General features: G+C 36.3%; 1 protein-coding gene across 1 annotated transcript; it reads left to right on the forward strand.

Moving 5' to 3' along the window:
* The first annotated feature begins 43557 nt into the window (after window positions 1–43557).
* On the forward strand, window positions 43558–118779 carry LOC131156162 (protein root UVB sensitive 2, chloroplastic). Its single transcript, XM_058109625.1, has 12 exons — window positions 43558–43591; window positions 43725–43844; window positions 43957–44088; window positions 47817–47905; window positions 48018–48102; window positions 48429–48488; window positions 48579–48672; window positions 48821–48918; window positions 96166–96345; window positions 96923–97045; window positions 97127–97577; window positions 118360–118779. Exons 2-11 carry the CDS (start codon window positions 43833–43835, stop codon window positions 97550–97552), a joined length of 1299 nt encoding a protein of 432 aa, XP_057965608.1. The 5' UTR covers window positions 43558–43591; window positions 43725–43832; the 3' UTR covers window positions 97553–97577; window positions 118360–118779.
* The last annotated feature ends 25400 nt before the right edge of the window (window positions 118780–144179 follow it).

Consider the following 144179-nt stretch of genomic DNA (forward strand, 5'->3'; position numbering starts at 1 on the left):
GTCAGTCGCCTGAGGCGTTTTTGAGCTTAGAGGACAGTCGGTTGTGGAAGGTGGAGAAGTCAATGTTCATTGTTCGGTCGACCGTGGAAGCTACATTCACTTTAGGGTCGGTCAGCTGAGGAATGGTCAACTATTTGACTTCTGGTCATAAGTTTGGTCGGTCGATTCAGCTATTTATAATTTGAGTGGGTCAATCGATCGAGGCTAGTTAAAACTTACTTTTGACCTTGTTTTGGACCTAAAATAATTTTGAAAACCTTATTTATGATTTTGGCTTTTATGAAAAAGGTTTGTCTTTGAGAGGTTTGGTCCCTTATGGTCAATTTATGGTTATCTTGTGCATTCAATCCATATTATGCAAATGCATGCATTATTACAGACCAAATAATAATAATAATAATAAAAAGCAATACAAATTAAATCAAAATGTCTTCTTTTTTTCGTTTCTTTACTTTACTGATTCTTCATGGAATGCGCCAGGAGTATAGTTTTAAAGTCCTTCAGACTTCCATTTCCAGTCCCCTTATGTGCGTGTTGAATAATAACTTTTTCAATCGACATGTGCTTTGTCAGCATAAAAACAAGGATCAGATTTAAAAAGTCAACATTTGGACTGGTGGACTCAATTTGGAAATTTAATCTCAATTTAATCTTATCCTTATAAATTTTCACTTAGAATGCATCAACTGGCCAAATTTAATGTCTTCGATCCTTAAGGTTACATTTACTTCATGCAATGTTTATTCTTAAGAATAAAATGATTATATTATTATAAATATTTGAAAGCTTAGAAAGGAAATGTATTATCATCATAAAATAAGTTACAGTATGCAATTGTTTATTAATCTATAAAATGAAATAAATAAGAAATATTCACAAATTTTAGCATAGGAAATGCTTATTCCTTTCATATTTCATGTTTTATGGAATAACACAAACTTTTGTAGGATTTACTTTTTTTTAAAAAATTATTATGTATTGGAAAGAGTGAGAAGGTAATGTAAAGGGAAAGTGTCAATGCCTTACGAAATTAGGATGTATTCCCAAGAGGGGGTGAATTGGGTTCTTTAAAAATTATTTGAGGATTTGTTTACTTTAACCCTTAATTATTTCACAATTAAAACAATTTCAAAAGGACTATTATCTATTTAGTTATTAAGCTATACAATCAAGGAGTCCTAGAACTAAATGTAAAACTCAATGCACAATCTGAATTTACAATATGAAATAAAGAGTTACTACATTCAATTTAGCCCTTATTCATAATATGATTTTCGGTTGGAATGAATACAATTTACCACAATATATTCAAGAATAAATTCAGTGATTCCTTTTATGCCTCAATGATATAATCGAAATTAAGAATTGCTTTTCAGCAAAAAATAAATTTTCTTTCAAAACAGATTTAGTGAATCACTTGTTTAATTTTTAGCTCTTATGCTTTAATCTGAAAATCAATTTACAACTAATCCCTCAGATAAATTACTTACAGATTCAGAGTTATATGCTCATTTGAAATTTTAATCCAACAATTCAATCATAAGCCTGATATATGTTTAATAACAATCACTTGGCATTCAACATAATTTGATATACAACAAGTTTCAATATTCACCAGTATTCAATATTCAACAAGATTCAATATTTACCAAGATTTGATATTCAGCACTATTCAATATTCAGTAATATGATAATAAAAACATATTCAAGCACACAAGTTATATCTTCCAAAAAGTAAAAGAGTAAGGAAAAGAAAGTTGAACACCGTTGTTTTTACAAAGTTCGGCCACAACCTACTCACGCAACACGCTGTGAGGATTTCCTTTTCCAACTTCGTTACCAAGTGAAGTTACAACCTCTCTCCCTCAAAGGTGGAGTTCGCCTTTCTAACGAGAATCCCTTCTCGCTAGGCAATGGTTCAATACCTAAACCGTCAAACAATACAACAAATAGCAATAATTGCTTATACAAGAGAAAAGCTCCTCAAATAAGCAGATTAGTACACATTAGTATCAAAATAAACTTCAAATAAACAATATGAAAGTTGAAGCTCAAAAGTATATCACCAAAATTGATTCAAATGTGTGAGATTCGAAAGATCAGATCAATTTTCTAAGAGTATTTGCAGAGAACACAACAATTGTATAACCAAAGAGTTTTGCAAAATATGAATGTGTCGTTCTCTTTCTTTTTGAAATTTTCGTTATCCTAATGTGCTAGAATATGATATTTAAATAGTGCACTAGAGTTTTAAAAAGTTTCTTTAAAGTCTTCTCTTGATTTGGAAACCAATCACGTAAGATATGGAAACAAAATTAGCGTTGTAACTCGTTTAAACATATGCATCAGTTGCCCATCCTTGAAGGGTTAGTCGCCTGTGCTCTTTTAAAATCAGCATATTCTGAAAGTCAAAATGGTGTCAGCCAATTGTGACTGATAGGTCAGTCGCCTGATGATTTAACTTCAGTCGACTGTCCTTTCAGCAATACTTGTTTTTCAATATTTTCGGTTCCAAACTCAATTCATGTAATGGAAAACTTAATTTGGACATTGAGAAAATATTTTCCATGTATACAATCAGGTATCTAAGTCCAATGACATAACCTAGGAGCTTCAATCAATCAATATTGAGTTTTGAAGTACTTACATGAGACTTTCATCAGACTATTCTATTTAAGTGCCCAAGTCTTCATGTTATGAAGCTTCCAATATATCTTATGAGCTTTATGCACCGCTTCAACAAGCTTCACATGTCACATAGCTTTATATTCTTTATGAGCCATGACTTTAAGTGTTCAAATCAATTAATCTCTTCAAGTATGCTCATAACAACACTTAAGTCCTGAAACTCAAACTTACATAGACATGTTAAGTAACCTTGATTTGTTATCATCAAAATGAGATTAAGCCTTGTTAGGCCAACAATATCCTCCTTTTTGATGATGACAAATAAGGAGCAAAAATGAGAAAGTCTTAAAAGGTACCCCCTTACAATAAGCATTCCCTTAACAAGTCATACACATATATCAGAGTATTTCATGCGTTTAGAGTATCATATTTTCAACATTCTAATCAAAGTAGTATCTAGCATTTAGAATCTTCAATACATATCATGCTTTCAATACTCATGCTTTCAAAATGCTTTCAATATTCATAGTATTTAAGCATTCAGAATTTTCAATATATATCATGCTTTCAATACATATGCTTTCAATACTTATGTCACTCAAGCATTCAGAATTTCAATCTAATATCATGCCTTCCAATATATATCATGCTTTGAATACATATGCTTTCAATACTTATGTCACTCAAGCATTCAGAATTTCAATCTAATATCATGCTTTCCAATGACTCCCCCCTAAATATATGTTATATGGTTATATGTAAATTCTATGTATTGTTCCATATATTTCTCCCCCTTTTGAAATCAACAAAAAGGGTATCTGTAGAAAATGATCATGCATGACAACATAGGACTTAAAATCAGAATTCAGTTCACAAGCATGCATAGCCCATTATTGAGCATGCAATGCATCAGATCAAACAAACATACATTAAATACTCAAGCATTATGCATAATATATTCAATAGCATCAAAATTTAGAAATAAATATGTCATATCCAGGATAAGCAAAGAAAAGATAAGAAAGCATTGTAAAGAGTTGAAAGCAACTCAAATTTTACAACCCAAAGTTGTTTTAAAAGATCAATAATAAAACAAAACTAATCTTCATTTCCATCATCTGATTCAGTGCCTTCCTCCTCATCGTCATCTTCATCATCTTCATTTCCAGAAGTTGTTTCCATGGGAGCTTTGCCATGTGATGAATAAGAACCTGCCATGTATTATTTAATACGTCTAAATCGCTGGTCAATAGAAGTATAGCTCGACTGAAGTGAACCTAAACCAGCAGACACTTCACCATAGAAGTCATTCTGCTATTGTTGAAAGGCTACAAACCATGATGGAACATCATCTGCTGGTGGTTCATTTTTCTGAGGTGCAAGAGCCTATTGAGATCCTAGAGGTTGTCTGCGTCCCCTACCACCCTTGGGCAACTATTCATGTCCTTCATATTTAACATAATCCGTTTGCTTTACCGTAGTAGAAGAAAACATATCGTAATGGGTTCTTTTGATAAATAGGGTAGATGGGTTTGTAAGGCCTAGATAATCAAAAATTTGATTCAGTATTCTTCCATATGGAACAGTGACCCTTCTAGCCTCTTCTCGTGAAATCATCCATTTCAACATCAAACTGGGCAAATCAAGCTTCTTACCCTTTAACAGACACCACATCACAAAACAATCCAGGTAGGAAATATGGTCATGTGACCCTACCCTATGCAATATATTATATGTTGCCATTCTTCACTTGTTTGATCTGAAGACCAAGGAAATATGTCAACTCGCCCATCATATTCATCTCAAATTCTTCTTACATGCATTTAGCGAAGTCTTTACATAAATCCTCATCATTAGCACCAAAGATAATGTCATCAAGATAAATTTGTATGATAAGCATATCATTATCTTTTGACTTTATGAACAGGGTGTTATCCATTTTCCCTATAGAAAATCCATTATCTAACAGGAAGCCACTTAAACATTCGTACCAAGCTCTAGGAGTTTGTTTCAGTCCATATAAGGTTTTGTTAGTCTAAAAACATGATCAGGGAAATGAAAGTCTTCAAACCCTGGGGATTGTGCAACATACAATTCTTCATTAATGAATCCATTTAGAAATGCACTTTTTACATCCATTTGATAAATTTTGAAGTTCTTGTGAGATGCATAGGCTAGTAACATTCTTATCGCTTCCATTCTAGTTACTAGAGCAAAGTTCTCATCATAATCTATTCCTTCTTCTTGATTGTAACCTTGAACTACCAATCTAGCCTTGTTATGGACTACAATGTCATTCTTATCCTTCTTATTCCTGAATACTCATTTAGTGCCAATTACAGAGTGATTAGCAAGTCTAGGGACTAGCTCCCAAACCTTATTCCTTTCAAATTGATTCAACTCTTCCTCCATGACAGATATCCATGATTCAACATTAATTGCTTCATTTATGTTCTTTGGTTCCTCTCTAGATAGGAATGCACAATGATTGCATAGATTCTTTAATGATGATATGGTGGATACTCCTCATGAAGTTTCACCAATAATTTGATCTTTGGGGTGATTCCTTACGAACTTCTACTCCTTAGGCAGTTCAGATTGACTTTGAGTGTTGTCGTTTAAACGTGTACATATTTCATGACTCTCATCTTTTACATCCTGAATTTCTAGATCTTCTAAACTCTTTCTTACTTCTACTTCATCAATATCAATAGGTTTAGAAGAGAATGGATTAGCCTCATCAAATGCTACATGAATTGATTCAAAAATTGAAAGAGATCTTTTATTGTAGACTCTAAAGGCTTTGCTGTTCTCAGCATATCATAGGAAGATTCCTTCATCTGATTTTGCATCAAACTTTCCTAGATCCTCTTTGTCATTTAGGACAAAGCACTTGCATCCAAAAACATGGAAGTAAGATATATTCAGTTTTCTTCCTTTCTAGAGTTCATATGGAATCTTTTCTAGGTTGGTCCTAAGTGAGACTCTATTCATTACATAACACGCAGTGTCCACCGCCGCCCAAAATTATTTTAGCAAGTTATGCTCATTCAGCATGGTCCTAGCCATCTCCTAAAGTGACCTATTTTTCCTCTTAACAACTCTATTTTGTTGAGGTGTATGAGGTGTGAGAAGTTGTGTGATATTCCATGTTCAGTATAGTAATTTTCAACTTTTTTTTTTTAACTCTCTACCTCTATCACTTCGAATTTTTTAAAAACCATACCCTTTTCAGTTTGAAGCTTCTTGTATAAGTTAATCAACATCTTACATGTTTCATATTTGGAGGATAAGAAAAACACCCAGGTAAATCTAGAGTAATCATTAACTATAACGAATGCATATTGCTTTCCTCCTAGGCTTTGAGTTATGGTGGGACCAAACAGATCTAAATGAATAAGTTCTAGTGGCCTACCAGTAGAGATATGCTTTTTCTTCTTAAATCTTGCCTTGATTTGCTTCCCAAGTTGACAAGAACCACATACTTTGTCTTTTATGAAATTAGCGCTAGGTAAGCCCTTGATTAAGTTTTTATTTGCTAATTTAGACAACAGATCCATACTGACATGTCCTAATCTCCTATGCCACAGCCAACTGGCTTCATTTACGGCTGTGAAGCATTGAACTTCTTGAGATATCAGGTTTTCAAAGTTGATACAATATACATTATCAACCCGATTTGCAATAAACAAGATTTTATGTTTTTTACTATTTTCAACTATGCAATTGTCTTGTTTGAAAGTTACTTCAAAACCTTTATCACTTAGTTGACTAATGCTAAATAGATTATGTTTTAACCCTTCTACGAATAAAACATCATCTCCAAGGAGGGTTTCTTACTGACTTTATCGATGCCGATAATTTTGCCTTTAGCATTGTCTCCAAAGGTGACATATCCATTACTATCCTTTTATGTCAACAAGGTGAACTTGGACTTATCTCCTGTCATGTGCCTCGAGCACCCACTTTCCAAGTACCATTTATCTTTTGTTGGTATGGACCTAAAGCATACCTACAAGAAGGGATTCAAGGTGTTACTTTTGGTACCTAAACCTTCTTAGGTCTTTTTGATTCATTTTCACTTTTTACTCTCCATACTTTCTTGCTTTTAACATTTTTTCTTTTGTATGGACATTCGAATTTTATATACCCCTTATCCTTACATAAGAAACGCATAGTGTGTTTGTATGTATTAACTGAAGATGTATTAGCATAATTGTTAGAGACTTTTATGAAGTACCTCATGTAGAGGTTCTTTTTCTTCGTGTTTTTGATTCCATTGAAACCTATTCCTTCTTTGTCCAAGGACATTTGTTGAGCTCCAACAAGTTTTTCAAAGTTATCTTTTCCTCTAGTAAAGTTGTATATGATTTTAGTTTGATTCTCAACTTTACTTTTAAGACTACAAATTTCTAAGTCTTTTGCACTTTTACCATTTACTTGCAACTAAACTAGTTCTTGAGACATCTGATTAAGTTTGCCCATGAGTTCATCAATAGTTGAGTCCTTTTCTTTTTCAAATAATCTTGATGACTCTAGGTGGTTCACAAGTATTTCATTTTGTTCTATTAGAGCTATATTTATCTTGGACACTTTTATGGATCTGTTATGTAATGAGAATAATTCAGATTGAATTTCCCTATATGAAGGCATACTTTCATTACAAGATTCATCACCAGTTTCATAAGATGAGGTTGAATAGGAACTTACTTCGTTGTCTCTCGCCGTAAGGCACAAGTTAGCAATCTCATGATCACTTGATTCACTCTCCGAGTCACTTGAGCTTGAGTCATCCCAAGTTGCTTTCATTGTTATCTTTTTCTTTTTCTTGGCGTCTTTCTTGAGCTATGGACAATTAGGTTTTATGTGCCATACTTTCTTGTAGTTATAGCATGTAAAGGGTTCATTATTCTTTGTTTCTCTCTTACTAGTCTCACCCTTATCTGTTTTTTACCCTCTGAATTTTCTAGCAAATCTTTTATTCTTGTAAAAGAATTTGCTTAACCTTCTAGTGAATAAGGCTAGATCATCATCATCTACTTCATTGTCCTCTTCCTTACTAGAACTCTCTTTTGAAGCTTTTAGGGCTATTGTCTTCTTTTTTTTATTACCCTTAGCAGTTCTTTCATTAATCGCCATCTTATATGTGAGAAACGAGCCTATTATTTCATCTAAGGAAGTATTTTTCAGATTTCTGCCTTCAGTTATGGCAGTGGTCTTAGGTTCCCAAACAGGAGGAAGTGCTCTAAGAACTTTCCTAATCATCTCATAGCTAGAATAATTCTGACCTAGTGCATTAAGGGAATTTATTATATGGGTGAACCTAGTGTACATGCTAGTGATAGATTCCTCTAGGTTCATTTTAAAAGACCTCATACTCATTGGTGAGCATGTCAATTCTACTATCCCTAACATCTATGGTTCCCTCATAGGTGACCTCTAACTTGTTTAATATTTCCTTGGCTGGCTTACAACCCATGACTCTATTAAATTCATTTGCATCTAAGGCACAATAAAGTACATTCATTGCACTAAAGTTAATTTGGAGTTGTTTCATGTCCATGTAAGTCATTTCCTTTTCTTCTTTAGGGACTTCTTTGTTATCTATATTTTTGGTGGGAATCAAGTCAGCATGTGTGACCACTTTCCATACCTTATAATCCATAGTCTGTAAAAATATCCTCATTTTTTGTTTCCAAAAGATGTAATTTACACCGTAGAAAATGGGAGACCTAGATGATAATTGGCCTTTGCCAAAAGGGGATACTCCTAACTGTGCCATAGCGATCTTTATGTAGCTACTTATTAGGATATACTACAGCCTACTCTCTGATACCAATTGAAATTAGGATGTATTCCCAAGAGCGGCGTGAATTGGGTTATTTAAAAATTATTTCCAGAATTGTTTACTTTATCCCTTAATTATTTCATACTTAAAACAATCTCAAAAGGACTATTTTCTATTTAGTTATTAAGCTATACAATCAAGGAGTCCTAAAAATAAATGTAAAACTCAATGCACAATCTGAATTTACAGTATGAAATAAAGAGTTAATACATTCAATTTAGCCCTTATTCAGAATATGATTTTTGGTTGGAATGAATACGATTTACCACAATATATTCAAGACTAAATTTAGTGATTCATTTTATGCCTCAATGATATAATCGAAATTAAGAATTGATTTTCAACAACAAATAAATTTTCTTTCAAAACAGATGTAGTAAATCACTTGTTTAACTTCAACTCTTATGCTTTAATTTGAAAATCAATTTACAACTAGTTCCACCTCAGATAAATTACTTACAGATTCAGAGTTATGTGTGTCATCTGAAATTTTAATCCAACAACCCATTCATACAATTGATATATGTTTAATAACAATCACTTGGCATTCAAAACTATTTGATATACAACAAGTTTCAATATTCACCAGTATTCAAGATTCAACATGATTCTATATATACCAAGAATTGATATTCAACACTATTCAATATTTAGCAAGATGATAATAAAAATATATTCAAGCACACATGTTATATCTTGCAGAAAGTACAAGAGTAGGGAAGATAAAGTTGAACATCGTTGTTTTTACAAGGTTCAGTTGCAGCTTACGTTCTTGCCTCACACAATGTGCTATGAGGATTTCCTTTCCCAACTTCATTACCAAGTGAAGCTACAACCTCTCTCCCTCAAAGGTGGAGTTCGCCTCTCTAATGAGAATCCCCTCTCGCTAGGCACAGTTCAATACCTGAATCGTCAAATAATACAACAAATAGCAACAATTGCTTGCACAAGAGAAAATCACCTCAAATCAGCAGATTAGTACACGTTAGTATCAAAATAATACTTCAAATAAACAATATGAAAGTTGAAGCTCGAAAGTATATCACCAGAAATGATTCAAATGTGTGAGATTCAAAAGATTAGATTAGTTTTCTGAGAGTATTCGCAGAGAACACAATAATAGTATAACCAGAGAGTTTTGCGAAATATGAACGTGCACGTTCCTTTTTTTTTTTTTAAATTTTCGTTACCCTAATGTGCGAGAATATGATGTTGAAATAGTGCACTAGGGTTTTAAAGAGTTTCCTTAAAGTTATCTTGATTTGGAAACTGATCACGCAAGATATGGAAACAAGATCCGCATTGTAACTTGTTTGAACATACGCATCAGTCGCCTGTCCTTGAAGGGTCAGTCACCTGTGCTCTTTTAAAATCAGCGTATTATGAAAGTAAGAATGGTTTTAGTCAACTGTGATTGATAGGTCAGTCGCCTGTGCCCATTCTGTTTGTATATTTTCAAATTAAGTAGCACCATAGTTGCCTGATGATTTAACATCAGTTGCCTGTCCTTTCAGCGACACTTGCTTTTCAATATTTTTGGTTCCAAACTCAATCCATGTAATGGAAAACTTAATTTGGACATTGAGAAAATATTTTCTATGTATAAAATCAAGTATATAAGTCCAATGACATATACTAGGAGCTTCAATCAATCAATATTGAGTTTTGAAGTACTTACATAAGACTTTCATTAGACTATTCTAAGTGCCTAAGTCTTCATGTTATGAAGCTTCCAATATTTCTTCTGAGCTTTATGCACTGCTTCAATGAGTTTCATATCTCACATAGTTTCATATTCTTCATGAGCCTTAACTTTAAGTGTTCAAATCAATTAATCTCTTCAAGTATGCTCAGAACAACACTTAAGTCATGAAACTCAAACTTACATAGACATGTTAAGTAACCTTGATTTGTTATCATCAAACGAGATTAAGCCTTGTTAGGCCAACACCTTATAATCATGTGATTATGACACAAGGCTTTAGCTTGTTGTTTTACCTTAGAAAAAATTTGGTTAACATTCAATAAAGGAGATGTCGTGGGGATGGATTTACATCTTTGTGACCTGGTTGATCCCAACAATATTGATAGTAGCATTCTTAATCCAAGATGTATGGTCATTAGATCTTGAGTTGGTTACTCGTATTTGAATGAGAATATTTTAGAGATAATACTTTTTGGGGAGCACCAAGTGAGCAGCCTACCTACCTTAATAACTTATTAGGTATTAAGTGAGCACCCTAAGGAAGGCTTAAGGGCAAGCTTTTGGCATCCTTGAAAAGTGTCCAAGGCTTCCTTGTGATATTGAAAGTCACTTGGACTATCCTTTTGAGAATGTGGTCATATGATACTTTTAGCCTAGAGGTTGTGATGCTTGCCTTTCTACAGTGTCATTATACTGTTGGGTAGTGTCATCTTTGACTCAATTGAACTACTGAGGGATGGTAGCCCTTTGTATGTCTTGCTTGTGTAATATATGGTGTCACTTGTCTTAGCTCTAGTTAATGGATTGTAAGTGATAAATACAAGGATTGTGCTATGTGGATGAGAGTTATCCTCAGTAATAGTGGAATTGGAGTTTTAACTCTCTTACCATTCAAATCGTGGTTTTCTCAATATCAACCTTAGTTGGGACAATGACTTTCAAGCCTAAGACTTGACCATTAGGTTGAACACTAGAGTGTTCCACAAATGAGGATAAGTATGACTGGGTAGGACTCGATGTAGTCTTGTTACTACGCGGGCATAACTCCATCACTCTTTAGGCAAATTAAGGCAATGGCGATTCTTTGTGCCTTAAAATTTTTCACATCCGTGACACTGAAGCGGTTGATATGTCTTCGTCCAATTTTATGATTTCCTATAGATAAAGATTGTATCAATCAAAAAAATAGTTTTATATGGATAACAGAACCACAAGCCTTCTTATAGCCCTCAAAACACTACAATTAAGCACAAATAAAATGAAATAAAACATGAAGTTAACATTGAAGTAACATAAAATTAATCCTAACATCTAAATTAACCTACCAAGACTTAAAATGGCTATTAACACAATTAGAATGCATAAAAATCATCAAATAAAAATCCTATAATTAGTGGCTACAAAAAAATCAAGAAAAATGTCTATTTTCCCCTATATTTTGTCCTACATCAAACCACTCCATCTTAAGAAAACTCATCATCAAGTTTTCTTGTTGGATCTACTTCTCCTCTACAAAAAGGAACAGATATTTAGAATACTTGAACAAATTTTAATTTCTTTCCATTTTGTTTTCCAAATGTATGCATATCCCAAATATTATTTTTATTTAATCTTCAACTCCCTCATTGGGTCCTTAAAGCACCATACTCCACAATTTTCAAATGAATAAATGCATCAACTCCATTGAAATCAACACTTCAATTGTTGAGTATTCTAAAAGACCTTGAAATATGTTGCTTATCGACATATCTCCATGGATGATCTTAATTGAGTCCCCTTAATTTTTTAATAACCATCTCATCTTAAATTTCAAAATATTTTATATTATGTTTGAGAGCATAGATTTCAAACCTTGAATTAGGATTAGTGCAATTTAGACAAAACTCAATACGGTCTTATATTATATTTTGTCCAAATCCATATAAATACAAATCCAAAACCTCTTCTAAACATAAATTTAAATCATTTGCAAATCAACTTATTAAGGAGAATTATCAAGATGATTTTCCACATTTGACCATGTAAAAATAGGATAATGTTGAAGATCTTCAACTTTTATGCATTTGATTCATCCTCAAGTATTTTCTCCAAATCCTTGCTTAAAACATCATAAATTAAACTCCTTCACAATTGATGCCACGGGTTTGGCTTTGCCCTCCTCCTGCCACCACATTGGACTTCCCTTAGCTCTTATATGAGCATGTTGTGGTGATTGTATGTAAAATACTAAGAACTCCACAAGGCTACAAATAGCCCTCAAAACCTCTTAAACTAAGCACAAAGAAAATGAAATAAAAATTAAATTACCAATTAAGTAGCCTAAAATTAATCCTACCAAGATTGAAATTTGGCTATTAAAACACCTAAAATACCTAAAATATATAAAATCAATTCCTATAATCAATGAATATGAAAATTAATGAAATTAATAAGAATCAAGATACGAGATTTATTTATCCTTATACTGTATCCTACATCAAAAGGGATATGAAATAAGACATGACTACTATTGTTTGTAACCCTAACCTAGTGTGTGAGTTAAAAAAATCTCTTTATAGTTTTTATTATATTTCTATCCTATTCCATTTTATTTTTAGGAATGTAAACTAAACCCTAACTTAAAAGAAAGGATGAAGTCCCAAATAGGAGCAACCTATGCCAATTAGTTTGCTCTCAATTTGATTTTTCAAAGATGCCTTTTTTGTTTTACATGTGTCAATTTAGAAATGACTAGCATGTGTGCAATGTGCATATAATGGGGTGTGTATAATAGAAAATTTCTCATACTAAAATAAAATAGAAGAAGTATTAACCCTTGCTTAATTTGTAGAATGGAATTGAAGTAGGAAAGAAACCAAAAATAAGAATGCAATCAAGGGAAGAAATGGAATCATTATTGGAATGTGATTTTGTGTTTAATTGCAGAATGACTTTAGTAAGCACATTTTTATTCTTTTCCAATTTCAAAGGCGATTATAATGGAACAAAAAATAAGTCATTTTTTAAAAAATACCTTCAATATAAAATTATTTTTTATTTAGAATTTACACAATTTTTGGAGTATGATGAGATTTTTACATTTTTCTTGAGACTGACTGTTTTTTTGCCAATTTTTTGTCATTATTGCTTTCATTTTTATTTTTAATATTATTTTTGTAGCAATAATTGTTACTTATAATTATTATTATTGTTGCTGTATTTGTAATTTTTTATTATTATTGTTTAGTGAGGGTTATAATTGTCTTTTACAAAAAAGGAGTCAAGAATGTCACTACTTTGTCATTTATATGTAGATTCCCTATTTCAAAATGAAATGTACAATGATCAAGTAGAAAAGATTTTCCTTTTAAACGAAAAAAAAAAATGTTAGCCCTAAGATTTCAAGGCCTAATTTTGATTTTAACAAATTGTTGTTAAACTAATTACTTTATTTTAAAAGAGTCTTTGTTAATTGTATTGTTTTTATTTTTTAGTATTTGTTGGATTGTATTTTATATAAATCTCTTAGAATAATTTGAAAAGAGAAAAATTAAACTAGGGAAAAAAAACACAAAAAAATGGAGATTGTTTTGGGCTACTAGCTAGGGTGGTTGACTAGGCCCCCTAAGTCGATCGACGATGGACCTTAGTAGAATGGCTAGGCAGTTGACCGCCCCCTCAGGTAGGTCAACCAGCCATGACTATCACGCCCCGAACCCGCCAAGTGAGGCCTGGGGTGTGATGTGATCCAATCACCTGTGTCTGATACCTTAAACTTAATCACACAATGGAAAAATAAATAAACATCCTTAATAATATACCAGAGTTCTATATAAACATCCCAAAAATTTCCCAATATCATTATCCATATATATACATCTCATAAAACTAAAAACATAAACCCAAATATACATCCAAGATATGTACCCTCTAACAAAAATGTTATGCCAAAAAAAACTCAGTCCCGAGCTCGCTAAGCTCGATCACGTGGAGGTCCTGAAAAAGATGAATTGGGCAACGGGTGAGACACATTTCAATAAGATGGAATAAATTAATACTAGTGTGCGGCTATAATGAGTTTAGTGTATACAAAATATCATTAGATGTTAATTAACCACAGTTATAAAATCATTCTCAGACCATACCCACACACACACACAATTATTTATAAGAGAAAGTTCTCGAGATTGGGGAGATTACACGCCCATACATGTAGCTCCCCTCTGTTCTAATACGTTATGCAACCTGGTATGGTTACAACTGATACCCATCAGGGCACTCGCCTTTCTCAGCAAGCCCTCAAGGGGAGAGTTTACTTCGCCCTAAATACATATAATGCTACTATATTTCATACATTTAATACTTTATTACCTTACTTTGTATGTTGTTATTTCTGTAAAACCAACCTCTTCATAACTCTGTTTTCACATACTCTGTTCTCCTATAACAGACTCTGTTATCACATTTCACATCCTCTATCTTCGTATATTATGTATTCACTTGCACTGTTCTGTATTTACATGCACTATTTTATTATACTCTAGTTAAATCTACAAATATGAATTTTAAACTCACTGCTAGATGGATAAGAATCGACATGCTTCCTACTATGACGGGTTGTGCAGCCCATAAGTTGGACTTAACCCTGGTCGGTCCACCAGAGTTAAATCAATTCCCAACTCTTCAGTCTGCTAGTCTGATTGGCTTTCCTATGCTGATCTAGACTGTAGGGGGAACCCTACCCTTCACAGCTCAATCGACTATTCAATACCAACACTCTCTCTAATTAAGACGTGTGGTTGCACTAAACTCTCCATAACTCTCGCAACGGCACCGTGTGTACTATGGTCCACCGGAGTTCTCAAACCATATATTGCAATTTAACATTAACATTCTGCTTTGATTAAACAATTCTAAATACAATATAATCCCAACACATTTCAGTAATTCAACATATTATACATATTTCAGAACTCAACATAATATTTTCATTTTTCCTCATGCCACACGATTTGAATAATACACATATTTATATAACTACTGAAATAATAAGTCAATCTATGTTCACTATCTGCTTTACTGAAAATATAGGTTAAATTATCTTCACAATTTATCTAATACTCAAAATAAGCGTTAGTAAGAAAAACGGAGATAACTAACCCTACTCACCTTGACCGATTTTAGAAAATGTAAAATAGATTCCAACCAATCATTTCAACCAGTAAAATTATCTAGAGAATCCATTATTTAAATCCTGTAGCCTTTTTTTTTTTTACTTTGATCAGTTCATTTTCAAAAATAATTGTTGGCCTAGTTAGGCTTACGACTCTTAATTTTGATGATAACAAAGTAAGGCTATCTAGTTTGCTTACAAGTGATGCTATTTCAGTTATTGAAGGGCAAAGATGATTTCAGACGATAAAAGTGAAAATTCCGAAAGCTCATTCAGCTGAGACTTCAAATGACATATCTTGAAAGCTCCTAAGGATCAAGGAACATGGAAGGCCTTACATAAAAGAAAGTGATCCATAGCGAAAGCATCAAAGAAGTTTGAAAGATCAAACATTCGCGATAAAGAGAACTCAAAGCAAAGAGGAGTCAAATCAGTTTTTAGGACTAGCTTTGTAAGTACTTCAAATATGATTCAAGTATGATTTTTCATTTTGAAGCTCATTAGGCAAAGAGACTTAGAGACCTAAGTTTTAAAGTCTTGGAATATATTTTTTTCAAAATTAAACAAGTTAATATTCCAAGATTAATTAAGCAAAGAAGAGAGAGATCAAAAATGTTTTAAAGAAGAAACAATTGGTTGATAGATGACTGACTACCATTGGACAGTCATCTACCATATTAAAAAGCTTTAAGAAAGAAGGCAGAAGCATGACCGTCCACTGTCTAGGGTTGACAGGCGACTGTCAGGGTAAACTCAGACGACTATGTGTGTTCTACTAGTCATCTGCCACCTTTCTGATTGTTTTAAAAAAACCAAGTTGTTCAATGACAGGTGCTTGACTGGCTGGTGACAGGTGACTGCCACCTTTTTGGTTGCGCATTTTAAACGTAAAAACACTGTCAGCCAACTCCCAGAGTTCTCCCACTCGTCTGTCACGCGGTAAATTTGAAAAACCAACGGTGATATTTTGAAATTTTAAAATTGCTTGGGTCTCAAATTTATTTAAAACTTGGACCCTACTCCAAGTAAACTTGAGGAACAAGTTAGATACACTTCTACATCTATAAATACACCCAAGCAACATTGATTCAAGAACCAAGAATTCAATTCAGCAATCAAACTCTCTCTCAAGCATTCTGAAAATCTCAAAGCTCTTTGTTGCTTACAACTTCCACGAAGTTTTCTGAAGTATGCTGGTTTTCTCACTGGTATTGCGCCACAATTGCTAATTTTTTCATAAATTGAAAGAATCATAAGGTGAAAAATTTCTAGAGCTTCAATCTGAATTTCGTATTGTGAATTTTATTGAAGTATATAGTTTTTGATCTGTACTAATTAGCTCTTTGAGAAGCAATTCTTGTATGTCTTATTTCAAATCTTTGTAGTAGATTGATAGACGGTCGAGTGTTGAATCGTTGGACCAAACAAGATAATATTGTTTGGAGAAGGCGGACTCTAGCCTTAACAAAGGAGTGCTGTAATCGGTGTTGTTCTGCCTGGTAAAGGAACTATGATAGTGAATCCTTTGGTGGTTTGCCAAGGGCGAGGACGTAGGTTGTGTTGAAGCTGAACCTCGTAAAACCTTGTGTTTTTCTCTCTTTCCTACTCTTTACTTTTCAGTAAAGTTTATAAATTGCATGGATGCTTTATAAAACTCTGAATTCTAAGTGTTTGGTTGTTAAATAAACTGGAGGATAATTTTTTGGTTTGATCAACATTGATTGCGGAAACTGAACGGGACTACGTTGGTTGATCATCCTTAACTTATTAAAATGAAAGTTTATTTAAAAGCTGAACATTGGGAAGAAGTATGTTTGTGAATTTTGACACAGGGCTTATACACATTCAACAAGCTTTACATATTGATACAGGGCTATTGTCACAAGACTCAAGTGATTGGTTATTTTTTTTTTTGGTTGTGATTAATCTGAATAAATTTTGTGATTATTGTTATAACACAAAAGTATTAAAAAAGAGGTAATACAATTTTTAAAACCCAATTCATCCCCCCCCCCCTTCTCTTGGGAAAGCTATTCCAATTTCAATTGGTATCATAGCCTAGTTATAGTAATTCTTAACAAGAAACTATAAAAAGATCTAATGGCACATATACGAGTAGCTCCCTTCGGTGAGGGCCAATCCTCAAACCATCCACCAATCTTTTGTGGACATAATTATACCTTTTGGAAAAAGAGAATGCAAATATATCTCCAATACATGGATTGGAAAGCTTGGGAAGTAGTTATGGATGGAGACCTATTTCCACTAAGATAGTAGATGGAAAATAAATTCCTAAAGAGAAAGAAGGATATGATCGATGTAGACTATAAGATGCTCCAAATAAATTCAAGTGCTATAAATGCCTTATATTGTGCTTTAGATGCCAATGAATTTAATAAGGTCATGGCCTGTAAAACGGCTAAAGAGATATGAGACAAATTAAAAGTAATATATGAAGGAACAATAGATGTTAGAGACAATAGGATAGATATGTTAACAAGCAAGTATGAAGCATTCAAAATGAATTTAGATGAAACAATCTCGAGTATGTATACCATATTTACTCACATAATCAATTCCTTAAGTGCCTTAGGAAGAACCTACACTACCTATGAAATGATTAGGAAAATACTAAGAGGCCTTCCCTCCATGTGGGAACCAAAGGCTACTGCTATCACATAAGGTAGAAATCTTAAGACCACCTCACTAGATGAACGTATAGGTTCACTACTTACCTATGAAATGGCTTTAAAGGAAAGAAATCTTGAACCCAAGCATAACAGGTCCATTGCATTAAAAACTTCTAGTAACAGCTCAAGTGAAGAGGAAAGTGAATCAAGCGACTTAGATTAAGATGAATTAACATTCATCACAAAAAGACTAGGCAAGTTATATAGGAGAACTAAAAGGTTTCCCAAAAAGTTTAATAAAAAGAAATCTGAAAAAGGAGAGACAAGTAGAAAAGAAAAGAAAAGTAAAAATGACCCTCCTATATGCTATCATTGCAAGAAACCAGGGCACATCAAGTCGGACTGCCCGTTACTCAAGAAAGACAAAAAGAAAAAGAAGGAAGCTATGAAGACCACTTGGGATGATTCAAGTTCTAGTAAGACGGAAAACGAGTCAAGTGGACAAGAGATGACAAATATATGCTTCATGGCGAGTGACGAAAAGGTAAATTCCTATTACTCCTCAACGGAATCTAACAATAAGTCTTGTGACGAATCTTGCGATAGCATGCCCTCGTATAAGGAACTACAAGCTGAGCTATTTTCTTTACACAAAAGATTCATAAAAGTCTCCAAGAGAAACATAACTTTGAAAGAACAAAATAAAGAATTAATGAAGCAACTTGAAACATCTAAAACCATTGAAAAGGAGAAAGATTCGTGTATTGAAAAATTAAAAGAGGAAATAAAAGAAATTACTCAAGAAATAGGCAAACATCAAAAAGATGATTTAAATAAAAAGGAGTTAGACATAATCGAACTTAAGAAATCAATAGAGGATAAAGAGAAAACAATTTATAACTTTACCAAAGGAAAAGAAAATTTTGAAAAAATGATTGGACAACAAAGACTACATGGAAATAGAGAAGGGATAGGTTATAATGGAAAAACAAATAAAAGGAGTAAAAAATTATACATGGGATATTTTGTCAAAGAAGTAAAGCACTATGCTAGTACTTCTTCAAACAACAAACATGAACACACCACTTGCTACATGTGCAAGAATAAAGGTCATGTGATATTCAATTGCCCACTAAAAAAAAATATGTTTAAGTTCAAGGAGAATGGAAAGTAAATAATGGAACTAAAAACAATTCAAAGAAAGTTAAGAGAATTTGGGTTCCAAAGACTAACACTATGAATCCCTCATTGTAGGTGTGCTTTAGAACAACACCATCAACGGATAAGTGGTACTTGGACAGCGGGTGTAAAAGGCACATGACCGGTGATAGGACCAAGTTCATTACATTAAAACAAAAGGATGGGGGATACGTGACCTTTGGCGACAATGCCAAAGGTAAAATTGTTGGCATTGGAAAAATAGGTAAATAACCTTCTCTTACTATTGACAATGTGCTATTAGTAGTAGAATGATTAAAACATAATCTTTTAAGCATTAGCCAATTAAGTGACAAAGGTTTCGAAATAACTTTTAAGAAAGATAAATGTGTTATTCAAAACCCTAAGAACAATGAAACCTTATTTATAGCTCATAGGATAAATAATGTATATTGTATAAACCTTGAGAACTTAGTAAATCAAAATGTAACTTGTTTGGCTGCAATGAATGAAATGAGTTGGCTTTGGCATAGGAAACTAGGACATGATAGTATGGACCTATTATCCAAACTATCCAAGAAAAATATTGTAAAAGGATTACCAAATACAAAATTTATAAAAGACAAAATTTGTGATGTATGCCAAAAAGGAAAACAAGTCAAAACAAGTTTCAAAAAGAAAAAGTACATCTCAACTAGTAGACCCCTAGAACTCTTGCACCTAGACTTATTTGGTCTAACTAGAATCCTAAGCCTAGGAGGCAAACAATATGCCTTTGTAATTGTAGATGATTATTCAAGATTTACTTGGGTATTATTCTTAGCAAAGAAAGATGAAGCTTGTAACATGCTAATCACCTTATGTAAGAAATTACAAAATAAAAAAGGCTATAATGTAACTAATTTTAGAAGTGATCAAGGTAGAGAGTTTAAAAACAAAGATGTTGATAAATTTTGTAATAAACAAGGAATAAGTCATAACTTTCAGCACCTAGGACTCCACAACAAAATGGAGTTGTAGAAAGAAAAAATAGAACCCTCCAAGAAATGGCAAGAACCATGATAAATGAAAATAATCTAACTAAATACTTTTGGGCGGAAGCTATGAATACAACTTATTATATTATAAATATGGTATCTCTTCGATCAAGTTTAGATAAAACACTGTATGAACTATGGAAAGTCTTCAAGTATCTCCATAAGATCTTCAAGTATTTCCATAATCTTCAAGTATCTCCATAAGATCTTCAAATGGTTATTAAGCATTGTGGACATTCGGGGGTCGTCCACGTGTCACTATGTCGACAAACGAAAGGAAAAGGGGGAGTGGTTTTTGATCCCCATCATATCTCATGGGCCTAAAAAATTCTTCTTCGAAGAATGAGATGCAAAATACTTGGAGTAGAGTTCCGGATTGAGACATAGTAAATCTTCCTTTCAAATCCAGCTGCGTTCTGAAATTGGTTTACCTTTCCACTTGACTAAGAGTTTTTGATAGGATCCAGCCCATGTGACCATGGTTTTGTCATCCAGGATTTCCTCAATGTCATCACGGTTCTTGGATATTGGTAGTGATGGTGGCAAAGGCAATTTCGGTGGTTCGGGCTCATGACGAGTGGAGAACGGAATGGGATCACCTGCAGGGTTAGAAATAGGATGTTCCACGAAAGTAGAAGCTTCAAGAAATGGAGTTAAGTCCTCAACATTAAACACATTACTAATGCCAAATTCAGTAAGAATATCAATCATATAAGCATTAGAACTAATTTTATTTAAAATCTTGAAAAGACCCATTTTCTTAGCATATAACTTTCTTACCTTTCCTACTAGAATTTGTTCGGGATGAATATGGATCATGACCATATCACCCTTTGAAAATTCTTGCAACCTGCGATGACTATCAGCAATAGATTTATAATGTTCATTGTTCAAGTTGATCTTTATTCTAATTTCAGAGTGTAGCTCATGTATGTGTTTAGCAAATGCATCAACCTTTTTGCTCAATCTAACCTACAGAGGAAATGGGACAAGATTTATATGCTTTCTAGGACTATATCCTATGATAACCTGAAATGGGCTAAGGCATATGGTCATATTTTTTTAACAACTAAATGCAACATTGGCCACGGGAAGGCATAAACCCCAAGCTATGAAGTGTTTATGTAACGACTCGAAGAATAATGGTATTTAAATGATAAAAGGAAGGGAAATGTAAACTGGCAACAGAAGGAGGTAGTCGAATTCATCGACGACATTGCATTTTGGAAGGAATAAACTGAGAGAAATTTTCAGGACCTCGTTGACGAACACAGGGGATTCGTCAATGAGGGTATAAGAGGACCTTGTCGACGAAGGCAAGATTCATCGATGAGGAAATACCGAGAGGATGATTTTGGGGTTTCTGAATTTCGTTGATGAAGGGGAGAGTTCGTCGACGAATTTTGTATTGACCTCGTCAACAAGATGACATGGCTCGTTGACGTAGGCCACAGTTTAAATAGGCCTAAAATTCATTTTTGGCCGAAATTTTTCGCGTAGAATGTTTCTCTCTCCTACCCTTCGGTCCTCCTCCTTCTCTCTTCGATTTCGCGCCGAATTTCTGCCAATTTGACGATCTAAAGCCACTACGATGCTCCTGAAAAAGTTCTCTGCAAGTCTGCCGAAGCGGATCGTCGGTGGGGCTGAAGTGGAAACCATCCCAAATCTAGGGTAAGACTTTCTACTCAATATTTGGATTTTAGGCAGTTGTAAAAAGTGTTATACACTTAGAAATACTGAACTTTAGTTCTGGGGAATGTTGTTTCCAGGATGTTGAGTTGGGGACCCTGCGGGTGCGAGACAAATTTTCTTAGGGGCTTTTCAGGAATCAGGTAAGGGGATAAACTAAGCTAGTTATTTTAAGAAAATGTATGTATATATAGCATTTTATTTCAGGAAAAATAAATATATCTATTTATATGATTTATATTTGGGAAAATACTGTTGAAAATGATCGTATGTTGAATATGCGAAAAATATGTTAGTTTGGCATGAGTAGAAAATGTTATGAAATACTGTTTTCTGGAAATGTGATTATGATACGGATTTTTTTATAATGGAAAATCGGTGTACGGGCCGAGATTTTTATATGTTTTGCCAGCATACGGGTCGTGCTATGTGTATGATTTGCTAGTGTACGGGCTGAGTTATGGATATATTTTGCCAACGTACGGGCCAAGTTATGGATGTGATTTGCCAGCATACGGGCTGTACTATGCTATGATTTTCTGGCGTACGGGCCGAGTTATGATCAAATGTGAAATACCAGCATACGGGCCGATGATTTTTCATGATATACGTATATATGCAAAATGATATGATTGATCTGATAATTAATGATATGAGATATCCATGTATCGTAGTTTCAGTATATGTTATATGATATCAGAACCTGGTTGGCTTGGTCTAGGCTAGCACTTGCATTGTACCGTTGCTATGTGTCCATGGTCTTCATGATCATGTTATCTATGTTAACGCCGTTGTACGAAGTGGTGTGAGATTGGATGGTCGATGTGGTTTTTAAGAAGTATGTGAGCGCCCCTAGTGTATGGACCAGGTCTGGCAAACCTATCAGACTTACAGACTGTACTTTTGACTTGGCAGTGGTCGACCAACTATTGTCAGGTCCCGCCTTCGGGCCACACAACCCAGTCATGTGGGGGTAATACATGACAACATCCAGCTAACCTACCAGGAATGTTTTTGTATTATTATTATATGAGATGAAATATGTTTATGAAAATGCAGTATATTCTGCCATGTTTTGATGATATATATGTTTTCCTATATTTGACAAAACAGTTACTGAATATGTTCTATATGGTATATGTATAACACGGAATACTCATGTTGCCACACACTGGTATTAGTTTATTTCCCTTACTGAGAGGTGTCTCACCCCAAAATTTTATAAACTTTTTAGGAGCTCGTGATAGAAGAACGGGTAAAGCCCCGCTGATCTAGTACGTAGATCTACCCTTCTAGAAGGGTAAGTATTTTGATAGGGTCAGATATATTTTGTGGAAATGACCCTAAGATATCTTTTTGGGTTGAGTGTTGTATATATATATACAGTGATTGTAGTAACTCTGGTATTATGATGTATGGAATAATGAAGTGTATATGATTTATGTTTCCTGCTGCATAGGCTTCCGTGATGTGTTTCCGATGTATCCCTGGTACCCACGGGTCCAGGTTGATTATGATCTGCTGAGATTTGTGGTATTGATTTTATTATATTTTGAAAAAAAAATGTGAAAATTAAGCAGGTCGTCACAGTTCAACTATGAAACATCTGAATAAGCTACTAAGGCTCCTATCAACTACCTCAACTTGCCAATTGAAACTATATTGCTCTATGTAAGACATGATTACATGATTGTATGCATGTTTAGGAAAGGATGCAATTGTACATTTAGCATGTTTTAACAAAAGTGTTGTATAATTGTGTGATGGAACCATGTTGATCCAAACATTAAACCTTAATTAATGAATCCAATGATGGATCCCCGAAGTACAAGTTATTGCTCTTCGTGTAGTTCTTGAGGTAAGGGAAATCTCATAACTCTGGCGGATTACTCTATGGTTATGAAATGGAATAATATTTAGATGAAATATAACCTAACTAAACAAAGATTCAAAAACCAATTTTGATTAATGTTTGAACAATAAGAACTTATTATGGTACCGATCGAAAAAAAAAAATGGGCATGGAAGGGATGCTAGTACCTTCCCCTCACATAACTGAACCCTTGAACACAAATTTGGAATGTAAACTATAGACTATTTGGTTCCTTAGACCCTAGGATTAGTTAAAGAATAATTAATCGATAGTAATTAGGTAAACTTAACTATAGCTAAGCAAAAAAGGGTAATGACGACTCTATGAACTTACAAAATGCAAGATAAAGGACATTTTACCACATTTTTAGATAATCATCCCCTGTCAAGGCATCAGATGTTGGTCCACACATGTTGACAATATGCTTTTCCTCTATTCCTATGACATTTTCTTGATTTTTATGATAGTGTTAAATAGATTAGTTAACCATATAATTCCTTTATTCTCTAGACATTTCCAAACTTCAATTAGGATGTCCTATGGCCCTAAGCATTTTTTAATTTTTATATTTTTTAAAAAGCCATTATAACTTTAGTAACTTTTATTTTTGTTGAATTTATGAGTCCTATCCCATTTTGATAATGAAAAATCCTAAGTTTCTCACTTGTGCATTTAGTGTTTGAACAGAAAATTCTTTTAGAAGGCATGAATAGTCAAGGTACAAATGGAAGCCATGAGGATCTGAAAGCTCACATCACCTGACTTGCTGCATGGCAAAGTGAAAAGCAAGGAATGAAGAATTTGATTTCTATTGTAATTTCATTAAGTTTGTCTTGTAAAATGTATATCTTGCATGATGTGTTTTGATGCTCAATAAGGACCATAGACGAACCTTAGGGAACCAAACATTTTCTGAAAAACCTTTTCATAAAATGTTATACTCATACACATAGGGTTGATGTGTTTTTAAGGTCAACTGAGGGCTTAAACACAAATTTTTAAGTTGCCCAGTCGACTAGCCTTAGAGGCCTAGTCGTCCGGCTAAACCTCTTGGCCAGAACCTTATTTTAGCAAAGCCCAATCGACCGAACCTCTCAACCCAGTCGACAGGTGTGACCATTTGGCCAATTACAAAAGGCCCCAATTGACCGGTCACATTTATACCTATTGAAGCCCAGTCGACCACCGTGATCATCCGGCAGATTGGATCTTGAGCCATAGTCGACCGAACCTCGGGGATTTGAAAATTTGCCGGATCTTGAGCCCTAGTCGACTGAACCTCGAGGATTTGAAAATTGCCTTGGCCCAATTGACCAGAGCAAGTCCTAGTCGATCGGACCTCTCGGGTAGAGCCATTTTTAAGCTCCCAAACAACTGAAAATTCAAATTTTAATATTAAAATAATGCCCAACGGTCACTTAACAAGTAGATTTTTGAAAAACTCTATAAATACCCTACTCTAAGATCTTTAAACAACTTTTGAAGATATCATATTTTACTCTTGATTATTTGAGCTTTACTACTTGCATTTTATCAAAAAGAAAGCAAACACCTCTACTCTCTTGCTCTCATTCTTTTGAATATTTTTTAAGGGAGCATTTATTCTCATTCACTTCCTTCATTTTCAAATCATTTATTGCTCTTGAGGGTTGTTGAAGAAGCATTCATTTGGGTATTTATTTTCTCATCAAAAGATCATCTACTCTCCTACTTATTTTATTTTAAAAATTTATGAGAACAAGAACCCTAACTTCTCCTACATTTAATTTTGAAAATCATTTTGGAGATATCTCTTGGAGGTTTTGGATCTTTGAAAGCATTTCTTGCAAACTTCATTTTTGAATCAAAGATCATATACTCTTACATCCTCTCATTTATCTCAAAATATTTTTGAGAGAAGAAAACATACAAACTCTATTGAGCAAAAATCCTATCATATAAGAGTGCATGTAGAATTTCATTGTACACACTAGCTTATTTGAGAAGCACTTTGTTGTATCAAGATTCCAATCCTATTTTAATGTTTTTTTTTTCCTAGGGTACCAAAGTTTAAATCTTGACTTACTGATTCCTTTAACTTTCTCCCCTAGTCACTAACTCTTTTGGAGGCAAAATATGTTAATTTTTCTCCTTATCATATTATCAATTAATTTCAAACTCTTTCCCGAGTGTCCTTATATCCCAAGTTGCTAACCTTACCCTAGTTTCTTGTACTTCCTTCCTAACCCTCTTCCATTTTAAAAGGTTTACTTAGCTTGCCCTTGTCCATATTTTGCAACACTCTGGTAGTAAAAGTGCAACCTGTCTTTTCTTCGGGACACTTCAAAGAACCATTGATAAAGAATTCATATCATACAGATCTAACAAGCAAAAGTATGCTGGTTGTTAGCTACCAAACTTAACCTTACTTTGTTTGGGCTTGAGGGTATAAGGGTATTCAGTGCAACATAGACGGAATACAAGTATCTATTTATTGTATTTGTGTGTGTCTCTTCTACTTTTGGGGTTCATAAACAAAGGAAGAAAATCATATTGATGAAAACTTTGTGCTGTGTAGCAGGGACTCGTCGACGAGTGTGCCTCACTTGTTGACGAGTAGATACCAAGACTCAAAAAAATGCAAAAGTTCTGAGATACCGGAGTAGGGAAAAGACTCATCAATGAGTAGTCATACTCGTCGACGAGTGACCTTCTCTCTATCATCGACGAGTGCCCTATGTCCGTTGACGAGTGTTGTCGGCACTCCGAGGAAAATTTCAAATTTTGAATGTGAACGTTGTGACGGTTGGAGATTCGGAGGGAAGCCTCCGAGGGGTTGTTATATATGTCCTTCTAGACATATTTTGATATGTAAATGAAGAAGAGAGAGGGTGAGAGTGTAATTTTTTATCTTCATAGTGAAATCTCTTGCTAATTGCTCCCGTGGATGTAGGCTTTGTCGAACCACGCAATTCCTAGTGTCGTTGCTCTTATCTTTGTTTTCTTTATATTGCTATGGTTGTGGAAGTATTCTGTTATTCTTTATTTAGATTATTGCAAGTGTATGTATGATCATTTACAACAATATTGTTATTTCGTTGTGCATTATTTAGGGGCGTATTTTCTCAACAATTGGTATCAGAGCATTGTTGTTATGGCCTTTACATTGAAGGATCTCTTAGTACAACAAAGTATGGTGATGGTTTATACAGAATTCAACCGAATAGCATGGATGCAACTACTTGGAATGAATTGGGAGCAATCATTCAACTTTGTTTGGCTAATGACGTGTTGAATCACATCATGGATAAGAATACTCAAGCATTAGTTTGGCGAAAATAGGAATGCTGATATATGTATAAGGGTTCATAAAAAATATGCAAGTGTAGTGGAGGAAGCTTAAGAATGTAGTGATAAAGATATGCTAGTTTTGTTCAAGGAGTTTTGTGAGCATGGCAGATCATATACAGGACTTGCAAGGTACTTCTTGGTGAAGTCAATGAGTATGGCGTGTTTCTCGTGTGACCAATCACCAAAGGTATCGCTAGATGAGAAAGTTGCAGGTGAATTGTGGGTAGGTTTTTTTGTAGACTATTCGATTGTGAGTGGATGTCCACTGGTACACTATTCTAGTAATGGAGGATCTAGGCTTTGGTGTGATGTACGGACAATACACTTTTCTGGGATATAAGAAAGGTGGGTACAAGCTAGGTGATCATGTGGCAAACAAATGGGTGATCAAGGACATGACTTTTGGTGATAGAGCCATAGGGCAACTTACTCAGGTAAATGAAGAGAAAAAAATGCCAAAAAACTATGGCAACAACAATTATATTATTCAGGTGGAGTTAGGGACTCAGGGTAGAAATGCAGGGAGTTCTATCTCAGGTCAATAGTACCAAAATGTGAGTGGGCATGTGATGTAGGTGGAGCAACAGACCCAGGGCAAAGATAACATTGCTCATATTGTAGGGAGTTTCATCTCAAGAAACCAGCAAGATCACGGTGGGCCCATATGCACTATCAGACCACCACTTTGGCATTACAGTGTTTCATGTATCCATTACTACTAGTAGTAAGATTTCTACTATTTTTCAAGTTGCAATGCATGGCAAAGTGAAAAATAGGTGGATGATTGCTATGGTGGAGGAAATGGAGGTATTGCATATGTCCCAGATGTGTGAGTTGGTGAGACTTTTAGTATGGGGGAGGGTGATAGGATGCAACGGAGTGATGTATTTTTTGTGTGCGAATGACATGTTATTGGTTGGAAAGGCTTTGACTGAGGTTGATTAGTTGGGAACTCTATTAAAAGGTTTTGACATGAATATGTTGGGTACGGCCAAGATATGTCTTGGTTTGCTGATTCGCATGGATAAAACTGTAGAGGGATTAGTATTATCTCGGGGAGGTTTTGTTGACAGGGCTACAGGGAGATTGGTGTTATCTCATGGTGGCTTTATGGATGGAACCGTCGGGAGACTTTATTTGCTATCTTAAGGGGGTTTTGTGAAGAAATCAATATGGAATGTCTACCACTCGGTACCCAAGGACAGGCTGTGATGTCTAGGACAAGTCAAAGGTTCCCTATGATTGTGTAATGGGGTATTTCAACAAGCAACAGAGTGAACCATCATTTGTTAGTTTTGTTAAAGACTATGCAAGGGGCTTTGGTGATATAAGGCTTGCAACATCTTTTTTGTTTACTGTTATGGGATGGTCTTATTGGAAGCCTAAGGTGAAGTCTTTGGGTATTGCATCTACAACTGTATCAGGGTTGATGGTAGAAGCTGAAACTGCCATCGGCAAGTTCAAGCGGCGTTGCTTGGACTTGGTGCATGTCTCCAAGTGCTAGAAAGGAGACGATCTCAACTAAACATTTTAGTACAAGGTGGAGCAATCAGATATGTTTTTCAGGTTCTCCTAAGTGGCGTATAATCGCAAAGGTGGAGATTGTTGTATTTGTGTGTGGTTCTTATACTTGTTGGGGTTCATAAACAAAGGAATAAAAGCATATTGATGAAGACTTTGTGCTATGTAGCAGGAACTCGTCATCGAGTGTGCCTCACTCGTCGATGAGTAGATATCGAGACTTAGAAAAATGTAGAAGTTCTGAAATACCGAGAGTAGAAAAGAGACTCGTTGACCAGTGGTCGTACTCATTGACGAGTGGCGTTCTCTCTATCATTGACGAGTGCCCTGTGCTCGTTGATGAGTGTCGTCGGGGCTGCGAGGAAATTTTCAAATTTTGAATGTGAACATTGTGACGGTTGGGGATTCGAAGGGAGCCTCCGAGGGATTGTTATATATGTTCTTATGGGCATATTTTGACATGTAAGAGAAGAAGAGAGAGGGTGAGAGTGTAATCTTTGATCTTCATAGTGAAATCTCTTGCTGATTGCTCTCATGGATGTAGGCTTTGTCGAACCACGTAATTCCTAGTGTCATTGCTTTTATCTTTGTTTTATTTATATTGCTATGGTTGTGGAAGTATTCTGTTATTCTTTATTTAGATTGTTGCAAATGTATGTATGATCCTTTACAACAATATTGTTATTCCGCTGTGCATTGTTTAAGAGCATATTTTCTCAACACTATTGATTGAAGAAAGATAAATTTTGGTGTAAAAAAGTTATAGGCCTAAAACTGAGTTGTAAAAGGGGTAGTGCATAAGCTAAAAAACAAAGGTTGTGCAAGCATTGAAACTAGCATGAAAGCTAGTTGTTCTAGAAAAAAGGAAGCTGTTAAAATGCTAAAGTTTGATATGAAAAGATATAGTATTCTCGAGTTTAAAAATGTTTAGTTCTTTTATAAAGGAATTCAATCAAAAACACAACAAGCTATCTTATGGAAGTCATGTAAGTGGTTGATGCGAACTATTTTACAAAATTAAAAAAAAAAAATGTGAAAACTAGAAACTTAAAGCCAAACCTTAAGTAACCAAAACCTCCTTTAACCTGTATCCATTAGAAAAACAAGTAGAATATGTCCTCGATGTAGAGACCTAGGAAAATGAAATAATAAAAATAATTGGAAAAAATGGATTTTTGGTTGGGGAAAGAAAAAATCGGCATTGATTTTATGGAAAAGAAGAGAACTGGCGACGGTTTGGAATTACTGCTGATCCGTAATTGGGTAAATGGTAAAATAGGGTTGGTTAAAGAGAAAATCAGCGACAGTTTTCTAGAGGCCAGAGAAAACCAGAGACGATTTTCTGTGTAGGGAGGATATTAAAGAAAGTCCTGTGAGTAGTTTTCAAAGAAAAATTGTAGAGACCCAAAGGATTACCGAAATTAAATAATAAAGGAGAGAGAAAAAGGAAATTTTCAAAAGGAGGTCATAGCAAGTCCTCGTCGATGAACGCTTTATTGGGATCATCAACAGGGACACGTGTCTCGTCGACGAGGAATTACCGAGAGGGCTATTTTAGGGCTTGAAATTCTTCGACGAATGTTATGTGTTCGTTGGCGAACTCCCTTCTTGACCTCGTCGATGAAGTGACGTGTCTCGTCAATGAAGCTAGGGGTATAAATAGCTCAAACTCGGTTTTTGGAGAGAAATTTTGCATGTGGAGTCTCTCTCTCTAGATTTTCGCCCTCCTCACCTTCTCTCCTCGATTTCGCCCTCATTCTTCGTTGGATTAACGACTCAAAGCCACCACGTCACTCCTAGGAAGATTCTCTTCACATCCGCTGGAGTGATTTGTAAGTCAGGTTAACTTGGGAACCATCCCAAAATTTGGGTAAGTTAGTTAATTTCAATTTTATTGGGTATTTGGAGTTTTTGTTCTGAGGGGAATATGTTAGGAAAGCAAATACTAAAGTTTTGTTAGGGAAAATGTTAATTTTAGGGTATTGTGCTCGGAACACTGCAAGTGTAGGACTTGGGGGTTTTGTGGGCTTCTCAGTAAACCAAGCAAGGGGATAAACTAAGTCAGAATCTTCCATAAAATTATTTATTATTTTACAGCATTAAATTTCATGAAAGTATGTATATTATATAATTATGTTTGGAAAATACTGTTATGAACAGGAATATGATTTAAACGTGTTTAATCAGAAAATATGATTTTGGAACAGGTTTTACATTCAGGAGGTTATCCTATTTCTGTGTGGCATGAGTTTAATTTCCGCATAATGTGTATATCATAATAGAATGTTTTTCCCACATCAAGCATGATATGATAGTTTTCATGGAAATTATAAAACAGTACAAGAATCATGATTTTATATATTTAAACAGTACAGAAACATTATGTTCAGTATATTATGTTATGCCGGCACAGATGCCGTGATTCATGTTATGTTATGGCGGTGCATATGTCGTATTTGATGTTATGTTATGTTGGCGTAGATGCCGAGGTTCATGTTGGCGCAGATGCCATAATCAAGTATGATCAGACAGAATTTATGAAATATATACATGACAGTTACTATTATGAAGTACGAAACAGCTATGTTCAGTATATGGAACTTATTATATGATATCAGAACCTAGATGGCATGGTTTAGTATAGTTTCAGGAGCACGGTACCATAGCTATATGTTCAAAATTATAATAGTGCTACCATACGACCAATAATGTGGGAGATGGTAGTCGATGTGGCATCATTGTAGAGTAGAGTAGTCCCCCTGGCAGTGTTGGGACCAGGTAGGGGCAGGCCCATCATACTAACAGATTTATGTTATATCTAGCATGGTCAGCCAGCCATTGCTAGGTCCTGCCTTCGGGCTGCACAACCTAGTCATGTGGGGGTAAGACATGACATCAGCTAGCTATCCATTCTGAGTCTATTTCAGTATTGTACAATTATATAAGATGATTTTCATGTTAGTAATTTAGTACGTTGTATTAGATTATGAAGAATCATGTTTTTTTCAAATATGAAATCAGCAGTTTTTACTAGTTATGATGTATGTACTGATATTATGTATAACATGAAAACACTCATGTACACACATTGATATTAGTTTATTTGCCTTACTGAGAGGTGTCTCACCCCAGCTATACATAAACATTTCAAGGAATCCAGGTAGAGGAACAGATAGAGTTCCGCGACAGTAGTGTCCGACCGAGCTACCTTGTTAGAAGGGTGAGTGGTAGAGCCAGGGTTGGATTTATTTTTGGGAAGTGACCCTAGGCTACTTTTGGTCTTTTTGGTGGATGATTGTATGCATATATTAGTTTTAGTAAAACTCTGGTATTGTGGTTGGTTGGATGATATGTATGTGTTTACATTTCCTGCTCCTTAGGTATCCGAGTTGCATTTCTAGTATATCCCTGGTACCCATGGGTCCAGGTTGATTATGTTATTCAGTTGAACATGATATCAGGCTTCTTATATTAAATGTTATTATGGAAAAAAAATATTATAAATTAGGTGAGTCGTTACAGTTTGGTATTAGAGCTTAGGTTGCTAGGTTTTGTAGACTCTAGAGTGCATCGGAAACAATACCAGACTATAGGAAAAGGATTTGAGGTTTTGTTTTGTAGTTTAAAGACATGACTTCCATGGTGGTTTCAGTGTCTTTCTTTGGGTGACAATTTTAGAAAAGTCATAGTAAACTATTGCCGAGTTGTGTTTCTAGAGTGTAGGACTAGATCTTGAAATAAGATAAGGATGTCAAGATAGGGGATTTTGGTTAGATGCGTAAGTTATAAGGATTGGGTCCCTAATTCATGTTTATTGTCTTTTTAGAATGGACTCTGGAGAAGGTAGCACCCATGCGAGCGGTAGTGATGGTGCAGGGCCCTCAAGTGCAGGCAAGGCTGATTTTGATGCGGTATTACGCAGTGTGACTCAGCAGGTTATGGCTGAGATCGTTAGGAGCTCCAAAGAGTAGGGTGGCCCATCTGCAGGCCATGGGTGCACGATAGAGAAATTTACCAAGATGAATCCTCCAAAATTTTTAGGAGGAGTTGAACTTGTAATTGCTGAGAATTGGATGCAGGAGATTGAAAAGGTTTTCGCAATATTACAGTGCACGGAGGAGCAGAGGGTCCTCTTCACCACCTATAAACTAACAGGGGAGGCTGAGAGGTGGTAGACTACGGTGAAACTTCTAGAGCAGTAGAGGACGACGCCAAAAGTTATGACATGGGACCGATTTAAAGATTTATTTTTTGATAAATATTTCCCAGCTACTGTCAGGGAAGTTATAGTGGAAGAGTTCCTAAATTTGAAGTAGGGACAGAAGTCAGTCCAGCAATACGTGACAAGGTTTATCGAATTGTCTCATTTCACCCAGTATATTGTTCCTAATGAAGCAAAGAAAGCAAGACAATTTGAAAGGGGATTGAGACGTGAGATTTACAGGCAAGTTATGGTATTGAAAATATAGGATTTTGCTGAGTTAGTTGATAAAGCAGCTTTGGCTGAGGCCGGTGAGTGGTTAAGTGCGGAGGAACAGGGATAAAAGAAGAGATCCACACATTTAGGCTTTCAACAGGGCTTTGGTTGTGGTCAGTGGAGGAGAGGAAACTATGGCAAGGGTCAGAGGCAGGAGACCGGGGGTCGTGACTTGTAGGGTGCTCAGACCTACCCAGTATGTCAGATATGTGGAAAGAGACATCAGGGGGTGTGCTGAGCCGGGAGAGGTGTATGTTACCGTTGTGAAGGATCGGGGCATCTGGCACGAGATTTTCCTACACCTATTTGTACTACTTTTGCTCCTAGGAAGTTCAGGGGAGGTTATCGGGCGCCTCGTGGAGGTCAACAGAGGAATGCAGCCCTAGCGGGGATTTATGCTCTGATGCCAAGAGACGCTGAGATGGCCGCATACGTCGTGATAGGTACCTTTACTATTTTTTCATGCCCTGCTATTGTTTTATTTGATTCGGGTGCTACTCATTCTTTTGTGTCTATGAATTTCATTAAATTGTCTAGAGGCGAGACCCAATTAGTAGATGTAGAAATGTTAGTAGCTTCACCGGCTGGTTTAGTGGCAAAGTGTCGTAGGGTGCTCAAAGGTTATCCTATAGAAATTTAGGGGAGAGTGCTACCTGCCGATCTAATTATACTTGACATGCATGGGTTTGATGTTATACTAGGTATGGACTGGTTGGCAGCTAACTATGCTAATATTGACTATCATTTGAAAGAGGTGATCTTCAAACCACTAGGCGAGCAAGAATTCAAGTTCGTGGGGTCGCAGGTGTGTTCCTCGCCTCAGTTAGTGTCAGCTATGCAAGCGAGAAGGCTACTTCCGGATGGTTGTCAGGGATTTGTGGCTTTTCTAAAAGAGATGTCAGGAAATGAATTGAAGTTTGTTAATACGCCAATGGTAAAGGAATTCTCAGATGTTTTTCTAAATGAACTACCTGGTTTGCCTCCTGATCGTGAGGTTGATTTCCTTATTGATCTACTTTCTGGGACGACACCAATCTCTAAAGTTCATTACAGAATGGCTCTAACAGAGTTGGAAGAGTTAAAGGATCAGTTGCAAGACTTGTTGGATAAGGGTTTTATTCGGCCTAGTGTATTACTGTGGGGAGCCCCAATATTATTTGCAAAGAAGAAGGACGTGTCTATAAGGATGTGTATAGATTATAGGGAAATTAATAATGTGATAATTTAGAACAAGTATCCTCTACCTTGTATAAACGATTTATTTGACTAGCTTCAGGGTACGCAGGTCTATTCCAAGATTAACCTCATATCAAGCTACCATCAGGTGAAAGTAAAAGCAGAAGATGTCTCGAAAACAACCTTCTAGACCAGATATGGGCATTATGAATTCCTTGTTATGCCTTTTGGTTTGATGAATGCTTCTGTAGTATTCATGGACTTGATGAATAGAATCTTTCATTAGTATTTAAACCGGTTTGTTGTGGTTTTCAATGATGATATACTAGCCTATTTGAGGAGTTTTGAGGAGCTTGAGGCACACTTACGACTAGTACTTTAGATGCTCAGAGAAAAGAGATTATATACCAAGTTCAGTAAATGTGAGTTTTAGTTAGGGAAAATGACATTTCTGGGGCATGTTATTTCAGGGGATGGTATTTCAGTGGATCTCAGCAAGATTGAGACAGTGTTGAATTGGGAAAGGCCGAAGAACGTTCAAGAAATCAGGAGTTTCTTGGGGTTGACATGTTATTACCGTCGATTTGTTGAGGGATTCTCAATATTGTCAGGGCCTCTGACACGTCTGACTAGGAAGAATGTCAAGTTTGAATGGGATGATGGGTATGAAAAGAGTTTTTCTGGAATTGAAACAGATACTTGTCACTATAGCAGTGTTGATCATGCTGTCAGAGGGTGATGGTTATGTAATTACAGTGACGCATCTTTGAAATGGCTCGACTGTGTATTGATGCAACATGGTAGGGTTGTAACTTATGCCTCTCGACATTTGAAAGAGTATGAAAAGAACTACCCTACCCACGATCTAGAATTGGCTGCAGTGGTGCACACGTTAAAGATTTGGAAGCATTACTTGTACGGTGAGAGATGCGAGATATTCTCGGATCACAAAAGTTTGAAATACTTTTTCACTCAAAAGGAGATGAACATGAGACAAAGAAGGTGGTTGGAACTTATTAAAGATTATGACTGCACCATTAGTTACCACCTAGGGAAAGCAAACGTGGTAGCTAATGCTCTAAGTAGGAAATCAGTGGGACTAGCATTGGCAGCTATGGTGGTTCAGCATTTGATCTAGATGGATTTGGAGAGACTCGGTGTAGAGTTGGTAGAGAGTGATCCTTAGGAATTTATTGAAAGCCTGGTAGTACAGCCTACTCTACAGGAAAGGATTAAGATAACCCAGAAGAATGACGCGGAGTTAGTGGAGTTGATTGAGAAGGTGCAAGATAGACAGGGGGAAGAGTTCAGTATCTTAGATGATGGAGCTCTGCGGTTCCGCACCAAGTTATGTTTGCTTGCAGATGCTGATATCAGGAGAACAATTTTAGAGGAGGTTCATAGGTCCTTGTACACGGTTCATCTAGGTAATACTAAAATGTATAAGGATCTACGAGAGTCTTACTGGTGAAGCGGCATGAAGAGGAAATTTTCGAGTTCGTACAGTAGTGTCTGACGTGCCAGTAGGTAAAAGCTAAGCACTAGAGGCCAACGAACCAATTGCAACCACTTTTCATCCTATAGTGGAAGTGGGGTCATGTATCTACGGACTTTGTGACGGGGTTGCCATCGGCACCGCATGGTCAAAATGCTATTTGGGTGGTTGTTAATAGATTAACGAAAATCGCTCACTTCATTCCTATTAAAGTCAACTACTCCATGGATAGACTGGCAGAGATTTATATCTAAGAGATAGTTCGTTCTCATGGTGTGCCAGTGTCTATTGTGTCAGACCAAGACCCACGGTTCACATCACGATTTTAGAGGAGCATGCAGGAGGTTCTAGGGTCTTAGTTATCTTTTAGCACGACATTTCATCCTCAGACGGACGGCCAAACTGAGAGGGTGATTCAGATATTAGAGAATATGCTACGAGCATGAGTACTAGATTTTGGGGGTAGTTGGAATGGTAGGAGATGTCAATATCGTCTTTACTAGGATGAGATTGGTGAAAGGCGAGTTGTGGGGTCAGAGCTAGTGCAGCAGGCATATGATAAAGTTCAGCTCATCACAGACAGAATCGGTGCAGCTCAAAGTCGGCAGAAAAATTACACCAATACGCGTCGCCAAGAATTAGATTTTGAAGTTGGGAACCATGTATTTTTGAAGATAGCGCCATTAAAGGGGGTAATGAGGTTTGGGAGGAAAGGTAAGTTGAGCCTTAGAATCATTGGCCCTTTCGAGATACTTGAAAGAGTGGGATCAGTGGCTTATCGGCTGGCTTTACCACCAATATTATTTAGAATTCACAACGTATTTCATGTTTCCATGTTAAGGAAATATGTTTCGGATTCCTCCCATATCATTAGTTATGCTGAGTTAGAACTTAGTGATACTTTGGCTTATGAGGAAACTCCAGTACAAATTCTGGATTGGAAAAAACAAGAATTGCGCAGTAAGAGGATTCTATTAGTAAAAGTCCTGTGTAAGAATCACGCAGTGGAAGAAGCTTCTTGGGAGCTCGAGGAAGAGATACAATAGAAATCCCGCATCTGTTCAGCGGAGAATAGCAGTAATTGGGAAAAGATACAAGTAGAAATGTAATGTTTCTTTTATGCAGGTTAGTCAGCATATGTAATAATTTTCAGTTGGTAGGTAGTGTTTTGGTTTTGGGATAATTTTATTTTATATAGTTATAATCTCCCAGAACCTTGAATGTAACCACGATATTCCTCCACCACAAGTGAGGGTAAGTAATAAAATAAGTAGCCCATTTTCTTCAAAGGATGGTGTCGACATAGATAGTAAATTTCAAGGACGAAATTTTTATAAGGAGGGGAGAATGTAAAGACCCGAAGGATTATAGTAATTAAATAATAAAGGAGAGAAAAGGGGGTCACAACAGGTCCTCGCATTTGTCGATGAAGTGGCTTATTGGGATTATCGATGGGGGCATGTGTCTCGTCGACGAGAAATTACTAAGAAAGCTATTTTAGGGCCTAAAATTCGTTGACGAAGGTTATGTGTTCATTGACGAACTCCCTTCTTGACCTCGTCGATGAAGTGATGTGTCTCGTCATCGAAGCCAGAGGTATAAATAACTCAAACCCAGGTTTTTGGCTAGAAATTTTGCATGTGGAGTCTCTCTCATTATATTTTCGCCCTCCTTATTTTCTCTCCTAAATTCCGGCCCCGTTCTTCGCCGGATTGACGATCTGAAACTGCCATGTCACTTCTAGGAAGATTCTCTTCACATCTGCTAGAGTGATTTGTAGGTCAGGCTAACTTGGGAACCATCCCAAATTTTAGGTAAGTTAGTTAATTTCAATTTTATTGGGTATTTGGAGTTTCTATTCTGAGGGGAATATGTTAGGAAAGCAAATACTGAAGTTTTGTTGGGGAAACTGTTAATTTTAGGCTGCTGTTTTGGGAACACTGCAAGTGTAGGAATTGGGGGTTTTGTGGGCTTTTCGGTAAACCAGGTAAGGGGATAAACTAAGTCAAAATCTTCCATGAAATTATATATTATTTTACAGCATTAAATTTCATGAAAGTATGTATATTATTTAATTATGTTTGGAAAATACTGTTATGAACAGGAATATGATTTAAACGTGTTTAATCAGAAAATATGATTTTGGAACAGGTTTTACATTCAGGAGGTTATCCTATTTCTGTGTGGCATGAGTTTAATTTTCATAAAATGTGTATATCATAATAGAATGTTTTTCCTAGATCAAGCATGTTATGATATTTTTCGTGGAAATTATAAAATAGTACAGGAATCATGATTTTATATATTTAAACAATATAAAAAAGTTATGTTCAGTATATTATGTTATGTCGGCGTAGATGTCGTGATTCATGTTATGTTATGCCGGCGCAGATATCGTGTTTCATGTTATGTTATGCTAGCGCTAGCAGAGATGCTGAGGTTCATGTTGGCGCAGATGCCATAATCAAGTATGATCAGATAGAATTTATGAAATATGTACATGACAGTTACTATTATGAAGTATGAAACAGCTATGTTTAGTATATGGAACTTATTATATGATATCAGAACTCGAATGATATGGTTTAATACAGTTTCAGGAGTATAGTACCGTAGCTATATGTTTAAAATTATGATAGTGCTACCACACAATCAGTAATGTGGGAGATGGCAGTCGATGTGACATTAGTGTAGAGTAGAGTAGTCCATCTGGCAGTCTCGGGACCAGGTAGGCGTGGGCCCATCGAACTTACAGACTTATGTTATATCTAACATGGTCAACCAGTCATTGCTAGGTCCCGCCTTCGGGCTGCACAATCCAGTCATGTGGGGGTAAGACATGACATTAGCTAGCTATCCATCCTGGGTGTATTTCAATATTGTACAGTTATATAAGATGATTTTTATGTTAGTAATTTAGTACGTTATACTAGATTATGAAGAATCATGTTTTATTTAGATATGATATCATCAGTTTTTACCAGTTATGATGTATGTACCGATATTATGTATAACACGAAAACACTCATGTTAGCACACACTGATATTAGTTTATTTGCCTTACTGAGAGGTGTCTCACCCCAGCTATAGATAAACATTTCGGGGAATCCAGGTAGAGGAACAGATAGAGCTCTGCGGTACTAGAGTCTGACCGAGCTAGCTAGTTAGAAGGGTGAGTGGTAAAGCTAGGGCTGGATTTATTTTTGGGAAGTGACCCTAGGCTACTTTTTGTCTTTTTTGTGGAGATTGTATGTATATATTAGTTTTAGTAAAACTCTGGTATTGTGATTGGTTGGATGATATGTACGTGTTTATGTTTCCTGCTGGTTAGGTATCAGAGTTGCATTTTCGGTATATCCTTGGTACCCAAGGGTCTAGGTTGATTATGTTATTCAGTTGAACAGGATATTAGGCTTATTATATTAAATGTTATTATGGAAAAAAATATGGTAAATTTGGCAAGTCGTTACAAAAATCAAATTCTCTCTTTTTCTCTCCAAAACCCTACGGCCCCCCACCCTTCCATCTTCAATTCTCACTCCATTAAGCCTTATTTCAACGATCAGGAACCACCACGAGATTCTTGAAAAAATTCTCTACAGCTTACATGGGTAGATTTTCAGTTTGAGGTTCTGGGGCACCATCCCAAAATCACGGTAAGTAGGGTATTTTTAAGTTTTATTCTTAATATGGAGTATATAGGGCCTAGGGAATGATAAAATAACATTCTATTGAAGTTTGGATTGATAAACTTGGGTTTCTAAATTAGGATTCGAGTGAGTGCCGCATGCGACGTTTCAGGGTTTCCGTGGGCGTAATCTAAGAAAACGGGTAAGGGGAATTAATTATAGTAGGTTTTTATTAAATTTTAAACCGGTTAATTTGGGTATACAAAATATATATGTTTAGGTATGATTTATTTGAACAGATGGACATTTGGAAAATATTGACCTTTGATATTACATATATATGGAAAAGAAATTGTGTGGCTTGAATACAACTTTTACAATTTAATTGGCTGATGTGAGTACGTATTGATGAAATATGCTGTTGGATTGTGAGCATTGGTTAGTTGTGAGTACAATTTATTGGTGAACAATGATTGTTTGTGAATACTGCTACTTGAGATTGTTGCGTGACAAATAATGTGATGTGTGAATATGGGTTATTTTGTGTGGTTATTCGTGTGTATCACCATATAATGTTGGCAGACCTGAGGAGTTCGTTATATTGCCTAGATGTAATCACGATATACGTTGGTAGGCCTGAAGAGTTTGTATATTGTCCTTACATATTGGGGTAGAGCATTGGCAAGTCTAAGGAGGTTGTTCTACTGATATACTATGGGTAGGTCATGGGGATTGGTTCTGGTGGTTAGTGGTGCCTGTATGGGACATGATATATTTCTGTGTGAAGTTAGTCCTGTGTGGACCAGTCCTATGTGGACCATGTTTTTGTATGATGTTAGTCCTGTGTGGACCAGTTCTGTGAGGACCAGTCCTGTGTGGACCATGTATTTCTATAAAGATGTTAGTCCTGTGTGGACCAATCCTATGTGGAGTATGTATTTCTGTGAAAATGTTAGTCTTGTGTAGACCATGTTTCTATATGATGTTAGTCCTGTGTGAACCATGTATTCTATGATGATGTTAGTCCTGTGTGGACCGTGTAATTTGTATAAATGAGAGTCCTGTGTGGACGGGGTTATCCTGTGTGGAATGTTTATGTAGAATGTGAACTGATAAGATAAATGATATATTAAATTAATAATATGTATATTGATGGCAAGGTAGAACCTTCTGCCAAGAGCTTGTTGAGAAAGGCGCGTGCCTTGGTATTTACAGTTTGGTACCATAATAGAGGGAAGCTGTAACATCCTCAAAATTCTTATTATTATATATATATATTTCTTTTATATATATCTGTGTATCCACATCCATACCTAAGCAACGGGAACACATATCATATAACCATTCACATATATACTATACAATACCAGAATCCAGTATATATAGACCATAGCCATACAAAAATACCCCTCTAGCATCATCTACTCAAAAATATACATAATTCTGTCAAAAACTCACCCTATAACCAGGGTAATCAAACTACTCTCTATCCGCGAGCCTGATCTACTCGCCTAGCTGGCTCACTTGAAAAATGTTAAAGTAATGGGGTGAGTAGACGCTCAGTAAGTGGAAATATGCTATTACTAGTGTGCGACAACTAAGTTAGGGATACTTTTAAATAATAACTGAACTGTAATACAACAAATAATCTGTAAAGCATATCTTTCTTTCTCAATTTAAAACATACTATATCGTCTGTATTTTTCTACTTTTCATACTGATAATATCATACTATACTCATCATATACTGTAAAACTGTATACATATACATATCTATGCTTTATTCCTGGGACTCTGTACGTCATGATTTGACCCCTTATGACAGGGTTGTGCAGCCCGTAGGCGGGACTTCATTTGGTCGGCCCTCCAGATAAGTCAATATACTCTACACTATCTCAGCCTGGCCAAACTGCATCCTCTCCTAAGCTCGGGACTGACTACTACCTCGTCAAACCGGCCCCCTCCACCCAGTGAACTAGGGAGCTGCATACTCTCCGAGCACGGCTGACGATACCCACACACTATCTAAGATATGTGGTTGCACTCTATCTGTATCGAGCAACGGTACCGTGCTCTGTATTCTATATCTGTACTGTATCTGTCTGTAATCTTTCCACAGGGATCTGATACTATATACATATATACATATATACTCTTTTACTATTTTCTTCATGTTTCCAAAATTACCATAACTCTATCTTTCTATACTGTAAATACTATAATCTCTGTATACTGTATCTGTAGCATCTTGATGCTACCTCGGTATCTCTGTCTATATACGCTGTCTATATACTCAGTCTGTATACTCTGTATGTCATGGTAATAGGAAACATGACACACTATAACTCTGTATATACTGTTCTGTATAAAGCTGTAATATAGATACTGATATGAGTAAAATTGTATGCATGTATGTGTGTGTATATATATATATATATATATATGTATGTATGTATGTATCTGTTTCATGAAACCACTTATATAAAAGCTGTATATGCATGTACATTTCTCTGTATACTCTCTGTGTATATAAATCTATATCTGTATATTCTGTGTAATCTCATATACTGGAAAAACTATATAAACTGTATATACTATCTATATCTGTGTAATCAATATAGTATAACACATTATAAAAGTTATATAAATTTTTCATCACATGAAAAATTTACTCAGGCCACATAAGCATTTAAACTCATATTCTGTAAAAACTGTATAATAAACTGATATGAATATATGCTTATGAAATCTCTATTAACTCTATTAAAACTCCTAGCATAGCATATTTCCCTTACCTTAACTTTGAAAAGCCCCTATAAAACTCTGGCTCTATACCCGTAGGATTCCTAGCTCAACATCCAGAAAACACAATCCCCTATAACAAAATATTAGTATTTTCTTTCCTACACCATTTCTTATAACTGAGGGAAAGACAATAAAATGCCAAAATCCAACCCAACTTTTCCAACGATCAGCTCCTGCAGACTTGCAAAGAACTTCGTCAAGAGCGTCGGGGTAGCCTCAGATCTTCGATCCGGCTAAAAACAAGCCCGAAAACGAAGAGAGAAGGAGAGAGAGTCGTAGGGGGGAGAGAGAGAGAGAGGGGCGCTGAAATGAGATAAAAATCCGATTTTTCCTTATTTATAGGGTCAGATTCATCGACGAGACAAATCCTTCAGTAAATTTGTCGACGAATCCTTGTATTCGTCGATGAAATTTAGAGTAGCCTAAATCCGCCTCTTAGTATTTTCTCGTCGACGAACCCCTGTATTCGTCGACGAAGTCTACTGCCTCATTCTATTCCTATTTCTATTTTCCTCTCTTTTTAATATTTAAATATCAGTATTTTTTGGGTCGTTACAGAAGCTACTTGTATAACAGGGTAACCTCCCCTATTCTTGGAGACGTTGCCTATATACATAGCTCGAGGGCTTACTGAGTAAGGTGAGTGCCCTGATATTGGTATTAGAGTAGAAGGAAGCTACTTGTATGAGCGGGTAATCTTCCATATTTTCGGGTATCTTTATCATTAAAAGTATTTATGAATGTGAGTATGATATCAGATGATGATTTTGTTGTTAATGATGCATTTTCTCAGCTGCCGTTGACAGTGAAATATAAATGAATATATGTTCTGTATTATTTAAACTCTCTGTCACACACTGCCATGATTTGCTCTTCCTTACTGAGATGTGTCTTACCCTAGTGGATAATCATATTTTCAAGTCCATCAGGAGATCAAACTTAGGGCTCTGATAGGGTAGCGTTTTGGTAATATTGGGGAGTTTGTAAAAATAGCTTATGTATAGTTTATGTTTTGAAATGCTGGTATGTAATATAAACAAATGGTGGTAGCTATTTATGAAATATATATATATATATATATATATATAGATAGATAGACTATGATATTTAATTAGAGGTTTTTTATCTTATTTCCGCTGCATGATTTAAGTGTTTGGTATCATAACAGGTGATTGAAACACGTAACTTTTGGGCCCCACTTGGTGGATTCAGGGCGCTACACTCGAGTTAGGTGTAGGATCCATGTACACATATTAAGCTACTACTAAACAGGGGAAAAGATCTCATCGACGAATTTTAGTGGTGATGAACGACGATTATGTGTGGTGGGCAAACTAGAGATGAGTTTAAGTTGTCTTGTCATTGACAAATCAACCTCCTTTGATTTTAATAATTTACATATTTGATGAGTTGCCAATATATTTATGTGCTAAAGTGGGTGAGTATTCTTAGACTTTAGTCACATGCTTAATCGAAGTCATATATTTTTTTCAAAATATTAGAAGGAAATTATCATACAATCTATTATGTTTTTTTAACTTAATTAAATCTAATGTTTTTATTTTCATCAGCCACATGACTCGTTGTTATGTTCCCAAATACACTGAAAATGGGCCAAACTCACCCTCGCCAATTTTCTCAGTCCGCCTTCATGCTTCAGGCCCGCACTGGTCCTCTCCATGAACTTGCTGGTACCTCTCTCTCTCTCTCTCTCTCTCTCTCTCTCTCTCTCTCTCTCTCTCTCTCTCGCGTGCAATTTGTTATTTGATGCTATTTGATGCCTATAATGTATATGTAATGTAGGGAAAGATTGGCATTGTGCAGAAGAAGAACGGGGAGGAGGCAGTTGTAGCGCCTCCATGCTCCGTCTTCTGGATCGAAACCTCTGATTCCATCTCTCGCCGCTTTCAGTTTGAACTCGATGGCCGTCTCTCCGTACTTCTCCCTCCCTTCTCTCTCTCTCTCTCTCTCTCTCTCTCTCTCTCTCTCTCTCTGTATAATGTTATTTTTTGTAATTATAACCTCTTAATATCCATCTTTTACTTAAATTGTTGGTTGGATTGCTCCCAACTTCGCTAGAAGTCTAAATTATCTGAATATGTGTGTGTTACGAATTATTATTCACATTTGATAAGTTCCTGGATTTCATTTGTACCGCTGGGTTTGCCCTTTATTTATTTATTTATTTTATTTTTAATGCTTTTAGTTTTAGTTTTTTTACTAAAAGGGGATTCCCGACTTTGTTCAGTTTTCTACTTTTCATGAAGATTCTTTAAAATTATTTTGTCTTTTCATGAAGATTCTTTAAATTTATTTTGTCATAAGGTAAAAATGACATTATATGCTCAAAAACTTTTTCTGCAGGTTTAAAATTAGGAAAAGTTATGAAAAATCCCTCTTCTATTTGTCTAGGAAGAAAGTGATATTGTGTGGCTCCATCACAAACATTCAACCCCTTGTGCTTCTAAATTATGCAAAATATTATTTTTTTTTTGACAAGAGGCGATGGACATAACAAAATTTCCTGAAAAAATAATTAATCAAATTAACATATTTAATATTGCCAAAAATTTCAAGACTTAATTAAACCATTCACAAAAATTTCAAGACTTAATTAAGTCCTACTCACCTTTAAGTGTGCATCCCAGTTACCCTAGATCAACCCACCAATGGCCTTGTAACCGTGCTACATTCCATCAACAAGCATTTGGTTGCTGTCTCATTCCTTATGGACTTGCCCACTGTCATTGACCATGTTATGCCAACAGGTTCATAGGTGGCTATGCAGAATGCATAGTTTCTCCCCAAAAAAGACTTCTCCAGTTGGGGAACACAATTTATATCTATCTAAATCAGTAGGTCCTTGAGTGGATCCTATGTTAGTCCCAAGATGCTGCATTGGTTTGACATGCTTACTGCTGGTGAGGAGGGAGTAAACCTTGAGCTTTGTATGAATTTTAATCAAACCAATTAAATAACTAATAATGATTAATTTATTGTCCGGACATTTTGGTCTTTTTAGCATGTTTTGTTAATAAAACTTAATGAGATTGTGATTTCACTGTGTTTTTGAAACAAAAGGGGGCTTAGTGTCATTAATAAAACTATAGCCTACAAGGTGCCTCCTTGTTTTTAAGTCAAACTTTCCAAAACTATCAACTATTGTATAATTAGTAAATTTATGTTCCTTAAAACTGCCTACAACTCCCCATTATCTCTATGACTCTTCAATTATCTCCCTAAAATTTTTAAATTGTTTGCAGAACACACATTTAGGATGTGACCCCACTTAAAAGAAGGGGTTACTTCTCAGTCCTCCTTAAATAAGGGGCTGTTTGGTATCACTGTCAAAAATTAGAGAAACAAAAACCAAAAACCAGAAACACAAACTAAGAACTAGAAACTAGCAATCTGTTTGGTTAACATTTATAAAAAACTAATGCAAATTAAAACTTAATTAAATAAATGCTCAATTTAATGTTCGAATTAAATAATATTATAAAAATATGATTAAAATAATAAAATTACAAATAATACACATTAAAAAAATTACTGCAATAAAAATAACATTTATTATAATTATTTTACTTTCAAAATTTGCTTTACAAAAAAAAAAAAAAAAAAAAAATATTGGATATTACAATTGAAAAATAGTAAAAGTATTTTGTAATTGACTTTATTATTGTTTTTTAAAAATTTATGTATATATTTCTTTTAATTATATTTAAATTGAAATGATCATTTAGTTTTGATTGTAATTTAAAAGTGTATAAAATGAATAATTTAATCCAAAAAAACTATTTCTAGATATTAAAATTTCTGGCAACTGGTCGCCAAAACAACTGAAAACCATAAAATTTGGTTTTCAATTTTTTTTGGCAAATAACTGAAAATTGGCAATAGAAACAGAAAAAATGACAATGTAAGGGGCCATTTGGTATCACTGTCAAAAATTAGAGAAATAAAAATTAGAAACAAAAACAAAATACTAGAAACAAAGACGAAAAACAAGAAATTAGTAACCTGTTTGGTTAACATTTATAAAACTAATACAAATTAAAATTTTAATTAAAAAAATGCTCAATTTCATTTTTAAAATCAAAATATTATAAAAATATGATTAAAATAATAAAATTACAAATAATACACATTAAAAATATTACTATAATAAAAATAAAATTTATTATAATTAATTTACTTAATTGTTTTACTTTCAAAATTTACTTTACAATAAAAATTTTATTAGACATGACAATTGAAAAATAGTAAAAGTATTTTGTAATTGGCTTTGTTATTATTTTTTAAAATTTATGTATAATTTTTCTTTTAATTATATTTAAATTTATATGATTAATTTAAAAATGTATAAAATGAATAATTTAATCCAAAAAAACTATTTCTGGATATTAAAATTTCTAGCAACAAGTTGCCAAAACAACTGAAAACCATAAAATATGATTTTCAATTTTTTGGCAAATAGCTGCAAGCTAATAACAAAAACAAAAAACTAACAAAAGAAACGAATGCGTTTTTATAATATGTTTTTTCACTATGGAGAAACGGAAACAGAAAATAGGAAACAACAACAATACCAAATAGGCCCTAAAACAATCACGTTTTAATAATCTATTTTTTCACTATGGAGAAACAGAACTAAAAAATAAAAAACAACAATGATACCAAATGAGCCCTAAGGAGTCTAGGAGCCATGGATGCATGATGTGCCTGCCCTTGGTTAGTATTTTTAAATTATGATTTTTCTTGGATTGAGGGATTGGCTAAATGTGTGTGTGTTCCAAAGTGAACCATAAGTTGCAGATTTGAATTTTTAATTTGCACTCCATGCAAATGATAATAATAATTATTTAAAAAAGAAAAAATTGTCAGCAATAGTTGTGTTGAAGCCAAATATGAAGTTAATGCATTTATAGGATTTATTTTAAACAAATGAAATTTAATTAAATGTTATCAAAGTAGATATCATAAACAAACGTTTCCTTGTGGTAGTGTCTACTTGGTTATCTACTTCAACGCAAAGCACCCATTGATTCAACAATTGAGTAACTAGTGCTTTATTTCCAAATGACTAAAGAATAGACTCTCATGCCTTGTCATTGGAGTTTTGTTCCCCTTCTATGATTTAACTAGAGTTTTGACATAGGACTTGAGGAGCTTAACAATTGGAGTACCATATGGTAGATGTTAAGGTTTACAATACATTGTTGTCCTACAACCTGACAACTTAATCTTGTAAAGGGGAAATCTAACTTGGTACCAGAGCTACGGTTTCGAGGAGGTCATGGGTTCTGGTTTTGTTGCCTTCATTTATTTTTTGGTTATTTGAAAACTATCTTTTTCCCTGTAATGGGTGTTAGCTCTGGCTTGTTTATCTCTCCACATGCAATCAAGCTGTATGTGTGGCGGAGTGGGCCTTTCTATGTAGTTTATCAAACTCATGACTTTTTGTGGCACTTGTGAGATGGACATTTGAGGTGTGATGCTTATTTGTCCATGAAGTGTTCTCATGAAGCCTTCTAAATCCTTTTGGCTGGCCAGTATCTTTCAAATTTAGTTATATTTCCTATGCAAAAGTTCTTTTTCCTGGCATAAACTATTTATTCTTTAAACTGATAAAAAAGTTGAAAACTGGATTTGATTTTCAGGTGAAGATACTTGATGACTCGAGACCTGTATTTTATAGGATGGTTGATTCCTTCTTGAATAAATTTTTCCCCTCAGGATATCCATATAGGTAACTTGTTTTATTTGTATTTTATAAACTGCAAGTTTGGTACTAGTACAGGAATGCATAAACTTAGGTAGTTTTACTACTTTATTTTGCATTTGGCATCTTGCTTATGCAGTGTAAATGAGGGATATCTTAGATACACACAATTTCGAGCACTGCAGCACTTCTCCAGCGCGGCATTATCTGTGCTATCAACACAGGTCTTCTTCTGATACCTACAAAGCAGCTGTAAAGAAACAAGACTACAGTTTTACATTCAGAATTAATATTATGCCATTATTTATGCTTGAGAAAAGGGAGTTCACCACGTGCGTGTTGCAAGATGTGAATATATTTGTCAAGCACCGATACCACTTGCTCTTGTTTTTATAGCTTTTAAAAGTAATTTTAGTGAGTATAGATTTTGTGAGTTATCTTCCAGCAACAGTTAGTCGGTAAGTGTGCTGCATGATTCATTTTAATATGCACTTGGAAGAACAATCCTCATGTGGGAGTTATATTGATCAATATTCTTACTCCTTTACAGTCGCTGCTATTTGCTGCAGGCTTGCGACCTACTCCTGCTCAGGCAACTGCTGTAAGTTGGGTAAGCCATCATCAGTTCGATAGTCAAGATGCCAAGTCCCAATGTCATTTGTTGCTTCAATAAGTTTTTCTGTATGTTGATGGTGTACAGATTTTAAAAGATGGGATGCAGCATGTGGGAAAGCTCATATGTAGCAATTTAGGTGCAAGAATGGATTCAGAGCCAAAACGTTGGAGAATCCTAGGTTTACAACTTGGCTTTAGAAAATGAATTTTTTCTCATATTTTCTGTATCCTTTTGAATATGCATGCGTATTTAAACTGTTCACTAGATTGCACGTTTGTATTCTTTATAAAAATGATATCTAAGTGGAATGTGCTTTCTATTATCAGCTGATGTCCTCTACGATTTGGGCACTGGCTTGGAAGTTCTTTCTCCCTTATGTCCACATCTTTTTCTTGAAATGGCGGGCCTTGGTAACTTTGCGAAGGTACACGATTCATTTTTTATATAAAAAATATATATGGATGACACAAAATCATCTCCATTATTTTTCTTCTCCATTTTTGGTAAAATGTGGGGTGGGGCGGGCTGGTGGGGGTATTGTGGGGTAGGGGGTGCCTTGCTGATTTGGGGCCATTTTGCTCAGCCTCCTAAAGTTTTAGGTTGCATGTGGATATGGTATTTCTAAATGATTGGATTTTCTGAAATGGAACATAATTTTAATTATTATCATTTTCAATTCCCAGTTTTGCAAATTCTTCTATTTGGCTAGGCATTTATGAAACTAGGATACTAAGATGATTTGTGGGTGATGGTGTTGTGTTGTCTCTTCACATATGCTTGGTCCTTTCAATCAAAGACTTTCTATATAAGCTTCACAATCTCTAAACAAATTGTCCACTGCTGGCTGAAAAATTGAATTTCCAAATCAAGTTCATATGCAGATGAATGAAATAAGTTTGTACAAGGAAGCTGAAGCTTAGAAGCAAAAACGATAAAGCAAGCATAAGAGATGATTAATCAAAGGCATGGTTTGAGTATGCATGACTGACATCTCCTAATGGAAATTGTTTGTTTACCTCCTCAACAATTTCTATCCATGGATTCCATGCAATGCTCCACATTAAGTACAGAAATGTTGACCATCTACGCTTCGCAATGTGCCTGGCAAACACCTCGCCAGAGGCCCTAAGGGGGCACTAAGCTTGCTAAAAGCACAGCAATGACGCTTTGATGACCTATTTTACACTTTGAAAATGCTCCCAAATTTGGTTGTTGCATTTGATAGAATTAATACCAACTACTTTTTGTGGGTTCCGGCGACCTTTGAAGGCTCTATCTCCGGATGTCTGTGTACTTTGCTTTAATTGTTTAGAATCTGCATCGCATCTTTTTATACATTGTGATTATGCTTGGAGGGTATGGAATTAGTTATTTGATTTTTCAGGCAAATATTGGATGAGTTTGAAGGCAGTGGAGGTCTTTTTGGCAGTTTCTTTTGTTATCTTTGGGAGGAAAAAGGAAAGGGCAGCACTCTGGAAATGTGCTTTCTTTGCAGTATTTTCGGGGTTGTGGATGGAGTGTAATGTGCGTATTTTTCAGGGAAGAAGTCGTTATGTTTGTTGGTGTGGGAGAAGATACATTATTTGGCTCCTCTTTGGTGTGTGTGTGTTATGGGAATGTAAGAGGCTGAGCTTTTCTGATATTCAGCACGATTGGCGTTATTTGTTGGATCGTTACTTTGCGCTGGTTTTATTTGTTCTTCCAAATTTTTGGTTTTTTCTCTGTTCTTTTTTTTTTTTTGGATTTTTCCAGACTTTGATAAGGTAGAAGAAGAAGAAGAAGAGAAGCATAACGTAGAAGAAGAATGTAGGAGGAAGAGAGGGGAAGTTGGAGGGAAATTTGATTCAAAGATGAAGAAGAAGAAGGTACAAGCATAAGGTAGAAGAAGAAGGAGGGAGACATGGAAATTTGAAGGGAAGTTTGATTCAAAGTTGACAACTGCATTCCGACTTTACAAGACACACAAAGAAAGTGTTGAGGGTGAGTTTGGCCCCTCCTTTTTGCCTCAACTTCACCCTTTTAAAAGCAAAAGCTGAGTCTAACGTGTTTGGTAATCAGCTTTTCCAGCTTTTAAAAGTCAGCTTTTAACTTTTCTGGGAAGCTTTTAAAAGTTATAGACGTGAAGCTTTTAAATGCTAAAAGCTAGCTTTTTCTCCAACAAATTGTTCTATTCATTAGTGTCCTTGATCTTTTTTTCAAATATTTCAAGACTATCAAAGCATTAATTATATTTCCTAAAAATAAGTATCCATTATAGTCATTTTAGATAGCATCTTACAATTTTTTTACTGAACACAAAGCTAGTTATTTCTTTCTAACAGCTCCTTTTCCACCACCCCATGGGGGCGGGGGGGGAGAAGGGGGCCAAATATTTTTAAAACAATATCAATAAGCTCCTTTTAATCAGCTCGTATTTAAAAAGGTCTAACAATCTAAAAATGCTCATAACAACCCTAAATTAACTGTCTTCTGACTCCTTCAATCTCACCTCTGCTCACGGGCTGATCAGAAAGAGGGGTCCGGCACTCCTGTTGTCTCTTGGTCTGCTGCAGTCTGGTTCAAGAGGTGTATTGTCAGGCATGCTTTTATGGTATGGTTGGCTACTTGGAACAGGCTTAAGACTTTGGACCATTTGTCCAAGTTGGGGAGAATACAACATTTAGTTTCTCTTATGTTGTCAAGATTTGGAATCAAGGAACCATCTGTTCCTAAATGTGTTTTCACTAAGCAGGTTTATGAGAAGGAAACTGCTGCTCTGAGAAATCCTGGTTGGTCTGCAATTGGAAATCGATAGCTTCATCTTGCTGGGTGCAGTTCCTTCAGCAGATTTAAGCGAGCTCACTTTGTCTGCTAGAGTCTGTCACATTTGGAGGTCTATAAATTTTATGTTATACGAGAACTCTTCTGTTTTGCCTGATTCTGTTGTGAACATCGTATTTGAGGATATAAGGGGGCTACATTTCTAGCGGTGAAGAGGTTCCATAGGTTCTGTTAAGCTATTGAAGTCTTCGTAGATTTCTTCTGTTTTTTCATTTCCTTTGTATATATTTTGAGCTAATGTATTCTCTCTTGCTTTCTTCAAAAACCGAAAAGAAAAAAGGAAAAACCCTAAAATTATAACCAAAATTTCAAAACAAAAATTAGAAATCTTGATATTTTGAATCTATAGCTACTGTATAAGTGTCTAAAATTCTTCACTTCTGGTTGTCCATTAAACTATCCCCTATAGGAGAAAACTCAACTTGGGTTTTGAAATAGTGTTGTAGTACCAGCTCAATAAGCTGGAACAAAGTTGAGCATACAGTAAAATTAAGGGGTGGCAAGAGTTGAATTGACAATATGGGAAAGTAGCACAGAAGACTCCAATGCCCTCAGGTAGAATATAACTAGTCCTCCAAACAAGAAATTCAATTTAATATCCAAATTTGTCGGCAACTCAAGCAAGTATGCATTTGATCCATATTCTAGATTGATGGATGATGTTTTAGTATATTTGGTGAAGGGACATATGGATGGAGGAAATGCCAAAGATGGAGACACATATTTAATGCATGGAGGATAAATCACCTCAAAGGGATTCTCAACTATGGATTCCATGGCTACTGAATTTTCAACAAACTTTAGAATTGCTAATTGTTGCTCATCCTTGGGTTAGGAATGGAAATTTGAGGTTGAAGAACTGAGTGATGTAGAACAGCACTTGAGATACTTCCTACATGGTCTTCACACTCTATTTATAAGAAAACCAATAACTCAAGAAATTACTTATATTACAGATGCTTCTTTGGAATGAGGCTTTTATAGGAATCCTGATTTGGGAAGAAAACTCTTCTCATTAGCAATTGAAGAAGTGAATTGACTGACCTACATATCCAATTGGGATTTCTCGGGCCAAAAGATGTGTTCAATGGAATTGAATGAAATTTTGGGTCATTTCTTGGTGAACATGATCAGCCATAATCTCTTCGATAGTTTGATCCCTTCATTTATGTGCCAGATAAAACTACATGAAATTACACACTCCTAAAATGCACAAATTTTACAAACAAACCTCCAAACACATAATCCTACTACAACCAAACTAATCACCTATGATAAACAACCAAGTAACTAAGCACATTTGGGTTTAGGATTTGATAATCCATTGACTTGAGGGAAAAATTAGGCATCCAAATTGGGTTAAAATGATCCATTCAAATACCTGCCTCTTGTCCTACATCAATTCCTTCCTTCTGAAAGAACTTTACTCATTTGAGTTGGGGAAAGTACCAAGGAGTCTATCACCGTGAATAGAATCATCTCGCTTCATAAGAAAGGAATGCTTCAGTTTGGTGAGTGGAAGAGCTCAAGAGCTAGATGACATCAACTTATTCTTCTTCTTGTTGATGGTGAGTGAACGGCTAGCCAAAGCTTCTCGTTTGGATAAAAATCGCAGTGGAAATGCTGTTGAAAGTAGATGATTGTTCACTCTATAGTGTGATGTCTCGACTTTAATTAAAGATTCTGTTAGTCTTCTGCTTCGTTCAGTTCCTCTGTTTTGAATAGTGATGAAAAACTGCAAGAAATCCTAAAAAGATATGGCAAATCTTGAGAGGAGGGATATTGCACAGCACTGTCTCCATAATTGACCAATCTTGAAGGTAAGGAAGCAACAATCATGGACCTTCAATTGGTATTGTTCACCCAAGCAATTTTGTATTGATTGGGATGAGATTTAACTTCTGAATTCAACTTCTTCACGACTTCATTAGTTACATTTGTACAATTATCATGATCAACAATCAAGGTACAAAGTTGCTTTTGACAAATCACTTGAGTCTGAACGTTGCTAGTTTGCCTCCAATTTTCTTTTTCTCCAACCTTGTGGGAAGAGAGCCTATGTTGGACTGCTTAATGGATCTTCACATTGCCATTATCATGTAAGTCACTTGGAATTTCTATTACAGCTTCAACTACTTGAGTGCCATCATTGTCATCTTCTTCTTTTTCAGCAATGGCAATGACTTAGTTAGGACATAGTGTTGCTTAATGCCCAAAATCTTGACATTTGAAAAGAAATTGATTGATTTTTGGGTTTTAGAAGTTGTTCCAAAATGCTCAGGAGACCTCCTATAGTTCGAACTCCTTCACGTAATTGCTTTTGGCTTCTGTCGCACTACTCCACTAGTACTCTTCTCAAACTGATGGGTCCATGTGGCTCTAGGAGGATTATGCTGCAGATCATCCTTGATCTGAATTGCAACTTGCACTGCATCCCCAACTTTAATGAGACAACAAGCTAGAAGCTTGGAGACAATAGCTGGCTTCAACCCTTTCTTATACAAAGCTATCAGCACATCCCACTAGCCAAATGAGAGAGCCTATTAGTGTACTCTATCATGGTCTTTTGTTCTTGCTTCAGATCAAAGAGTTGTAGATGAATGCATTGCAGGCAATTGGGAGGCACAAATTGTGCATTGCTTGCTTCATTTCATTCCATGTTGCAGTATGACTAATTCTCCTTCTTTTAAAGATCTCTTGTTGTTTAATCCACCAAATTTGAGCAGTTCCCTTCAATTTTTATTCATCCAAGAACAACTTTCTAGCCTCATTCATGTCATACACCATCTGAAATAGTACTCCAAAGAATACACTATACAACCAATCATCAAAGTCATTAGGAGAACCATCACCATTAAAATCTGAAACTTCTAGTTTAATTCCCTTAAATGATCATTTTGGCCTTCAAGCAACACAAAAGTATGAGGGACAGCAGCTATAGCTCTTTCCAGTTTGGTAAGAAAATCCATGGGCCTCTTAGGCTGCAACTTTAGTTGTTAGCCTATTAAGGATTAATAATATTTTTCAGGGCATTCTCCATACTTTGTATGCTATTGGACTATAATTCCACCTTCGTAGACAACTCAACATTGGTCACCATGTTGCAATTATGTATCACCATGGACCCTTAAACAATTTGTTTACAATCCTTAATCTATTCCTGCAAATCACAGACTTCACTTTCAATTTCTTAAGAACAATTTTCAAGTGAAACAAATCCTCATAAACAACTTAAAAATGGCAGCAATTTGGTCTGATTGTGATGTTGACAGCACTAGTAAATCCTTCAAAATTTGTACCAAGCTCATATTCCATCAAACAGGTTCACAAAATTGTAAGTTTTTGTAGGAAAAATTCATAATACAGTGGCTGGAAGCAACTTTTAGTTTTTGGTTCTGGAAGTTGCAACGCTAGGGGTTGGGGGGGGGGGGGGGGGGGGGGGGCGGAGGCGGGGGCGGCTTTTGAAATTCCACATGCACGTTGTTGGCGTGTGGGTAGGGCTGCAAACAAGCCGAGCCGAGCCGAGCCGAGCTTGTTGGGCTCGGGCTCGGCTTGGTTCAAGCTCAGAAAGTTGGGCTCAAACTTGGCTTGAGACTGCAAATATTTACTTGGGCTCGAGCTCGGGCTCGGGCTCGACTCATTTGCGGGCTTGGGTTCTGGCTCGGGCTCGGGCTCGAGTTCGAGTTCAGGCTTGAGCTGAAATTTTATAAATGACCTAATGATTACAATTTCATGCACCCAGTTTTTTTTTTTTTTTAAATCACTCCTAAGGCACAATTAGCCAGCAATTTTCTTGATTATATTCTTTTGAGAAAATTTTAACAGTTTTGCTGATTAGCACCATGAAGAAGTAGGGAAAGCTGTGTATAGGAAATGATGAAGAGCTATCATCCACAAAAACGATATATTTATATTTCCAGTTGATGATTAAACAATACAATATGATGTGGAGGCATCAATATGAATAAGATGTTGCCTTAATTTATTTTCCATGGAACTTTATTTTATCATGGGTGAAGATATACAAGACACAAAATACCACTAGAAATACATGAACTTATTTGTGAAATTCTCGTGGTTTTGTCTTCTCAAATGTCTCACACAGCATATAGCTGTCTATATATTACTATTTCTTTGGCACCTTTGGGAATTTCCAGTTATTGTGAATTTCTAGTTGCTTGTTTTCATGCTTACAGACCTACAGGATGCTGGATGTCTTTTATTTATTTATTTTTTTGGTAATAGAATGGTTATTAATTCTCATCTCAAAAGAAGAAAATCAATGCTCTCAAAATTTTCTTTCTTACCATCCAATGAATAGTATAGAAATCTAGTCATGTCATTCGCCAACTTCCCTAATCAGAGTTTTAATTTGGAGCTCTTGGTCAACCACTTGGAAATGATCCTATTTGCTATTTTTTTTAGTTGTTTTCCTTTTTGTTTTTCCCAGCAGATATTTTTTGGCAATGTTATAATCTGTGTTCCTACGATTTCCATTTTTCAATTTTGTAGTTTAGTCACATGAATCAGGAAATTTGACATTGAAAAAACAACGCAAATGTTTTAAAATGAAAACCTATAGAAAAGGGAAGCAGTAAAAACAAAGATCTGCCATAAATAATCAGAGCATTCTATTAAAAAATCAGAGCACTGGAATTCTGCCTAAATGAACAAAGTGATTATAGCAACGCTGACCACAAATCAATGCCCTTGCTCTTTGTTTGACACTGGGAGCCACAGCCATGTCGTAAAGTGTGATTCTGACTACAGATCTTTGATTCCAAGAGTCCAACTGTTGAGAGATCTACGGCTGATTGTTGATCTCCTTTGTGGCTGATCTTCTTTGTGGCCGACTGATTGCGGAATGCGATCTCCCTTTGTGGTTGTTGACAAATGGTTGTGCAACGGAATAGAAAAGAAGAGTGGAAGGCCAAATGGGGAGGAAAGGGAAGCTGCCAGAAGGTAGCTCTGAAGAGTGGAAGGCCAAATGGAGAGAAGGGGCAGAATGAGGTCGAAAAGGCAGTGTAGGTAGAAGGCAGCACAAAGTTGTTGAAGATCCATCTTCTAGGTTTGATTAATTTGGGCCAGGATTTGTGTCTTTCTCCTTGGGTAGTTGGACTAGTGTTGGACTCTTGGGATTGGACCAACTTAATGAGCCTATTAACGAGCCCATTATTGAGCTCCTTCACGAGCCTAATAAATGAGCCCATTCGAGCCATTATCCAGCTGCTCACAAGCCAAAACAAGTTGAGCCCGGCTGTGCTCACAGTCGGCTCGTTTACAAACCAAGCCTAAAGATTGGGCTTGGTACTCATTGACTTAGATAATAAACGAGCTTGAATGAGTTCTTACTGAGCTGAGCTCCCGAGAGCGGCTTGGTTCATTTGTAGCCCTACGTGTGGGGCACATGAGTCCTTATCAACAAGTTTCCATTGATGAAAAATCGGTGAAGATAGTTCAAGGGGTGGCGATTGCAATGGTGATGGTGGTGGTGCAATAAGAAAAGTACAAGAAACTTGGGATTTAAGAGTGGTAGGCCGTTTGGGAATGTTTCAGGTGGTACATAGGGCCACATGGCTAGTTAGAAGGTGATAAAATTTTTGGGGAGGGCCTTTTGGACATGTTTGTTTTTGATGGTATGGATGGTGTGGAGGTATGCTGGCTGGAGGGTTTGAATTTGAAGGGAATGATTGTAATTTTTCGAGAAGTGCAGAATTGGTCTTAGTTTTTATTTTTTTGGGCCAGATCTTGTAGGTTGCAGAGGGAACATTTCAGGGCTGATTAATGGGGTTGCAAATGACCTGAGCCAAGCCAAGCTTTGCCATGCTCAAGCTTGTTTATGAAAATTTTAACCAAACTCGGCCTTAAGCCAAGCTCAAATTGAACTTTACTATACTTGCTTAAGCTTGTTCATTATGCAAATGAATGATTTGACAAGCCCTTACCAAGCTGAGCTACTGAGATGCTCATGAATGGTTTCATTTTTTCAGAAGTTAGAACCTCTCACTGTGAGAGATGAGAGGATCTTGGGGCTTTCTTAGTTAAAAATAGGAAAAAGGGCTCTTATTAATACTGATTTAGAGTTTTTTTGCCCTCATCTAACCAGCTTATTGGCCTTGGGCATTGGTGATATCACTAAATTAGGTTATGGAGTTTGAGTTGGACGTGCCCAACCCCAGTCAGTCCCTACTTTTTAAGCCTACTATAGTCTATCAAGCCTAACTCGACCTTATTAAATGAGCCCATAAATGTGCCTAGTCCAAGCCTATTAAACAAGCCCATAATTGAGCCACTCATGAGCCGAAAAGAACTGATCTAATTCATGTTTAGGTTTGACTCGTTTATTAAATGAGCCTTAACATTAGGTTTGGAGATCGCTCATATAAACGAGCCTAAACAAGCTCTTACTGAGCCAAGCTCTTGAGTCGCTCATGAGCAGCTTCGTTTGTTTGTAGCCTTACTAATATGAGTGGAAAAGAGGAATAGGGAAAAGAGGAAATAGTAGAAATAGATAGAGAGAGAGAGAGAATTGAGTGAGAGTAATAGAGAGAAGAGGAGAAAAGGAGAGAGGAAGAAAGAGGAAGGGAGAAGAATAAGGGCTTTGTAGACAGAACATAAAGCATACTAGAATTGAGAAAATAGTTAGAATGTAGAGGAGAAAGTTCAAATTATAAACAAAGCAGGGAGAGAGAGAGAGAAGTTATAGAACAAAGTAGAAATTCAGAAGGAAAATAAGAGATGGAGAAGAGAAGAAGAAAGAATGACAGTGGAAGATAGGGGATTGAAGTGGAAGAGTAGGGATCGATTTTGGGCTTTGATACCAAATGATGCAGTGTTGCATCAAGGATTTGCTGTGAAGAGAGAAATTAGAAGAAATTAAAGAGAGAAGGGAAGAGGAAGGGGGAGGAAGAAGGAGATACACTTGGGGGGAAAGATCACATGTAATTCTTGATTCAAATTCAACAATAACCACCTTCACATGGCTTTCACACACTATTTACAAGGAAGCCAATAACACAAGAAATTACAGACATACCCCTATTGTTGAATTTGAATTGAGAATTAACATGTGACCCTAAGACTACATGAAATTACAAATACACCCGTAGAATACTCAAGCATTACGAAACTACAAGCAAACTAAAAGGACATAATTAACAACTAACTAACGAAGCACATTTGGGTTTTAGGACTCAATAATGCATTATCTTATTCCTTGACATAGGCCTCCAAATTGGGTCAAAAAGATCCATCCAAATACTCGCTTCTCATCATACTTCTCTGAGTCACTGACAAACATATCTTGTCGTAGTTGGCAACTCAGCTCGAAGTTCATTGCAAGCCTAAAGAACAATTTTGGTGATAGGTCAAGGTCCATCTTTGGTCTAGAAGGATCAATAGTGTCTAAGGTCACTAAAGCCAAGTCTAAGGCCCTATCTTGATAAGACTTATGATTTATCTATGGTTTCATCAGCCTAGTTCAGTTCCTAAGGGTCAGACAATATGCAAACCATTTATGTAGTTGGGATACCCAATTATTTGCACTATCATTAACTATTTATTGATTGTTTATCCTTAACAATTTGAGTTTTCTCTTGAACGTCTTGGATGGGGTTATGAGTACCACTTGGAAATTGAACTAGGTTGATGAAACCATAGATAATGGCAAATGGTAATACCTTAGTGGACTGCAGATTGGTAAAAATGTTCCAAAACGTGGTTATTTATCCTTCTAGAAACCTAAGTCCGGCGATCCAAAGTTTTGATTTACTATTTTCATGACACATTTTATTATTGAAAGTGTACCATTGTCAAAATTTTCACCTATATATTTGTACAAGTATATCCCTAATGTACCACATTTTAGAGCATTATGTCATCCCATGATTACGTTCTCATTCCACAAGTCAGAACGTTCTGCGTTACAGGTGGCATTAGATGAAAATCTTTATCAATAGAAGCAATGTTACTGTTGGATAGATGGAGAAATCTCTTAGGTTCTAAAGCCATGTGGTAAGCCTCAAACAAAGAGGTGGGATGTTTTAAACTTGGCAAGAATAATCTGCTTTGTACCCTCATCTCCCCAGCCTTTTTTGAACATAATCACCACTCTAAGGTTCTCACTAAGAACACACCTACACATGATGTCTTTAAATTCAAAGTAATTATCAGCGATGCTAGAAGAAAATTGCTGAAGATTACACAGTTGGTTCACTAATTGCTCCCTATAAGAATGAGATTAATATTTCTCTCTTAAAAAGTTTATATAATTTCAGACCAAGTCATAACATGTGGTTCTCTTTTCTTATTTGTTCCTGTGGTGGATGCCTTGAGTAGATTAATAGATAGAATTTTGGATAGGGGGCTTGTGGGAGGTATTGGGGTGGGGAATGAAGGGTGTCTCATTTACAGTTTTTGGGTGATACTGTTATCTTTATAGATGGTCATATAGAGTTTCTTCTTCTTCTGATTGGCTTTTGTTGGTTTGGGGTCTTAGAGTGGCCTTCCACTTATTTAAGAGTTTCTTTGGTTGCTATTCCTAGATCTTTAGGCTTATGGGATCTTGTGCTGACTGAGGTCGCTAGGCACTTGGATTGGTGGAAAGGTACTTTATTCTCTTTAGGTGGTCTTATTATCCTCATTCAGGCGTCCCTTTAGCATCCCTTTGTTTTATTTATCGTTATTTAGAATTCGTTGATGAGATTAAGAGGGATTTTCTTGGTTGAGTGCAAGAGAGAAGATGGCATTCGGTTTGTTGGACTAAGGAGGTGGGGGGCTTGGTTTTGGCACGTATGGTCTCTAAAAACATGACTTTTTTGTGTAAATGATTATGGTGGTTTAGCATACAGTTGAACTCCCTAATGCACAATTCTTTTGGGATGAGTTATTTGCAGTGCATGGTTTTTGTTCTCCTGAGTGGATTTGATTTTTTTTTTTTTCCATTTGTTGGGGGGTGGTAGTGGACTTTAGCGTAGTCAGATTTCAGGGCGGGGGGGGGGGGGGGAGTTAGGATTACTTTTTTTCTTTTTTCATTATTGGTAAAGAGAAACTTTTATTAGCTGAGCATCAAGGGGATTCCACCCTATAGTACAAAACATCAACTGCGCTGTGAGCGTCGCAAACATCAAGAATTTATGACCATTCACAATTTGCCCACTATGCCAGATGGAAACTTCAGCAATGGACTGATCTTTGTAAATATGAAGCAACGTAGCTGTATCTTTGAAGGCTCTCTTATCTCTTTCTTTCCAAGCACACCAAGAGATGGCGAGAGGGATGACATTCAAAGCCTTTCACTTGTCTTTGGTGGCTTTGATGCCTTTGCGAGCCCAAATCTTGCCTCCCACAGAATTTACGGTAATCCACTGTATCCACTCAAGGATAGGGCCATGTTCCACAAATTCCTTGTCCAGGGGCAGTGGAGAAGAATGTGGTTGATCTATTCTGCATCAGCCACACAAAAGAAAACACCTATTTATAACTGTAAGCCCCCTTTTTTGTAGATTGCCAAGGGTTAAAATATTTCCATGTGTAGACTCCCAAACAGAAAAGGCAGCCTTTGAAGGGGCTGCTGTCCTCCAATTGTGAATCCAAGGGGAATTGTTGCAATTTGTTCCCATTGGTGAGCTTCTTGTAGAAAGATCTAAGATTGTAAAAACCATTTTTTTCCAAAGCCCATTTTGGTTCGTTGGGGATGTTTTGGTATCGGAAACTATAAAGATTGCTGTAAATGTTAGGGAGTGCAGGGAGTTTCCTATTTGCTGCATCCCTAGTAAAAATAACATTCTAGAGAATCCCTTGATAAGTAATTTGGAGATAATGACTGACGAGGGTGTCTTTGTCACAAGCCAAATTGTAGATGGAAGGAAAGGCAGCTCTAAGATTACTGTTGTATGCCACATGTCATGCTAGAAGTAAATGTTAGTCCTATTCCCCACTCGAAATCTCACATATTGGAAAAAATCATCCAAAACTCTCCTGATGAATTTCCAAACTCCCATTCTGTAGGGTCCTCTACTACTGTGTGTTAACCATCCGTTATGCTCAAGCCCATATTTAGAAGCTAAGTTTTCCCACAAAAGTGGTCTTTCTCCATCATGAATCTCCGCAACCTTTTACCAAGGAGGGCTTTAGTGAAGGAGGGATTTCAGCCACAAACCTCCCGAACAAGTGGGTTGTTTAGCCACTTCCCATCTAACAAAGTGATATTTGAAGTCGTCCTCTTAGCTTTCGAAAGAAATCCTCTCTATATTGCCTCCATTCTTCTAGCAATTGAGGTTGAAGAGGGAAGAAGGGACATGAAATAGACTGGAAAGTTTCTCAAAGTGCTCCTAATAAGAGTGAGTCCGCCACCTTCTGATAAGAAATTTCTTTTCTAGCCTGTTAGTCTCCTTTCAAACTTTTCGATAATGGGTTCCCAAACTCCTTTGTATTTGAATTTGGCTCCAAGAGGGAGACCAAGGTAGCCAATGGGAAAGGATCCCTCTTATAACCCAGAAGACCAGCAAGGTACGTTCCCTCATGTTCTCTGCAATTGGAATGACTGAATGAGCTCACTTTTAACAAGATTCACTTTCAAGCTTGGGACAACCTTAAACTGTAACAAAATGCATCGGAGGTTGTGGATATGAAGGGGGTTATCTTTGCAAAAAGTGATCGTATGATCCACGACAAGGAGATGAGAAACTTTTGTAAAATCCCTCCTTTAGTAGCTTTCATCAGCATGAGGCTTAGCACCTCCATTACCAAAATGAATAGAAAAGGGGACAAGGGATCGTCTTGTCTCAAGCCTCTTGTGGAGTGAAAGAAATCAGAAGGGCAGCCATTTTCTAAGCACTAAGAAGCCTGTAGTTTGATGCATTGTGCAATCCAACTACACCAAAGCTCCCCGAAGCCCATTTTCCTGAGATGATAAAGAATGAAGTTCAGGTGACATGATCAAATGCTTTCTCCTTATCCTGTTTGCACACTACTCCCTTTTTGTTCCCTCCTTTAGATAGGCATCCACGATCTCATTACCAATAAGGGTAGGATCCATAATCTGTCTTCTAACCAAAAAAGCATGCTGATATTGAACAATGACTCCCGACATTGCTTTTTTGATTCTCTCGGCTAGAACTTTGGCAATGATTTTATAAATGGTCTCCACTAAGGTAATAGGAAAAAATCCTTAATGTTAATAGCCCCAACTTTCTTTGGAACAAGAGTGACAGGTGGTATTGATGCAACTAACAAATTTCCTGATCTAAAAAACTCCTTGAACATGTTCATAATGTTATGCTTGAGAAGGTTCCAGTTAGCCTGAAATAGAACCAAGGAGAAACCATCTAGACTGGCCGCTTTATCCCCATTTGCAATTTTCAATAGCTGGGAAGATTTCTGCTTTGTCAAAAGGCTCTCTAGCCACCGCGCAGTGGAGGAGCTGAGGGATCTGAAATTCATTCCATCCACTGTAGGTTTCCAAAACTCACATTCAGGGTAAAACTCTATATAAAAATCAAAAATTCCTTTTTTAAAATCCTCTTCCTTGGTTTAGGTTATTCCCCCATTTACTGTGTTGGATTAAGTGTTACATATACGATGAGCATTTGCTGTCCTGTGAAAGAATTTAGTATTCCGGTTCCCCTCCTTGAGCCTTAAAGCTCTGGATTTCTGCCTCCTAGATATTTCTTCAAAGCTAATAGCCTCGTTCAATTCCTTCTTGAGTAGAACTCTATTGGCCCTCCATTAGTCCATTCATCATAAGACCCTGAATTATTTCCTGTTCATCAAATTCTTTGATGCCATTAAGGATAACAGTCTTCTTTGCTTGCACATTTCTATTTCCAATTTTTTTTTGATAGCAAAAGAAGAGATTTCATTAGAAAGAGAAGAATTTACAAAGAAGAGAACAAGACAACCCCCATCAAAATTATGGAAAAATCCATGAAAAAGAAAAGAAACTAAAAATACAAAAAAATTACTTTGAAATATCAAATAAAAAAATTTCTCCAATCTTGCTGACTTTCTGAAAGCTCGCTCCCTTAAAGCAACCAGAGCCAATGCACCATAAAGAAGCCAAAGAATGAATCTTCTCCCAAACCAGCTGCTTGCTCAATTTTATCCTTGAAAAAATTTGTGCATTTCGCTCCAACTATAAACCCCACAGCATTGCAAATGGCATACTTCCATAGAGCTGTCCCATCCTTTTTCCTTCTAAAGCCCTCAAAAGAGATAGCCAACATTCCATCCACCTGTCGCTAGACAAATCCAAGCTTCTCCGAACATGTGAAATAAATTATTCAGATGCTCCAAGCAAAATCAGCGTAAAGAACAAATGAGGTGCTGATTTAGAATTCAAGTAACAAAGAACACTAACATTTGGAGATAACGCCTTCAAAGATCCTGTAATTTGCAGTAGATTATTAATATTGATTTTATTTAGCAGTCAGCCAAATAAAAGCCTTAATCTTTGGGGAAACTTTGGCCTTCCAAATACATGAAAATAGAGGAAAACAAGAGTTGGAATGGGTCGAAAAACTCAAAATATTATTTACAAGAATAAACCCCCTAATGATCCAAAGCCCAAGACCAAGTATCCCTATTTAAAGACGGATGACAATAGGAAGAAAGGCCCATCATCTCTTTATCATTTAGAGATATTTTGATAAGAAAGTTCCAAGAAACTAGAGGGCTACTGAAACAACCACAAAAAATAGAAATCATACTATCTTGCCCTAAGCTTAATCGGAAGAGGCGTGGAAAAGATGTTGATAGAACATCATTTCCCAACCACGGTTATTTCTAAAAATAAATCTGAGAACCCCTGCCCACAACAAAATTAATGTGAGAAGTGAATAAGGGATAAATATGAGAAATAGATTTCCATGGACTCTCTGAAGAACATTGCAAACTAACAGTGGTTTCCCACCTATTCACATCTGATCCATGCTTACTTTTAATCATTTTATGCCAAAGGGAATGACCTTCTAAGGGAAAATGCATAAGCATTTAGCTAGTAGAGCAATGTTTTTAGACACCAAATTTCCAAGACCCAACCCTCCCTCCTTTTTAGACTTGCAGACCTCCTCCCTCCTAACTAAATGATCTCGAAAACCCCCAACTCCTAACCATAAGAAATCTCTCCTTAGTTTCTCAATCTTATTGCAATCCCTTGTGGAATTTTAAAAATTGACAAATAATGTAAGGGAATGCTAGATAACCAAACCTGAATAAGGGTGGTTCTGCCCCTAAGGAAAAATTTTCCCCCTTCCAACCATCCAAACCACTCTGTCCACCATTGGATTCCAAAAACCCATGTATCTGGGATTGCCCCCTAAAAGGACCCCTAAGTAAATCAAAGGCCACTCTAAAAGACCACACCCACCTCTAAAGCCTGCTCCCTAACATGCCTAAGAGGCATATCATTATTGGCTAGACCTTTCTTCCTAAATTTATTTTCAGCCCCGAAACCCTCTCAAAAACATAGAGGATACCCAAAATACATATGAAATAAGCCTATGATCCTCTAGAAAAATATATTATCATCCGCAAATTGAAGATGAGAAACCACCAAACTCCCTTTCCCCACTTTCTAACCTTTCACCAACCCTCGATCCACAACCCTTTACTCACCATATAAGCTACTAGGACAAATAGAAAAGGTGAGAGTGGGCTCCCTTGTCTAATGCCTTTAGAAGCCCTAAACCAAGACATAGGTTCTCCATTCACAACAAAGGAGCACCATACATTGGATAGACAACCCCTTAACACTAGTGCCATTGCTCACCAAACCTTTTCTACAAAAATATTATCCAAACAACTCCAACTAACTTTGTCACAAGCCTTCTCAAAATCCAATTTGAATATGAAACCCCTCTTCTTCCTCCGAATATCCTCCACAACCCCATTGGCCACCATAATGGCGTCCACTATGAAACCCCTCTTCTTCCTCTAAATATCCTCCACAACCCCATTGGCCACCATAATGGTGTCCACTATCTTTCTAACCCCCACAAAAGTACACTAAGTTATTGAAGTAGTCTTATCAAGTACCACACTAAGCCTATTAGCTAGAACTTTGGTGATGATCTTGTAAACACTGGAGACTAGACTAATAGGTCTATAGTCCTCTATCTTAATAGACCTAGATTTCTCAGGTAGTATGGTAATAAAATTAGAGTTAACGCTCTTACACAGAATCCCATTCCCATAAAATTCATGAAAGACCCATATCTTTAGATTTTCTTTCAACCCTTTCTATTTTGAGGCAAGCACAAAGCTAGCCTTCCTCGTGACATGAAACGAGGACTACCAAGTTTTAAATAGCTCCTCGAACCCGTCATGGTTTAACCACCTAGTCTCAAAGTCAAAGGGGGTTAGCCACCTCTTAAGTCCCTTGGTGAAAACGGTGATGGGGAAGTGATCTGAGATAGGCCTAGAAAGTAGGCTCTGAATTATGTCAAGAAAGTGAAGTTCCAAGTCTATCGAAATAAGGAACTTGTTGATCTTTGAAAAGGAAGGAGCGACCAATTGAAATTGTTGCCAATGAGAGGGAGATCTATGAGGGCATTCACGCTGTGTAGAAATCCCGAAGATTATTAGAAATTTCGAGAATACAGGGTCAATAATACGAGAGATTGTATAGGGATTTAATGGCAGATTTTATGCATTTATTTTAGGCAATTCTTTCCTTGTTAATATGCCGTTGTATACAAAAAAAAAATAAAAATTCAAGAAATATAGAAATTATTCATTCTGATTTCATGGTATCAGAGCTAGAAGATTAAACCTAGCTATCAATGGCAGAAACCGCCGGCCAAAGCAGAGGTTCGATGACCTCTGAATCTCACGAAGGGGAGAACGAAGCCATCTCCATCTTGGGCTTAACAGGACTTGACAACTCGTCCTTCCAACTCACGGTGGAGAAGATGAATGGTAAGAACTAGTGAGAATGGGCACAATCGATCAAACTTGTGATTGATGGCAAGGGAAAGTTGGGATTTCTTACCGACGAGACACAGAAACTTGCCCTAATCGAAGCTGCCGCCTATAGGAAATGGAAATCAGAGAACTCCATGGTCACGGTGTGGCTGGTAAACTCCATGAAGCCATCGATCGGGATGACCTATCTCTTCTTGCCATCGATGAAGGAAGTCTAGGATGCCGTACGTGAGATCTACTCTGACGCCGAGAACTCGTCCCAAATCTTCGAGCTTCAGATGAAACAGGGAGAAAGGGATGTTACGGACTATTATATGGAGATGACCACTTTTTGGCAGGAACTCGATCTGAGTTTCAAAGAAGAGTGGGAATGCTCGGAAGACAGTGTTCGATAGAAAAAACGCCTCGAAAATGAACGGGTTTTTGAGCTTCTTGCTGGTTTGAATTGGACCCTTGATGATGTCCATGGAATAATTTTGGGATGTCGTCCCTTACCATCAACACGCGAAGTTTTCTTAGAAATAAGACGAGAAGAAAGTAGGCGTAAGGTGATGCTGAAGGAGATAGTCTCTACTGATCATACTGGACTAGAAATGTCTGCCTTGGTATCTCGAGGGACTCTTCTAGGATCGAGTTCAAGACAACAGAAGGGACGCCCCTGGTGTGAACATTGTCGAAAAATTGGCCACACTAAGGAGACATGTTGGGAGATACATGGGAAACCAGCTGACTGGAAGCCACGACAAGGCAACAAAAATCGTGGCTACCAAGCCATGATTGACAATCAAGCCGAAAGACCTCAAGGGGAGAAAAGTACAAATAATTTCAATTCAAGTGGTGCATTTAACTCTGAGTAGTTGGAACAACTCTACAAAATGTTCTCTACCTTTCAGACTTCGGGTCAGTCTTCCACAAATAATTCTTCAGGTTCTTTAGCCCAAAGAGGTAATTTCTTGCAAGCCTTGAGCATAAATTCTAGATCCAAAACTCCTTGGATTATTGATTCTAGTGCTTCTAACCACATGACCGATGCCTACCATCTTTTCTCCTGTGCTGGAAATTTGAAAGTTAAAATTGCAGATGGATCACTCTCGTCTGTCGCAGGCAAAGGGAATATCCGACTCTCTGACTTTATCACACTGGAGTCTGTTCTTCATGTTCCTAATTTATCCTGCAATTTACTATCCATTTGCTAGTTAACTAAAAATTCCAATTGTTCTACTAAATTTCTTCCCTCTCATTGTGTTTTTCAGGACCTATCATCTGGGAAGATGATTGGTAGTGCTAAGTAGTATGAGGGACTCTACTACTTTGAGGAGGCTATTGTGAGTGAACAATGTCAAATTGCTAGCTGTGATCCTTCATCTGTTCCTAAGGATAGTAATATATTGTTATGGCATTTTAGAATGGGTCATCCCATTTTTCAGTATTTGAGATAGTTATTTTCTTCCATTTGTTCGAATAAGACATCATTTGATTTTCAATATGAGATCTGTGAAATTGCAAAACACCACCATACTTCCTTCCCAAAGTCCAAATACAAACCAATCGTACCGTTTACTATGATTCACAATGATGTATGGGGCCCATCTAACACTCTCAATCGTACCCACACAAAATGGTTTGTTATTTTCATTGATGATCACACTCGTATTTGTTGGGTATCCTTGTTAAAAAACAAAACTGAAGTGCATTCTGTGTTTGTCAATTTTCATTCCATGATTCAAACACAATTTCACACAAACATTCAAATTATGCATATAGATAATGGCACTGAATATTTTAATAGTATTTTGGGAAATTATTTACAAGAACATGGAATAATGCATCAAAGTTTATATGTCGACACACCCCAACAAAATGGGGTTGCCGAACGAAAAAACAGGCATATCCTTGAAGTAGCTCGTGCACTGTTGTTTAGTGCCAATATGCCAAAAATGTTTTGGGGAGATGCCATTCTCACAGCTATGTATCTCATTGATAGAATGCCCTGTTGGGTTCTCTCCTTTGCTTCACCTCTTCAAAAATTCCATTCATTTTTTCCAAACTCCTATCTCAGCTCAAATTTATCTCTCAAAGTGTTTGGTTGTACTGCTTTTGTCCATATACATCATCACAATAAACTGGATCCACGCACTCTCAAGTGTCTTTCTTGGCTATTCTCCTACCCAAAAGGGTACAAATGTTATGATCTTGCAACAAAAAGGGTGTTCGTTAGTCTCGATGTTACTTTCTTTGAAACTACTCCTTACTTCAAAAAACCCTTGCTTCAAGGGGGAGACTTTGGGTAGTAAAGAAGCTCAAGTGTTGGATTTTGAATACATTTATTACTGCACCTGTCCCAAACACTGAGCCTGCACCTGTCCCAAACACTGAGCCTATCTTGAAAAATGCTTCTAACTTGCCAAATACAGAAGAAAACTTGAATTTAGGGGGAGATTTAGGAAAACAATATAATAAGGAGATACTTGTTTACTCAAGAAAGCCAAAATTAAAGGACATAGAGAATCTCATACCTGAAGCACCAAAAGAGTCGGAACCGGTGATAGATCCAAGCAATCATGAGTCTTCATCCACTCTTGATCAGGTAATGTCTTTCAGTAATCTTGAGTCCTCCTTTGATAAACTTGCACAGGATGATCTCAATTTACCTATTGCTCTCAGAAAACAAACTCGGTCATGTACTCTCCATCCCATTTCCAAATTTGTGTCTTACAATACTTTGTCTACAGGGTGTCGTGTTTTTACCTCTAATCTTGGCAGTTTAAAAATTCCAAAGAATATTCAAGAAACTCTTGATATCCCTGAATGGAGAGAGGTGGTTATGGAGGAAATGCGAGCCTTGGAAAAAAATGGAATGTGGGATGTGATGAATCTACCGAGAAAAAAGAAACCAGTGGGCTGCAAATGGGTGTTTACTATGAAATACAAGGCTGATGGGATAGTGGCACGATACAAATCTCGCCTTGTTGCAAAAGGGTTTACTCAAACCTATGGCATTGACTACATAGAGACTTTTGCACCTGTGGCAAAACTGAATACCGTCCGAGTTCTCCTAGCCTTGTCAACCAACCTAGATTGGCCACTCCAGTAACTTGACATCAAGAATGCTTTTCTGAATGGTGAATTAAAAGAAGAAGTCTTCATGACGATACCACTAGCATTTTGTAAAGGGGTTGAAGAAAACAGAGTATGCAAACTAAAAAAGTCCCTGTATGGACTCAAACAATCTCCAAGAGCCTGGTTCGATAAATTCACAAAGGTGATTAGGAGCCAAGGATATCGGCAAGGACAATATGACCATACTATGTTCTTCTAGCAATCTGAAGATGGGAAGAATACAATTTTGATTGTATATGTCGATGACATCATCATAACTGGAGATAACATAGTAGAGATGGATAGGTTGAAGAAAGTCTTGGCCACTGAGTTTGAGATAAAATATTTGGGACAAATGCGGTATTTTTTGGGGATGGAAGTTGCTAGATCAAATAAGGGAATCAGTGTTTCTCAAAGGAAGTATGTCCTAGACCTCCTATCTGAAACCGGCATGCTTGGGTGCAAACCAAGCGACACTCCCATTGAAGCAGGAAAAAGAAGAGAAGACATTGGGAAACTTGTTGAATGAGAAAGGTACAAAGATTAGTTGGCAAGCTAATTTATTTATCATACACTAGACCTGACATTACATTTGCAGTGAGTGTGGTGAGTCAACACATGCATTCGCCGAGGGAAAGTCATCTAGAAGCAATGTACAGGATCCTTAGATATCTCAAGGGATCTTCGGGCAAAGAACCATTCTTCAAAAATGGTGAAAGCAAAGAAATAGAAGTCTTTATAGATGCCGATTGGACAAGATCAATAGAAGATAGAAGATCCACTTCCGGGTACTGCACCTTTGTATGGGGGAACTTGGTGACTTGGAGAAGCAAAAAACAGAATGTTGTGGGTAGAAGTAGTGCTGAAGCAGAGTTTAGAGCAGTTGCGCAAGGGATATGTGAAAGATTGTGGTTACAAAAACTCTTGGAGGAGTTACATGTCATGGTAAAGTTCCCTATCAAATTCTATTGTGATAACAAAGCAGTCATTAACATCTCTCTCAATCCAGTCTAGCATGACAGAACCAAACATGTAGAAGTGGACATACACTTTGTTAAGGAAAAGGTTGAAGAAGGAACTATTTGCATGACTTATGTTCCTACCAAAGAACAAACAGCCGACATTTTCACCAAAGGACTACCTCGACAAAGTTTTGATGATTTCACATACAAGTTGGATATGATCAACATTTATGATCCAACTTGATAAAATTCCGAGAATACAGGGTCAATAATACGAGAGATTGTATAGGGATTTAATGGGCAGATTTTATGCATTTATTTTAGGCAATTCTTTCCTTGTTAATATGCCGTTGTATTATATATAGAGAGTAGTGGTTGTACAATAAAAAAAAAAAAAATAAAAAAATAAAAAAATCGAGAAATACAGAAATTATTCATTCTGATTTCACGTTGATAAGAAATTCTCTCATGCAAGTGGTCTCATGGCAGCCCCCACTTCTTTCGTGTGAATAAACCATCATGTTGAAATTAGCTCCAGTGATCAAAGGAGCATCCCATCTACTTCTAATCTCAAAGAGCTCATTCCAAAAAAGATATTTGGAGGGTCCTTCATTTATGTTGTAAATCCTTGTGAAAATCCATTGAAAGTTATCATTTTTGTTTTTGAACAAATAGGAGACTAAGAAGGAACTAATGGAGTGGTCCAACAATTCCACAACACTAGGCTACCACAAAACAAGGATACATCTTGCACTGCCCTTTGCTCCAAGGGGATATCCAATCACATGTATCTTGGCCCCAAAGGTCTTTGATCAAGAGTTGCTCCACTCTCTCCACCTTAGTTTCCTGCAAGCTAGATTGCCCCTCCAGTCCTTAAGAAAGCACTTGATTACACTCCTCTTGGATTTGTCATGGAGTCCCCATACATTCCAAGAAATGATTTTCCTTAACGTTATTTAACACAAGGGCTCCGGCCATTACATGCCTTTGACAATTTTGAGCACCCTCCGGTTTTTCCATAATTCATTGACTCCTTAACATTATTTAACACAAAGGCTCCGGCTATTACATGCCTTTGACAATTTTGAGCACCTTCCGGTTTTTCCATAATTCATTGACACTGAGCATTCCAATAATTTTAATTCCCTATTGGTATCCAACTTACTAGTACTGCCCAAAGGCTTTTTGAGATTACTTCCTACCTCCTCTCTTCTCTTTCTTTCAATATCCTCAAACAATTGTAGGGTTCCATCCTCAAACCCTTCAAAGGACACATCTATGGTTTAGCTTACTGGTTTCAACTTCCGAAGAACTCAAATAGATGCTTGATTCTTGAAGTGGGTGTTGTCTATGTCCAAGACATTCAAAGTCAAAATTGGGCCTATCAATCAAATCCTCAAAGTTGGAATGGACACCACAAATAGTCATAGCAAGTGCTAAGGGCTGGTATAAGGGCCAATCCTTCAGCATCAACTTGAGATATGTGCGGTTCCTGCTCCAATACAGCCTCCTCCTCTTGAGTTTCAGCTGCTTGTATGGGAAGATCTTGCAAGGGGACAACCTTCCCAAAGTGGAGTAATTTTTTTACAACTTTAGAAGGACCATTGTGGAGCTTAAAGGGAGAAAGAGTTCTAGGTTGGGGCTTGGAATTGTCAAGTGAGATTGCTATATTGAAGAAAATCTCCACACTTGCAGCTCCAAGGCCCAAGTTAAGGCCCACTCTGACATCCTCAAACGAGTCAAAAGCTTTGGGCTTGCCTTTATCCTGCCTAGGGAAGTCAAATAAATCATTTGCAGTGTTGCAGTTCTTCTCCACAAGGCTTGCAAAGGAGTGCATGAGTCTACTCGTCTCCCCTAACCTTTGTGAGTTGGAAGTCAAGCCACCACTTAGCATTATATTCAAAGGGTTGCCGTAATAAGGACAAGGGCAAAAAGGAGCTACTTAGGGGTGGGGGGTGGGGTTGGGGTCAATTTGATCGAGGAAGTCATAGGCTTATTCTCCATCTGCTCAAAATCGAAGATGTTTTGCCTTTTGCAATGTCCTTGGGCAACCTCCGGTTGGGAGGAAAAATTCGGTGGCCTAGCTCGGCTGCTGACTCGGAGATCCTCATCTAGCCCTTGGAGTAGTACGCTTTTGGAAATGCAAGGGTTCTCCAACCACCACTATTGGTCTCCATAAGGGCAAGGTAGTTCCCAAACTTTGTTCAAATTTAGCTGCAAATATAGGGTTCTATCCTTTTTCCTTATTCAATGAAACTATGAAGTTTCTTGAGGTATGGCTTTTTCCAACCCCTAGAAATCTTCCCATGCTTCAAGGAACCATATGAACACCTTCATTTCCAAGAAGATGGAGATCCTTCTACCCTTGCAGTATTTGGCGATTCTTAGGAAGTTAGAATTTCCCCCTTCAATGACCAGGTCAAAGGACTTCCTTTCAACCACTACTGTACGTATCACATCCCTCGACATCTCATCAAAGGCAGCCAACAAATAGCGTAGAGACCACGAGAGAAGAAAATTAAAGGGGAGTATGATGATGAAGAAGAGGGAAGGAGGAAAGGGTTGAGAAAAGGAGAAGTAGAAGAGTCGAGTGGGAGAAAGAAGGATAAGGAATGAGGACTAGGGCTTACGGTTGAGTGGAATGTCTAACTCAGTGCGAGCCACAAGGAGTACTACCATTGTTGTCAGTGAAGGGAACCAACGAGGGTAGTTTGTGAAGGGACGCGTTAAACAATGTCATATCGACAATGATATTCCTAGACTAGGATTACTTTAAGCTTGCAAAAGTTTGATAGTTTATTAGGGAGTATGGGTCGAGGCATTGTTCTGTGGTGAATGTTGTCTCTTAATTAGTGGGTGAATGGAGAGCAGTTGGTACTTGTCTATATAAATTTTTATTTTGTAGGGAGTTGGAAGATGAATTTTCTAATCCTTTCAAGTTGTTTTGTCTAGAATAGTGATCTCATGATTTACCTATTTTGTTATATTCTAGCAATATTAGGCAGGGTCCTACTCCTATTCGGTTTAAGTGAGTAGTCTTGTTTGAGTTGTGTTATAAATGTACTAGCAAAACCTATTGATTGTAGATGTGAAATTTTAGCTTCTGAATCACGGTTTATTGAATCTCCTACTTGTTTCGAATATAAGCCTCTTTAAAAATTTTTCTATCCTTTGGTTAAGGAGTGAGTTGTTTGAGAGGCGTTGGGAAGGTTATAAGTTTATGAAAAAGCTTAGTTGGTTAAAAGATGTTTTAAAAAAGTGGAATGCTGAAGTTTTTGGGGAAAATAAGGCAAAAAGGTTAGCATTTTAGACGAGATAGATCATTTGGATAGGAAAGAAGAAAAAGTCTTTGGATTTTTAGGTGGCTAAGTGGGTTTTATTTAAGGGAGGTGATCTTGTGGGAAGTGATGAGTTGGTACAAAATAGACAAAAATTTAAATGTGTCCAAGTGAGTGATTGCAATTCAAAATTCTTTCATGGGTTGGCTATTGGCAAGACATGAAAGAATATGATTAGACAGTGGGATGTTTTTTTTAGGGGGGCGGGGGAGTTGGGGTTTAAATATGATCCTTGTTTGATTTCTAATGAATTTATTCATCGAGGAGAATGAGGTAGGCCTATGCTTGAGGGTTTGGAGTGGAATCCTATTTCTAGCACTCTGGTGAGTTGGTTGGAAAGGCCTTTTAAGGATGATGAAGTGAGGCCTGTTGTGTTTGGGATGGATAGGATCATAGGAATAAGGCTTGGGGTCTGGATGGCTTTGATATGGATTTATTTAAGAAATGTTGGGATGCAGTTAGGGTTGATTTGTTGAAGATTTTTAATGAGTTTTACAATTATGGAATTTTGCGAAAAATCTTTGTTGCAAATGGATCTGCTGATTCGCCAATCATTAATGGTTCTAGAACCGCTAAGCCTACGTTACACACAATAGTTCCTAGAATTACTACAGGAAAAAATATATGAAAGATTGCTAGGCCATGCAGGCTCCCCATAATAATTATGACCCATCCCTTTAGCCATAACTCTACTTTTATCACTTTGTTGCCCATGAAGAGTCTATTAAGGTTGTTGATTTTCAACCATCGGTTTAGTGGCTTTTGTGTACAGAATTATTGCTGAGGTTCTTGCAGATAGGTTGTATCTTGTGTTAGGAATGCTATTTCTTTGGCCCAGAGTGCTTTCTGTTAGGGGTAGACAGATTGTGGTTACCGTCCTAGTAGCTAACGAAGTAGTGGAGGATGTTTGATAGTGGAAATAGAAGGCGGGTCATTTTTAAACTAGAGTGTAAAACAGGCTTATGATTGTGTTAGTTGGAATTTTTTTGGGTAAGTGTATTTCTAGATGGTTAATCCATAGAGTGGTTTAGGGCTTTGAGAGGCGTTAGGGGTGCTAGTGAGGGAGTAGTAGTGTCTTATCTTCAATGTGCAGTAATACTAGGTGTTCATAGAGTCTTCTTGAAGGTTCTTATCAACCCTCCCAACTTTTTGAGGTGACTAGTTTATAAATAAATTTGGGCAAGAGTTGTGTTTGCTACTATTAGTCTTAGTTCAAGTACATCTTTGTAGTTGGCTCCTTTGGGTAGATTTGGTATTTTAGAACATGGTTACCTGGGTCACTGCCCCCCTGCGGAACTGGAATGTGGGCTGCATGAAATGATTTGTTGGTCAATAGCATTCTAGATCGATGGGGTCAGGATCCAATTCCCAAAAAGTAGATTTGTTATCCATTTTTAAATAAAAAATCATCTGAAACTATTCAGAAATTTCAAAATCATACGAAGCTTGCAATGAGAGAGAAGAGGCCTTCATGCTGCTGCAATGGTGGGTTGATGGATCTGATCAGGCAGGGAGTGGGGGAGATAATTTAATTTGAAGCCTGCCATGGTGCAAGATAGAGAAGAGGGCTTCCAGTGGCTGCAAAGCCTGTGATGAGAGAGAGCAGAGGGCTCTGTGCTGCTGCAAAGGTGGATGGATGGATTTGAACATGCAGGGGAGAGGGGGGGGGGGGGGCAAAGAATTTAATTTGAGTACAGCTGGTAATTATGAATTTTAATTTTTTGTATATTAACTTGTTCATTTGAAGAAATAAACAACAACAACAAGAAGCATTAAGTCCCACTAGGTGGGTAGGCTATACGAATCCTTTTCCGCCAATTCACATGATCAAGCGCATTTCCTTGCCTAGCTTAAGAGCTATTAAATCTTTTCTCACTATCCCATTCGAAATTATTTTAAGTCTATCTCTATCTGTTTACTTCCAGTAACAATAACTACTCCTTATTGGTGCACTAGTTGGCATGCGTTTTCAAATGCCCAAACCATCTAAACTGCCCCCCTATTATATCTTATCTTCTACTAGTGCTATCCCTAACTTATTGAGAATATTTCCATTCCTTAGTTTATCTTTCAATGTTATACCTTTCATCCACCTTAGCAGTTGCATTTTGGCAACTTTTACTTCTTGGATATATTATTTTTTAGTTGCCTAATATTTTGATCCATGTAGCATAGCTGGTCTTATAGCTGTTCAATAGAACTTTCCTTTTAATTTTAAGGGTGTTTTATGATATCACAACATACTTGAAGCATTCCTCCATTTTACCCAATGTGCTTTAACTCTCTATATTACATCCTCTTCAATCCTTTTGCTTGCATGATAGATCCTAATTTTTTGGGGTTTGTTTGGTATTGTTGTTGTTTTCTATTTTTTGTTTTCATTTTTGTATGGTGAAGAAACAGATTATAAAAGCACGTTTGTTTACAGTGCCATTTTTCCATTTTTGTTGTCGATTTTCAATTGTTTGCGAAAAAACTAATATCTAGATTTTTTGGTTTTCAATTATTTTGGTAGCCTGTTGCCAGAATATCTTAATATTGAGAATTATTATTATTATTTTTGGATTAAATCAGTCATTTTATACATACTTTTCAATTAAAATTAAAATAAAATGATAATATGAAATCAAAATATACTTAAATAAAAATTTCCTTGTATTTAAAAAAAAAAAAATAATAAGTCATTTGTAAAATATTTTAACTAATTTTCAATTGTCAAGTAGAACAAGATTATTCTTGTAAAGTGGATTTTGAAATTTGAAATGTAATTAATAATTAAGTAGAGTAACTTTAGTATTTTTAATTTGTATTATTTTGTACTTTTATTATTTTAGTCATATTTTTTAATTATTATTTGATTCAATGACAAAGATGAGCATTTGTTTGATGAAGATTTTAATTTGCTTTAGTTTTAAAAATATTAACCAAATAGGTTGCTAGTTTTTGATTATCAAGTTTAATCATCTCCAATATTCCCCCTTACCTGGCTGCAGCTACATTCATATATTTTGTCTTATTTCTACTTATCCGAAAGCCTTTGAAGTTGTTCTCCATTGTTCTAATTTATATTCTACTCCACTACTATAATCAACTAGAACAATATTTTTTTTTTTTTGATAAAAAAAGAATTGTATTAGATGAGAGAAGAATGTACATTAGAAAATTAGAAAGAAAAAGGAAAAGAAAAAAGAAAAGACAGGGTGAATAAGAAATCCTCCCTTTACATCAATAAAAACTAGTTACAAAGAATGCAACCTAAACAAAGAACTAAACTCAATGTAACAAGGGCAACCAATTATGCTATGAGTCTTCGAGAGAAACATGACGAGAACAACCATTTATGACACCCACAATGACGCAAGATACACTATTCTACTCCAAAGCAAATCGTTAGTAGTAGCTACACTTTTGAATATTCTAGTGTTCCTTTCTAACCAAACACACCAAATAATAGCCATAATGGTGCAATGCCATAAAGCTTTCCTATCCTTTCCTTAGCCAAAACCCCTAAAAGTTATGGTATAAAAGGCCTTCCAAGTGTATGGACAGATACAATTTTCACCAATTATTTCAAATAACTTAATTCAAATAGCCAACTTGAAAGGGCAATGAAGAAAGAGATGTGCACAAGTCTCTTCACTTCTCATGCAAAGAACACAAATGTTGGGTGATAGGGCCTTATTAGGTCTTCTCTTTTGAAGCAAATCACCTTATTAGGTCTTCTCTTTTGAAGCAAATCATTGGTATTAATTCTTTCAAGTATTGTAGTCCAAATGAAAGCTTTTCTTTTTTAGGGAGCTTTAGCTTTCCAAATCGAAGGAGAGAAAGCAAAAGGATCTGCAGTAGAATCACAAGTCAAGTAGGTGAAAAATGATTTACAAGAGAATTCCCTAGAAAACCTAGTTAGGCCACTGGCCAGTTTGATTGGTCGAACCGGTGATGTTATATAATATATAATATATTATATGTGTGTGTGTGTGTGTGTGTGTGTATATGTATGTGCATGTTTTACAAGGAGGGCTGGATGATGATTCTAATGTTAATAATAAAATAAATTTTAAACAGTAGTGAGAGTGGATTAATATATTGAATTTATTCAAAGAGTAAAACTTTTTGATTAATTAATAAATATTAAATGATAATCCTATAGAATTTTATTTAGTTAAATTTTATTTGTTTTGTTTGGAATAGGAATTTTATTTAAACAAAGAATATGAAAACAAAATAAATAGAAAACTTACTTCTATTATATTTTCTTTCTATATTAAATACTATTTAAAAATAAAATTTATTCTAGTACGATTCAAAAAAAAAAATAAAATATAAATGTTAATAATGTGCAAAGTCAAAATTTTGTTAATTTACTTATTATATATATATATATATATAATATATATATATATTTTACTTTTCATATGAAAACTTTAGATTTTTTTTATATTTGCATTTATTTTTTGATTTAATATTTTCAACTTTCAAACAATAGTTAAAGTATATATATATATATATATATATATATATTATCGTAATGTTAACAAAAATCAATTGGTTCTTGTGGCAGGGGGGCGCTTCACATGTGATAGGTCCTGGGTTCTATTTCCACGAAGGTGCAGATTTACAGAAATATTTTTTTAAATGAAAACTAGGTCGACCCAGTTGACTCACCGAGTCTGATTGGTTGTATCGAGACACTCGAGTCTAGTCGGGTTGTAACTGGTTCAGAAAATTTTTTGTTTCAAGCCCTATATTTGGACTAGTGAGTTGACTAGTTCTGGTTTGACCCGATTGTATTGGCTAGAATGGTCTGGTTTTTTAAACTATGATTTAAACTCCAAGCCCTATTACCACTCCCCCAATGAGCGTGAAAAGAATCGAGCAACCCGGTCAAAACATCCATCTCATTAATTTCTTTTTTATTTAGATTTCTCTCAAAATGGAAGTTCCAAGAATGCCTATCTTCTTGCAAAAGAAGAAAAACAGAAATTGGGGTGTCATGAAGATTTGATAGATGACAAAGACGAGGGAAAGTACTAGCCAAAGGCATCCCCCCCACCCAATGATCCTCCCAAAGGCAACTACAACCCCCATTACCCACTATATAATGAGGAAATAATCATAAATATGAAATGCAAACTTCCAAGGACTCGAATAAGTAATGTTAATTCCCACTTTAGCATCCATCCCATTTTGTAGCTTCCAAATTTACTATGAATTACCTTGTGCCAAGAGAATTAGGTGCTAAAGGAAAGTGCCATAACCATTTCCCCACCAGAGAGATGTTTTTGGACACTAAGTTACCAAGAACCCAAGTCTCCCTCCCATTTAGGCCTATAGTTTGTCTTTCAACCTACAAGATAATCTCTAGTACTCTCTCCCCCACTAGATCATAAGTCTTGTGCACTACAACAAGCCATGATCTCCTGAAAAATATTAGTCTTTAAAGCACAGTACAACATATTCATTGCATTAGAATTAATCAGATTAAAATCATTTTCATTGATTTGTGCACAACTTCCTTTGGCAATCATTTGTTAGACCCTCCAGTCCATTGATTTTATAAATGTGCTCATCCTTTGTTTCCACAAGTTGTAATCAACATCGTAAAATACTAAAGGCCCGGCACATGATTGTCCCTTACCGAATGGGGATTCACCACATTGAGCCATTGCGATCTTTAACACAAGCGATTAAACTTTTTGTGCAACGAGGCTTTGATACCAATAGATAGAATGGTGTATTCCCAAGAGGGAGGGTGAGTTGGGTATTCAAAAAATCTCCCTAGGTTAAGTGTGTTCAATTTTAAAAACTACAATCAGTATAGCACAACCTAGGGTCTTTTTAAGCAATCTAAGTTCCCACAAATATTAATGTATATAGATATTTAAAATAAATAAATCATTCATAACAATTTAAGCATAAGCATACAAGTGCGTAAAGTAAAGAGTATAGGGAAAGAGAATGGCATAGTTATTTTTATCGAGATTTGACCAATCCTGTCTACGTCCCTGCTTTGAGTTAACCACACAAGGATTCCACTATGTGCTTTCTCAAGCCTCCTCGCTAATTTTACAGGGATTTTAAAATGAGAAAGGTAATACAAAGGGATAGAAGATAGGCAAGCATGATAAGGGTAATATGACCCCCTGAAGTGAAGAATGCTCCTTTCCACCCGTCTAGTTTCCAAGCCACTCTCTTAAAAACAAAGTCCTAGAAAGAGTACGCATTGGGATTACCACGAAGGGGGACACCTAAATAAGTAATAGGCCAAGTCAAAATGACACTACTAGGTGGCCTAGCAAAAGAATCCACATAAACACCTAGACCCATCAGTCCGCTCTTAGGGAAATTAATTTTCAGCCCAGACACACTCTCAAACACCTATAAGATAGTCAACAAATTAGGGAAGTAGCTTATGTTATCTGATAGGAAGAGAATAGTATCATATGCGAATTGAAGATGAGAAATGATGCACTTCTCATAACCTACCTTAATCCTCTCCACCAACCCTCTAGCTATGCCTCTCGCAATCATCCTACTCAAGATAGGGAACTATAAATAATCTCAACATAATAGGCCTCAAATCAAACTAAAAAAATGGCATAAATCTCAAAACGGCATTATAATATCAAATGACTTAGTAACAACTTGAGAGGCGACGACCACGGCGAGGGCGAGTTGACAACTATAGCGAGGGCAAGGCGACGGCCACAACTAGGGCTAGGGTGATGGGATGGCAAGGTTGAATCGACTCAGGTAACTAGGCGAGGGCTTGGGTGATGACAAGGGACCCTTGAACTCTCGAAGTCTTGATCTCGTAGCCAATTAGTCAAATGGTGGGATGGAAGTTTGGATTGGGAGGTTGAGTGTGTGATTGTGGAGTGCACACTGCAAAAGTTGGTCCTGGAGGCTAGCTGGTGAAGGGTAGAGGTTGGAAAGGAATGGAAATGCAACTCAAATTTGACGTAAAAGGAAAATATGAAGCACTACTGAAAATCAGAGCAAAGATGTTCACACAGAGAACTATAAATAATCAAAGCTCCTATAAAGCACTCAAATGTAAAAGGTAGCATGTAGTGACATAAAGCATATATATATATAAATACAAAAACGTCCACTATTTTTGTGATTTATGCTTTTACAAAGCACTCAAAAGTAAAAGATATTACTAGATGCAATAACATAAATATGTGAAAATATAGAATTGCATGAATATAAATTTATGTTTCCTATATCAACAACTACAGTAAAATTTATAGTAAAAATAGATTTGTAACTACATAAATCACATGATAATAGATAACACTACCATATGAATATGATGAAGACAAATATATTCTTGACAGTGATGATGATGAAGCATTGAAGGGACAATATTTACCCACATCACTTTCGCTGGTAGAAAAAAGCAGACCCAAAAACTTCCCTGAAAAATACAAATTTTATGAATGCAACTCGAACAAAAAGAGTTTGAGTATTACTAGAATTAAAGCTAAACACAACATGAGTTTCAAGATCACAATTTTAATTAGTATCCAGCTGTATTTGAACCTAAACCATCCATCATCAAATTAAAGGCACATAAGCATCCTAAAACATTCATCCATTGAATGACTTTTTGTGGTTACCTTGTGTGTGTGCATGTGTGTGTACATCCCATTTTGCTATTTAATCAAAGTTTTGTTAATTTATTTATATATATATATATATATATGTATATATATATATATTTTACTTTTCATATGAAAACTTTAGATTTTTTTTATTTGCATTTATGTTTTGATTTAATATTTTCAACTTTCAAACAATAGTTAAGGTAGAATTTAGATATATATATATATATATATATATATATATTATATTATTGTAATGTTAACAAAAATCAATTGGTTCTTGTGGCAGGGGGCGCTTCACATGGGATAGGTCCTAGGTTCTATTTCCACGAAGGTGCAGATTTACAGAAATATTTTTTTTAATGAAAATTAGGTCAACCCAGTTGACTCACCGAGTCTGATTGGGTTGCACCAAGACACCTGAGTCTGTTCAGGTTGTAACTGGTTCAGAAAATTTTCGTTTCAAGCCCTATATTTGGACTAGTGAGTTGACCAGTTCTGGTTCGACCCGATTGTATTGGCTAGTCCGGTCTGGTTTTTTAAACTATGATCTAAACTCCAAGCCCTATTACCACTCCCCCAATGAGCGTGAAAAGAATTGAGCAACCCAGTCAAAACATCCATCTCATTAATTTCTCTTTTATTTAGATTTCTCTCAAAAAGGAAGTTCCAAGAATGCCTATCTTCTTGCAAAAGAAGAAAAATAGAAATTGGGGTGTCATGAAGATTTGATAGATGACAAAGACGAGGGAAAGTACTAGCCAAAGGCATCCCCCCCACTCAATGATCCTCCCAAAAACAAATACACCCCCCATTACCCACCATATAATGCTCTTTAGGAAGGAAATAATTATAAATATGAAATGCAAACTTCCAAGGACTCGAATAAGTAATGCTAATTCCCACTTTAGCATCCATCCCATTTTGTAGCATCCAAATTTACTATGAATTACCTTGTGCCAAGAGAATTAGGTGCTAAAGGAAAGCGCCATAACCATTTCTCCACCAAAGAGATGTTTTTGGACACTTAAGTTACCAAGAACCCAAGTCTCCCTCCCATTTGGGCCTACAATCTGTCTTTCAACCTACAAGATGATCTCTACTACTCTCTCCTCCACTAGATCATAAGAAATCCCTCATTAATTTCTCAAGCCTCCTCGCTAGTTTTACAAGGATTCTAAAATGAGAAAGGTAATACAAAGGGATAGAAGATAGACAAACATGATAAGGGTAATATGACCCCCTAAAGTGAAGAATGCTCCTTTCCACCCATCCAGTTTTTAGCCACTCTCTTAAAACAAAGTCCTTACGCATTGGGATTACCACGAAGGGGGACACCTAAATAAGTAATAGGCTAAGTCAAAATGACACAACCAGGTGGCCTAGCAAAAGAATCCACATAAACACCTAGACCCATCAATCCGCTCTTAGGGAAATTAATTTTCTGCCTAAACACACTCTCAAACACCTTTAAGATAGTCAACAAATTAGGGAAGTAGCTTATGTTATCTGATAGGAAGAGAATAGTATCATCTGCGAACTGAAGATGAGAAATGATGCAATTCTCATAACCTACCTTAATCCTCTCCACCAACCCTCTTTCTACACCGCTCGCAATCATCCTACTCAAGACATCAACCTTGATAGTAAAGAGAAGGGAGAAAGAGGATCTCCCTATCTTAGACCCCTAGATGCACAAAACTAAGACTTGGCCTCTCCGTTTACTAAGACAGAGAAGACCATAGAAGATAGACACCCTCTAATCCATTTCCTCCACCTCAGGCTGAAACCTTTTCTAGCCATAACATTGTCCAAGAAGCTCCAGCTCACCCTATAATAAGCTTTCTCAAAATCCATTTTTAACACAAAACCCCTCCTATTCCTACAAACAACATCTTCAACCACCTCATTAACTATCAAGGCAAGGCAGCATCTAGGATCTGGCTGTTACCTATAAAAGAACTTTGGCTAAGAGAGATAGTGTCCTCCAGAACAATAGCAAACCTCTTAGATAGCACCTGTCTAGTTACCAAGCTAATAGGTCTAAAGTCCTCGACTTTAACCACGCCCTTTTTTTTTGGGGACCAAGGTAATGAAAGTGGAATTCAAACTCCTCCCCAACACTGTTGGGCTTTTGTGGAGCCTAGTTGTGTCTTAATTTGGATGACGACCTGACCTCCGTTTAATTAGAGATTTCTATCCTAAGGCACGGCCCAAGCCTTCGCTCCATGGACTAAGCGGTACGAGCCGTACTCGTGGGGGTTCGGGGGCAACGCCCCCGGGGAAAATTTTTTGGAGCCCATTCGGAACGGAACCCTAGGCGCAACATATAAAAAGGGTGCTTTCGGGTAGCGAGAGAATTGTATCGCCGCACTCTCTGTGCTTTCTTCCTGATAATATTGAAATCCCTACAACTCCGTGGACGTAGGCAAAATTGCCGAACCACGTAAATATTGTCTTGTGCGTGTGATTGAATTTTTCTTTGGCGTTATTCTTTCTCTATTTGTTTCTCACAGGTTTCGGGAATTTGTTCGTATATTCCTAACAACCACACCATAGTAAAACCATCTTGCCCAAGAGCCTTTTCTCTATCCATCTCAAAATCAAGCTTTTAATCTCCTCTTCCTCAAAAGGTCTCTCTGGCCAAGTAGCTTTATTAGTTCATATAGGACACCAATCCAGCCCCTTAAGCATAACTCTACCCTCATTCTTCTCGAAAATGAGACTTGTAAAATTCAATAATCAGGTCAACAATGCGGTTAGGATCCCTAATAACCTCCCCCTTATCATTCTCAAGTTCTTTAATAAAATTCCTTCTTCTCTTACCAATCACCACCCTATGGAAAAGCCTAGAATTACAATCCCCATTCCTAACTCAATTCATTCTAGATTTCGTTCTCCAACTCATCTCCTCTTTGAAAACAACTTGTTCAAAGTCATTAGATAATTGGACTCGTCTGCCCACAATGTCCTCAGAAAGAGGTCCCTCTACCAATCTATCAGTCGCACCCAATTCCTTGAGAATATTATTTTTTCTAGGCTGAACATCACTAAACTCCTTATTCCAGTTTTTTACCTTCTCTTTCACATATCTCAATCTTTTCATAAAACAAAAACCTTCCCAACCTTCCATAGCGTACTCACCCCACCAATTCCTAACCAAGCTCCGAAAATCCGGATGAGTCAACGTTATGTTTTCCAATCTAAATGGAGTAGGGACCCACTTAATAGGATTAGATTCAAGGACCAAGAGGCAATGATCAGAAATCACTCTAGGGAGTGCTTCTCGAGTAAGGGTGGGAAAAGTCCCTTCCCATTCAATCGTAAACAAAAGCCTATCAATCCTAGTATCCACTGTCCTATTGCCATCTGCAAACCACGTAAGCTGGGCATTCGAGAGTGGAATATCCCTCAAATCACACTCCCTAATCGAAGTACTCATGCTTGAGGTGATTTTGGAACCTCCCAACTTCTCATTAGTGGCCTAATAAAATTAAAATCACCCCCCAAACACCAATGGGGGGAACACATTCCAAAAATTGCAGCTAATTCATCCCAAAAGACGCCCCTCAATGGAGGATTATTCGGTCCATAGACCGAGGTAAGCCACCATAAGCCCTTACCTTTTACTTCTAAATGAACAAATGCGGAAAAGAACCAATGAGAACATCCAATTTGCTTGCAAATCTGGTGTACCAAATTATCACAATACCCCTGAGGATCTAGTGGACACTAACCAGACCCAATCTTTGAATCTAGAGTCCCAATTGCTCATAACGTGAAACCCGTACACCACCTCTAATTTAGACTCTTGAAGCATAACTAGGTTTGGGGCTACCTTAACAATGATATCTTTAATCTGACGATGTTTACCAGGGCAGCCCAGACCCCCAACATTCTAGCTCAAAATCTTTATTCCACCACCTTACTGCCCCCAACTCTCTTAAGCTTCCCCCCACCATCGTTAATGGTAGAGGCTAATTTTTGCAATTATTTTTCCACTCGTTTCTCTTTCCTCTCATAGGTTCTAAGGGAGACAACAACCTTAGCAGCCTAGCCTAAAGGATTAACTAGAGAGCAACCCAATTTGTCTATAATCTCCTCTGGGTCTTGGCTGTCCCTCTCATTTTCCAATGGATCAAGGGATAACATCTCTCCTACAGAACCCTTTGGCAAGAAAGGTAATTCATTTCTATTAGGTCAGCCACAGGCGTAGGCAGGATACCTTTGCCAGAATTACTTAGCTCATTGCAAGTTTCAGAATTTATAGGCCCAGATTTAGGATCAGTCACAGGATGGAATAAAGGCTGGGAACAAAAAGAATTATCCATGAAAATATTAGCAGCCAAAGCTTCCTCATCAAAAGATTCCTTGGACATTGAAAGCTTGAAAAAACCTTACCATCATGACCAGAAAAAGCAGACCTGTTACAATTCCCTACCTCCTTTAGAAAATCCTCTTGCTTTGGATTTTCATTTCGATCTTCGTTCAGATTTGTTTTTTAATTCCTCGGCAGCCTCTGAATTTTGCACATCTTTCATCCGAGATGAAATCAGACAAACATCCTTGTATTCTTGAATCTGTTCCAGCAGCAAGTTGTTATCATCTCATACCAATCTTCCAAGTCAGTATCGAAATCGGGAAGACTGCATCTTTGTGTATTAGACTCTGAATTCTTCGCATCAGATTCCCTGCCAATCTCCATACTGTACTTTCCACTAATTACTCTAAGGATCCAGCCTTTGTAAAATCTTCCCTATTTGCATGAACTGAATATTTTCTGAAACCTTTATAACTTCACCTCTGGCCTGTTGGAAAGAGGGACTAACAACAGATTTCCCTTTCAGGTTTTTCAGTACTTCCTGATATTCTTCTGATTCTTCCTGCAATTCTTCCATATTAGTTAGGATGCATAGAGCCGTCCTCACAGGTTTCTCCTCCCTCCTTGATTTCTCAAGCATCATCAACTCTCTCTTTGATCTTTCTGGCATCTTCGGCAGCCCACATGATTTTGTCTTTGTTCTTCCTAAGGCAGTCAACCCAATCCCCCATCATTCAAAGAAGGCCCCTCAGAGTGTCCAAAGTTTTTAGTTAAGCTGGGCTTCTCTTTTTGCACCTAGAAGAAATCTGCTAAGCCAGCCCATTTTTTCTTTCTTGGGTCTGCTGGATATACATGCTTTAGAGTAAGTCCTCCAGGCTCAAAATTTGTGATGTAAATATATTTTTTTTTCCACTTCAATTACCTTCAGCCTGCTCGAAAATCTCCTCCCAAATCCACACTTTCCAAACTCATTTTCCTGTGAAACCAGCGGCCTTAGGGGGACCTTTTTTAAAATTTGAAGCAGATTTTGGCTTAGATACTGCCGAAAAATCTTTCCCTTCCATATCTACAATTTCCAGACTCAATGACTTTCCTTGCTGAATTTTCTGACTGGAATCATCGGAATTCTTCCATCTCCAATCAACAGAAACTCCATCCTTTCACCAACCCTGCATAACTATGCTCATTGAGCAGCGCATTATACACAAGGTTCTCTCCCTCATACTTCTCTATATCCTGGGAACCACAATTTATACTCAAAGCCCTAGTATTTCTGGGTATTTTGTTGAAATATGCCTTCATCTTCTTTCAGTGATTTGCAGAAAATCCACCACCCTGAAGCCTCCTTTCCCTCTGGAATTCGCAGAGAGAATCTTCTCTCATAATACAGTAGTTTCTCAATTACAATCATATGCCCGAGATTGTTTGACACCAAGCAAATGATCAAAGGACCTCCTTGAATTTCTAATCTTTTCACCTATGGATAAATGGGATTTTCTGTCCAAAATTCACAGCATTGTTGCAGAATCCATTTAACATCATTATTTAGCAACAGGCAACATGATTTGCTGTTCGCAAATAACTCCAGTTTTCTAAGAGCTTGTGATGTTGGAACCCACTTAAAGGAAAAAAGCTTCCTATCTATCTTGACTGTGGAAGAGATGGCAGAAAACTTAAAGAAGACTGCTTTGTTTTTTTTTTTTTTTTTTTTGAATATGCTATTTCTCCTTTTCCTTCTTTTCTACTTTTCCTTTTTTTTTTTTTCCCCCCTTTTCATTTTCATTCTGAGAAGTGAAAGATTAAGCCATAATAAACTTGATGCGAAGCCATTACCATAGATCTTCCACTTCCATATCCATTAGAAAGAAGAAGAGAAGAAGAGGAACAATTGTAAAACTATCAGGTCCTAGATCCCTTAACTTTGGGACATTAGGGTTGAGCAAATATTTAGACATATCAAGTAAAACAATATCATCTGAAAACAGCATGCACCATGGGATCTCTGTGGATATTCCTAGTGAGTTCATTAATCACTGAAGCAAAAAGATAAGGACTTAAAGTAGAACCTTGATGTATCCCTATTGTGATTGGAAATTCTTTAGACTCTCGTCCTTCAGTCCTAACACTAGTCGTTACTTTATCATATATTTCCTTAATGTCATTAGCTTATCTACTGCATACTCTGTTCTTTTCCCAAACCCACCAAAGGAATTCCCTAGGTACTCTATCACAGGCTCTCTTTAGGTCAATAAAAACCATATGCAGTTCCCTATTCTTTTTTTCTAAACTTTTCCATTAACCTTCTTAAAAGATGAATAGCTTTTGTTGTTGACCTACTAGGCATAAAACCAAATTGATTCTTTGAGACCTTGGTTTCTAATCTTATTCTTTGTTCAATTATCCTTTCCCACAATTTCATCTCATGATTCATGAGTTTGATTCCACCATAGTTATTTAATTTTGAATATCACCTTTGTTGTTGTATATAGGTATTAATGTGTTTTTCTTCCAATCCATTTATAGTGTTGAATATATTTTTCCACCATATACTTCTAATATTCCCTAAACATTTCCAAACTTCAATTGGGATGTTTCTATAGACTTCCCCACTTTTCGTCTTTGTTAATGCCATCTTTACTTCAGTGACTCTAATTTTGTTGATAAATCTCATATTTTTAGTCTTTTCCTCATTTGCCACTTCATAGTTCAAACTTTCAATTTGGTTTTCATTAAATAGCTTATTGAAACATCTTCCCCAACCCTCATTTATGTCTTTTCCTTTGAGTAGGGCACTATCATTCTCTTCCTTTATACATTTTGCATTAAATCTTTGCACTTTCTTTCTCTAACTCTAGCAAGTTTATATATGTCTCTTTCTCCTTATTTTGTGTCTAGTCTAGTATATAAATTATTATAAGCTCTATGTTTAGTTTCACTAGTGGTTTGTTTCTACATCTTCTCTTGCCTCTTTATGCTATTCCTCTTTATACTACTCACGGGTTTTTATGTTTCTTCAATTTTGCCTGTTTTGTATCAAATTCTGTGTCTTTATGGCTTTTTGGATGTCTTGATTCTACCACCAACTTTCTCGACTGCCTTAGAATCTTCCTTTAGATTCACTTAAAATCTCTTTTGCTATTTTTTGATAGAGCTAGTCATCCTATTCCATGTTCGCCCTCCCTTATCCCCTATTGTACAATTCCCTCTTTGATCATTTTATCTTTAAATTTTACTATATTTTTACCCTTTAGGCTCTACCACCTAAATCTCTTGCATTGATTAATTTTGTTCTCTCTATACCATTTTTCTAGTACATATATGTTATACTATAACTCTATGTTAGTCAAACTTTTACTTAGGATAACTTTATAGTCCTTACATGATAAACAATCCCCCTCCTAGTTAAGAAAAATCTAATTGACTTTTATTTTGTTTGCCCTTGAAGGTTATCGAGTGTTCTCTTTTCTTAAAGAAGGTATTTAATATAACCAACTCGAAAGATATGGCAAAATCTAAAATTTGTATTTTTGAGCCCATCTTTAGCTCCATATCCATGGCCTCCATGTATCTCTTATAGTCTTTATTGTCTTTTCCAATGTTGTTTTTCATTTATAATCCATATAATTTAATTGAGTAGGAATAGTAGTAATGTAGTCAAACTTAACAAAAATGATGAAATTTGTAAATTTTTTTAAAGATTATGTTAGTTTAATATTTTTTACATAGTTATGACAATAATTAATAATAAAATTTTAATTTATTATGCTTATATTACAAAAAAGTTTAATTTGGACCTATACAATCCTCTCCAATTACTTCTAAAATTGTTGAAACAATAAAGTGATTTTTTTTTTCAAAAAAATACAATGCAAGGCACTACAATTATTCTTTTAACTTTATTTATGTACAAGCTAACTATGATGCAATTATGCTTTTCTATATTTATACCCTTTAGTGAATGATTCAAAATGTATCGTGATTCGACATAGTGTATATTATACCAGCTAATTTACCCCAAATAAGTGATGCATGCATACCACAATACAAAATGGCATTCTGACTAAGCGTAACCCCCCAAGAACCATGTACCTTTTATTTATTTTTTTTTAGGAAAATAATATTTTTTTGAGAAAAAAATTACTTATCTAAAGAAGTACTTATAATATTTCTCAGACTAATATTAGATAGTCCTTTTTTAGGTTAATACGTTTTATAGAAAAGTACTTTTCTATAAGAATGCATTGCTCTCAAGGTAACTATGTTTATAGAGTGGCCTTTGACTTATTTAGGGGTTCCTTTTGAGGGGTTAATACTAGGTTTAATGGTTTTTGGATGATTGAGAAGGTGTCTAAGTGTTTGGATAGATGGAAGGGTGCTTGTGCTTTATTTTCTTTAGGTGGTCCTATCATCCTTATTTAGGATCATTTTATAGTATCCCTCTTTATTATTTGTTTATTCTTAGTATACTTGTATTGGTTTCTAGTAAAGTCGAGAGCATTATATAAGGGTCCCCCCCCCCCCCCCCCAAAAAAAAGTTGGGGGTAAGGGAGAAAGATCATTTGGGTTTTGGTAAATTGGTGTCTAAAAATGCTGCTTTAATGGCTTTGATGGTTTCCCTTAAAGGAGATCTCCCTTTGGCATGAAGTTATTAAAAGCAAATTTGGCATGCAGGTATTTGGGTGGGATGCTAATTTGGGAACAAGATGTTCTGTTGAGAGTTCCATATTTCTCATATCTATCCTGTCTTTGTTACTTCCAAATATGTTTTGGGTAATAGTTTTTGGATTCACTATTGAGAAGGCATCTGGTGGGTTGATTTTGCATGTCTTTCTTTGTTGTATAATGATGTAATTGCTTCCTTTTCATTTCTAATGGTTTTAGAACTTCTTTGTATTTCCATTTTCTTATATCTCTAAATGATAGGAGTTAGAGGAACTATCTTTTTTGTTGTTGTTGTTGTTGTTGGAGGAATGTTGTAGAAGTCCCAAGCTTCTTGGAGTGATTTAGGGGATATTTATGTTGAAGATTGTCTATTATTAAGAGAGATTATTTAAGGAGATTGTTTTCCATCTTTAGAATACCCGATTGTATTATAAATGTAATGTATTGGCTTGTACAAAATAATTCTTCAAGAAATAAAAAAATTATTCATTCTGATTTCATGGTATCAGACAACTTGTCCTTCCAGCTCACGGTGGAGAAGATGAATGGCAAAGGAAAGTTGGGGTTTATTACCGGCGAGACACGGAGACCTGCCTCAATCAAAGTTGCTGCCCTTCAGAAATGGAAATCGGAGAACTCCATGGTCATGATGTGGCTAGTGAACTCCATGAAGCTGTTGATCGGGAGGACTTATCTCGTCCTACCGCTGGCGAAGGAAGTCTGGGATGCCGTCCGTGAGACCTACTCTGATGCTGAGAACTCCTCCATCACTCTACATAGCATTTTGCACAGACAATTGCTCAGACCAACCGCACCCATCTCATGGATTCCTCTTTCTCACCTGCATCGTCGCTGCATCTGGCCACGAACGCCTTGATCGGTGCCTTCGTCATGGCCATCTCTGCCTTCTACATTCACAAGCGCAGTGTCGACCAGGTCCTCCGCCGTCTCATTGACATCTGACGCAAGCTCCATCCTGATAACGCTGGCTGTGGCTCCGCATTGCGTGGCCGAAAGGAGGATGAAGAAGAAGAAGAAGAAGAAGTGGAAAGAATGGAGCGAGACTTTGACTGTTTTGGTTACGACGGAGAGATTGGGATTGATGGGAAAATGTTGAGGCAGGTCCTATCTAGGTCGGCGGACCATACCTCGTTTAGTTATTACAAAGCTTTGTCTTCCTTACCAAATTACCAAGCCACGGTTGATAATCAAGCTGAGAGACCACAAGGGGAGAAAAGCAGTAATAGTTCCAATTCAAGTGGTACATTTAACTATGAGCAATTGGAACAACTCTACAAGATGTTCTCTACCATTCAGACCTCGGGTTAGTCTTTCTTTAGCCCAAAGAGGTAATTTTTTGCAAGCCTTGAATATAACCTCTAGATCCAAAACTCCTTGGATTATTGACTCTGTTGTCTCTGACCGCATGACCAATGCCTATCATCTTTTCTCATCATATTCATCCTGTGTTGGAAATTTGAAAGTTAAAATTGCAGATGGATCACTCTCGTTTGTCGCAGGCAAAGGGAATATCCGACTCTTTGACTCCATCACACTGGAGTCTGTTCTTCATGTTCCTAATTTATCCTACAACTTACTATCCATTAGTCAGTTAACTAAGAATCCCAATTGTTCTGCTAAATTTCTTCCCTCTCATTGTGTTTTTAGGACGTATCATTGGGGAATACGATTGACAGTGCTAAGGAGTGTGAGGGACTCTACTACTTTGAGGAGGCTAATGTGAGTGAACAATGTCAAACCGCTATTTGTGATTTTGCATCTATTTCTACGAATAGTGAAATTTTGTTATGGTATCTAGGATGGGTCACCCAAATTTTCAATACTTAAGACGTTTATTTCCTTCCATTTGTTCAAATAAGACGTCTTCTGATTTTTAGTGTGAGATTTGTGAACTTGCAAAACACCATCGTAATTCCTTTCCAAAATCCACATACAAATCATCCAGACCTTTTACTATGATTCATAGTGATTTATGGGGGCCCTCACGCTCTCTTAATCACACTTACACGAAATGGTTTCTACTTTTATTGATGATTACACTTGTATTTGTTGGGTTTACTTTTTGAAAGATTAAATTGAAGTCCGTTCTATTTTTATCAATTTCCACTCCATGATTCAAACACAATTCCAAACTTACATTCAAATCTTGCGTATTGATAATGGTACAGAATATTTCAATACTATCTTGGGAAATTATCTTCAAGAAAATGGGATTATCCATCAAAGTTTCTGTGTGGATACCCCTCAACAAAATGGGGTTGCCGAACGCAAAAATAGGCATATTCTTGAAGTAGCTCGGACATTGATGTTCATTACAAATATGAAAAAATATTTTTGGGGCGATGCCATTTTAACAACTACATATCTCATCAATAGAATGCCTAGTCGGGTTCTTTCTTTTGCCACTCCTCTCCAAAAATTCCAAGAATGTTTTCCTAACTCTCGGCTCAACTCCAATCTCCCCCTAAAAATTTTTGGATGTTCTGCATTTGTACATGTTCATGCTCACAATAGGGATAAATTGGAACCTGGCGCCGTTAAGTGTGTTTTTATTGGTTACTCTCCAACTCAGAAAGGCTACAAATGTTATGATCCTATCACAAAAAAATTGTTTGTTAGCCTTGATGTCACGTTCTTTGAAACCACTCCTTACTTCCAAAAGCCCTGAGGGAAGATCAGTTCTTTGATTTTTATGTTGATGAATCTGTGCCATACATCGAGTCTGTCAACACCACTACACCATTCCCTGATCTGTCACCTGATCTGTCATGTACAAAAGACCACTTAAACTTAAGGGGAGATGCAGAAAAACAAAATAGAAGGAGATACTTGTTTACTCAAGGAAGCCAAAATCAAAGAATAGGGAGAATCTCATACCTGAGGCACCAAGAGAATTGGAACCGGTGATAGCTCTGAGCAACCATGAGTCCACGCCCAACCATGAGTTCATAGCCCAATCCCGATCTAGTAATAGATCCATATGGCCGTGAGCTTCCTTTTGATAAGTCTACCCCCGATGACATCACTTTACCCATTGCTATCAGAAAACAAACTAGGTCATGTACTCTCTAGTCTTGGTCAAAATATATGTCTTATAAAACTCTGTCTAGAGGGTGTTGTGCTTTTTCCTCTAACATTGACAGGATAAAAATTCCAAAAAATATCCAAGAAGCCTTAGAGATTCCTGAATGGAAGGAAGCTGTCATGGAGGAAATGCGGGCCCTGGAAAATAATGGAACTTGGGATGTTATGAATTTGATGAGAGGGAAGAAACCAGTAGGCTATAAATGGGTCTTCACAGTGAAATATAGAGCTGATGGGACACTTGAATGGTATAAAGTCTGTCTTATTGCAAAAGGGTTTATGCTGATTTATGGCATTTACTACAAGGAGACATTTGCACTGGTGGCAAAATTAAATACAGTTCGAGTTCTCCTATCCTTGGCAGCCAACTTGGATTGGCCACTTCAGAAACTCGACATTAAGAATGCATTTTTAAATGGCAAGTTATAAAAAAGAAGTCTACATGACGATACCACCATAATTCAATAAGAAAGGTTAAGAAAACAGAGTATGTAAACTCAATAAGTCCCTGTATGGACTCAAGCAATCTCTTAGAGCATGGTTCGACAGATTTGCGAAGGTGATAAAGAACCAAGGATATCGACAAGGGCAATTAGATCACACTATGTTTTTCCAACAGTCTGAAAGTGGGAAGAAAACAATTCTGATTGTGTATGTTGATGATATAATCCTAACTGGACATGATATAGTGGAGATGGAAAGATTGAAGAAAGTCCTAGCTTCTGAGTTTGAAGTTAAAGACTTGGGACGAATGTGGTACTTCTTGGGAATGGTAGTTGCTAGATCAAAAAAGGGTATCAGTGTCTCTTAGCGAAAGTATATCCTTGATCTCCTAACTGAAACTGGCATGCTTGGATGCAAACCTAGTGAAACCCCCATTGAAACAGTAAAGAGAGTTGAAGATTGCGGAATATTAGTTGAAATTGAGAGGTATCAGAGATTGGTTGGTAAACTAATCAATCTATCACATACCAGACCCGACATTGCATTTGCAGTAAGTGTGGTAAGCCAACACATGCATTCACCAAAAAAGACTTACCTAGAGGCTGTGTATAAGATTCTCAGGTATCTCAAGGGTTCTTCGGGCAAAGGACTCTTCTTCAAGAAGTGTGAAAGCAAGGAAGTAGAAGTTTTCACAGATGCTGATTGGGTAGGATCAGTGGAAGATAGAAGGTCTACCACTGGACCTTGCACCTTTGTTTGGGGAAATTTGGTGACTTGGAAGAGTAAAAAACAGAATGTAGTGGCTCGAAGTAGTGCTAAAGCTTAGTTCAAGACAGTTGCACAAGGGATATGTGAAAGACTGTGGTTACGAAAACTTTTGGAAGAACTACAAATCACGGTGAAATTCCCTATCAAACTTTACTGTTATAACAAAGCAGCCATTAGTGTCTCTCTCAATCTAGTTCAACATGATAGGACTATGCATGTAGAAGTGGACCGACACTTTATCAAGGAAAAGGTTTAAGAAGGAACCATTTGTATGACTTATGTTCCTACCAAAGAACAAACAGATGACATCTTTACCAAAGGGTTAGCCCCACAGAGTTTTGATGATTTCATTTGCAAGTTGGATATGATCAATATCTATGGTCCAACTTGAGGAGGAGTGTAGAAATCCCGAGTGTCTTGGAGTGATTTAGGGGATATTTATGTAGAAGATTCTCTATTATTAAGATAGATTATTTTAGGAGATTGTTTTCCATCTTTACAATACCTGATTGTATTATAAATGTAAAGTATTGGCTTGTACAAAATGATTATTCAAGAAATACATAAATTATTCATTCTGATTTCAGATGTTGTCCTTTGATAGGAGGGACATTAGTTGAGGGGTTTAGATTCTTGGGGGTTCAACTATTGTAAATAATTTTTTGTGCATTTGACTAGATCAAATGTCTTTTCCACTTTATATTTGTGTTTGGAATGCCAAAATTCCCTCCAATATAATAAGGCTTTTATTTAGTTTTCGTAATAGAGTTAATACCAACAATCTGTTGCAGAGTAGGAGGCCTTTGATGGTGTTATCTCTAGATGTGTGTACTTTATGTTTTGGTAGCTTAGAATCAGCATCTTAGCTTCTTCTTTTATTTATTTATTTATTATTATTTTTATGCATTGCTCTTCCCCTTGGAGGATTTGGTAGAAGTAGTTTTATTTAGAGATAAAGGGTTTTTTTGGATCGGTGGAGCCAAATCTTGCTCAGAGACCATGTTGAATAATTGAGTAAAATGGAAGACCTAATGTCAATGATAGGTCTCTCCCTCTATTTATAATATATGTCGAGTACAATAACAATTATCATAATACCCTTACTAACTCACACTTATTAACATACCTCTTAACACATAATAATAATGATGCTATATGACTAAATAACCACTAACATGAACGACTGCAGGATTGGTTGAGGAGGAGCAGAATGATAAATTGTCATGGAGGCAGACAGGCTGGTGGTTTTTCTTTTTTGTTTTTGCCATAAACAGTCACACGATTTAAAATCTAGTAATTTTAATGCCAAACTTGGACTAAATATAAATGTTTGAATTACAATATGCTAGAATTGAAATTTTGGGTGCAAAATGAAAATGATGCAAACATGGGAGGAAAGATGCAAATGTCCCTTATAAAAAATTCTAATTCTTGTGTGTATATGCTTCTTAAAATAAATATTTGCTACTAGGCGGGTGGGGAAGGATTTATTTTGGAAAAGAATGTTTGGGGAAGTAGTCATATAGCTTGTGTACTATTTTGTATTACTTTTTCTTCTATAATATTATCTACCACTTGTCTATATATTGATGCCATGTTTGCCAACTTTGATATTGATAGGGAATGGCAGTTGTTGCAGCAAGAGCGACAAGGTTGCCGATATATTCTTCATTTGCCAAAGAAGGCAATCTCAGTGACCTTTTTGCAAAAGGAGAGGCCATCTCTACTCTTTTTAATGTTGTTGGAATAGGAGCAGGGATACAGTTAGCATCTACTATCTGCTCATCAATGCAAGGAAAGGTATAACTCACTAGAATTTTAGCAAATTGTTATGGACAATTCGATCTTCTTACATCTTGAAATAGGGTTGCACAAGCAATCATTCTCAAGCTTTTTGGTTAGAGAACATCTATACTTAAATTTTATGCTAACCTGATTTTATGGTCATTTATATGCATCACTACAAGAATGAATCTTGTTGTAGGTACTTCTTGAAATATGCAGAGTTCATACGTGGTTGCAGCATAATGATCATACGTCTGTAATGCATTGTATGTCCCATAACAAGTCCCATTCTTTTACCCTCTCCCGGGAGTCGATGACTATTCATAGCTATTACCTTCACACCGAAGAAGAGTTCGACCCAATGCTTTATTTCTGTCCTAGTTGATCCTGATTTCGACATTAGAAATATATTGATTTTTCCCCAATAACTGAATAATTTTGTCTGTAAATACTCCATTACTCATAAACCCTCAACAGCTGGACCAGCAGTGAAATTTTATTTACATTAAATGTGAGGTGCCATGTTAACTCTCACCCTTTCCCATATAAAAAGGCTCCATCAATAGTTCTGATCATAAATAACTTCTTGCAGTTGGTTGTTGGGCCTCTCCTGGCTGTTATACATATATACAGTGTTACTGAAGAAATCCGAGCTGCTCCTGTGAACACGTTGAATCCACAGAGAACTGCAATGATTGTGGCTGATTTTCTTAAGGTCTGTTTTCTAGTCTTCAACCATTATAGAACTTCATACAAATGTTTCTCTGATTTTATTTTTCAATTGGAGCTAACTCAGACAGGCAAAATATCAAGCCCTGCTGACCTAAGATACAGAGAAGATCTCCTATTTCCTGGACGCCTCATAGACGGAGCTGGAAATGTAAAGGTGGGAAGGACGCTGCGGGATGTTGTTAAGCCTTCAAAACTCTACAAGTTGAAAGAAATATTTCCTGAAGAGAAGTTTCTTTTAAGTTGTGGAAATAAATGGACTGACATGGTATTGGAGCTCAATGCTACAGGTGAAGATGCATTGAGAGGTTGGTTGGTTGCTGCATATGCTGCAACCATGGAGAATTCTGTACATGAGTCAACTGCTAGCATCATGCAGGAGGCTTATGAGAAGATGAATAGTGTGTTCACTCCATTTTTGTCTGAACTGCAAGCGAAAGGGTGGCACACTGATCGCTTTCTTGATGGAACAGGAAGCCGTTTTGCATGGTAATGTCGTGCAGTTTCATCCTTTTCAGGTAATCCTAGCTTCTTCAAGATATGGGGATTTTATAATTGAAGTTGGTGAGAATGCTTTGAAGTCTTTTTTTTGCCTTACTGAAATTAAGAATTTTGTGGTGTATATGGAGGTAGGGATGTATCAATAACTTTCATTAGATTTTACTCATTCTCCTCTAGAAATTTTCTTGAGCATTAAATGAATTGTAGGAGAGAAATTTTAAAAAGATAAAAATCTAAAAAAATTCTTGGAAAATATTTCTTTGTAATTAATTGTTGAAAAGCACTATGTCTTATTGAGATGGATGATGGATCATGCAAATGACACTTGTCTGGGCGATTTCAATTATTCTTTGTGATTAAGATAGCTAGAAGGCATAAATAAGGGATTCCCTAATGAAAGAACTAAACACTTGTATAGTCTTTCCTAGTTGCTTATGATACACTTTGTGAATTGTCTTAAATTTGTACAAGTCCTCATCAAAAAATGAAGATTGTTTATGTAAAATTGGGTATCATGTTCCAGATTTTCCTCGCACAGGAGTAAGATAGATAATAGATTTGGCATAATGAAAGGATAGAAGCCTTTCCCATCTGTATGTTTTTAGTGAAAGGAAATTCTAGCAAGTGGACATGATTAGTTTCTCTCGACACAAATGCCCCTAAGGCAGTTAAGTTGTTGAGGATATGTGTTTTAGCTTGTGTGTTCCTGCTTGCCTCATGTTGCTATTGAGATTTGAATTAGCAAAGAATGTTGTGAGCGGTATTTGAGTTGGCACCAAACGTTGTGGAGGTCCATGCCTAAACCTACCGAAACCCAAGGATTTTTTGGTTTGATAAGAAGCATCCTTGGCAGTAATTAGGCTTAATGCTGCTTCTATCTTGCTTTCTTTATTTTTGATTTTTAATATTTAAATTTAGTGTTGGTTAAGGGTTTTTTTGTGAGTTTATTTTGCACTTCTTGAATCTTTCAGCAGTGTGATCTGCCATCTTCCCTTCTTTTCACCCCTCGCATGGAATTCTCAGCTTGATGGTGGATAGATTTTGGGAACGGGTTATTTTGTAGGATTTTGAAATCAGAATGATGGATGGTTTCCCTCTTTCTGTGTTCCATTTTCTTTTTACAGCAGCTGATACCATCATCCATTATGCTGCTGAGGACAATTGGGCAATTGTAGATGTGTTTTATGATGCTTTGAGGCAGTGTTGGGTTTGAAGGTGAATTTATGGAAAGTCAGCTTTGAGCCATGTGGGAGATGTGCCAGAGGTTAGGGCCCTTGCTTCCGCTTAAGGGTTGTCAAGTAGAAAGACTTGAAACTTGACCAGCAACTCTCCTCCATCTATTGTAAATGGTAAGATTTTGGTTTTGATGGTAGAGTGCTTTTATAGAAAACTTGTGGGATTGAAGAAGCAATATTTCTCCTGAAGACTGACACTGATTAAGAACTCTCTCTTGAGTTATGCCCTTCACTATTCTGGTCCTAGTGCAGGCAGCTCAAGAAACTTCAAAGAGATTTCTTATTGAGGGAGAAGGAAAAGGAGTTCAAGTATCACCTTGTGGAGTGGGATACTGTGTACCAGCCTATTAGGGAGGGTGATTTGTGAAACACTTTCTGGAGAAGAGTTGGGGCTGCAAATTAAGTATGGTCAAATTGCACTGTGATTGGTTTTCTCTTGAGTTGGGCTGTCCATATGGTCAGGCCTTTGGGAGGCATTTGGAAGAGTTGTGATGTAGCGAGTGTGGTGGAAATACACTGTAGGTTTTTCAAATTAGGTATCTGACAGATTAGATATAATTGCAGGGAGATATAGTGGCCAAAAGGGATCTTCTGGTGTGGAAACACAGCAGGAGAGGCCATGGAATGAGCCACTGGGTGAATCCTCAGCTCACACTTCCAAGTTCCAAGTTCTCACTTCTCAGGATTCTCAACATATCAAATTTTGTTCATCTCTTTAAGCTTTTGGTGAACCTCTTCTTGGACTATAGATTTTTAGCCTAGGAAATAGCATCATCACCCACAGGGGACTGATTATTAACATCTACCAAGTCCACAACCAGATTTGGGCTTCGTCCATACACTATTTGGAAAGGATTCTCCCTTTTTGTTCACAAATTCAGCCCACGGTAGGATTAGATCCCACTGCCCAATGTTGTTTGGGGCAAGAGTTGCCCAAATTTCAATTCACAACTTCTGTTTGTCCGTTAGTTTGGTAGGCATTGCTGTACTGCAACTTAATTGCCAGCAATCTCCAAAGACTTCTCCAAAAGGGGCTGAGGAATTTTGGATCCCTATCTAATGTTATTTGCCTTGGGCAAGCCACGAACCTCACAATCTCTCGGAAAATAGATGTGCTACATGAGTAGCATCAGCTGTCTTTTTGCTTGCTATGGAGAAGCAGTCAGCCACTACAAATACAGAATCGATACCTCTAGCTGTTTTTTGTAATCCTACCACAAAATCCATACATACCTCAGCCCATGGCCCAAAAGGCTTTGGTAAAGGTGTGTAGTAACCAACATTCCGCAGCTGGTCTTTGGCAATTTGACAAGTTTGGCATCTTTCCACATTTGCAAACATTTTGATGTAAAGTAGGTCAAAAAAACCTTTTTGACCCCAAATTTAGCTTCTTAACTGACCAATGTGCCCAATATCATGCAATTCAGCAATTAAAAACTCTCTTAAAGAACCACTTGGAACATGCAGCTTGTTTCTATTGAATAAAAATCCATTTTATTGGACAAATTCAGCAAGCACCGTGTTGTTCCTGGTTTCATGTCTTTCTAAGATGCCTTTAAAAAAGGGTTTCTCCCATGTAGTGCTCATGGATAGCTTGCATTCCAATGACACTGTTAGACATGGTTACTGGCAAAAGTAGTCCTACTTAGCGTATCTGCCACCTTGTTCTGTGAACCAGCCTTGTAGCTTAATATGATAGTATATTCTTGCAAGAAGGCCACTCACTTTGCCTGCCTATGATTTAGTTTCTTCTGAGTGTTTAGGTAACCTAGAGCTTCATGATCTGTATGCAAAACAAACTCTATGAATCAAGTAATGGAGCCAAAATTTTAAGGCTTGGACAATAGCATAGATTTACAGATCATAGGTGCAGCAATTCTGCTGTGTCCCATTAAGTTCCTCGCTGAAATAAGAAATTGGACTGCCCCTCTTGACTCAGAACAGCTCCAAACCCCACTTTAGATGCATCACAGTGGACTTCAAAACCTTTTCAATGTCTGGTCTGGTAAACCTAAGACACGAGCTCCCTATTTCCTTTGTTGAACTAAAGGATGTGGTAGGGTCATGGGTGTTTCCAATCTTGAGTTTCACTGTGTCCACCATTTCTTGTGCAACTAGATTCTCACTGCTGCCACAATCAACTATTAAATTGCATAGTGTCAACCATGTGGTGCAGCACATTTGAAAAATTTCTTTCATTACCGATCGTCAGCATTTATTGCTGGAGGAGAAAGCATGGACCTTTCAACAATTAGCATTTAACCTTTCTCATCACCTTCAATCCCCCCTACCAAGTTACCTCATGCCCAGTCTTGTAGTGAATCACATTGGCACCAACTCCTGGTTTCCCTAGTTTTCTGAAAAATTGACTTGCCTTGTTGGCTTCCTTTTTGAGTGTTTATTTGATTGATGTCCAAATTTTGAACATCTGTAGCACTTAATAGTGTTCTAGTCCTGTGGTTAATAGGCTGATTTCTGTTACTGACACCTGTGAGGATTGCAGGTATTGCCTTTGAGTTTCTATTTGTGGCCATGCTGCTAGAAGGAACTACCACATGTGGATCATGCCCTAACTTCTTCATGTATTCCGTGTCAATTGAGCTTCAACCTTTAAAGCAAGCTCATGGACATCCCTTTGAAGTTTGAAATGTCTCACTTGATCTTGAATTGCCAAGTGAAGACCATTGATGCATTGGCTTACAGCTGAGATTCTGTTTTGGTGAGATTATTCCTTAGTCTAAATTGATGAAATGCCTGTATACTTTGCATTTTCTGGTAGAAAGACTTCTTAGTCCCAGGGAGGGAGTTGTGCCTTGAACTTCTCCTTAATTTTAGTCATTGTCTGAACTTTCTTGTGTCTCTATATTCAAAATTATTTTAGAAATGCCTCCACCAAGTAGAAGCAGGTCCTCTCAGTTTTACAGCCACCTGCTTGACCATCTTTTACTCAAAGCAGCTCTCTATGCTGTCCATCCAATCCAAGAATTCTTCGAGTTCCTTCTCACCATCAAAATCTGCAAGGTGGACCTGAACACCATATTCTTTAGAGTTTCAAAGAGCTCATACTATCAAATCCTTCTAGCATCTAGGCCGTTCATTCTGATGAACATGCCTTCTATTCTAAAGACTAGAACTACTTCAATTGATGGAATCATCAATTCTATCATCAGAAAACTGATTGGGTTCATCTTCGACTTTTCTTGTTCGTGATCCCAACTCCTATTTCCTTGATTAGTAGTGTGCTTGATTAGTAGTATGAAGAACAAGATCTGTATGGTTTCGAATTTGCTCTTGTAGTTCATGCAACATCTGAATAGTTGCTTGAGTCCTAGCTCTTCTACTCTAGCAGCCATCTAAAAATTACTGATATGTTCATGGGTTGTTTGGACCTAAAATTCCAACATATCCAATCTTTTCGATTTGACAAAAATCCAATCCTAAGTCGAGCCGTTGGGGATGCAGTTCGGTTTGATTATCGGGTGGGTTGGGTTAGGTTGGTGGTTTAGCTTGTTGAAGGGTGAAGTAGAAAAGAGAAGAAAACATGAAGGAATATCTTTGTGAGTTTTCCCTAACATAATAACTTATGTTACATTGAAAAACATTGCTTATGCTAATGTCATTCCAATTAAATATATTAATCAGTAGATTTCTTATAAAAAAAAAACAGTAGTATCAATGAAACAATATGATGTAACATAATAAGTACTTTACACTTTTCAATTTTGCATTAGTAACACAATATTAAGAAGGTTCTAAAAGCAATCAAAGAAATATTATGTCTATTGTCTAACACTTATATTATCAACCGCTTTGAATCATAAAGTGTAAAATATGTCCATTGTCTTCCAAAAGGCCCAAAACATCATATTCATAAGTATTACTACATTGAAATAAAATTGAAAATATAAAAATTAAAACACTCGTGCCAAACCCACAGCCCATTCTATGCATTCTTTCATAGGTCCTAAGTAATTGTAGGCCCTTATTATTATTATTAGAGGTAGGTCGGATTAGACACTAAACCCACAAATCGACCCATACAATTGGGTTATGCAAAATGGAAAACTTTGAAATCAATTTTTTTTTGTCGTCCAGTTCGGGTTGGTTAGGTTTTTGAACACTCGTAATTGTTAATTTTGGTCTGAATGCCCTTTCCATCAGGTTTGCTTTCATTATATAGAAGATATTTACATAGTTGTTGCCTGATTTTCGGCACTTAAATGCTGCCAGATTTTCAGCATTATTTACAGCCTAATCAGCATTATTCACAGCCCAATTGTCTGATTTTCAGCACTTAAATGCTGCCAGATTTTCAGCATTATTTACAGCCTAATCAGCATTATTTACAGCCTAATTGCCTGAATTATCTCCGTTAACACCCGTCCTCAAATTTTTGTTGGTAAATCAAGAAGCATCAATTTGTCAACCAAGAACTGATGCCGGTGTCGAGAGAGAGCTTTAGTGAATATGTCTATAGTTTGACTTTCAGTGGAAATGTGAGGAAGAGTAATCACTCGTTCACGTATGGAATGGCAATCGACTTCGATATGTTTCGTACGCTCATGTATGACAGGATTAGCGGCGATCTAAATAGCAGTGGTATTATCAGCATGAAGAGGAGTGGAATGAAGCTGAGAAAAACCAAGTTCACCCAATAACCCATGAAGCCATGTGATCTTAGAGCTTGCAGAAGACGGCACGATACTTAGACTCAGTGGAGGACTTGGAAACTTTGTCTTGCTTCTTACACTTCCTAGAAATGAGTGCATTGCCTAAGAACATGCACCAACTAGTAATAGAGCGACGAGTATCTGCACATCCGGCCCAATCAGCATCACTATACCCCACCAACTGTAAGGAAGAGTCCTTAGGAAAGAAAAACCCGCGTGTAGAGGTGCTCTTCAGATATCGGATAATGTGGCGGACAACGGCTAAATGAAGATGTCAGGGAGCGTGCATAAATTAATTGACTTGTTGCACAGCAAAAGAAATATCTGGTTGAGTAATCGTTAAGTAGTTCAAACTCCCAACCAGCTGCCGATACAAGGATGGATCTTATAGAAACTCGCCTTCCTCTTGACGAAGCTTAAGATTTACCTCCAAGGGATTAAGAACAAAATTACCCGATTGGAGACCAGCCAATGAAATCACTTCCTGCGTGTATTTGTGTTGGTGTAACAACATACTAGTTGGAGTAAGCTGCACCTCAAGGTCAAGAAAGTACTGTAGGAGATCAAGATCTTTCATGTGAAAGGAGGCCTTGACATGTTGTTGTAATTGCTTAATTAACTTAGTATTAGAGCCAATAATTACAATGTCATCAACATATACCAGAAGCAATACAATTCCTCCAAAAGTCTTGCGAAGAAAGAGAGAGGAATCAAACTGGCTCTGAGTGAAATGAAAAGCATGTAAGGTAGAGCGAAATTTATCAAACCATGCACGTAAAGCCTGTTTCAGTCGATTCAAGGATCGGCATAGCTGACAAACCTTTGAGGAAGGTGTAGCAAACATGCCGGGAGGTGGAGACATAGATTTCTTCCTTCAAATCCCCATGTAGAAAAGCATTCTTCACATCCATCTATCGGAGAGACCACCCCTGCGACATAGCAAGTTCCAAGATAATCTGCATAGTAGTCATTTTGGCAACAGGTGCAAAGGTCTCTTCATAATCAATACCATACTCCTGCTAGTTCCCGAAAGCCACAAGACGGGCCTTACATCTATCCAGTGACCCATTAGACTGATACTTGACTGAGTACACCCATTTACAGGCAATAGGTTTGACACTAGAGGGACAAGTCACAAGATCCCAAGTGTGATTATCTTGAAGAGCTTGGATTTCTTCTTGCATAGCCTGCTGCCAACATGCTTGGGTGGTTGTTTGGGTATATGAGTGAGGAACAAAAATAGTGTCAAGAGTGGCAGTAAGGGAGGTATGAGGAAAACCACACCTATCCGGTGGATGTGTAACCCAAGTGGAGCGCCAAGGAACCGTAGAATTAGATGATGGATCAGTGTTTGGAAGGGGCGTCGAAGATGGAGGAGGACGTTGATGATACACCACACTTGGTTTAAATTGCTCTATAGAAAAAGACATATCATCAAAAGCGGGAAGAAGAGCAATAGGAGTATCAGAAATAACCTAAGACTGAAAGAAACATTGATTTTCGAAGAAAATCACATTTCAGGAGATTCGGAATTTGTTTGCATGAACATCATAACAAAAAAATCCTTTCTGAGTAGGACTATATTCGATAAAGGCACACGTGACAGACTGGGTAGTAGGCTTGTGACGCTCAACAGGTGGTAGATGAACAAAACAAACACACCCAAAAGTATGAAATGATTGATACTCAAGAGATATGCCAAATAATCGAAAATAGGGAGAATCATAATTTAGAGTGGCAGTAGGCAAACGATTGATCAAAATAGACAGCAATAGACAAAGCTTCTACTTAGAACTTTGAAGGTGTAAAAGAATCGATCAACAAAGTATGAACGACATCTAAGAGATGATGATTCTTGCGCTCAGCGACTCCATTTTGTTGAGGGGTATAAAGACAAAAACGCTGGAAAATGATCCCATTTTGATGAAGAAAAGTATGAAAAGAATGAGACATGTACTCCCCCCCTGAGTTGGAGCGTAAAGTTTTGATGCAAGTATTGAATTGTGTCTCGACAAATGCAACAAATTTTTGAAAGACAGAAAACACGTCAGCTTCAGAACAGAGAAAATATATCCAAGTGAATTGACTATAATTATCAATAAACGTCACAAAATAACAATATTGACCATGAGAAATAACATGACTCACACCCTAAACAACAGTATACACAATCTCAAAGCAATTAGAAGCACGACTACCATGCACAGGAAAAGGTAAAGCTTTACTTTTACCAAGACGACAAGTAGCACAATCAAAAGATGAAGGAGAAGAAGAAAATGAATCTTTATTGCCCTAGAAACCATGTTTCATAAGATGAGCCAAGACAACAGAATTAGGATGACCCATTTTCTTATGCCAGACTTCATTATTATTGGCAGTAGTTGTACAAGCAAGAGAAACAACATTAGGAATAGAAAACTGTAAAGGAAATAAACGTCCCACGTTTGGCCCCACTGTGATCACTATCCCCGACACCTGATTTTGCACAAAACAACCACCACGAGAAAAATGAACATCACAATTATTATCTACTAATTGCCCAAAAGGAATCAAATTGGTAGACAATCTAGGAGAGACAAAAGCATCGCGAAATGAAGAGCCCAAATTACCAACAACAGTAATTAGAAGGGTATTGCCATCAGCAATCTGAATATTTTGCGTGCCTCTTATACTTACGAACACCATGGAGACCCATCATATGATTACAAGCGCCCGAACAATCCATGAAGTTGAGTTAGTATCCGTGCCTTGCAAGCCTAAAGCCGTAAAAGCAGACTCAATCATATGTGTGACCATTGCTGGTGCGAGAACAGATGAGTTAGAGTTTACAGTGGGTGGCGCAGAAGAAGAAGAGGATTGAACAGTAGCTTGAAAAGCTTGGGATTGGAGATTTTGAGGCCGCACTCAACAGTCTTTGATGATATGACCTTCTTTCTTGTAATAGTTACAAACATTCTTAGGACAGTTACGAGCAATATGACCAAACTCCTTGCAACTGAAACACTGCAACTTGTTCCTCCCTCTCCCTTGTGCTGCATATGCTACATTCATAGCCTCAAAAAATACCTTCTCAGAAGTGATACCCATCTGAGTCGATAACCACTTTTTTTCACGCAATAAATCTCCTAAACAAATATCCAAAGAAGGAATCGGATTACGGTTCAATAAATTGGTTCAAACAGGCTCAAATTCAGGTCAAAGTTTCATAAAAAATTGATTGTGTTAAGTCTCAGCATGAATCGCTTGAAGAGCTGCGAGTGTCGTAGGGGGAACCTTAGCATGAACAATAGCAGAATACTTGCTCCAAAGATTAATAAAGCCAGAATAAAATTGTTCAATCGGTAAATGACCTTGACTGTAATTACTAATTTCCAACTCCAATTGGAATTTTCGAGCATTGTAATCTTGGTGGTAAATACGGTGGATATAATCCCACATAGCCTGAGCTGTAGTAAAACAGCGAAGATTGGTCACAAGGTGAGATTCAATCATCCCCAAAAGCCAAGAGATCACCTTAGCATCCTTAACCTCCCATTGTGCAAATTCCTTTTCATCAGTGAGAACTTGAGTAGAACTATCAATATGATTTGATAATTCATTCCCTTTCAAGAATATTTTAAATTGGAATTCCCACGTAGAGAAATTCTTTCCAGTAAAACGAACAATAGTCTTTTCAAAAGACATGATGAAAGGCACTGAAAAAAAAAAGGCTCAAGCAGTCAACCAAATAAAAGGCAAGCCTAACTCAAATCAGTTCCAAATCCAAACAATAAGGGGTCCACAGGCACAACCAGATTACAAAGCCCAGCAGAAATGAAAAAAACCAGATCAAACATGGAAGCCTAACTCGAAGTACTTGCCCTGTGTGAAAAACGACACAGCAGAGGAAGAAACACAGCACTTTCGTAGATCACACTAGGAGAAGTCGAAGCTGCTGACCACCATAGAAACTGCCGACAGCCATAAAAATGCGCAGCCACCACAAGGAAAAACACCGAGATGAGTAGCCCGCAACGAAGGACAGCGTGTGCAACTAAAAAAAAATTCAGGCAGTCCCAAACAGAACTCAAACCACCAAAGTGGACACCACAGAGAAGGCCGACACCCATGAAAAGCAAGGAAGAACTTGCTGAAACCGAAAGAAAGGGGGAAAAAAAAAAAAACAGCGATGAGAATCACACCCAGTGATTAAGACCAAAACGATGGAATCAGAAGAGGGGCTTTGATACCATGTTAGATTACCACTCGACCTAAAAGCTTAAGCTGTTAGGTTGTGGGCCAACAATGTATATCAAGCTTTAACACCCCCGCACGTGCAGGATCCCACTGAATAAACGGGGGCAACAAGACTAGAACCCAGGACTCCTAGAAACCAGCTCTGATACCATGTTAATTTTGGTCTGAATGCCCTTTCCATCAGGTTTGCTTTCATTATATAGAAGAGATTTACATAGTTGTTGCCTGATTTTCAGCACTTAAATGCTGTCAAATTTTCGGCATTATTTACAGCCCAATGAGCATTATTTACAGCCTAATTGCCTGATTTTCAGAGTTTAAATGCTGCTAGATTTTCAGAATTATTTGCAGCCTAATCAGCATTATTTACAGCCTAATTGCCTGAATATCTCCGTTAACATTAATTACCTCAAGAAAATCTACTTTGAGCGTGTGTGGTGGAAATACACCAAGATCTGCCAGGTTAGAAATCTGACAGCTTTGGGATAATTACAGAGAGATAATAGTGACAGAGAGATCCTGTTGTGTGTGCAGTGCTGGAGGTTATGGGTGAGCCACCGGGTGAATCCTCATCCCACACGTCTTATTTCTCGGGGAAACTATGAACAGGTCAGAATTGATAACTGAAAAGGAAAGGGAAAATTGTGTACTGGCTCCTCATTATCTGGACTAAGATAAATACAAATAGTCACAGACTTGCACACTAATTGTGCCTTGGAAAATGGCTACTCTTGAGTAAAGCTGTTTCTAACTTCTATAGACAAAAAAAAAAAAAACCTTGCTAATGAACTCTGAAAACAAAGCTGGACTTAGGAAAAGACAGCTTTGATGAGATTCTGATAATGATACGTAGATAAGAAGTCAACAATTAATAAATATTATAGCAACTAGCAAAATTACCTATGCTTCATTGTTGCTGCAGCACTGCATCAAGTTTGGGTAATTTCTTTTGTGTTATTGGGTTTGTGGGTAGGAATTGAAATAGGGTGAGATTACTATAGGTGTATGGGGAGATTCAGTATTTGAAATTTTGGGGCAGCCTTTCATCTCTTTTGCATGTTGTCCAGTGGAGAGGCTGGTGTAGGGGATTGTATCAAGAGGAATGGTGCTCATGTTTTTTTTTGGCTTTTTATTTTTTATTTTTTTTTTGATAAATGAAAAAAAAATCTGTTTTTTTTTTTTGCCTAGTGATGAGAATGACTGAAACTTGGAGGCAAGGATTTTGACTCAATTTTTGTGGCCTCAAAAATAAATTTTGTTTAATGTTTCAATGTCAATTCTAAAGAAATGATGAAAATTAATAACAAAACATGGAATTTTTTTTAATTGAAGTTTAAGATTCTAGTAATAGACATAAAATAATGCAGGGCTTGGAACTAAAATATGGCAAATGGGAATATTGCAATCAAATTTTGAAGTGCCCTTTTTTTTTCTAGATAGAGTGCGTTTGAGAATTCTCACTATGGCACTCTCATCAAGAGGATATCTTTTTTAAGCAGCAGCATGCAGAGTTGGAATGTCAACTTCTTACCCTTTAACTGACAGCCAGGGAGAGCTTTGTGATTTGGTACAACATGATTTCTATATTGCTGGCTAGAGAGATCTTTGTGATTTGGCAGATGACTTGATTTCTAGTCAGTGACATCTCACCCAATGTTAGAATAGGACCATAGTGGGTAAGAGAACACATAAGGCTTGGCCCTTAGTGCCTCATTGCTTGATGTGGAGTCTTTGGGGACAGAAAATGGGAGAAATTTTTAAGGGATGGAGTGCTGTGTTATTGAGTTAAAAGAGCTGTTTGTTGTCCCTTGTATGGTTAGTTTTCAAGATGTATGGAATGAGGATTCTTCTCTAGATCATTCTTGGATTTTGTATTCTCTCTTGGGTTAGGATTTGATTTATTTTTTTTGGGTAGTTGGTGAGACCCCCTTGTTTTCTTTACATTGCATGTACCTTCATTCATTTAAAAATAAAACAGGTTATTGTTTGAGGATTATGTTAGTGTATTTGTTTTGCTAATTTCCATTTAGCTGTGTCTTTTCATCTATACATATTGCTTATTGTAATGATAATAGGAGGGTGTTGTGGAAGAATAGTTGGGATTTCATTTGAAATTCTCTCTCTCTCTCTCTCTCTCTCTCTCTCTCTCTCTCTACATCATAGCATGTTCTTTTTGTTTTATGATTTGAATAATTCTTTTGTCATGTTGCTTTCATTACAAAATTTTGAAGAAGTTTATGGTCTGAAAATCAAAGAGTGGACTAGCAGCTATCCTTTATGAGACATTGTCTAGTTTTGCTTCGTTATGTGGGTGTACCATTCAAGATTGGCCATTAATTTATGCCCCTTTTTGCATTATAATCCACATCCTGAAAGAATTAAGAAAGAATCAAGGCATTTTCCTTAGGGTTGGAAATAGTATGTGGGATCTCTTTATTAATTTTGAGGTTTGTTGTAAATGAAAGTTCGGAGAAAGGAGAGCCGTGTCTTGGTAATGTGGTTTCTGAAATATTCTTTTGGTGATAAATGCTGGGATAGATCCCTTGAGACCAAATCTCGTTCACATAATGTGAAAGTAGTATGGTTTTTAACAAAACAGTGGATTTCTAACATTTTTTTTTTGGGGGGGGGGGGGGGGGGTCAATGTCAATAATGTGAATCCAGCACGACATCTCAATGGTTAGAACTTGGGATTGAGGAATAACTTAGGTTCTAATCTTAGGAAGGGATGGGAATGGATGGGAAGGGGATTTGAGATTAGGGGATGGGCTATCCCCTCTTTGTAGCTCTAGCATGATGGGGCTCCCCAATGAACAAAAAAGCTTATGCTTCCTATAATTTGTGTGCATTCGTGAACACACCGGTGTAGACACAAGCATAGATGAGAGTTTATGGCTCTTGTTTTTTGTTTCTATGAAGACTTGTGAGACAGATATTGTTATGAACATGCTTCCTTTAATGTCCTTGATTATTATTATTATTATTTTTTTCTGAATGGGAGGGTTTTAAGAACTTTATACGTAAACCCCTTTAGCATGTCATTTGCATCCCCCACTCAACCTCTTTTCTATTGACAACCCATTTGGAAGTTTTAGTGCCTTCTGAGGTCATGGGATTAGTTATATCTTTTTGTCATCACTAGTATTAATTCTACAAATAATTAATCCATTGTATATTGGTGAAATCTCGATAATGTGTGTTTTATGTTTTCACAGATGTAAGACTTGTGCTCATATTTGTTGCCTTTTTCTTTCTCATGGAGTATTTGGAATTGGTTGTTTAGAAATTTTAGACAAGTGGTTTAGCAGATTTTGATGTGACTAGTTATAGGGGTTTGGGAGGAAATAGGAGGGGAAGGCATTGTTGTGATGCACCATCTGTGCGGTCTAGTGTTTTTGGATGTAGAGTGCTGGAATTTTTAAGGACCACTGTATGCTTTGTTGTTTTTTTGTCCCACATTTGTGGAAAGTTTTTTTTAAACTTTAGTTTGAAGCCATATAACGAGCTTCCCTCACTATTTGTAATCACACCTCCCATTTGAAGAGTTACAAATAGTATTTGTAATTTAGGGTATTTCTAATTACTATTGGTGATTTGAAATTCGCCCAAGTTGTATTTTCTGGAAATAGTGGATTGATCGTTGGCGTCTGAGGACGTAGGTAATTCTTTACCAAACCGTGTAAATTCTTGTCTTGTTCTTTATTGTTGTCTTTTATTATTAGTTTTTGCATTGCTTTAGTTTTGTTATATATTCAATAGTAATCGTTGCTGTATTGATGTTTGGCATAAGTGGGCTGCCCGACACAACAATTGGTATCAGAGCTTGGCTGAATAGTGCCGATATGGGGGTGTTTTTCTGTTAAGATCCTTGATTCCATTTTTGATGCCTAAGAAAGACTTGGTCTAAGCTAGTGCTCAAAGACCTTGCGGCTTAGTCGCTTCCCTGGAGGTCGACCTTATTAAAGTGGAATATCCTAGACTTTGTCTAAGCGAGTGCCAAAAGACCTTATTGCTCAGTTGCTCTATGGAGGTCGGCCTTGTCAAAGTGGAATTTCATAGAATATACAGAGTAGACACAATTGGGATAAGTGTGGCATGATTCATCCTAGTCCTTCTGTCCTGTTGGTTTGATATTGGATATATATTTTTGGAAGATGGCAGAATCTATGCCTACAACAGTAGAAGAAACTCTGTCCACACTAATTCCAACCCCAACAACTTCGTCATCATCTTCAAAGACGACAACTAATGCTTGGTTTGAGGTGGAGAATTTTGATGGTACCAATAATTTTGGTATGTGGCAATGTGGGGTGATGGACATCTTGTACCAGTAGGAATTAGATATTACTTTGGATAATAAACTAGAGGACATGGGCAACAAAGATTGGGAAACGATCAATCGTCAAGCATGTGTTACATTCATTTTTGTTTCTCTGAAAATCAGAAATATTGTGTTATGAGGGAGACATCTATAGAGAAATTGTGGAAGACATTGGAAGATACATTTATGACTAAGAGTCTGGAAAATCAACTCTATTTGAAAAAGAAATTGCTTTGCTTTCAGTATCAACCAAGAATTTTTATAAATGCTTTCAATAAAAATTTGGTTGATTTGTTGAATTTGGATGAAAGGTCAAAGATGAGGACAAGGTCCTATTGTTACTGAATTCTCTCCCTGATGATTATGAACATCTCACCACCACTTTATTGTATGAGAAGGATAAAGTTAATTTTGATGTTGATTGTACTGCATTGATTAATACTTAATGCTGAAAAAAGGATCAGAAGGTCCATAAAGAAACAGTAGCAAAAGCACTGAAAATAAGGGGATGTTCTCGGAGTCGTAAACTTGGAAAAAGGGATAAATCTCGAGGGAGACCTGCTAAAGATGAATGCGCCTTTTGTCATGAGAAAGGACATTGGAAGAAATATTGTCTCAAATTGTAGCCTCAAATTGTAGCAAAAGAATAAGGGCAAAGCACATTATAATGCCTATATAGCCAAGTGTTATGGAAATGAGTCATATTTTTCTCTTGTTGGAACATTTTCGACACATTACTATGGTGAGTGGATTTTGGATTCTGATTGTTCCTATCATATATGCCCCAATAGGGAATGATTTTCTAATTTTGAAAAATTAGATGGGGGGTTATTTTTATGGGAAATGATAATACCTTTAAAACATCAGGAATAGGTTCAATACAATTGAAATGACAAGATGGAACTGTTAAAACCTTGATTGATGTTAGATATGTTTCAAGCTTAATGAAAAATCTGATCTTATTGGGTGCCTTCGAATCTAAAGGGTTTACTATTACCTTGAAAGATGGAACCTTAAAGGTTAAATCAAGTGCGCTTGTGGTGATGAAAGATATTACAAAAAAATAACTTGTATTATTTTCAATGTAGTACAATTATTGGCTCAATAACTGTCGTTTCTGAGAAAGATGCAGGTTCAGATACAATAAGGTTATGACATATGCGATTGGCACATACGGGTGAAAAATCTTTGCAACAATTGGTTAAACGAGGTTTGTTGAAGGGTGCAAGGGTATGTAAATTTGAATTTTGTGAACATTGTATTCTAGGAAAACAGAAGAGTGAAATTTGGCACTGCAACCCAGTAGACTGAAGGTATTTTAGACTACATCCACACAGATGTATAGGGGCCTACCAAAACTACTTCATTGGGTGGTATGCATTATTTTGTCACTTTTGTTGATGATTTTTCTAGAAGAGTTTGGGTGTATGCTATGACGAATAAAAATGAAGTGTGATATTTTCCTTGAGTGGAAAAAATTGGTTGAAACCCAAACTGGCAGAAAGATCAAATGGCTCAAATTAGATAATGGTGGTGAATACACGAGTGATCTGTTTGTGAAAGTATGTCAAGATGAAAGTATTGCTTGACACTTTATTGTTAAAAATACACCACAACAAAATGGGGTGACAGCTAAAGAATATTTGATGTATGTTGTCTAATGGGTTGGACAAAAGGTTTTGGGTTGAGGCTGTTAGGTATGCGTGTCATCTCATCAATCATCTATTGTCATCTCCTATTGGGGGAAAAACACCCTATGAGGTATTGTCTAGAGAACCTTTGCTAATGATTATGATTCTTTACATGTATTTGATACTGTTGCTTATTATCATGTTAAAGAATTTAAGTTGGATCCTAGAGCCAAGAAAATAATATTCTTAGGGATTAGTGCAGGAGTCAGGATACCATATTTGGTGTCTAGAGACGAAAATAATGATTCTAAGCAGGGATGTGACTTTTGATGAGCTTGCAATGATAAAGAAAACAATACGTAAGGAGTCACCAGTTGAAGAAAATACCTGTAGTACTCAACAACAGGTGGAGGTTGACACATTTTTGGGAAACTTAGTGAGAAATAAGGCTACACGATGTAACTCTCCAGTTACAATAGGGAACAATGTATAAGAAGAGGAGATTTCAATCCGAGAATCTTCACAGTAACAAGAATCAATTGTTTTTCAGAGGCCAAGAAGAGATTCGAAAACCTGTTTGATATACTAACATGGTGGCTTATACGCTTCCAGTTGTAGATGATGATATTCCTTGCACTTTCAAAGAAGCAATGAGGAACTATGAATAAGATAAATGGAAAAGAGCGATGAATGAAGAAATGCAGTTTCTTCATTAGAATTAGACTTGGGAGCTAGCCCAACAGCCCAAAGGTAAGAAAGCAATTAGTTGCAAATGGGTTTATGTAACGAAAGAAGGATTTCTAGATGCAAATAATGTTTGTTTCAAAGTTAGATTGGTAGCTGAAGGCTACACGTAGAAGGAAGATATTGATTATAATGAGGTATTTTCTCTAGTTGTTAAACATTCTTTCATTCAAATTTTGTTGGCTTTGGTGGCACAATTTGATCTTAAACTAATTCAGTTCGATGTAAAAATTGCATTTTTACATGGTGATTTGGAAGTGAAAATCTATATGACTCAGTTAGATGGATTTGAGGTTGTTGAAAAAGAAAATTGGGTTTGCAAACTGAGAAAATTGTTGTATTGTTTAAAGACAGTAGTACAAATGATTTCACCAGTTTATGATTAGTCATAAGTACATTAGAAATAAACATGAACATTGTGTTTATTTTCACAAACTACAAAATCTATCTTTATATATTTATGCTTGTATGTTGATGATATGTTGATTGCTTCAAAGAACAGGGAAGAAATCAACAAACTGAAAAGTTAGTTAAATCAAGAATTTGAAATGAAAGATCTTGGTGAAGCAAAGAAGATACTTGATATGGAGATATGCAGAGACCGAATGAGAGGAAGAGTTAGTTTGACTCAGAAACAGTATTTGAAGAAGGTAGTACAAAGTTTTGGGATGTTTGAGCAGTCAAAACAATGCAAGTATATGTCACAAGTTCCTTATGCAAATGCAATTGGTAGTCAGATGTATGCAATGGTTTGTACAAGACCTGATATTTCACAAGCTGTTTGTATGGTGAGTAGGTATATGCATGATCTGGGTAAATGACATTAGCAAGCTGTGAAATGGATTTTACGATATATTATGAATACTATTGATGTTGGTATAGTATTTGAGAAAAATAATACTATTGAACAATGTGTTGTTGGATATGTCGTTTTTTATTTTGCAGGTGATCTGGATAAACGTCGATCAATTATTGGATATGTATTTACCTTTGCTAATGGTTTAGTAAGTTGGAGGTCTACCTTACAGTCTACTATTGCTTTGTCTACGATAGAAGTAGAGTACATGGTAGCTTCGGAGGCTGTTAAGGAAGTTATTTGGTTTTAGGGTTTGCTTGAAAATTTGGGAGTTGTTCAGAAGCACATTACTGTGTTCTGTGATAGTTAGAGTGCTATTAAATTGGCAAAAAACCAAGTCTACCATGTAAGAACGAAGCACATCGACGTTCAATTTCACTTTATGTGGGACATTATTGATGAAGACAAAATACTTCTTTAGAAGATTGCTACAACTAAGAATCTCGCAGATATGTTGACCAAGATCGTGATAACAATCAAGTTCAAACATTGTTTGGACTTGATCAATATCCTACAAGTTTGAGTACTTTTGAAAGATATTGATGATGTGGAACCCTAAAGAATGTTTGTGACTAAAAAAAATTATTGAATTTATCGTCAAGATGGAGATTTGTTGCTTTTTTTGTCCCACATTGGTGGAAAGTTTTTTTAAATTTTAGTTTGAAGCTATATAAGGAGCTTCCCTCACCATTTGTAATCATACCTCCCATTTGAAGAGTTACAAATAGTATTTGTACTCTAGGGTATTTCTAATTAATATTGGTAATTTGAAATTTGCCCAAGTTGTTATTTTCTGGAAGTAGTGGATTGATCGTCGGTTTCCGAGGACGTAGGTAATTTTGTACCAAACCTCGTAAATTCTTGTGTTGTTCTTTATTACTGTCTTTTATTATTAATTTTTGCATTGCGTTAGTTTTGTTATATATTCAATAACAATAGTTGTTGTATTGTTGTTTGGCACAAGTGGGGTGCCCGGCACAACATGCCTGGCCAGCTGCTTTGGGACAAGGCAGTATTTTTTGGCTTCTTTACGATGCTTTGCTTCTAGAGTTTTCAGTATTTTTTTTATTTTATAATTTTTTGACAGGATAGGAATGCTCTTCTATTTTGTTTTATTTATTTATTAATTTTGTTTTCTTTTATTCTCTGATCAGGCTGCCCTGTCCTCACATTCATTTTCTCTTCTCTTAATAGAATTCCCTCCTTTATCTAAAAACAAGGATAATTGCAAGAAAATTTTGGTATAGTATTGACCCTTAAAATCTTCCAATCCTGGAGTTACAGAATATGAGAAAAGGATTTGGCTCGTTTTGTTTTTCGGACAAACCATGAAGATTATTATAGGGAGAAAAGGAGAGAATATGAGGATAAGGCATCTTTCCAACAATTTAAAGTATAGAACAAAATAAAAGCAAAAAATGAACGAAACATACATTTTCTTCTCTCTGCAAGTCCTCAGGGAAACTCCAAATGTGTTGTGATGCTAGATTAGTTCTTCCTCGAGTGCTCTTTTTCCTTCACGTTGGAATTTTTCAGTTTGCCAAACATCCCATTACATTTTTAAATAAGAGCTTTGCAGGAAATGAATTTTTGGGGCATAGCCTCAACTCAAAATTTAAGTACTCTTTTCATGTGCACGCATTAATCACACGTTATAATGTGTATATGGCAGTGTGGATTTAGGACTTTGACCTCATGTTCAAGATAATAATTTCAGAACGTACCATTGAAATGCTTCATGTTTTAACAGATAAAAATAGGATACAAAATGGGATGCTAATTTCCCTGCCAAAGTGAAGATCAGAAACAATTAGAACCTTGTTGTAACTATAATCCTTTTATGACTTAGTTTTGATAGAATAAGGTTTTAAATTGCATATATAATTCAAGAGAGTGATACTGTCGCATTCCCAAGCTCATCTTACCTCTATGGAACTTGATAAAAAGAATTGCTATAGAAGGTAAAATGAGTGTTGTGCTGTGGATGGTTTGAAAATTTTAGGCTATGTGCTGGCTTGTTGAGGAGAGAGTGCGAAGAGCCAATTTCAGTTAAATACGAAGTCAACTTTGCATGCATTAACCACATCCTATTGCAGTTCATTTAGTTTATTGAACTGATAACACATCAAAAGTTATTTAAATAGATCATATTTTAGGAAATTTGAGGTGCTAGGGATAGCTGATAAGGGGAATAGATAGCTAGCATTGGATTGGGATGGGAAGGGGAAGTGAATCATGCAGAGGATTATCCTTTATTCTGTCCAACTCAGAAAAGGTTGGTAAGTAGTTCCACAGCAACATGCATCGAGCACATTTAAAGGCAGAAGAATGTGGCAAGGGCAACAGAAGTTAGATAGAAGTTACAAAGAGAAAAAAAAAGTGAAAAGGAAATGGTATAATCTTCATGCGATTTGTGATTATTTTTTGCACTGCATGAAAGTCACTATCCTGGCCGTGTAAAATAATTTTAATGCTATTATATGGCGATTATTGAGATTGTTCTGCCGGTGTTGACTAATCAAATGGTTGAAAGTACTTTTTGCTTGTGTCTGGGTAGCTTAAAAATTGTGTTGCAGTCGCCCACGTTTCTGCTAGTGCCTTTGTGGTGGACAGAACTGCACAGACATGGGTAAGAATACAAGCCCTAATCAGTGAATATATTAAAGTGGGTGGATATAAATATTAGCTGTTAAGGAGGGAAAGGAGGAAAACAGTAGGGGGTTGCATGGTAGCAGTCAAGGAGAACGAAGGTTGAACAAAATCCAGTAGAAATTTATACATTAGGTAGGTCTTGTTATATTATATTGGTTTAACTGTATTTTTTGTATATATAATTTGTCAATGCTTTAACAGATAAAAATCTCTTAATTAAATAAATATTATATGCCAACAACTTGCGAGTATGTGTCAATTGGCATACTTAAATAAACCTGCCTTACATGTCTTAACGTAACATGCTATCCAAACAGAGTGGATCTTTAATTCTCTCTATGACCCCTCACCATTTTTGTTGGAAGTCAAAGTGGGCGTGCTGATTGATGTATAATTTATTGCAGCCTTTTTCACTCTGTGTTTTATGCCTCATAAAGTATTGTAATTTGATTAGCAGGCAGTGTACCAGCGGGCTGGGGCCTAGCTGTAGAGATCTTGTTGCCCTGCACGAAGTGCTTGCCTTCGATTTCTTGTTAGGGCACTTGATAAGGTTGGTGTCAAATTGTGGGTGAACGCATCTGCTTAAGAAAGTGCCTCCAGGGCTCTCTTTTTTTTTTGGATTCGTCCGGGTATCCGCCTACCGTCAACAGTGTCAGTTTTACTGTCCACTGCACCGGCCAGCGACTAATATTCAAGGTTGCCCATTTTTATTTTTATTTTTTATATTTTGTACCCGGCAAGCATTGCACGGTCGTGATCGCGCAACTGTGCGAATTTGTAGAGCTTGGGTGCATGAATCCTGGTAGCAAATTAAGCAGTGTTATCACATGGTTAATGAATCTGCAATGAATGTGTTGGTTCCATTTTTGCGCTAGTTATCAGCTGGCCGGAAAGTTATGTTTCAATTATAATAATGCCCGGGGGCACTGGTAGCTGCTTATTTGGTACGCTGAAGTAGTAAATTATTGAAAAGTTTGCCCGGTTAGGTCAACAAAGAAAAAAATAGCATAAGTCGGCAACTTTACAACCATGATGATGGCTGTGGCCGTGGCTGTGGTCAGTATGTGACCAGGAACCTCTCACCATCTCAATTTCCCCTGTATATTTTTTCCTGGTGAAGTGGCAAAGTGATGTTGATTTGCTTTCATTTCACATTGAAACACTTAGTAGGCGATAATACAATTGGAGGGCCATTGGGTACGCACGGATGGACTTCCTGTGGTTGGCATCTTGGCATATTTGCAGCAATTTCTGAGGATCCGTATGTTCACATGGACCTAACTCTCTTTTTTAAGTGCTGACCACATCCTTCATACCCAATTTACCCAGGCCACTGAGTTTGAGCTTTTAATGTCAAAACCCTTCAAACATTTTCACTGATAAGGTGCTCGAAACATGATAGTTTTGATTTCTGGGAGTCTGATAATCGTTGATAATTCATTTATACCATTTCTTGGATTTGACCTTTCCTTCCCAATTCTTCAGATCCCATTTTCACTATCTTTGTTTTTACACCTAATTGATGGGGGATGTTTGGTCAAGTGTCGTGACGTTTTTCTCCAAGTTGCAGCACCCTGTCTCCATTTTCTCTTTAGTTTATATGTTTTGCTGTCGTCGGTGATGGCGTGCCAAAATGGTGACTCTTGTTTTATTTATTTCTCCTTTCATTTTTTTTTTTCTTGGGTAGAAAACAAACTTTATCAATAGAATAGATATAAGTTAAGAGTGCAGAGCGACTATAGTAGGAATAAAAAAAATTTAAAAATTAGGGGTAAAGAATACATGGTTGGAGCCCTGAATGAATCTATTTTAGGAAAAGGGTAAAGTCGCACTTCCGCTTTTCGAAATATGACATTTTATTTCCTACGTTTTCAAAAATTGTTACAAAAATCCCGTTAGATTTTATTTTATTGACAAAATAAACTTTCCATTCGTTGATTAACCAGTTAACAGTTAAGTTTAGTAAAGAAAAATTAAATTTTATTTGTATTAAAATGACAACTCTATCCTTTCACTCAATTTTGATAAGATAAATTAAGAAAATAACATTAATTTAACAAATAAGTTGGAAAAATTGGCTGTTTGATCATAGTATATTTTTAAAACTAAACTTATGAGTAAATTGAATATCTAATGACTAAGTTATTAGTTTATATAAGCATGACAACATATTAAATTATTATTTAAAAAATATAATAAATAAATAATAATTTAGAAAAAATGCTTAAATATTTATATTTGTACATAATGTTTGTTATATATATATTTTATGAAAATTAAATGACTAAATATATTGTTAAAAAAATAAAATATAGTTTAAAAATCAACTTGAATTGGAGGGTTTGTTAAATTGAGTCTTACTTTTTGAGTCTTGTTGAACATCATTTAATAACATAACAACTTAAATAAAATTAGGAAAAAGTTGGTGAATTGTCAACAAATTAAGATAAATTTGAGTCTTCTTTATTCATTTCGCTTTCATATTGTACTCAAGGAAAAATTAACATTCAATTTTATAATTTTAATTTATAAAGAATGAATTCTAATATTTTAGTTTATCTTTTTTTAACACTATATTTGATAAGTTACTTGAATTTAAAAATATCGAAGTATGCTTTATTTGTTTTATGATGTGTTTAGCCATTAATTTTTTTTATTTAGAAAATTCACATCTAACAAATATTTTGTTGTTTTATAATTATTAAGTATTTTTATAATTTATTAGTAATTTTTATTTCCTAATATATATATATTTTTAAAAATTAGAATAATAATATATTTTTTTATTTTATTTTATTATATTGATGTCAATTGGTTAATTCAAAATCATTAGGCTGGATTGGCCGATTAATTTGAAAATGCTATTTAAAAAAAGAAACATGAAGTATAGTGGATGGTTGGTCTTCCAAACATGAAAGCTCTGTCATTTTTTGACATGTGGAAGCATGGAACAATTAGGGATTGTAAAATTATTTGCAGAGGTCTCTTATTTGCATGAGTTCCATAGCCAAGTCGAAGTCCTGATTCCAATGCTGATCTTGCGTGCTTAGGCTCAGAAAGCTTTGGAAAAAAGTGCAGTGGGGAGATGAACACTAGAGAGCAAAGAGAGCTCCATCTGACTTAGCTATGAATGGCTATATAAGGAATCTGTGTAGTTAGGCATCTATGTAGTAACAAAATTGAGAGGAAAATGGGAGCTTTCCTATGGCACCATTGAGTATGGTTTATAGAGTTTAGCAAAATTAAGTGAAAAATGATATAACATGGAATCTAATTATGAAAACTTAACTTGAAGTCAATTGATCTTTATGAACTCAAGCTTCACATGACTAGAAGTTATTTCAACTCAAATGGTCTTATTTTGATATTTTAATATTTTCATTTTCTACTCTTCTCTGCTTGAGTGACATGGCCTTCCCAAGCACCAGAGAATTTTTTAAATTATAAAAATGTATAATATTAAATTTAATGTATGAAATACATTATATATCTCTAATAACACGTAGACAATAAATAACAAGAGTTAGATTAGGTTTGTGAGTAGTATAGTAAAATTTAAATTTGTCTTAGTGAGCTACTCGAATAACTCAAATTTGAGTCCAGCTTAAATAAAATTATGTTGAATTAAGTTGTTAAGTGAGTTGAGTCGAGATATAGAATGAATCAAGCGGTTGCAAGTCAACTTCTCTCATTATGTCCATAGATAAAAACTTAGGTAAGCGTAGAGATGGATAAGACAGAGGGTAGGCTATAATTTCATTTAGCGCTAGCAAAAGTTGCTTATGTGGATGTGGAAAGATTAACAAGAATTTTTTGAGTTATATTAAAGATTAAAGAAAATTGAGAGCTTTTTAAATTTTTAACTTTTTTTTGAGTTAATTATTTTGTTTTGTTTTGTTTTGCTTTTGCTTTTGTTTTTATGACTTTAAAGGGGGAGTACCATCATTTCAATAGAACTCAAATCATAAGGGCTTGTCAAGAAAAGAGAATCATTTACTATTTCATTTAAAATTAATAAAATAAAAGGATTTTTTTTAATTTAATATTATTTTAATAAAAATTATTTAAAAAATAGTTCATATGGAACTTTACACCCAAATTGATGTGTCCAAAAAAACACTAGATGGTCTAACATTTTTAAAACCAAAGACGCTGGATCATCCAATGTTTTTTAATTTGGGCATAAAAACACGGGTCATGTGACCATTTAAAGACGCAATACCATGTAGCGTTTTTGACTGAAAAACGCTAGATGAAACAACGTTTTTTGCATGCCCTATGCAAGAAAGTAAAAATGAAGATCAATTTAGGGCAATAATGTTCAATATTTCAATTTGCTTCTGATGGTTACACACCAAACATATTAGGCTATTCCTAATACTAAATAATGACAAATAATGTTTCTCCATCCCAAAGTGATGATCCCACGATGACCATTTTTAATATTTATTTCATTATTTTGATTGTACATAATAGAAAGTTTACGAGTAAGCTGATGAATGTGCTTTAAGATATGAGGGTTTTGCTTTTTTGGCACTCTTTCGTGTATATATCTCTCTTTCATTGTCTGTAGGTTTTTTAATTTTCACTTCTTTAGAAAGACTTTTTGTCCTCCAATCCTTGCAATTGCTTATTTTTGTTGATAATATTTTATTATTTTATTGAAATAAAGTTTTTCTATTTTATTCAAAAATAGGAGGTAAGATAGGGCCATGAGAGAAGTAACCTGACATAATTAATATAGGCTTCAATAATAAATTTTTATTAGCAATTTACTTGAATCATAAGATGTAAATTATGAACATAGGTTACTATAAAAACTTTGTACTTATGCAAGTATTTGTGTATTTGAATTGTTGATACATGCTTACTATCGTATATTTCTACGCATGTAGGATTTATTATGATTCAATAGAGAATTTTCTTTTTTTCAATTGGGAAGTGATTGTTGGGTTGATCCCAAATGAGTTTTATGTTGTTATGTGCCAAGAAGGGAGTAAGATTTGTGGATGCTGCCAAATTGGTGGTCTTCGTAAGGGCATGTTTGATGGGTTTGGTCACTCTTCTCTTAGTTACACGTTATAACTTTCAGTACTCCCATAAATATTGTATGTTACCATAATATCTATAGAACGTTTTAAGGATGTTTAGTAGTTGAAAAAAATATACATTTTTTTTTTTATTTTCAGTGAATTTAAAAACACACAAATAAACTTAAAAAATCTTATAAATCAGTTCATGTAGTTTGTCATTAATTGCTAAAATTCTTGTTCATGCTCTTATGATATCTAATTTGTTCTTATGTAACAAATTTTAGAGGATGAAAATGAAACTAAAATTGTGTTTGACATTTTTCCAAGTTAGATGTTTTCTATAAATCTACCAAATATAAACACTTCACTGAGCAAGTAATGCTAGTGAATTAGTTCTTGGACCAATTTTGCTCTTCCTATTAGTGATGATGTGACAAGATCTGCGTAGGTAGCCAACTGAAATAGATGAATCAGCTTAGTGGTCCCACGAGACACATGATGATCACAAGTGTTGACCTGATTGGTCATATCATGTTTTGATAATGACAAATATCTTGGTACTAATGTTTGCCCTGAACTTGTATGCAGGTTCACTCTACACATGGAATTGAAAAGAACATTATATCATGATGGCGTATGGTGACTCCAAGGGAGAATGAAGAATATTGTGCTTAATTTGTATTTGTAATTTGTATATTCTTCATTCTAGATTGTAATTCAATATGCTTTATAATAATTGCATCATGCATGATATAACTATATGCTCAGGTGTCCCTAGATTGGCCTTAGGTTCCTACACACTTAGTGCACAGGACCCCACTACACTCACATGTCATCAGGGGAAAATTTAAATTAAAGAATGGAACTTAGGCTTAAAATCATAAGGGCTTCGAGCAACCGAACTAGGTAAGTCAAATTGCCTCAGTTGACCGAACTGTTAATTGGTCAAAAAGTTAACTTGCCTTTGGGCGACCAAACTCAGAATGAACTGAGTGTCCATGGTCAACCGAACTCATACCCTTACTTTTACCAACAACTCAGGCGCCCGAACTTCACGTTCAAAATACCCCCGGGTGAACCCATGTGCAAGTTTGGCAGACCGAACTTGAGACTAGACGATCGAATCTTGGACAGATTGGAAAATTGCCTTGGTCAGCAAACCGAACCCTTGATTAGACACCTGAACTTCAAAAATTACATTTTCTTATGTGTCTATTCTAGTGACCGAACCTATGGCTCGGTCGACCGAAATTCTCGGGTTGGCCAAAATTTTATCGTGGTTAATTGGGGTTAAATAGGGTTAATTTTCTTAAATTATTTTAAACAAATTTAATTATTCCTTATGTATCCCCAACGATTATAATTTTGGGCCTGCCTATATATATAGGTTTATTTGCCCAGATTAGCTAGGTAATTAGCCCTTTGATTAGCAAAAATATTCTCTGTATTTTTGAGAGAGACTTTTCCAAATACAAAGTCTATCCCTTTGATAAATCAATCCTTGTGAGAGTGCTTTGAGTGGTTATACATTACTCTCTTTGCTAGGAAACTCTCATTGTATTGTATATTTGGTTTTCGGATTAAGAGTTGAGCATAATGTTTTTTCCCTGATTTTAACTAATAAATATTTGTGTGGAAAAACCTTTGTAGCTAGTGAGTCTTTGCATTTTGTTGCAAGACTCATCAAGCTTCTACGTTTTTGATTGTGTAAAATCTTTTTCCCAAGCTTACTGATATTTCAAATATCTCTTGAGAATATATTTTAAGAAAATCATTTCTGAAATATTTTGAATTCTCATATTGGAACTCTTTGAAACCTGTTGTAATTGATTAATATTGATACTTTGCTTAAAAAATTACTTGAAAATACACTCTAGGACTTGATTGTATATTTACATCAGATTGAGTATTAGCACACTGTCGCGATGTCCCGGACCCGGCCTAGAGAACCAATCTCTGGTTTAAAAATGGGTTCGGCTTGCGAACTGGGAAAAATGAATGTGTATTTTGAAAATGTGAATTTTCCTGGAAAACGATGTGTGGTGGAGTCGCCACTAACCTTTTGAAGTGTGGTTAGAACACTTGGTTGCTACTCCGTTAGGGGTAGAATTGGTCTGCGTCACCAAAGTCGGGCTCGAGAGTATGGTTACGCAAGGGGAAGGTATTAGCACCCCCTACACGCCCGTTCTTACGAACGGTATCGGATTAATAAAGAGTTTTCCCGAAATAAATGTAATAAGCCTTTAAAGATTACTCCCTTTCAAAAGTAAAAAAAAATGAAAATACTATATGGGTATTCCCTCGGAACCGGGGCAATCCAATACCCCAAAGAGCCAATGCTCTTGGTCGCAATCATTGGGAAGAAAAATCGAAAATAGGATACAAAATACGCTCCCGGGGATTTTGAAATCTATAGGTTTTTTTTTTAAAAGTATCAAAAATACTATTTTAGGAGGTTTTTGAAATTTGTTCGGGATTGGAATGATTTTTTTCTTGTGCCTAAAAAGATATTTTTGTGATTTTTCCTAAGTGTGAAAATGATTTTTGTGATTTTTCCCGAACTTTCAAAATAACACAAATGAAATTAATTGAAATCAAAATGTGAAAATATTTTTGGAATTTTTGAAAATTTCATGATTTTTGTGAATTTTATGGATACAACAATAATATACAAGCGAAGTGGAGAAAATCGGGGTGAACCAATTCGGAAATGGTGAGCCGGTCAAACGTCAACCAGTTTGGGGGAAAACCATTTTAAGGTCTTGGTCGAGACCATTGATTTTTTTTGGGTTTTCTAATGTTCTTCTGAATACAACAGAATTTTAGACAACAATCATGAAAGTCGTAGTTTTAAAGATATGACTTTAGAATGTATTTTTGAAAATCTTGAATGTAGGGAAACAGATCTAACCCTTGCCAAACATGTTGGAAACTTTCTTTGATTTTTCTTCAAAAGTTTTCAAATGTAAATAAGTTTCAAAACCTTACAAATTTTTGAATTTTCTTTGAGAATTTTTCTGAATTTTTGTGTCTTTTATGAAGTTTCCTTTTTTTTTTTTTTTTTTTTTTTTTTTTTTTGGGTTAAAAAGAAGCTATTTAAAATAAAATAAAAAATGAAATAAAATCAAATAAACTAGCAGAGGTCGGTTCGGGAAAGGGGGCGGAGATGTAACATAGGAAGAGAAAGTTCATTGGTTTTACCTATCGTCTTTTTCTCCTCCGGTCTTCCTTTCCTGTCTGTGAATCTGCAGGGGTTAATCTACAACATCTTCCCGATGGTTGTTCTTGAACTTTGACTCGAGGCACTACGGAGTACCTTCTTCGGACGGGGTGACTCGGCACCGGTAGGAAACGGGATCAGTCGACCGCTTGATCTTCTTTCGTTTTCCTTTACTCCAGTCTTCTTTTCCTGTTGGTGAGTCTACTAGGGCCACTCTACAGCGTCTTTTTGAGAGTTGTTCTTGAGCTCTAACTCGAGGCACTACGGAGTGCCTTCTTCAAATAGGGTGACTCAGCACCGGTAGGAAACGGGATCAGTTGACCTCTTGATCTTCACTCAAAAAAAAAAAAAAAAAAACTAACTTCACAAACTTATAATAGAAAACTTCAATATTTGAAATCTTCTCCTTACCACTACTAAGAACTCTCCTCCCCTTTGTGCTTGGAATGAGAGGGCTATTTATAGACTTAACTTGGGGCAAGCATAGGAAAGAAGACATAGAGGAGTCATGATGGGGGGAACAAAGTATGAGGGGAAGAATGATGAAGGAAAATTAGCATGGGAAGAATGATAAAAGGAGATCATGACATGTAGTGAGTGATGATGGAGGGAACAAAGTATGAGATGAAGAATGATGAAGAGAATATAGCATGGGAAGATTGATAAAGGGAGGAAACATGACATGTGGTGAGTGATGATGGATGGAACAAAGTATGGGATGAAGAATGATGAAGGGAATATAGCATGGGAAGATTGATAAAGGGAGGAAACATGACATGTGGTGAGTGATGATGGGGGGAACAAAGTATGTGATGAAAAATGATGAAGGGAATATAGCATGGGAAGATTGATAAAGGGAGGAAACATGACATGTGGTGAGTGATGATGGGGGAACAAAGTATGAGATGAAGAATGATGAAGGGAATATAGCATGAGAAGAATGATAAAGGGAGGAAACATGACATGTGGTGAGTGATAATGGGGGGACAAAGTATGGGATGAAGAATGATGAAGGGAATATAGTATGGGAAGAATGATAAAGGGAGGAAAGATGACATGTGGTGAGTGATGATATGGGGACAAAGTATGCTTGCTTTTGACAAATTAAAATAAATAATAATAATAATAATAATAATAATAATAATAATAATAATAATAATAATAATATGAGGGTTCTAGAAGCTGTGCGGAACCCATCAGAGATGTGTGGGGCCCACGCGCTATGTGGGGTCCACAAGCAGTTTGAGGGTTACAGGAACCCGAGCTAGCAAGGCATCGGATATGTGGATCCGAGCTAGCGTACCAAAGGGGGTAACATGCATCGAATGTAGTAATCCGAGTTAGCGTACCCGAAGAAGTGGGGCCCACAAATCATATGGGGCCCAATTGAGATATGTGGGGCCCACCAGCAATGTGGGGTCCACGAGCCATTTGAGGGTTATAGGAACTCGAGCTAGTAGGTGCAAGCATGCCAAAAGAGGTAACGTGCATCAGACGTAGGGATCTGAGCTAGCGTACCAGAGGGGGTAACGTGCATCGGATGTAGGAATTCGAGCTAGCGTACCAGAGGGGGTAACGTGCACTGGATGTAGGAATCCGAGCTAGCATACCAGGGGGTAACATGCATCGGTTGTAGTAATCCGAGCTAGCATACCAGGGGCAAACGTGCATCGGATGTAGGAATCTGAGCTAGCGTACCAGGAGAAGTGGGTCCCACAAACCGTGTGGGGTCAAATGGAGATATGTGGGGCCCATAAGCAATGTGGGGTCCACAAGCCATTTAAGGGTTATAAGAATCCGAGCTAGCAGGCACAAGCATGCCAAAGGAGGTAACATACATCGAATGTAGGAATCCGAGCTATCGTACTAGAGCGGGTAACGTGTACCGGATGTAGGAATCCGAGCTAGCGTACTAGAGCGGGTAACGTGCACTGGATGTAGGAATCCGAGCTAGCGTACCAGGGGGTAACGTGCATCGGATTTAGGAATCCGAGCTAGCGTACCAGATGGGGTAACGTGCATCGGATGTAGGAATCCGAGCTAGCGTACCAGGGGGTAACGTGCATCGGATGTAGGAATCCGAGCTAGCGTACCAGAGCGGGTAACGTGCACCGGATGTAGGAATTCGAGCTAGCGTACTAGGGAGTAACGTGCATCGGATGTAGGAATCCGAGCTAGCGTACCAGGGGGTAGAGTGCATCGGATGTAAGAATCCGAGCTAGCGTACCAGGGGGGGTAACGTGCACCGGATGTAGGAATCCGAGCTAGCGTACCAGGGGGTAACATGCATCGGACGTAAGAATCCGAGCTAGAGTACCATGAGATGTGGGGGCCACAACACATGTGGGGCCCAATGGAGATATGTGGGGCCCACAAGCCATGTGGGACCTACAAAGATGTGTGGGGTCCACAAGTAGCGTGGGACCTACAAGGATGTGCGGGGTCCACAAACACCATGGGACCTACAAGAATGTGTGGGGTCCACAACCAATGTGGAACCTACAAAGATGTGTGGGGTCCACAAGCAGTGTGGGACCTATAAGGATGTGTGGGGTCCACAAGCAGTGTGGGACCTACAAGGATGTGCGGGGTCCACGAACACCATGGGACCTACAAGAATGTGTGGGGTCCACAACTAGTGTGGGGACCTACAAGATGTGTGGGGTCCACAATTGTGTGGGAAGGTTTTGACATAAGGTCTCCTCGAAAAGGCCTGGTTAAAATTGGGGTGTCGACACACACTTCATTTGCACTGAACATAATTACTATCATTTGTGAGTGCATGTTTATCTGGACTATATTGTAATACATATATGTTTGTGTAGAAGCACTTTAATTGTACACAAAATTTCATATCTGATTGTATACCCGACATGTGTTCGGAAGAGGGAGACTTGCCATGTGAAAAGTATCAGATTGGCTTTGATCCGGTTTGGAAAGGTAGGTGCACCATCCTGGTAAGGTGTTGTATACGGTGCTGCTCCACTCACGAAGTGAGCCTTAGTAGAATCCTTATGCTTGTGAACCAAGGCGGGGACGTAAGCAGTATTGGCCAAACCCCAATATCATATTCAGTGTCACTTTTACATTTCTTTACATTATATTATGCTTTGTGCTTGATTTAATTTTATTGTAGAATATACTGCATATTTGATTGACACGGTATTACATTTGGTTGAAAAATATTGAAATTGTGTTACATGTATTGAAAGTTGATTAATATATCAAATCTGCAATTTCATACATATTTAGACTATCCCTAGGTTACGTAATACTGTTGTTAGACTGGTTGACCTAGGAAGAAATTTTTAAATCTCCAATTCACCCCCCCCTCTTGGGATTGCACCAAAGTCAACAATAAGGTTGTTTTTTGTGGGACATTTAAGGGTGGTGATGGGTCTTTGAGGCCCTCATAAGCTAATGTTAATGTAATGAAGGTACGTTTAGTGATAACACATTTCATAAGAACTTGACTTCTTGAGCAATACTAAATTGAAGCTTCTTTATTATGGACTTCTCCTTTGTCAGAATTAGTTATTTTCTTTAGCTATTGATCCGAGTAGTAGCTCTAGTTAGTGTCAAAGGGGGTCATCAAGAAACATAAGTCGAAGGTTGAGCCCCATTCTAAGTTGAGCGTAATATGATAGGAATGTTTTTATAATGTGGAAGAAAAATCTTGTTAATTTTCCACCAATTGAATATAGTAAAAACTAAAGTCTTACTTAATCTCGTGGCTAAGTTAGAGCAAATTGTTAGCACTTTTCTTCTAACTTGGATATATTGTATAAAGCTCCACCATGGTAGTGCATTTTGTGACTTCATGCTCTAAAATATTCCATTGAATTCAAATCTTGAATATGCTATAACCTTATAGAATTAATTGTATGAAGATTCATAATGACAATGCATTTTCTGACTTCATGCTGTAAAAAATCTTCTATTCAATGCAAATTTTAAAGTTGCTATTGCCTATATAATGATATATATCCTAGACATTTTATCACTATAATAGTTAGAAATATCGAAATTTTCACCCTTAATAAGTGTTTGCTCTTTGGTGTGAAAAATAATGTTTTGCTAACTTCTATAAAATTTTGGCAAAGTCTCCTCTTAAAATCTGGTATACTCATTGCTGATCGCACCTATTAAAAAAAAAAAAACAACTTTCATAGGCAAACAGTCACAAAGTTTTTTCACAACATTCATACATAGAATTTATACATTGATAGTATGTCCAACTTTTGTAAAAATTTTGACAGAGTCTCTTCTTTAAAATCGAGTATACCCATTTCTGAGTGCACCTATAAAAAATGCGACTTTCATACCAAGACAAACATAAATGCTTTTTCACAACATTCATAAACAACATTTATACATCCATAGTATGTCCAACTTTTGTAAAAATTTTGGTAGTCTCCTCTTAAAATCGAATATAATCATTTCTGAGTGCATCTGTAAAAAATACAGCTTTCATAGGTCAACAATCACAAACTTTTTTCATAACATTCATACACAGAATTTATACATTTATAGTATGTCAAACTTTTGTCAAAATTTTGACAATCTCCTCTTAAAATTGAGTGTGCCCATTTCTGAGCACACCTATAAAAAAATATTACTTTCATACCAAGGCAAGCACAAAACAACATTTCACAACATTCATATGCAACATTTATATATTCATACTATGTTCAACTTTTGTAAAATTTTCGCCAGTCTCCTCTTAAAAGTGGTATGCAATAAATTGTTCTAATTAAAAGATAATATTGATGAATTAATTAACCATCAAATTTTAGTAAAAATTGTTAGTTTAATCATATTATTAAATTAAATTAATATTCATATATTATTTTTTATGATATAATAATTTTTAGTACACACTAATAATAAATTGAATTGATGGTAACAACTTATTTTTAAATACAATCAAACAATATTTATGCCCAATACTTTTTGAATTCAATATTTATGATCAACACTTATCAAATTAAACACATTTTCTTTTAAAACTTTTTTATAAGTAGTTTCAAATGTTCCTTAACTTTTGTACAAAACTATAAGGGCTCCTCATTTTAACTTTTTTTAATGATAAGAAAACTGCATTAGTCTTTAAACCAGCACATGCACTCCCTCCCCCAAAGTTTCATGCTTTTATGTCCAACATTTGATTAAAAAAAAAAAAGGAATGAAATAAAAGATTGTATTTAAAATATGTAAATATGAAGTTGCTGACTTTTTGAGTCTGATTCCTGTTTTGATGCTGACAAAACACCAGTTTCTTTATGTGTGTATTTAGCATGTGAATAGGTCCATTAATTCAACACACACATAAGGGGACTAAAGATGGAAGCCATAAAGGACGTAAAAATCACAATCAGGCACATTCCATGAAGTCAAAGGAGTAAAGAAGAAGACATTTATTATTTCATTTGTAATGTAATTTAGTTTTTATGTTTGGTCTATAATAATGCAGGTCTTTTATGATATGATTGCAAAGCTCAGACTGACCATAGACTGACCTTAGGACACCTAACATAGTAAATGAAAAACCTTTTTCATAAAAAACTAAAACTATACAAGGTTTTTAAAATCATTTAGGGTCAAAAATTGGGCCAACCTTAAGTTTTTCATTGACCTCGGTCGACCGTCTCATGCATGTTCAAAGTGCCTCAGTTGACTGACCACACCTTAGGCTCGAAGTCAAAGTTTGACAAGGCTCAGTCGACCGACCATCTTTTGAACTTAGCTTCCATAGTCGACCAACCTCTGAACTTGACTTTTCTGCCTTAGCCAGCTAGTGCTTTTAGTTCAAAATTGCCTCAGCCGACTAGCCTTCAAGGCTCAGCTGACCGGCCATTTGGCTAGCTAACCGAACTTACGATGAAAGAAAAATCGCCCTAGGTCAGCCAATCGGCCCTTTGCTCGTCCAACTGAACCAACTTTGAAATTCAAATTTACTATGTGAGGCTAGCTGACCGTCGTTAGCGTCAGTCGACCGAACCTCTCGGGTTTCAATTATTTTTCAGTGCTAATCATGTTTAATTTTTAATTAAATAATTTGAAAAATATTGAGCGTGTCCCTAAACGGTCCTATTTTCTAGAATTCTATAGATACCCCTTCCATAAGTTAAATTAGCAACTTTGATTAGCCAAATTTTTCTCTAAAATATTTTTGGGCCATGTTTTAAATCAAAGTTCCCCCTTATTGTTTTTATTGCAAAAATATTTTTGGGGCAAAATATTTACTCTCTCCTACTCTCTTTCACTCATTCATTTGAAAAATACTTATGAAATAGAGCATTTATTTTGTTTGGGTATTTATTTCTTTTACATCAAATATAGTTACTCTCACTTAATATTTTTAATTGAAAATCATTTTGAGAGTACTCTTAGAGTTTTTCCCACATTATTTTTTTTGCTAAACTTATTTGGGAAACTCTTTGTTGCATATGAATCCTGCACATCCATTGCAAGATTCATAAGCTCATATTTTTTATTACAACATCAATTTTTGAGCATAAACCCTAGCTTCCTTTGAACGATATTTTCTATATATTATTTTTGGGAAAATTATTTAAGGGTTTAATATCTTTGAATTTTTTCATTGTATACTCCATTTTTAGTCAAAGATCATATATTTGCAAAAATATTTTTGAAGATCAAATACCCTAGGTTCTCTTGTTATTTCTTGAAAAATATTTTAGGGAGAAAATATTATTAGGGTAAAATCTTTGAAGCACTTATTTATACATCAATTTTCAAAGATTGAAAATATGATTTTGAGAAAAGCACTTTTACTTTACTGAGCATATTTCATATCATACAAGAGTGCATTCTAGAGCTTTACTATGTACATCTCTGCTCGTATTAGAAGCATATATTTTGTACAAAAACTATTTTTATATACTGGATGGGTTCAGCCTGTAAATTGAACTGGAGAGTCTCTGCCCCATAAAGGAGACTGACTTGGTTCAACCTGGTAAATTGAATTGGGTAGTTTCTGCCTTGTGAGGGAGACCAATTGGGCTCAGCCTAGGAATTGAGCTGAGGTATTCCTTACCTCGTAAGGAGAGGTTGTATAGGTTGGGCTCAGCCCTGTGAATGTGAGCTGGGGTTTACCTCTCCCTTAAGGAGAGGTTGTAACGATTTCTGCTCTACCCGTCAAGTGAGTAGTGTCAGTGGAATCCTTGGGGGGTATGCATAAGGTGGGGACGTAGGTTGGTTTGACAGAACCTTGATAACAAATCCTGTATGCATGTCTCTCTCTTTCTATCTCATATAATTTCTGCATTTTAAATTTTGTATGTGTATGCTTATTTATTTATGGTTATAATTATTATGCATGCACAAATTTAAGTTAAATAAGTTGTGCTCCCCTTGTGTATGTCTGTATTCATTGTTTAATTATCTTACATACACACATATATTTTGAATGAGATATGATATGTGGTGAATCGGCGTAAATTTAATTTAGTCAAAAAGTTTTAAAACCCAATTCACCTCCCCCCCCCCCTCTTGGAATCACACCATAATTGTCATTTGGTATTAGAGTCTGGTTGCAATAAGTTTAACTACATTTTTATAAAGATTGCAATGGTCCATATTTGGTGTATCCCATTTTGAGGGTAAATGCTTTGCAAATCTTCCACTGCTTTTGTTGTAAAAATTTTTACCATTTGATCATTGAAAATGATTTTTGTAAAATCAATTTATCAAAGGATTTGGAAAGAGTTTGCCAAAGGAAATCATATCCCATTGAAAATGTTTTCAAAATGCACAGTTTCCCAAAATTTGAAAATGATTTATGCATGACATAAATTTAATGCATATCATTTGAGTGCCATGCATTTATTATATTGTGCCTTAGCTACTAATGTGTTTGCAAAGTTCATGTCCTATAGTAGTACTAAGGAAATTTGGGAACTATAAGTTGTATGGAAAGACCGAGAGAGGGGAGAACGCCACTCCGAGCTTAAACGATTAAGAAGGATTAAAAAGAAAAGGTTTATCTCTATCCTTCTCCCTTATTTATTTCATGCCATGATTCATGTGATATTTTTGTTGAATATTTTATGAATCATGATGTATTCTGTAATGCTAGCATGTCATCTTATGAGAAAATTTTCAATGAAATTTTATTAATACTCATAAGACTTTAGGAGTTGTTATAAATGGGGTCATAATGCTTTAAATGATTAAATAGCGTTTTGTGCTTAATATTTTAAATTCTTGTACATACTATTGTTATACTAAGAACTTTAGAAAGGCTAGCCATGTTAAAAATGTTCATTGATATGCCCAATCTATGTTTTATATTTATATATATATATATATATATATATATATATATATATATATATCATTTTAATTGGGTATTATGCAATAATATTGGCTATAGCCAAATATTCTATAATTTGCTAAAAGATTTTTAATGCTATATATGCTTTAATATAAATATCTTAAATATAGCATATTTTGTCCATCACACAAATTTGAAGTTTAGGGAATTAATATTATATATATATATATATATATATATTATATTATCCTAAACTCATTAAAGAGCTTAAATGTTTAATCATTTTTAAATACATCCATAATCTTACCCCCAAAACAACTTTTTAGATTTTATCTTGAAAATCTAGAGTTTTGGCTAAATTGTATGGTACGAAAAGATGAAGAAGACAATGATGCATAGGCTACAAAATTAAGGGGGAGCAGCAAAAATCAAAATTCAACCTGATAGACCTCTTATGGCATTGTGCTTATTTTTCAAAACACCATTTCACCATGGTTATATTTTATGCCTGTTTGTTATCTGCATTGAATGCTACCATCCATTCATACTAGATGGATGGATATATATTTGGAATGAATTACTTTGAGCTGAATGCCACTATCCATTTCTTGTAAAATGAATATATTATTTAATGGATAATTTTTATTGATTGTCTACTGAAATGCATGCTTGTACTAAATGCCACCTGCATGGTTGATGCAGCGATGTGAATTGCATGCCGGTAGTAGATTTAAGTTGTTGCATGCTTGATATGAATTATATGCGGAAAATAATCAAGTTTCAGGTACATGATAAAATAGGAAAATGTTCAATTTATAGACGACATGCTATCAAAATTTCTTGAGATTTTTCCCAAACAAAACCATGTACTAAAATGACTTTGATATGATGCATGCCAAAATGTTTTTTAAAGGATGAGTAAATAATAAAAGAATATTAATTTTCATCCTTAATTGAAAATGCATGCTGTGAAATGTTAGGAAATTGCTCTTTCATAAATACTCAAGGGAGCTAAGCTCCAATCTTAGAGAAAGAGTACAAAGAACTCATGTGCATCATGCTTTGTCTTTTGAATATTGAGGCTCATCTAAGAACCTTAAACATCATATCTAGTTTTTAAAGCTTTGTGTTTAGATATGGATTGTTCTAAGGTTCATAAGCTTTATAGAATGCCTTAATATATACTTTTGATGCATGTGCGTTCTATAGGGAAGACTATACTGGTCAAATGATAAAACACCCTTGATAGATATCCAATGTAGTTGCTTTGGAAAGAATGCTTATACTATATAATATGCTTAAGTGGAATTTGTTCGCGATTAGTACAAGCTACTCATTTCTCCTTCCTAGGATGCCAAATAATCAAACAAGTCAATACATGTAAAATCCAAAATGCTATATAAATTAAAAACATGTACACATTTTATTGTCCTAGGAGGGACTAGTTCATGGACACCATTTGGTCTAAATCTTTGGGATATGTACTTTCATTTAGGACCTAAATGGTAATGCATCATCCCTTTAATTAAATGTCCTATGTCTTGATGATGGTCCATAAACTAGGGAAAATTGCATGACTTAGGGGGATTTTTCATTTCAAACACACTTATTGAGTATTTTGAGTTGCGTCATCCATTTTTTTTTTTGAACCCATGTTGCATTATTTTTGAATATTGCCTTGACTAGCTATCATGTTTTAAATTGAAATGCAATTTGTCATGCTTGTGTGCTGAACGCTTAATATTTGCTCTATGCTGAAATCCTTTGTGTAACGCTCCAAACTCTCCAAGTGGGGCCCGAAGGTTACGTGTTTCAATCACCTGTTTCTAATACCAAACACCACAATCATGCAGCGAAAATAAGATAAACAACCTCTAATTAAATACCAGAGTCAATCGATATATATATCCCATAAACAACGACCATCATTTGTTTATATTACATACTAGTATTTCCAAAACATAAACTATACATAAGCTATTTTTTCAAATTCCCCAATATTACCAAAATGCTACCCTGCCAGAGCCCTAAGCTCGATCTCCTGATGGACCTGAAAATATGATCATCCACTAGGGTGAGACACATCTTAGTAAGGAAGAATACATCATAGTAGTGTGTGGCAGATAATTTAAATAATATAGAACATATATTCATTTGTATTTCACTGTCAACAACAACTAATAAAATGCATCATTAACAACAACACCATCATCTCATAACATACACGCATTCATAAATATCTTTTAATAATAATACCCAAGAATAGGTAAGATTACCCGCCCATACAAGTAGCTTCCCTCTACTCTAATACCAATATTAGGGCACTCACCTTACTCAGTAAACCTTCGAACTATGTATATAGGCAAAGTCTCCAAAAATAGGGAAGGTTACCCGCTCATACAAGTAGCTTCCCTTTGCTCTGGTATCAAACTAAAAATAACAGGGCACTCGCCTTTCTTAGCAAGCTCTAGGCAGAAGGTTCTACCTTACCATCAATATACATATTATTAATTTAATATGTCATATTATCAGTTCACATTCCATATAAACATTCCGCACAAGAGAACCCCGTCCACATAGAACTCTCATTTATACAAAATACACGGTCCAAAAAAGGACTGGTCTATACAGAACGAACATTATCGCAGAATCTAGGGTCCATATAGGATTGGTCCACATAGGACTAACATCACACAGAAACATGGTCCACACAGGACTGGTCTACACAGGACTAACATCTTTACAGAAATACATGGTCCACACAAGATTAACATCTTCATAGAATCCATGGTCCACATAGGACTAACATCACACATAAACATGGTCCACATAGGACTGGTCCACACAGGACAAACATCTTCGCATAATCTATGGTCCACATAAAACTAACATCACACAGAAACATGGTCCACACAGGACTGGTCCACAGAGGACTAACATCACACATAAACATATCGTGGCCCACACAGGCACTACTAACCACCAGTACCAATCCCCATGACCTACCCATAGTATATCAGTAAAAGAACCTCCTCAGGTCTACCAATGCTCTACCCCAATATGTAATGACAATATACAAACTCCTCAGGCCTGCCAATGTATATCGTGAGTACATCTAGGCAATATAATGAACTCTTCAGGCCTACCAAAGTTATATTGTGATACACACGAATAACCATACAAAATGAACCATATTCACACATCACATTATTTGTCACGTAGCAATCTCAAGCAACTGTATTCAAAAATAATAATTATTTACCAATAACTGTACTCGCAGCTGTCCAACGTTCACAAACCAACAGTAGATTTCATCATTCTATACTCACATCGGCCAATTAAATTGTGAAAGTTGTATTCCTACCACACAATTTCTTTTCCATATATATATATATATATATATATATATTGTATACCCAAATTAACCGATTTAAAATTTAATAAAAACCTACTATAATTAATTCCACTTACCTAATTTCTTAAATTTTGCCCGTGAAAATTCCGAAACATCGCTTGCGGCACTCACCTGAATCCTAATTCGGAAACTCGAGTTTATGAACCCAAACTTCAATAAAATGTGATTTTATCATTACCTCGGCTCTATATTCTCCATATTAAGAATGGAACTTAAAAATACCCTACTTACCCTGATTTTGGGATAATGCCCCGGAACCTCAAATTGAAAATCTGCTTTGTGTAGGGAATCTTCCTAAGAACCCTGTGGTGGTTCCTGATCATCAAAACGAGGCTTAACGGAGAGAGAATCGAAGATGGAAGGGTGGGGAACCATAGGGTTTCGGAGGGAAGAAGAAGAAAATTTGATTCTTTGAAAAAAATGCTCGTAGGATCTCTCTTTAACATTGCCTCTGCATAGAAAACCGTCATCGGTTTTCTTATGCCTCTAGAAAACCTTCACTGGTTTTCTCTTTAACCAGCCTAGATTCACCGTTTACCCAGTTACAAACTCGCGGTAATTCCAAACCATCGTCGGTTTTCTTCCTCTCCAAAAAATCGTCGCCAATTTTCTCTTTCCCCAGCCAAAAGTCCATTTTTTCCCAATTATTTTTATTATTTCATTTTCTCGAGTCTCTACATTCTCCCCTCATAAAATTTCATCATCGAAATTCATTAATCCGTCATTTTCCATATTTCCATATCTTAAAAACTAATTAACCATGTTTACATAGTTCAATCTATTCTGACATATAAATCATCTAATCATTTAAAATCAAACAAGACTATCATTTATACAATCATAAATATATATTACTTGAGCCTTTAGCATTATCCCCCTCAATCATACCAAGAATGTAAACACGCGTCGGGTCGCCGCTGCCATGAGGCACCGGGTTGGTCCTCCTATTCTAATTAGGAGCGGGTGCATTGCCCAGTGGAGCATGACAATCATGAGCTATGTGGCTAGGTTTGCCACAACTATATCACACAGTATTCCCACCCCGGCATTCCCCCCAATGCCTCTAATTACCTCTGGAACAAAAGGGGTGGAATGAATTCTCTCGATAGTCTTGATCAGGCCTATCTGACCTCTGCCCCCCAGCATCACAATCTCCCTTCTAGGAATCATGTTAGACATTGGTGTGTGAGCTGGAAGATATGAATCTCTTCTTCTGTTTCGCCTCTACCTCACACTCCTGTGTATAGACCTCAATTGCCATGGCCCTGTTCACTAGCTCAGAGAAACTCTGAGTCATCAATGTCGCCACCTGAGCGCGTATTCCTGACCTCAATCCTTTCTCAAACATCTGGGCTTTCAGCGGCTCGTCCGGAATCATGTGTGGAGCAAAACGTGATAACTCCACAAACTTGGCCACATATTGTTGCACCCTCATGGACCCCTGAGTCAAATATGGAAACTCCTCTGCTTTCGTCTCTTAGGTGGCAATTGGGAAGTATCTGCCGAAGAAGACCTCCTTGAAACGGCTCCAGGTAATAGATGTATACCCTGGATGTTGCTCCTCCACCAGTTTTGCCGACCTCAACCACCTATTGGCCTCCCCACCAGTTTAAAGGTGGCATATTGTACCTTCTGCTCCTCAGTACAGTGTAGAATAGTTAGGAGTTCATCCATATCCTGAATCCAGTCTTCAGCTACGATTAGATTTGCACCTCTTTCAAAAGCCAGTTAACTTGTTCGAGTGAACTATTAAAATGTGCAGCCCCCAACTACCAGTGGCTGACCCTTCTCTCTCCGAGCTTCTTTCCTAGCATGACGTGTTATGCTACGTAGCACCGCCGAAACATCAATGTCATCTTCACTGGAGGTATCCATGTGTATATCTCCCCCAGTATCAACATCCTTCCCCTTAGGATCCATCTTGAAGATAGAATAAAAATAAGCTTATAATTCCTCATTTTTCATAATTGGAACAAGTTTAACACGAAAAGTTACTATAACATATAAGTTCTAATCCACAATTTTTCGTACCGTCTCACTACAGAATCATAACACCAACACCACAACATGCTTAACCGATTTATCGTTCCAACTTTCGTGCCCAAATTCCAATCTCTCAACTCAGAAACGAAACCATTAATGGATTTACCGTAGTTTTCCAAAAATCGTCACCCTTAGAAAAATATAGAAGACCATCAAAGGATCTCCACCTCCAAGTCTCCAGACCATTATTCCTCCTAACCTACCCACTCTTATCCTTATCTTAACTCGAACCTATGCTCTGGTATTAATCATCCTTAAAGTCTGCAAGACCGTTAGGCTCTAATACCAACTGAAATGCCCCAAACCCTTAAAGTGGGGCCCAAAGTTTACATGTTTCAATCACCTGTTTCTGATGCCAAACACCGCAATCATGTAGTGGAAATAAGATAAACAACCTCTAATTAAATATTAGAGTCTATATATATAGATATATATATATATATATATATATATATATATATATATATATCTCACAAACAACTACCATCATTTGTTTATATATTACATACTAGTATTTCCAAAACATAAACTATACATAAGCTATTTTTACGAACTCCCTAATATTACCAAAATGCTACCCTACCAGAGCCCTAAGCTCGATCTCCTGATGGACCTGAAAATATGATCATCCACTAGGGCTCAGTAAGGAAGAACAAATCATAGCAATGTGTGGCAGAGAGTTTAAATAATATGGAACATATACTCATTTGTATTTCACTGTCAACAATAGTTGAGAAAATGCATCATTAATAGCAACACCATCATCTGATAACATATACACATTTATAAATATATTTTAATAATAATACCCAAGAATAAGGAAGATCACCCACCCATAATAGTAGCTTCCCTCTACTCTAATACCAATATCAGGGAACTCACCTTACTCAGTAAGCCCTCGGGTTATGTATATAGGCAAAGTCAAGAATAGGGAAGGTTACCCGCCCATACAAGTAGCTTCCCTTTGCTTTGGTACTGAACTGAAAATACTAGGGCACTCGCCTTTCTTAGCAAACTCCTGACAGAAGGTTCTACCTTGCCATTAATAAACATATTATTTATTTAATATACCATTCATCTTATCAGTTCACATTCCACATAAACATTCCAAATAGGAGAACCCCGTCCACATAGGACTCTCATTTATACAAAATACACGGTTCATAAAGGACTAGTCCATACAGAACTGACATCATCACAAAATCTATGGTCCACACAGGACTGGTCCACACAAGAATAACATCACACAGAAACATAGTCCACACAAGACTGGTCCACACAGGACTAACATCTTCACAGAAATACATGGTCCACACAGGACTGGTCCACGCATGACTAACATCTTTACTGAATCCATGGTGCACACATGACTGGTTCACACATACCTAACATCTTTACAAAATCCATGGTCCACATAGGACTAACATCACACAGAAACATGGTCCACACAGGACTAACATCACACAGAAACATATTGTGGCCCACACAGGCACCACTAATCACCAGTACCAATCCCCATGACCTACCCTAGTATATCAGTATAACAACCTCCTTAGGCTTGCTAATGCTCTACCCCAATATGTAATGACAATATACGAACTTCTCAGGCCTGCCAATGTATATCGTGATTACATCTAGGCAATATAACGAATTCCTCAGGCCTGCCAACATTATATTGTGATACACATGAATAACTACACAAAATGACCAATATTCACACATCACATTATTTGTCACGCAGCAATCTCAAGCAACAGTATTTACAAACAAGTATTATTTACCAATAATTGTACTCGCAGCTATCCAATGTTCACAAACCAACAGTAGATTTCATCATTCTGTACTCACATCAGCCAATTAAATTGTGAAAGTTTTACTCCTGCAACACAATTTCTTTTCTATATATATACAATATTTATCAAAAGTCAATATTTAAAATTCCCAATTGTTCAAATAAATCATACCTAATATATATATATATATATATATATATATTGTATACCCCAATTAACTGGTTAAAAATTTAATAAAAACCTACTATAATTAATTCTCCTTACCTGTTTTCTTAAATTTCGCTCGCGGAAACCCCGAAACGTCGCCTACGGCACTCACCCGAATCCTAATTCAGAAACCCGAGTTTATCAACCCAAATTTCAATAAAATGCTATTTTATCATTCCCTAGGCCCTATATACTCTATATTATGAATACAACTTAAATACCCTATTTACCCTAATTTTGGGATGGTGCCCCAGAACCTCAAACTGCAAATCTGCTCCACAAAGGTTGCAAAGAATCTTCTTAGGAACGCTATGGTGGTTCCTGATCGTCAAAATGAGCAAGAATTGAAGATGGAAGGGTGGGGGACTGTAGGGTTTTGGAGAGGAGAAGAAGAAAATTTAATTCTTTGAAAAAAAAAAACGCTCATAGGATCTCTCTTTAATATCACCTCTGCGCAAAAAAACGTCACTGGTTTTCTTATGCCTCCAAAAAATCGTCGCCGATTTTCTCTTAACTTGCCTAGATTTACCGTTTACCCAGTTACTGACCCATGGTAATTCCAAACTATTGCCGATTTTCTTCCTCTCCAGAAAATCGTTGCCGGTTTTCTCTTTCCCTAGCCAAAAATCCAATTTTTCCAATTATTTTTATTATTTCATTTTTTCAGGTCTCTACACTTTGAAATGATGAATATATGATAAGTGCGTGTAAATGTATATCATCCTTGAGCTAAATTGTAGTATGTGTGCATGCAAATATATAGGGGAACTTAAATCTCACTCTAAGGAAAAATCAGTAAGAGCTTAATGCCTATAGTCTCTTGCATACTAAGTTTTGTTATGAAGGATGAACATATGTTGAATGTGCTTAAATGAAATTCATCTTTGATCATAAATGCGCTTATGTGTGCCTGAGAGTATACCAGGGAGTTTAAGCTCATTCTTAAGAAAAATGAATAAAAGTCACTTGCCCCAAGGTCTCGCATTATTATTATTTCTACTTTTTGAGTCTGAAACCTTTCTAAGTACCATGAACATCATATCCAGTATCTATTGAATCAATCTTTGATATGGATGGTTCTTGGGGCATATGAACGCTTGCACATGGCTTAATGTTAGATTTCTGGTGCATGTGTGTTCTAGGAATGATTTACTGGCGAAGTTCAATTTGTTTAACATATATCTAGTAAAATTCGTTAAGAATGAAAAATTGTTACTTATACTGTTTTAATGATTTTTCACAATTGATATCAGTATAAGTGATTAATTTTTTTTTATCTAAGCTCGCTTTGAATTCTAAAGTGGGAGTTTTTGTAAGAATTCCATTTCTTATGCTCTCCCTACTCTAGGCTTAGGTTAGAAAATTACTGTGGCTCATATGCTTAACAAGATGAATTCATTTTACCCACGTTAAATCTTTAACTCATAGCATCTAAGCTCATATTCAAATTCATAGGGGGATTTTTGGAAACTACATTTCTATCTTGCGTGCTCACCCACATTTATAGCTTAGATTTGCTTTGAATTCACTATGGCATGTGTTAAAGTATGACGATTTTATTGAAAATTCTTAAATGAAGATATGGTTGCTTTGCCACAAGATCCTTAAGTTTGCCATATGATCCCTATCTTTTCAAATATTCTCATATCTTTGGGATTTATATGGTTGTTTTTCTGGTTATATTATGAAGTGCTCTTAAATGCTAAACCAGAAAAACATTGCTTGCTTGATCCTTGAATTAAAGTTTTTTTTCAGCAAGAATAGCCCCCAGTATTTATCGAAAATCATAAGGGGATATATATTTTTATACATACATACATACATACATATATATATATATATATATATTTTAAATGCAAGAAATGAACTTATATAGAATATATCTTGTTTCTTACTTGTGTTCTTAAATGTTTTCATGACTTGTGCTATCTTATTTAAAATTGTATGTCATGACATTTTAAATTTTTCTTAAAGGGTGTTACATAATTGGTTCATTGATTATACAAAAAATGCATGTGAGCTAGTTAGACCAATTTTATGCTCAAACCTAGTTAACTCATATGCCGCATGCTTTTAAATTTCAATCTTTTGCGGGTCAATGCTCAAAATGAAATGGTTTGTGTATATTTCTCGTCTGAACATGTTTTTCATGTCATTTTTTTAAATGACCAATTAAACTATTTTTTTTGTGCAAAATTAACAAATATTTTTAAAACAGTTCCAAATTTTCTATGCCCAAAACCTATACCCAAAGGGGGAGAGTT

Source organism: Malania oleifera, chromosome 5 (assembly GCF_029873635.1).
Source record: "Malania oleifera isolate guangnan ecotype guangnan chromosome 5, ASM2987363v1, whole genome shotgun sequence".
Taxonomy (NCBI): Eukaryota; Viridiplantae; Streptophyta; class Magnoliopsida; order Santalales; family Ximeniaceae; genus Malania; species Malania oleifera.

What these genes read in the sequence shown, in the direction of transcription:
- LOC131156162 (XM_058109625.1), top strand. An exon ending in CCCTCAGGATATCCATATAG is followed by an intron (nt 47,906 to 48,017) that starts GTAACTTGTTTT and finishes TTGCTTATGCAG; the next exon opens with TGTAAATGAGGGATATCTTA. An exon ending in GCCTTGGTAACTTTGCGAAG is followed by an intron (nt 48,919 to 96,165) that starts GTACACGATTCA and finishes TGATATTGATAG; the next exon opens with GGAATGGCAGTTGTTGCAGC.